The sequence below is a fragment of the Perognathus longimembris genome, chromosome 28, assembly GCF_023159225.1.
Source record: "Perognathus longimembris pacificus isolate PPM17 chromosome 28, ASM2315922v1, whole genome shotgun sequence".
In the NCBI taxonomy this organism is placed as follows: Eukaryota; Metazoa; Chordata; class Mammalia; order Rodentia; family Heteromyidae; genus Perognathus; species Perognathus longimembris.
In genome coordinates, this window is record NC_063188.1 from 556,144 (window position 1) to 691,615 (window position 135,472).

At 40.9% G+C, this 135,472-nt stretch overlaps 3 protein-coding genes across 5 annotated transcripts; 1 reads left to right on the forward strand and 2 right to left on the reverse strand.

Annotated features, from left to right (window-relative positions):
• The first annotated feature begins 329 nt into the window (after positions 1–329).
• On the forward strand, positions 330–63,912 carry Gab3 (GRB2 associated binding protein 3). 3 transcript variants are annotated; one of them, XM_048336362.1, is made up of 11 exons: positions 330–430; positions 32,300–32,603; positions 39,157–39,376; positions 40,093–40,568; positions 42,611–42,666; positions 43,389–43,608; positions 46,119–46,200; positions 47,348–47,450; positions 58,788–58,904; positions 60,023–60,132; positions 62,879–63,912. In XM_048336362.1, exons 1-11 carry the CDS (start codon positions 359–361, stop codon positions 62,937–62,939), a joined length of 1,821 nt encoding a protein of 606 aa, XP_048192319.1. In that variant the 5' UTR covers positions 330–358; the 3' UTR covers positions 62,940–63,912. The 3 variants fall into 3 exon arrangements, 2 of the variants coding, with proteins under 2 accessions (XP_048192319.1, XP_048192320.1); XM_048336363.1 differs by having other exon boundaries at positions 39,160–39,376; XR_007209377.1 differs by lacking the exons at positions 47,348–47,450; positions 62,879–63,912 and having other exon boundaries at positions 60,023–60,113.
• Positions 63,913–77,434: 13,522 nt separating this feature from the next.
• On the reverse strand, positions 77,435–83,504 carry LOC125344051 (olfactory receptor 3A3-like). The gene is made up of 2 exons (XM_048336655.1): positions 83,472–83,504; positions 77,435–78,394 (listed from the first exon to the last, which is right to left on the reverse strand). Exons 1-2 carry the CDS (start codon positions 83,502–83,504, stop codon positions 77,435–77,437), a joined length of 993 nt encoding a protein of 330 aa, XP_048192612.1.
• Positions 83,505–100,961: 17,457 nt separating this feature from the next.
• Positions 100,962–101,900, reverse strand: LOC125344052 (olfactory receptor 10Q1-like). Its single transcript, XM_048336656.1, has one exon. It carries the CDS (start codon positions 101,898–101,900, stop codon positions 100,962–100,964), a length of 939 nt encoding a protein of 312 aa, XP_048192613.1.
• Between the last annotated feature and the right edge of the window lie 33,572 nt (positions 101,901–135,472).

Consider the following 135,472-nt stretch of genomic DNA (forward strand, 5'->3'; position numbering starts at 1 on the left):
TGTGTGACCAAGCGGGAGCGAGAGACAGCCAGAGAGAGAGAGCGAGCGTGTGCGTGTGCGCGCGCGTGTGCGCTCTTTCGGGTCACAACCTCTGAGGACACAGCACTTGTTGGGAGGGCGGAGGGTCCCTGAAATTGCGCGCAGTGTCGGGGTCGGGCGACGGGCAACCCAGCGGGCGGCGGCGGCGCTCGCGCTCTCCCCGGGGGCCGTGGCTGCAGGAGGTGGGGGTTGCGGCGGCCGCTCGGGGCGGCGCTATGCGGGCGGGCGGGCGCTGGGCCCGCCCCGCGGCATCCCTGGCCAGACTTCCTCCTGCCGCAGGCGGCCAGCCCAGCTGGAGGAAGCAGCGGCGGTGGCCACGATGAGCGCGGGCGACGCTGTGTGCACCGGCTGGCTCGTCAAGTCGCCCCCTGAGAGGAAGCTGCAGCGCTACGTGAGTAGGGAGGCCGCCGCACCCGTGGCCTTCGTGTCCTCGCGTCCCTGGCCACGGGGCGGGTGCGCTGTGGCCTCGGGAGCCCCGGGGCTCTGGGCGCGCCAAACGCAGCCGCTCCCAGCGCTGGGCTGCAGGCGAGGCCGATGGACGGAAAGCGAAATCGCACGTCGAGGCGGCGTGGGCGCCGTGCCCCGCAGCGGCCCGGGCCCGGGGCATTTGCCCGCCAGGCGCAGCGGTTCCACACGCCCGCGGACCGTGCCCGTGGCCCAGGGAGGGTGGTCGGGCTGAACCCCCTCGCGCGGCTCTGAGCGCTGGAGCAGCCAGGGACACATCTCGAAACATTGCCCGGGTCTCAAACGGGGAGTGAACCTGAGCCCCACGGTGCACCGACGGGGCCGGGCTGGGGCCGGGGAAACCTGCGTGGGGGAGCAGGCCGGGAAGCTCCTGCATTCCCCCAGGACGCGAAGGAATGCTCTTGTATTACTGCGCTCCGACGCTCCTGTCTCCACTCCGCGACCCAATGCGTTCCTCATCTTGTCGCTTCTCGGCTTCTGCTTTATGCTGACACCGCGCTTTGCTAGTCCAGCAGGAACCACCGACTTTTACTATTCACAAATAAGGGACACTTGCAAGATCATACCGCCCGACACATCCAATTACAGGTTTAAATATGCTACACACAGCTGAAAAGTCCATTCTCCTCTCATGAGAACATACTAAAAAAGCATTCCATAAAGACCTGATCGCTACTAAGCATTCTGCAGCCATTAGGAAGAACCACTTCAGTCCCCCGGGAGTTACATATAAATAGATATTAGAGCCTTTTTCTTTTTTCTTTTTCTTTTAACGCTGAGAATAGCTTAATGAATCCATCTTGTTCAAACTTCCTAATTTGTCTCCAACTCCAGTCCGTGTCTACCCACCCCAAATACAATTCGACCTACAACTCTCCCCTACAGCTTTCAAACTGCTGTCTCTGCTTCAGCCAAACGTCACCAGCATTTTTCTCACTCCATTTAAGACCACATATTCTGTACAGATTCAGGAGGTGGGATTCTAGAAAAATAACTTATTAATATGTCAGTACATCAAAAATTATAACAAGAGCTCGTCATGAGCATGGCCTAGACACTGCCTTCTTAGCGGGTTTAGGAAGCGGTTTCTGTTGTTCAGACTCTGGAACAGAATTTTAGAACGATGTTATTCCACTTAGCACATAGTTATTAAAGATGCATATAGGCAGCCAGATGCCTACGGCTCACACCTATAATCCTACCAATTCAACAGGCCCACATCTAAAGACATGCTTTGAATGAGCTCTGGCAGGTTCAACTCCATGAGACTCATATCTCCAATTAAACACACACACACACACACACACACACACACAGAGACAGAGAGAGAGAGAGAGAGAGAGAGAGGTGGAGCTATAGCTCAAGTGGCAGAGCAATAGCCTTGAGCAATAAAAGCTCATCGACAACATTTATGCCTTAGGAGCATCATGTACACAAACACACACAGACACACACACACACACACACACACACACAGAGACAGAGAGAGAGAGGTGGAGCTATAGCTCAAGTGGCAGAGCAATAGCCTTGAGCAATAAAAGCTCATCGACAACATTTATGCCTTAGGAGCATCATGTACACAAACACACACAGACACACACACAACAAGATGCATAAATGTACACATGTCTCTAAGTGGCTGTTCCTACTACAATGTATACATGATTTTTTCCCCCACTATACGTTGGTATCTTCTCCCCAGAACCATGGTTACTAGGATATATATGTGATTTTTCCCCCCAATCCACATTTGTATCTTGTCCTCAGAACAGTGGTTTAAGAAATTTATGTTCATACATTTGGGAAAATCTACACGTGCAAATCCACTGTCATATGTCATTTATTATTCAGGGATGCAATAGGGCTATGGCAACAACGGATATCATACAACCTAAAATAGAGAGCCAAGATGCCACTTATCAACATTCCAGAACATAATCCTCAACATTCAAAGTCCACAATTGGAACTCTTTCCAAAGAAGAGTCAGAGTCTTTAAAAAACTCTTTCCCCTTTTTCCCCCTGTGCCTGAAAAGAACTATTTCCTTTCATCACTGAGGTCTGCAGGAATCCTTTTTCCCTTTAGATGGCGGTCATGTGTCACTTTCATAGGTCTACCAAGGCTGTTATTCACAGCTCTTTTGATTCAACTCCTATCACTAGTTTCTCCCTTAGCCCCTTAACTAGGTGTCAACAGTGAATTACTCCCTATGTTCTGAGCTGGGAAAACAGAGAAAAAAAGACTTGATTCAGTTCTCAAGAAGTCCATGGTCTCACATGTTTAACACAATAATATGATAAAGCTATTTCATGACACAACTAGGACAATAACTCAGTTCTTTGTGTTGGCAGTCCATCAATGTTTGCTATTACAAATAGAAGCTCAGTGTGCTTAAAACTTTTTAGTACATTGTTTTTCACTTGATTCCATGAGACAAGGCACTAAGAAACTCATTTTTTATCAGTTTTTTCAAACTGAGTGATTATTTTCCTTTCTATTGTTTGTTTCACAGTAATAAAAATTCCTAATGTAAAATTTTAAACAATGTAGCAATGAATAAAACGAAAAGTTTCCTCATGTCCTACCCTCCCTTGAAAGTTCCTCTTATTCTCTTATAATTCTAGACATTCTAGATTTTATTATGCTAGTTGTCATGCAGTTTGCTTTCTTTTCATGATTCTGCATATATTTCCACATGAGTACATACAGATTTACTTCAGTGAAACAGACTAGAGAACTCTCACCTTAATAAATATGATAAATTGATTTTTTTATGAAATTGCAAAAATAAATCAATGGAGCAAACAGTTTACCCAAAAGTGGCAAAAGAATAAATGGAATCTGTATGTAAAAAATGAACCATAATACAAACTTTACAACTTAAGAAAAATTAACCCCACTGGTGGAAGTTGCTCATGCCTGTAGCCCTACCTACTCTGGAAACTGACATATGAGTACCACGGTTCAAAGCCAGCTCAGGCAGAAAAGTCTGTAAGACTTTACTTAACCATTAAAGTGCCAGAGGTGGAGTTTTGGCTCAAGTGGTATAGCTCCACCTTTGAGAGAATAAAAAACAAGCAATAAACAGAAACACCACACAGGACTGGTACAAAGAATGGATTATAGATCTGAATATACTTTCTATACATCTATAATAAATATCTTTTCTTAATTAAGCCATTTCTATACCGCCAAACTGATTCACTCTGTGTGTGTGTGTGTGTGTGTGTGTGTGTGTGTGTGTGTGTGTGTGTGTACTGGGACTTGAAGACAGGACCTCTACCTCTTGCTTGGCTATTTCACTCAAGGCTAGTGCTCTACCTCTTGAGCCACACCTCCACTTAACTGATTCACTTTTTTTTAAGATTTATTTGTCAAACTGATGTACAGAGTGGTTACAGTTTCATACGTTAGGCATTGGATACATTTCTTGTACTATTTGTTACCTCGTCCCTCATTCTCCCCTCCCCTCCCCCTGATTCACTTTTTAATTTTGAACCAGCCTTGATATCCTAGGATATACTTCACTTGGATGTCATTTATTTAAAAACCACTGCTTAATATTGCTTATAATTGTATCATAATTCATCAAGTTCTTTGTTGTTAAACATTTATTTAGCTTACTTATGTTTTTCTCACTTTTAAAGAATGCTACATGAACATGATAAAATAATAATTTGTATTGAAAGTTTATATGTGCCACGTGGCGTGCTAAGACTTACTTGGATTAACTGCCTAAATTTTGAAGATTTTCTCCTTTAGATTGTTTTCCTAAACAGTTATACAATTTCGTATTTTGTATTTCTATCTTCTCTCTTGAAGTTTTCCTTAGATTTGGGGAAATTTCTACTATAATTTCATTGGCCCAGAGATATTGTAAGCTATGGTCATGCTTGCATAATTCTTTTTCTTTATTGTCATCTGAATGTAATATGTTCTCAACTTTGTCTTCAATCCTTGATTCTTTCTTTGGTCTAATCTATTGACAATGCTTTCCACTGGCTTTTTTGATTTACTGAGCTGCTTAACTTCAAGATTTCCATTTTTAAAAAATCAGTCATGGGGCTTGAACTCGGGGCCTGTGCGCTGTCCCTCAGCTCTTCAGCTCAAGGCCAGCCCTCTACCACGTGAGCCACAGCACCACTTCCCATTTTCTGGTGGTTATTTGGAGATGAGAGTCTCAGAAACTTTCCTGCCCAGGCTGGCTTTGAGCCTTAATCCTCAGATCACAGCCTCGTGAGTAGCTAAGATTACAGGTGTGAGCCACTGGCTCCCGGTGAGATTTCCATTTTTTCAGAGTCTCTGTCACTTTACTGAATTTCTCACTTGAATTGACTGCTGTGATGTCTTCCACTTGTTTGAGATTACGTTTGTCAAGTAGTTGTACAAAGGGGGTACAATGCAACATGTCCATTTATGTGTGCAATGAATTTTGAAGTCACCACTTCCATCATTTTTACCTCCCTCTAATTTATAAATCATTTCAAAAATCAGTCGCTAAAGTTCTTTGTCTGGCATGTCAACCCTTTCACAATATCTTTGGATTTGGTTATTTAAGAGTAGCTAACAAGTTAGGCACTGGTGGCCCGTGCCAGTGGCCCACGCCTGTAATCCTAACTACTTGGGAGGCTGGGATTTGAGGATCAAAGTTCAAAGCCAGCCTGGGCAATCCATGAGCTTCCTATCTCCAATAGACTACTCAGAAAAAGCCCGAAATGGCACTGTGACTCAAGTGCTAGCCTTGAGTAAAAGAGCTCAGGGACAGTGCTCAGGCCCTGAGTGCAAGCCCCAGAAAGGCACACACACAAAAAGTAAGCAACATTTAGAAGAGTTATGTTGCCTTTCTTTATATCTATCTTATGTTCTATAATGTTATTGGCACATCTCTTGGAATGGATATGTCTTTTAGAGTGTCCCTGCAAAACAGCCTTCTCTAGAGAGCCCACTCAGAGAAGAGAAAGCAAATAACCATAACAGCAACAGCACCAAAACACACAAAAATATAATGAAGCACGTTAAAGATAACCCCTTACACCACCAATAACCACTGGAAAGAAAGGAGCAAAGTAATATAGAATAAGCTATGAAGTTAAAGTTTAATAAGAGTTAGAAACATGACTCAAGTGGTAAAACCTAGTAAAGCCTAGTATGTTGGAAGCCGCGAGTTCAAACCCTCTCAAAATAAATCATAAAAAATTAAAAAATAGACTTTTTACTGAGATCAATACCCAGCACAACAAGAAAGTTCATAGAGGCAAAATTAATCATTATAAAGGAATGAAATAAAAGAGTCAGGGAAAGGGTAAAAAGGAAGAAGTAAGTTTGAAGAAAAGAAAACCAAAGAAATGAAAATGAACTTGAGGGAGGGAAGAGAAAAAAACAAGAGATAAATGAGGGGAAGAAAACAACAAGCGATAAAAACAGGGTACAAGATAAGAAATAATACATAAATTAGATAAAAGAGCAATAAAACAAGCAGATGATAAAAACAAAGAATCTACTGTTAACTTGTACTTTTTCTTCTCCAACTAAATATTGTATCTACTCTGATTTATCATGACACAAACAAAGCACATTTAGTGCTTAGTCTTTTACATTTAGTAAATGAAACCATTAAATATCAAATACACTGGAAAGGGTTGTTAGCCTGTGTTCTGAAATAAAATTAGTACTGTATTTGAAAAAATATAAACTTAATAAATACATTTTTTTTTGGCCAGTCCTGGGCCTTGGACTCAGGGCCTGAGCACTGTCCCTGGCTTCTTTTTGCTCAAGGCTAGCACTCTGCCACTTGAGCCACAGCGCCACTTCTGGCTTTTTCTATATATGTGGTGATGGGAAATTGAACCCAGGGCTTCGTGTATACGAGGCAAGCACTCTTGCCACTAGGCATATTCTCAGCTGAGCCTGACGTTTCTTATTTTCTAATATAGACATTTAGTTCTATAAATTTCCCCATGGCACAGCTTTAGTGACAATCCACAAATTCCAATATGTTATGCTTTCATTTTATAAGTATATTGTTTTTTGGGTTTTTTTTGCCAGTCCTGGGGCTTGGACTCAGGGCCTGAGCACTGTCCCTGGCTTCTTTTTGCTCAAGGGTAGCACTCTGCCACTTGAGCCACAGCGCCACTTCTGGCCATTTTCTGTATATGTGGTGCTGGGGAATCGAACCCAGGGCCTCATGTATACGAGGCAAGCACTCTTGCCACTAGGTCATATCCCCAGCCCCAAGTATATTGTTTAATATCCAAATATTGGGCTGGGGATATAGCCTAGTGGCAAGAGTGCCTGCCTCGGATACACGAGGCCCTAGGTTCGATTCCCCAGCACCACATATACAGAAAACGGCCAGAAGTGGCGCTGTGGCTCAAATGGCAGAGTGCTAGCCTTGAGCGGGAAGAAGCCAGGGACAGTGCTCAGGCCCTGAGTCCAAAGCCCAGGACTGGCCAAAAAAAAACAAACAAACCAAAAAACCAAATATTAGTGGGTTTTCCATATTTTCAGCTTTTGAATTCTAATTTCATTTCATTGATTTAATGCAACACATTATTTGATTCGGGGACTGAATCTCTACCACTTAAATTTCTCCAACTTCCTTCTTGGCTGTCACTATTATATATTTAATAATAGAATATGTTTCTACAAATTAAAAAGATTTAAGCCAAATATTATGTGTTCCAGTGCACTTTCTCAGGTTGAGCTTTCACTTCACTTCCTCTTCAGCTGTAAACATTTGGTGATCAGTCTACTAATTGGTTGGGTTTTTTTTCACATCAGCCTTCCCACTTACTCTGGATTATCTACTATTCTGTGCTACTCCATCTTATTTAGTGCATACTAGATTCCTGTTTCCTATCCATATACATATTCAGAAAAATAGGTTTCTAGAAACTGGGAACAACAATGCAAAAGTTCTGAGGCAGAAAGCGTATTTTTTCCATATTCTGGGAAGAACTTTTTGAATTTGTATTCTTTGTTATTATTATTATGAAGGTGGTATACAGAAGGGTTACAGTAACATATGTCAGATATTGAATACATTTCTTTTTGGAAAATGTCACTCTGATTTTGTACTCTTTAAACATGTGATGATTCTTGATTGTCTACTCATTTGATGGTCTTGATCAAGAGTTTTGATCAGTGGCGGCCAATGAGGGTAGAAATTTGCCTCGGGAAGTTTGCCATATTTGGCAAAAAAGGTAAAATTACAAGACACTTAAAATTTTATGCCAAGTAATAAAATCAAAATATTTTGTGTGAGTGATTTTTATTATACTTATATATAATCTATATATTATCATTTATATTGTATTATATGGGTGGTTTATTATTAACCCTTTGGAAATGTGTGAAGAGCATTTTCTTGTTAAAACTAGTGGTGAGGGGGCTGGGAATATGGCCTAGTGACAAGAGTGCTTGCCTAGCATGCATGAAGCCCTGGGTTCAATTCCTCAGCACCACATATACAGAAAAGGCCAGAAGTGGCGCTGTGGCTCAAGTGGCAGAGTGCTAGCCTTGAGCAAAAAAGAAGCCAGGGACAGTGCTCAGGCCCTGAGTCCAAGCTCCAGGACTGGCAGAAAACAAAACAAAACAAAAAAATATTTCTCCCCTATTACCCTCTCAAATATACTGTATTGTCAGTATTTTGACTTTTTAATAGTTCGTGGGTAATAAGTATCCTGTTTCAGTTAAATTTATATATGCATGAGGCAGAGCATCTTTTTATATATATAAGCCATTTATCCTTCCCTTGTAGAAAATTATCTTACTTGATATCTAGTTCTTATATTCTTCCTTGGATCTGTTGGGGAAATTTTATTGATTTTATCAATTACTATTTTTATGTGTGTGCCAGTATTAAGTCTTGAACTCTGGACCTCACATTCTCACTTGGTGTCTTCTCTCAAGACTAGTGTTCTATCACTTAAGCCACACCTCCATTTCCTTCCTATCAACTATTATACTTTTGTTCAGATTTAAAATTGCTGTTTAATAGATAATATACTCACATTTCCAAAATTCTTAAGTATCACTCACTTTAATCCATCAAGCAAATATTTTATTAGTTTTTCCATCATCTTTTCATATCTCTTTATAGATATAAATATAAGGACATATGTATGTAGCTCCTTATTCTTCCTTTTCTTACACAAAATGTAGCTTACTGTACAAATCCTCTGTACCTTTCTCTGTTTCTTTATCTATCATAGAATCTTTTCCTTGTCATTGACTAAAGAACGTTTTTGACAGTTGTATAGTTTGTGTTGTGTGTCTATGCTATTGTTTCTTCAAATAGTTCTTACTTTAGACCTGGATAGTTTCTATATTATATATTCACTTCTAGACTGTATATTCATTATGTCTGTCACTATGTGTTGTAATATTTTCTACTGCCAAACCCTCAAATAATTTTGATGTGATATATGAGAAGTGGTATTTCTGTGTAGTTTTGATGTAGTTCTTTTAATCAGAGAGAGGTTGAATATTGCTTTTATGTTTATTTACTCTAACCAGTGTATTTTTCCTGTATTGTTTGTCTTTTTTGTCTCAGTTCTGGGAGAAAGAATTGTACATTGAGTTTCCCAGTTTGTCATTTGTATTTTGACTTTGCTTGAGGAGGAGGAAGAGGAAGAAGAGGAGGAGTTGTGTGTGAATGTGTGTCCCAAATGAAGAGGTTATCAATATTTTCTTTTGTGGCTTCTAGATTTTTACGTCATGTTAGGTAGTCCTTTTCTACCCTGTAGTTGTAAGGGAACTGGCCTATGCTTGTTTTAATGCTTATATTTTACTTTATTGTTTCCCTTAGATCCATTATCCATTTAGAGTTTTTCCTGTTGCATATATAAAGGATGGGTCCAGTTCATTTTTTTCCAAATGCCTATGAAACTCATAAACTTAGTTATTAAAAAGTTCACTTTTGTGAGTTTTTTTCATATTTTATCTATCTGTATGTTATTACATTTATGCTTAGCATTTTTCAGTTTTGTTATTTGTAATTAGACCTTTACTCCATTATATCTACTAACTGGTTGTTTGACTATATAAAGGTATTGATTTTTTTCATAACATCTTTAATTTCACTCTTTTATTAAAGGTAATGATTTTTGTCTTCACAAGGCTCCTTAGAAAACAGCTCTTATACCTGTTTATTTGTTAAAAAAAAACCTGTTAGGATCTCAGTGAAGTAAAGAATGACAGAAAAAAAGACAAAAATAAATATAACACAAAACAATGTTACTGAGTTGGCCCCAGGTTAACAACAACAACAAAACCACAGACATATCCCATATCTGAATCTAGAAGCTGCATACATTTTTGAGGGTTCTATTGAGATACACCTGGGCATACTCATTACTGTAGCTTCTACAGTGACAGACATGATAGAATTTATACCAGAGGCCAGCATTTATTCCAGATTGTCTAATGTGATTTCTATGTATTAATAGTTTTTCCTCTTACATTGTAATCCACTCAGTCTAGTAATTCAGTTGATTATTTGGAGTTTCCTTGATATACAATCATATCATTTGAAATAAAACTAGCTTCATCACTTTACCCCCTCATCATTTTTATATGTTATATTTTCATATTGATTAACAGTGAATTGATTAACAGATTAACAGTGAAACAGTAAAATCAATATTTTGATCTTGACTATCACAGATAGGTCATCAACGTTTTCCTGCCAAGATCTAAGAGAAGATACATTATTTCATATTTGTGAAGCATTTTACTGATTTCTGTTACTGCTTTTTAGATGAAAATTGTTTATTATTTTTCAGCATCTCTACATATGATCATTTGAGGATTTTTGTGTGTGTGTGCCAGTACTGGGCTTGAAGTCTGAGTCTTGCACTTGCTAGACAGGCTCTCTACCATTGAGCTATACCCACATTCCATTTCTTAAACTGAATCTAGTAAGCAGTGAATTTTATTAACAGAGTATTATCGAACCCCCTTTATATTCCTAGATTAAACCCTACTTTGACTATTATATGATTATGTTGTTGGATTATTCATTCTAACACTTTATACTGGATTCTTGTATCCATACTCATGAGTGAGATTGGTTGTTGGCTTTATTTTATATAAACCTTTAGCAAATTTTGGCACCACTGTTAATATTTAGCTCACATTGCAAAATTGCCATAATCTAGAATATTTTAAGCAGACTTGTAATTTTTTTTTTTTTTTGGCCAGTCCTAGGCCATGAACTCAGGGCCTGAGCACTGTCCCTGGCTTCTTTTTGCTCAAGGCCAGCACTCTGCCACTTGAGCCACAGCGCCACTTCTGGCCTTTTCTATATATGGGGTGCTGAGGAATCGAACCCAGGGCCTCATGTATATGAGGCAAGCACTCTTGCCACTAGGCCATATTCCCAGCCCCCAGATTTGTAATTTTTAAGTTTAGCAGAATGTTCTCTCTAAGAACATATTGATACTTTCTTTTAGTGTGTACTTACATTTTTAAATTTTTTATTATTATTATAAAGGTGATATACAGAGGGGTTACAGTTACATAAGTCAGGTAATGAGTACATTTGTTTTTGGACAATGTCACCCCTTCCCTTGTGCTCTCCCAGATTTTCTCTCCCATCTCTACTCACAAGTTGTCTAGTTCATTTTCAACAGTATTACTGCTGCATTTGTTTACCCTTTGTTCCTCCGTTTCTATGCCTCCCCTTACACTCCCAAAGACATACAAATGAACAAGCAGGACAATACCTAACTCACTTTGGTTGAATTATCTGGGAAAGTATATTATCCTGGTTATTAGTTTGTGTATGTATATTTTTACAAAATGATTCCTATAATTTTTACTTTGTTTTGCTTTTTCCAGAAGAATTTCTTCCTTGTCTTTGTGATTTTGTGTTCTCTCTTCCCCATTCCAATGTGGTTACTGGTGTTTTTTGTATTTTATTAAGTTTTAATTTTTAAGCAACAGATTTTTGTTTACTAACTTGTTCTATTTTTAAGTGTTTGAACTCTTTAACTTCTCCTATTCTGTTTATTTCTTTCTGCTTTGATGTCTTTTAGAGATGAGGAGATTTGGGCTGACCACATTCTCCATATAGATATTGAATTAGTCAGAGCTTTAATTTTCAAGCAAGCTGACCGTGACGAGTTTAAGGAGTAAAGATACTTATCAAAATTATATTGCGTTGCTCACAGAAATATTAACAGGGCTGGAGAACCAGCTTTGAGGTTAAACAGCCAGGAAAAAACACTCCAAACCACAAGTCAGAACTAGTGCTGGCGAGAAATCTACTACCACTTTGTTCCTTCCCTTCTGTGTCAAAGGGAGTGGGACTGAGAAGACTGATTCCTTGGTAGTCCAGGTATTTGGGCAGTTGGGAAAATAGAGTGCTCACATCATTCAAACACCCCTAAAGCTACCCATTCCAATTCTTAGGGCCTCAAGCTTCTCCACCATGCACCCATTTCCTACATAAGATGATGCAATAATATGATCAGTCTCAGTATTAGACTCTGAGGTTTGGTTTGGGGCTATGTTAGCCTGTGGCTATAAGACAGAAGGCTCTTTTAGACCTGCCATATAAAGTCCAGTGTTTTGTTGATGTTTTGAACTTAAGTGTTTTTAGTTAGTCATCTTTTGTCTTTGGAAACAAATTTCTGACTTAGGGTCTCCCAAAATACCTCATAGTAGTCTCTCTTATCCTGTGATAATGACACTGAGATCTCACTGTAAGAAAACCATTATCTTCATTTAGCATATTATTTCAGGTAAGCAGATGATTAGTTAGTTAGGCAACTAAAAACTTGTGGAATCTACAGAAGCAAGCTTGAGGTTAAATTGTCATGAAGGGCTATCAGACTGGACTCTTGTTGCAAGGGAACCTGGAGAAGAAACTATTCATCATTTCTTCCTTCTATTAGTGGAGTTTGTTTCTTTTTTCCCCAGAAACTTATTAGATGAAAAAGTCCTCAAATAAAGAAAGAAGTGCAGGTGTCCTTTTATTTCCAGCTCTTTTTTTTCCTGGGCATGATGCCTTAGCCCAGGGTATTAATGTGAATGCAACAAAAAAGAAATTATGAGAATGATTTAGAGAAACAATAGGACTTGATTGCTCAATTATGAAGTATATGAGAAAGGCAGATTTTGAATTTAGCAGGAGTGGGGACATTGCAAAGTGAGATTAGCCCAAGACAAATTTACAACAACACCAATACTGGCCACATTTTCCACCAGCTATTTGTTATATGGACACTTCCAGTGCAGGAAAAAGGTTATGTAATGGTGCTTCCCAAATAATTGTGTGGTAGCTCTGATTATGAGAAATTAGCCCTATAAGGAGGTAATACAGAATATGTTTAATTATTTTTGAATTTGAAAGCAATAATCCATTCTAAATAATTACAGTTTATGCCTTAGGATGGAACAAGCTTCTGAGTTCTCTCACTCACCTGTCATTCTCCTCTGAACTGGTACCAGAACTGAATAAACTCTCCCAGACTTAGACTGTCCGGCGCTAAGCAGATCAGGACAATCACTCCTCATGTGGACTCTGTGCTTCTGAGAAGGCAGCTGGAGATTCCATTAGCTTTGTTCTGGCAGCCACGCCATCCCGTTGACTCACGCTGAGCTTCCTGTTGAGTGAACTTAGTTTTCCTCTGTGCTTTTGCTAAGCTATCTATTCTCCAGTTTACTCTTATGCTTATTGGTCTTTTATTTAAGCTAGGGAACAATAACCTTATGTTACTACTCTTAAAATTCATAGCTGTTCAATTGTTTTTTCCTCACTAGTTGGTCAAGGTCTTTTTGAACAGTGATTATGTTACAGACACTGTGATAAAAGTCCTAATTTTATCAGTGAGATTGGTATATATGCAGACCAGGGCACACTGAGTTTGAAGTAACTGAAGGATATGTAGCAATATTTGTATAAATTTGCCTGCAGAAGAACATGGAGCCCCAAATATCACTGGAGCACAAATAGTTGATATCATGGGAGTAGTTGAGATTATCCAAGGACATGGAGCACTAGATAAGGCAAATACAGGCAAAACAGCTGTTTCATTACTGTACAAAAGCTGAATTGGAGAAACTCACTTGGGTATGAAGCCCTAACCACCCCCTTTCTTTTTTTTTTTTTGGCCAGTCCTGGGCCTTGGACTCAGGGCCTGAGCACTGTCCCTGGCTTCTTTTTGCTCAAGGCTAGCACTCTGCCACTTGAGCCACAGCGCCGCTTCTGGCCGTTTTCTGTATATGTGGTGCTGGGGAATCGAACCTAGGGTCTCGTGTATCCGAGGCAGGCACTCTTGCCGCTAGGCTATATCCCCAGCCCCTAACCACCCCCTTTCTGATTGAGCTGATTACTCACTCTGGGAAGAAATGAATGGTGACAACAATGAGAAGAGTGACAGTGATGGAGATGATGAAAGTCAGAGAACAAAAGCAAAAGGAGAAAGAGGCATTTTATTCATAGTAACTGTAGAGCTGGTGACCCAGATGACCAGATCGTGGACTGGTAGAGAACAAAATTCAGGTTAATGATGAGCAGAAATTGAAAAACACAGTTTGCACAGAAATAGCTGTATCATCAGGGCCTTGGCTGAGTTCTGCTGAGAGGTGTTTGTGAGATTGAAGATTGAGCCTTAATAGGAAAACCTTCTGAAAAGTCTCTTCCACAGTTCTCAGAATTAAAGCACTCACCTGTTTGGAAACCAGATCATGAGTGCAGACATAAAGTGGTGGCCCGATTCCTGTGAATGCCAAATTTTTTGGAAGCCAACTCCCTGGAAAACATAAGTACTCAATAAAGTGGATCAGCTAATATTTTACTAGTAATAGTATAGAAAAATATTGGACATGTGCTCCTTTCCCCTGACCTTTATTGGGCTTTCACTTCCATCTATTGTCACCTGCAGTTCCGTTTGAGAATTGCTTTGGGTTTATTAGGACCTTTCACTTATACTCCTACAGAACTAAAAGCGCCTGGGATTTTTTCTTTTGCATACCCCACCCTTTAATTCAAAGAGGGAATGGACAATATTTCAACAAGAAGTGAAGTAGATGAAGTGAGAGAGATGATGGAAATAGGAAGGAGCACATGTGCAGGACCTCATAGGCTAAATAAGGTCACTAGCTTTTCCTCTGATAGAAGAAGGAAGACACTGGAGGGGTTAGAGCAAAGAAATGACATGATTTGATGCAAATGATAATAAAGTGGAAGCTTCATTGCTGCAGTGATACAGTGAAGGATGGTGATGCTTCCTCTCAGGGAGGGGGTACATTCTTAAATAGATCCAGGGGCATTCTGGAAAGATATTAAAACTTAGTGCCTGATTTTTTGAAGATTTTCTTTTATTTGTGAATTACCAATTTATTTTATTTTATTTTTTATTTTATTTATTTATTTATTTATTTATTTTTGCCAGTCCTGGGCCTTGGACTCAGGGCCTGAGCACTGTCCCTGGCTTCTTCCCGCTCAAGGCTAGCACTCTGCCACTTGAGCCACAGCGCCGCTTCTGGCCTTTTATTTTATTTTTGAGAGAGTGCCAGTCCTGGGCACTGTCCCTGAGCTTTTTTTCATCAAGGCTTGCACTCTACTACTTGAGCCACAGATCCACTCCAGCTTTTTTTTCTGAGTAGATAAGAGTCTCATAGACTTTCCTGCCCAAGGTGGCCTCAAACCATTAACCTCAAATCTCAGCTTCCTCAGTAGCCAGGATTACAGGCGTGAGCCACTGGTGCCCAGCAGGGGAATTAAATGACCAGTTTTACTCCACATTTCACTCACACATAAATAAGATAAAAAATACATGGAACTAGAAAAAATCATTACAAATGAGAGCACTGAGATTTGTAAGGCATACCTTCGAAATAGAGTGCAGTAGGAACTGGATGTGGTGGCGTGTACCTGTCATACCAGCAACATGGGAGGTATAAATAGGAGAACCATGATCCAGGCCTGCCCTTGGCCAAATGTGACACCCTATTCAGAAAACAATGAAAACAAAACAGAGGGAGCATGAGTCAAGTGGTAGAGTGCCTAGTATATACAGGTCATGAGTTCAAACTCCAGTACTATAAAACAAAACAAAACATCCTCTTCCACTTCAGCCACACTTCTATTCCCACCTCTTTTTTCTTTATTGTCAAAGTGAAGTATAGAGCGGTTACAGTTTCATACGTAAGGCAGTGAGTACTTTTCTTATCCAACTTGTTACCTCCTCCCTCATTTTTCCCCTGCCTCTCCCCTCCCCCCCAGCGACCCCCCACCTTTTTTTGCATTGGTTTCAAGTTAGGGTCTCACTTTATGCCTCAGATGGCCTGGCTTACAGTCTTCCTACTTGTGCATCCCAGCTTCTCTGGGGATGATAGGCATGCGCCACTGCATCCAGCCATTTTGCTGCTTCTGTAACTGGAATAACAGACACATGCCACCATACCCAGCCATTGGTTGGAGTGTCAAAAGCGTCTTTTGCTCAAGATGTCCTCAAACTGCCATCTCCCTATCTCCGCCTCTCAAGTAGCTAGGAGTATAAACTTGAGCCACCACACCCAGCCTATGAGGTCATTTATATTTACCATAGTGTTTCATACAAGTCTTCTATGTGTTTTTAACTGATAACTATAGAGATCTCTACATAGTTTTCATCTCGGCTTTGCCTCTCTAAGCATGTAAATATTTTTAAAGCAAATCTGTTCCTTTGTAGTTTTTGTGATTTATTTGAAATCTCAAAATTATGTTCATGTAATAATTAAACAGAAAAGATTAAAAGAAAATATTTTCATAATCTTAGAGTAAGGAAGGCTGCCAAACTTGTGGGAGTTCCTCCCCTCCCCTGCTTTAGTCAGGCGGGGTGGACCTGAAGCATGCTGGGAAGCCCCGGCTGGGGTGGCTCCATATCTGCTGTCTATAGCTAAGGGCGGGTGTTGGAGTGGAAACAGGGATCAAAGTTGGTTTCCTTCCCTTGTGTAGCACCCCCTCTGTTTACTTGTCTGTCTCCCTCTCTAAGCTGTTAGCCTGTGAGCACAAGGGCTGTGGTAGACTTGCACGGTGCCATCATTTCCCAAGGACCTGGAGTGGGCAACATCAAAGTCAGGGTTTCTTTCCTTGTGGGGTGTGCCTGGTGGCTTTAAAACATACTGTCTTCCTGCCAAGCAGGGCCTCATAAGAGCATCTCCCTGCCTTGCAGAGTGGGTGGGCAAAACATATCCTCCCTCCTAGGCTCTGAATCTCCCACTGTTACAACAGCTATCATGATGTACTGTGATTATTTGTTTGACTTGCTCATATCTGTAGCCCTAAAGCTTTTCATTGGAGACATTCTATCCAAGTAATTCAGCTCATTTTGTCTTCTCTGCAGATAAGAATTTTATCTTGCTTCATGCCAAAATAAAGCTCTTATTATTACTTTCTAAAAGGCTGCTGCAGCAAAAATGACTGCAAGGCTGCTTAACTGTCCCTTCAGATGCCTCCTCTTCTGTAGTTATTTCAGTTCATCATCACCAGCTCATGACTTCCTATTTCACAACAAGCAAGTCTGTTATGCTGTGGGTTCCAATGACAAAAAAAGTAGTAGTTTGGTGTTTGGGACTATGAGAACTGAGTAATTACAAATTAAATTGTAGTTTAAATAGTAATTTAATCCCACCCAAATTTTCACACTGAGTATCTAATATCACTCTGTCAAAGAAATTATACTTCAAAGTATTAGCCCCCAAAATATTATCCTTGTCAAAATTATTAAGGAAATACAAAAGAGATGACCATCATCATCAGATACTAACCTTCAAGTTAGCTACCTGATTCTGAAGGTTTGTATATTTGAGCTATTTTGGACTTGTGAAAGTAAATAATTCCCATCCTCTTCACAGAAAAAATGCAAATATTTTCAATTAGTTCCATGTTGTTACTATCATTTTAATACCAAGTTCAGTAAAGATATTATAGTACAGAAAAATAACTATAGATCACTATCACTTAATATAGATATGAGAAATAAATTCCAGGGCTGGGAATATGGCCTAGTGGCAAGAGTGCTTGCCTCCTATACATGAGGCCCTGGGTTCGATTCCTCAGCACCACATATACAGAAAATGGCCAGAAGTGGCGCTGTGGCTCAAGTGGTAGAGTGCTAGCCTTGAGCAAAAAGAAGCCAGGGACAGTGCTCAGGCCCTGAGTCCAAGCCCCAGGACTGGCAAAAAAAAAAGAAAGAAAGAAAGAAAGAAAGAAAGAAATTCCAGATGTGTTGTATTTAAATGTAAAGAAAATTGAATAATGTGATCTTTAAAAGCGAATGTTGTTGAATCTCAATCGGATCTTGGTGTGGAGGAAAAAAGCTTTTGAAACATGATAGTGGAAGAAAAACTGGGAAGAGAGACACTGGGATTTTGCTATATTAAAAACTTGTGTTTATTCACTGATTCATTCAATTCTTCAGCATGTATGTAGAGAGTATCTCTTATATGCTGAATGCTTTTTTAGTTTATGACTTAAACACTGGTTTCTCTCTAGGCCTTATGCTATAAACTTAGAAGATTAAGGTATGAAAATATTTCATCATGTAGTGAGCAACTAGTTTAGCTCTATGAATGGTCATTACCAATTATTAGAAAAGGATAAATATCAGAATTGAAAATTGAGCAAAATACATGAACAGCAATTTACATAGTGTTTACAAAAGCACATGACACATTAGAACTAGTGCCTAACCTCATTAGACACCAGACAAATACAAATCTAAACAAGCTACTCTTTTGTTTGGCCTGTGTGACTGCCACAACTTAAAAAAGAGGTTTCTGAAAAAGAAACACAAAGTAATAGAGATTTCTGAGTATGTGTTGGCATAACTCTCCTTTATGAACTCATCAAAAGGAATGCCAAGAATCCAAAATCAGAAAGAAAATCTAACCAACTCACAGGAAGTCTCTATATTAGGTTAGTTATACATCTCATCTTCTAGTACGTGGATATTAGTGGTCAGGGAGATGGCTTCATGGCTAAGACAGGAACTTAACTAAGCACAAGTGCCCTGTATTAACCTGGGCACAGAAGTTAAAATTGATTAATGGTTATTTTTAATTGTGGTAAAATATACATAATATTCATTGTTTCAATCATCTGTCAGTTATGCTTCAGTGGCAACAGATACCTTTACAATATTGTGTAGCCATCATAACTACTTCTACCTAGCATTCTGGTGAGTTTACCTATGATAGCACTTCCTCTGTATAATACTTGCTTTGAATATTCATCCACAGTTGATTACTTCCTTTTGTGTTTCCATGGCATTTTAGATTCTTAATCTATTTCAGAATTTACCTGAGTTCAAAGTAAGTATTTATTCTCCACTCTGTTTTAGCTCATTGTTCCAGTCCACTATTTTGCATCCTGATGCTGGTGCCTAACAGATCTGTGACCCAAGTATGTAACACCTGCAAATTTGTTTAGCTGCTCTTAATGACCTGCAAGATTCTGCCACACAAGGGAAAATGAGAAAGTAGCCAGGATATCAGTGGCACTTTAGTTGACAATACATGAGGAAGGTCAAGCTCGTGTCATGTAGTGTGGCTATGCTTGAACACAGCCCTCTTGACTCTCTTTATCTCTGTTAAACATTTCTCCTCAGGATTTCTCTTCCCAAGGCCCATCACATTGCAGAGATAGAGGACTTTTCTGTCTCTGTTGACATGCCATGGAAGGAGATCCTGTGGGCCAGGTCATCTCTCGCACAATCACAGGAAGTTATTCCATGCCTGGGACAAATCCCAACTCTATCTGACAGAGAGCAGAAGGTTGCAGGCCATCAGGCTGAAGGGTCAACAGAAATCCCAGGGCTCCCGGCACTGAGCCATGACAGAGAGGAGCAATGTAACCTGCTCCTGGAAATTCCCACACCCCTACCCTTGGGTCTCATGGCCTTTGTGGTCCCTGTTGGCAAGGAAGTCAAGTAAACCTCAGCAGAAAGTAGAAAATTGACCAAAATTCATATTTTTCAATGATTTTTAACCTTTTGCAATTCATAAATATACCCCAAACTTCCTGAATGCATTCAAGGTGCAACCACTGAGAATGGAACCTTGGCTTAGAGGAGCAGGTCTTGGGAAGTTATTGAAAACCTCCAAGTTGTTGCCAAATGCTTTCTTTCATTTCATGTTCTGGGACCACATCCAAAATTCTTGGAGACCTTACAAATGGCAGTCAGTAATTGAGTAGTTAGGCTTCCTAAACACTAACCAGCATTTCACTAAGTGTATGTCATTAGCAATACAAGAACAAGAGAAACACAGTTGAGAAAACTTGTTCATAGTCAGAGGAATAAGGATGAGGAAGAATGTAAAAGGAAATGAAAAATCTGTAAGCCAGACAAAAGCAAATCTTATTCCCCTTTCCTTTTTTCCTCTGTGTATTCTGGAGTCCAAAGAAGAATATTTGTATGTAAAGGACAGAAATATCTGCAAATGCAGAACTACACAACTTGGATTCACTTAGCGAGATATTTCATTTGTCTGGGTATATCAGTATCTTTTTCTAGAAAATTAAGGTAGTAGCTGTCTTGATTAGTTCACTAGATTATCAATTTAAGGTAATACACTTGTAAGAAAAACAAATGCCACCAGTGAATATTCATTTGCCTTGTTCCATGCAAAGGACTCTGACTTATGTTATATGATAATACTATTATTCAACCTAGACCTTTCCTCTCCTCCGTTATAAGCTGATGCCACAGTCCCAGCAGTTTTACCCTGAACACTGTCAATCTCTAACTTCACCTCCTGGTACTTATTAACTAATCCATGTATTATTCTTTTTTTTTTTTGCCAGTCCTGGGCCTTGGACTCAGGGCCTGAGCACCGTCCCTGGCTTCTTCCCGCTCAAGGCTAGCACTCTGCCACTTGAGCCACAGCGCCGCTTCTGGCCGTTTTCTGTATATGTGGTGCTGGGGAATCGAACCTAGGGCCTCGTGTATCCGAGGCAGGCACCCTTACCACTAGGCCATATCCCCAGCCCCAATCATCCATGTATTATTCTTCATGGTGCTATCTTGGCCAGCACTTAGCTCACTGGCACACCATTAGCACTTCAATTGCACATATCCCAGGGATTGGCTCGCAGTAGACATTCAATAAACATCTTTTCACTGGCACATTGAGTCCATACCCATTTAAAGTAATTATAGGTGCTTTTGGATTAAAATCAAATAATGGTATTTTATGCTTTCTACTTTTCTCACCTTTTCTTTTTTTCTGTACTTGAAATTGTTCTTTTAGATTGAGTATCAGCTTTTTCTAAGCCTGTTATTTTGCAATCATTAAATTCAAAGAAGTTATAAATGTAATGGTATTACATTAATACCATCCAAGAGCTGCTATAAGTGTCACTATAGCTGCATGTGTTTGTGTGAGTAGATGGCTCTGTGATCTCATCACTTGTGTAGATTCTTTTTTTTTTTTTTGCCAGTCCTGGGGCTTGGACTCAGGGCCTGAGCACTGTCCCTGGCTTCTTTTTGCTCAAGGCTAGCACTCTGCCACCTGAGCCACAGCGCCACTTCTGGCCGTTTTCTGTATATGTGGTGCTGGGGAATTGAACCCAGGGCTTCATTTATAGGAGGCAAGCGCTCTTGCCACCAGGCCATATTCCCAGCCCCTTGTGTAGATTCTTGTAGCCACCATTGAAGCCATTATATAGAACTGTACATTCACAAGAAATCCCTGATATTGTTCTTCTATAACCAAACTCATTTCAGTCAATCATTTCATCAACTACAATGAGTTGAGCATGTATTATATGCTAAGACAGCTTTAAAAATATCAAAGGAACCAGGCAGCAGTGGCTCATACCTGTGATCCTAGCTACTGATCCGAGGATCCCAGTTTGAAGCCAGTCTGGGAAGAAAAGTCTGTGAGACTCTTATCTCCATTAAAACGACCAAATAATGGGAAGTAGAACTGTGGTTGAAGTGATAGAGCCCTAGCCTTTAGCAAAGAGAAGCTTAGAGGCAGCACCAAGGCCCTGAGTTTAAGTCCTAGAACCAGTGTATACACACACACACACACACACACACACACACACACACACACACACACAGAGTTCTTTAGGTATTGAGACAGATGACATTACTGCCATCACAAAGCAGAACTGAGGTGAGCAAAGGATAAAGTTCCAGAGAGAGTTGGAGATCAGTTGACATTCACTAGCTGTGGCTGTACCTCCCAGTACTCCCAAACTACTATTGATTCCAATTTTCCACCTTCATAAAGTGTAATAGTGAAAAATCCTCTCTCAGACCAAATCATACACTACTTAAAAACTCCAAAATTGATGTAGGTGTGTTCTTAGTGACTTTTTTTTTCTCATTGTGCTCTACTCTGAGGCACCTCCTGCAGGCTTGCCAATAAGGTCACCAACAAAGTAGCTCAGTAGAAGATCAGTGCCTATAAGCAACCAGAACAACCAGAATCTGAACATCAAAATCCTGGAGTTTTAGACACCTTTGGCCAGTGCATCCATTGGTCAGGAGTAGACAAGGCCACATAGTTCTTTAGGCACAAATAAGTGAAAAACAGCAATATTGAAGAATCCAAACTAAGAACTCCAGTTCTGCTTTCTCAGCCTTGTTGGACAGCCTGGACATGGAGGCAGGTTGCTGACCCATCCTGTGCACATGCAAAGGAAATGATTTCATAGCTTAGGGATTTCACCACTGCAGAGGGGGAAGGGGGCCAATTCTGTTGAAACAAAAGGACAGTAATCACTCTCGCCAGAAAAGCAGTTTACATTCAAGGTGTCTCTTTACAGCCTCAGAGATTTTCAGGATTTTTCTTACTTCATTTCAGTGTCTTTTCAAAACACTGACAATCCAGACAGGCCATTTCCACTTTATTGGAGTGAATTCTACATCCAAAGAAGTGAAATCTTTTATAATTCAACCAGCTTTAATTTTACTGGGCAAGTACTATTGAATGCAGGAATAAAGTGCTCAAATGTCAGCATTGATAGCCTCCTACTAGCTGATAATTGCATATCCTAGATATGCTCTAGAAAGTCATTAGCTGCTCACTCACACACCCAAATTTAATCCTCAACAACATGCTGCAATGTCTACAGAGAGCATGCTTTTAACTCAAAACCAGCATGTTACTCAGAAGGCTGGACCCGGCAAGAGCACTGGGACCCTGTCTCAAAAAACAAACTAGAAAAGCTGAAGGCCAGACACATGTCTCCAGTGGAAAAGCATTTGCCTGGTATAAGAAGGTCCAACTTAGTGAACATTGTCTAACTGGTTTACTATTATATCACCAGCTCCTAATATATAAGTACATGATTGATAAATTCTAGAGAATAGGTTTCTTATAAATCTATAAAGTAGTCATGTTTCTCAAGACTTTGAAACCTAGGTCTGTAACACCATGAAACCGTGTATGGAATTCATTCATTTAGATATTTGTTAAGCAATTATTCTGTGTCAAGGCCTACTAGTCCCAGAGACTAGTGTCCAAAACAGAAAACACTAGATACCAAGAAGTAGCACTTCCATACAAAATGGAAGTATGGTGATGTGATATTAATCATATTCGTTTGGAGGATACTAACCATGGGAATAGAATGATCTGATTTATGATTTTCAAAGGTCATTGAGTTCTCTATTCACAATGGACTTATGACAATGGATATAGGAAGATGGGAAACAATGATGTTTGGGACTAAGGGATGTTCATCCAGATAAGTTGATTGAAAAGCAAAATGTGTGAAAGTACAGGCAACAGAATTTGCTAAAATTTGGATGTGGAGTATAGAAGAAAAGATTGCTCCAATGTTTCTACATTTAGGAAAAGGATAGGTAGTGGTATCATTTATTGGGAAATGAGAAAGCTGGGAGAGGAGTGAGTCTGAGTAACATGAAATTAAAAGCTTCATTGTGGCCATGTTAAGGCTGAGATATAAGTGGAGATGCCCACTGGTTGGTTACCTGTATGAATCACTGGAAAGATTAAAGTTGGAAAGTGGCTTTTGAAAATAATCATCAAATAAATGATAGTTAAAGGAAATGACAATGAATGAAGTCACTAAGGATGAGTATCTTTAGTTCTTATGCTTGGTCACTTATCTTTATGCATCACAGTCTTTAGAAATGATTGCTGAAAGTGCCCCCAAACCAGGCCTGGTGAAATTGGATCACTAGAAGTGATGTCCAGGAAGTTATATTTTTTTAACATCTGCCTCAATTTATTCTTTCCCACCATCCTTTTCTCTGTGTTGTTCAGGCTCACCAACCACTTCCTCGGTGTCTAAGATTATACTATGCCCATCCTAGTGAATTTTACATGTCAGATGCTGTGTGTTGACTTCCATAAGTTCAATTTTTTAATCTATATCTTCTAATTCTCCCATAATGTACATGTCCTCCTTTAAATCTCAAATGGTATTGTTTTAAAATCATCATTTACTTATTCCATTATCTCTGCTACTTATAGGTCTCTTTCTGGTTTTTCTTTGTTATGGGTCACATTTTTCTGATTATTTGTATTTTTAGTAATATTTTAGATGCTGTACATTACAAATATTGTATTGTTTCATGTCCCAGGTTTTTTTTGTTATTTGTTTTCCCTTAACAGTTGTTGAATTTTGTTTCAGTATGAAGTTTAGTAAGTTGTATATCACTTTGATCTTTCCAAGGCTTCTTTTTAAGCTTTCTTAGGTTAGGTCTAGAGATATTTTGGCTCTATTCCCACTTCCAAGGTGTAGTCTTTCTTGAATTTCCAAGCTGCTCCATTTTGGCACATCCAAAATAAAAACATCTCCTATGTGAGCTGTAGTAGTTATTCATTTTGGATTTGCCTTATGGGATTTTATTCTCCACATGCACATGTTAGTATTCAGCTGAAGTCTTGTGAGGGAAATCCCTATCTAGATATCTGGTGTTCCTTATATAGTTCCCATCATCTCTACTCTCATTTTCTGCAAATAATTCTAGCCACGCCAACCACCTAGAAATTGAATCTCTGTTTTCCAACTGAGCAAGATTGCTGTGGTCCAGAATTTGCCTACAGGCGAAAAGCCTGGGTGCTCCTAGGGCTCTGCTCTTTGTTTTCCTTCGCATAGAGCTCATAGCCCTTCCCAGACTGCCATCTAATGTCTGAAAGCAGTTGCTTCATGTATTTGTTTGGATTTTCTAGTTTGGTTTTATAGCAACTTTAGTGCCAAGTCCACCAATATGACTGGAAGTGGAAGTTCTTCCAGGTAATTCAGGTAGCTACTAAGAGTTGGGGGATATATAAATTTACTAGATATTCTCTGACAAACTCACAAAGTGGGTTGTTTAAACAACAGAAATGTGTTGCTTCATGGTTTTAGAGTCTTGGTATCTGAAATAAAGTTGTCAACATGGTTGGTTCTGAGGCTTGTGGAAGGAAGGATGGTCGTGCCTCTCAACAATGTTTTCCTTCTATGCAGTTTAAAAAAATAATTTTATTGTCAAGGTGATGTACAGAGATGTTACAGTTACATAATAAGGTAATGAGTACATTTCTTGTTGAACAGTTACCCCCTTGCTCATTTTTTCTCCCACTTTCCCTCCCCCCAACTCCCCCTTCTCCAAATTGTAAAGTTCATATCCAACATATTGTCATGTGAGTATTGCTGTTGCATTGGTTCACCCTTTGAGGAACAACAAAATGGTGAGACAAAGGACAAAGGTTGAACCTATGCGTTTTTTGGTCCCTGTTTCCCCTTCTTATAAGGATGTCAGTCATGTATAATTAGGACACATCTCAATGACCTTAATTTAACTATTTTCCTGCAGGGTCATACTGTAAGGTATAAGGGATAGGACTGCAACATAAAAGTTTAGGTAAAGGAATAGAACTCATCCTATAACATGGAAATCCAGATTTAAGTTTTAATACCTTTTTCTTGGAAACTGTGTCCTTTACCTCTACCTGCCATTACACAGGACTCACTTCTGAGGTATAGGTACCTCCATCTTTGCTTACTCTGATGTGTCTTTCTCTATTAAAAGACAAACTAGGATGCATTGTGCTCATAATCTGACTTGTTGAATTGAAACTTCTTTGTGCAACTACTCAAAATAAAATTTTATAAAGAAGCTATAACAAAGAAGAAAATTACATTAATTAGAGGAAAAATCAGGAACCAACCAATTCATGATAATGAGAAAATGGAACAGATGTACAGGAAAAAGTGCTCAAAAACACAATAAGAGGAGATTATTGCCCATGAGATAGAAAAAAGAGATAAAGTAGTAAGTGTTCATAAACTGTGAAACCAACAAGTTGAATTGCTCTAAGAGGAGAACAATACATGTTTACTCTCAGAAGGATTAGATACAATCATTCCTCTAATAATTCCATAAAACCTAATAGGTCTATAAGCGAGACATATCTTTCTAAGAGAAGTTCAGTTTAGCTCTCTCAGATTCTAGAAATGAGCACAAATAGTTTTCCACAAGGTTACAGGATGTGACATGTTTTGTTGTTGGAGATGATAGTGGTGAGGTGATAATGAGTCAGCTTGGTGGCTGTGGCAGGAAAGGCTGATGGGAAATAGATTTTTGCTGGTCAGAAATGGAAAAGCCCTCCAAGCTCATCATTGAATGGGGGAGGGGGGTGACCTCCAGAGGGGGAGAAGCAGTTTTTCCAAGGCAAATGGTGTCATGTGCCATGGGTAGAAACAAACACGTTGTCATTTTATAAGTTACTTTCAAATTGATACTATTTTGTCACCTATGTGTCATTGGTTCACCAAAATTTTACCATAAGAGACTCGAGGTTTATTATCTCTGATTCCACATGGTAAGACTGAGGTTTTCAGAAGTCATGTTGCTTGTTGATGGTCACACAGAAAGCCAAAAAGAGATTCAAAATTCAAATGTATCTTTCCTAAATATGAATTCAACAATCCTCCTGCTCTACCATCCATTTATTTGAATTCTGGTTGTAGATATCTGTGTAGTCATTCTGCTTTAGAGATCGGCTTGGCACAGGTTCACCTTCACATCCTCACTTCCGTCCTTAATTCTCGAACTTTTTTCATTTTACCTTCCCAAGTTGCTCACAAGTGCCTGGCAGCAAGGTCTTGAAGTAGAAAGGTGAAGTAGCACAGCTACTTTCAGCCAGCAGTAAAATTGTAAAATGGAAACATCCTGAACTGGAGCATGCCCAACCTCTGAGTTCAATCTTACTGCCAAAAAAAAAAAAAAAAAAAGGTAAATACCTACACACAAAGCAGAGCTCCTCCTCCCCCTCATCTTCTTCTATCTCCTTCTTTTCTTCCTTTTTCTTCTTTTTGGTGGTGCTAGGAATAGAACCTGGGGCTTCATATATAGTAGACAAGAATTTTATCACTGAGCAACACCCTCAGCCCAGAAGTCTCTTTTTCTTGATCACAACCTTCTCCTATCTCCAAAATAGCTACAATCCTGACTGTTCTAGAAATTTTGTTCTTTGCAGTTTTTTTATTTATCACCAAAGCAAGCATCTTGTAGGCATATTTTAAATTTTTAATAAATCTTTTAATTCTCATTTAATCCATAACTCCCTTCTATCATGTTATTTTTCTTTCATTTTAAAAATAAGTTTTATTGTGCATAGTTCAGGATTACAGTATAATTGTGATAGCAAAATGGTTCACATAGTTGCTTTGTGACAAAAACAACTAAGATTGACTTTCTGTCTGTATATGTCTGTGTCTGTATCTGTGTCTGTGTCTGTGTCTCTGTGTGTGTGCAGATCCTAGGGCTTGAACCAGGGCCTGGATGCTGTCCCCGAGTGTTTTTGTTCAACACTAGCAATCTACCACTTGAAACTACAGCTCATTCTCAGGCTTTTTAATGGTTAATTGGAGATCAGAGTCTCATGGACTTTCCTGCCCAGACTACCTTTGAATTGCAATGGTCAGATCTCAGCCTCCTGAGTAGCTAGGATTACTGGGAGCCACCAGTGCCCAGAAAGATTGACTTAAAAAAAAAGATTTTTGTTAGTATATGTTAGTTTTATGGAGGGGGTTCATTGCTATATATACATACTAACTCCCTTATTAACTCTCTCTGTTGCCCTCACTCCTGGTCTGCCTCTCAACAGAGGTTGTGTTGCTTTCATGTCAAAATCTTCCCTTCTAAACAAAACATCTAATAGAATAAAGATATAGTCTTACTTTATATATCTCTAGACTTCTTTGTATCCTCTGACATACATCTTTCCATTGTCTCCTAAGCCTCACCCTTGATAATCACTATATTAGACATTTTGTTTATTGTTTGTTTTGGTGTATATGTGTGTGTATGTGTGGGCATACATGCACATGTACCCATCTTAGTGCTTGGACTCAGAGCCTGAGTGCTGCCCCTGACCTTTTTCACTGAAAGCTAGCACTCTACAACTCGGGCCACAGTTCCACTTCTGGCGTTTTGAAGGTTAATTGGAGATAAATGTTTCATGGACTTCCCTGATCAGGCTGAATTTGAACTGCGACCCTCAAATCTCTGCCTCTTAAATAGCTCAGATCTCAGCCTTCTGAATAGCTAGAATTACAGGTGTGAGCCTCCAGTGCCCAGCTTAGACATTTTTTAGTAGCATGCATTAGTATATAAGTGGTGTTTTACTGTGACATTTTCACACATGTACAAATGTGCAAATGAGCCTCACCCCCTCTATCTCTCTCTTCTACCCCCATTTCCCTTTCTTAAAATAATGTCATCAGGTTTCATTGTTATATTTTCATACACGCAAATTAAGTGTTTCACCAAATTCATCCTCATTCATCCTCTTCTTAAGCCCTCCCTCCTTTTACTGTACCCACTCTCACAACAGAGCCTGTTTTGCTTTCCTGTCACCCATTATTTTTAGTGTGTATTAATTACACCAAGGACTTTCATAATAGTATTTCAGACATGCATATATTTTTCTCAGAACAGTCCTATCACCCACTTTCTCTTCCTCTATCCCTCATTTCTCTATTAATCAATAGTTTTTATTGACATTTGACATGAAATTTTTTTTTTTTTTTTTTTTTTTTTTTGCCAGTCCTGGGCCTTGGACTCAGGGCCTGAGCACTGTCCCTGGCTTCTTCCCGCTCAAGGCTAGCACTCTGCCACTTGAGCCACAGCGCCGCTTCTGGCCGTTTTCTGTATATGTGGTGCTGGGGAATCGAACCTAGGGCCTCGTGTATCCGAGGCAGGCACTCTTGCCACTAGGCTATATCCCCAGCCCTGACATGAAATATTTATACATAGTTGCACCATATTATGTGTGTGTGAGTGTGTGTGCTGGTCCTGAGGCTTGAACTCAGGGCCTGCAAGCTTTCTCTGAGCTTTGTGCTTAAGGCTAGTGCTCTACCACTTGAGCCACAACTTCTCTTCTGGCTTTTTGATAGTTAATTGGAGTTAAGAGTCTCATGGGCTTTCCTGCATATACTGGTTTTGAAACAAAATCCTCAGATCTCAGCCTCTTGAGCAGCTAGGATTGCAGGTGTGAGACACTAGTTCTGGCTGCACTTTTAAAGGTTTTAAGGATATTTTAAAGGTTCCGTACATAAGTGAGGTAATACAACCTTTCTTTGTGTATCTGGCTTATTATACCTGGCACTGTTCTCTAGGTACTTCCAGGTTATAACCTACACCAGGATGTCTTTCCTTTTTAAGGCTGAATTATATCCTATTATAGGTAACAGATTTTTTTCCATTTGTTTATAGATTCTTAGATCTTTCCTATCCTTTGCTATTTTTTTTTTGCCAGCCCTGGGGCTTGAACTCAGGGTCTGGGCACGGTCCCTGGCTTCTTTTTGCTCAAGGCTAGCACTCTACCTCTTGAGCCACAGCACCACTTCTGGCTTTTTCTATATATGTGGTGCTGAGGAATTGAACCCAGGGCTTCATGCATGCTAGACAAACATTCTACACTAGACCATATTCCTAACCCTCCTTTGCCATTTTGTATAATGATAGAATAAACACATTTGGGCAGATATCTTTATGAGCTCTTGATTTCATCTCCTTTGAGTAAAATACCCAGAACAAAAATTGTGGGGCCATATGGTAGTTCTAGGTTTAATTTCATAATAGCTATACTAATTTACATTCATATCAACAATATAAAAGGATTATCTTTTTTCTATGCCCTTGTAGACAGCTACATACTCTTGCCCTTTTGGTAACAGACGCCCTAATGTGTGCAAAGTAATATCTTATAGTTTCAATGTTCATTTCCTGCATGATTAATGATGTTGAACTTTTTTTATATAGCTGTTGGCCATTTGTATGTCTGTACAACTTTTCTGTTCAGATCCTTTGCCCATTTTAAAATTAAGTTTAGTTTCCTGCTTCTGAATTGTAAGAGTTCTTTTAAAATCTTGGATAATAATACCTTATCAGATATGTGGTTTGCAATTTTTTTCACAGTCCATTGGTTGCTGTCTTATTCTGGTGTTTCCTTTTACTTATCATTTATCTATTAATGAATCTGGACCTTTGATCTACTGAGCAAAGAGTTCCAGTGATGTATTATTCTTGTTTTTACATAAACATAGCTCTTTAGTTGGAATTTACAATATTAAGGAGAATATTGTGGCAAATTTTCATGGTTTAGTTGATGGCTGCATTACATCCTATACACGTTACTGTGCGACTCTTCTTTTTCCTTTCTGCTCTCATAAATACTATACCTTTTAGCCTGCTAAAGTACTTACATAAAGCTTCAAGCATTTTCCATCTTAATAATGCTCCTTCCTCTGCCCTTTTTCAGTCTCACCTTAGCCACCACCTGTTCCTGGAGCATCCTCATACCACTGATCTGATAGATGACTCTGTTCTCCCTTTAGCATCTTGGTTTTCCCTTATTGTGACACTTATCTCACTGGATGTAATTATCTCCTTATCCATCTGCCCGCTTCCCCTGACATTGAGAAGATTGTGAGTGGCAAGATCTGTGGCTTGCTTCAACATGGCTTTCCCAGAGTCTAGCCATATTAATAGTACTTGTATGAATGAATTGCATACTTTTCTCTATCATTCTCCCCTTGCATTAAGGGGTGTTAACAGGAAAAATGTTTCTGTGCTCAGTTTGACTTCCTCTTTTGGAACCTATTTTTGAGAAGTGCAGCGAAGTTCCTCTTCACGTTTCCCCACTAAAGTGGCTCTTGGAAATTTTGGGGGCACTCCAGACTCCCCAAGGACATTATCCCATCCCTTGTTTGCCCTAGTCTATGCCAAAAGTCCAAGTTTTCCACCTCCTGTGTTCTCAACCTCCAGGCAAGACAAGCTCCTCCTGTCATCTTTAGTGGTCCATTCCCATCCAATGTTATGTTTTTGCAACATGAGATTATTAAGCTATTCATTTTTCCTCTGCCCTAGATTATTTCAACAAGCATGCAAACATGCTATTATTTTCCCCTGTCTTAAAAGCACAGACTTAATCATACTGCCGTGTCTATCTCCTGAGAACCCAACCTTTCCTAAGAGCTTTATATGTCTGTAAAAGCAGAACCAAGCCAGGCTTCACCTGCATCAACTTACCTGGAATGGCTGTCACTCGGCTTACTCTGTCACAACCTCAAAAGGGGATGTGAGTTTAAAGCATACTTGTGGGTCTTTTGTGACAATTGCTCTTCATTTTCACTTTTCATCACTTCTTTGTATTCCTTGCTACCTCAAATCTCATGTTATCTGAGAAAGGGAGATGAGAACATTCCAAATGATGGCTTTCCCCTTTTCTCTAGCCTCTTGATCAGAACTGATAGGCTTATAAACGTATCAGTAATAAATGAAGTAAGATATGCAAAAGACTTCCTGCCTCGTTGTTCACCATGCCTCCCAGCAGCACCACACTTCCGGCTGTCACACATGCCACAGCATAGGAGAGAAAACCACAGAGCCATAAATTTCTCCATTTGCATTTGCCAACTGTTACATTGAGAATCTGTAGTGGGAGGAAGCACTGCTAGGTCAGCCTGTTGCTCATCTCTGTGCTCAATTCCTAATTGGGGCCAATGCAGCAAGCAGTTCCCTTGTTGTGAGGTGAGAAAACAGAAAAGCCACATTTTGAGAGGCTGAATCTTGGAGTCTTTATTAGCGCATTAGCAGTCTGCAGGCAGCCAATTGTTACAAAGGCCTGAAAGCCACAAATACACTTAACATTATTAGGAAACAGGGCAGAGAGAACAAAAACAATACCCACAAACCAATTCAGCTTGAATGGAGAGCTGAGGTGGGATACCATGGTGACCAGAGAAGAGGGAGGAGACAGGGGACAGGACAGGAACACAGAGACACATGGCATGGTGTAATGGTGCCTATGCTTGTCTGGGCCTAAATAGGATCAGGTCAGGGGACAGGGTCACAGGAAGCTCCCAGTCCAGGCACTGGACTGACAGGTTTAGTAACTTATCAGGCAAGTGCCCACTCCTGTCTCCAGGGATTCAGGCCAGCCTATGACCTGGGGGTGGGACTTCCCTTCCTCCACCATGAAGGCAATGGCCAGACCTGACCACCTTACTTTACCCTATAGCAGAAAGTAAGTATGTGGTAGCCATGCAGGCTGGCACAGAGGCACAGAGGCACAGAATGAACATGTAGTGAGATAGGGAATCCAGAGGTTCATTTCCTTACTGAAACTACGGATGTAAATCGCATCCTTGGACTCCCTAATAGTGATTCATCCTTATAATCATACGATAAAGACTTGCAAATGATGATACACCTTATCAATAGAATGGCTGGTTTCTCTCCTTCTATCACAACATATTGTTCTTGGAAGGGCCAGATAAGTAAGAGCACTTAGTACAGTAACTCCATGTTGAATTGTCTCTGCAGGCATGGCGCAAGCGCTGGTTTGTCCTCCGGCGGGGTCGCATGAGTGGCAACCCAGATGTCTTGGAGTACTACAGGACCAAGCACTCCAGCAAGCCCATCCGCGTGATAGACCTCAGTGAATGTGCTGTGTGGAAACATGCAGGCCCTGGGTTTGTTCGTAAGGAATTTCAGAACCATTTTGTGTTCATTGTCAAGACCACTTCCCGTACATTCTATCTGGTGGCCAAGACTGAAGAAGAAATGCAGGTGTGGGTGCACAGCATCAGTCAGGTCTGCAACCTTAGTCATCTGGAGGGCAGTGGAGGTAAGAACAAAGCTGCACTTCCTTTCTTCTAAGGAACAGCCTGGGAAGCTATGCCTGCACTGGAGACCCAGTGCAGGAAAATGGTGCAATGTGCCAAGCCTGTCTCCTTGAAGATATTTTCAACATCTAATTAACATCAGAGATATTCTCAATTAAATACAGTAAAGTACTGGAAATGCCAGATTGCCTTCACCTGGTTCTATGACTCAAACCCCAAATATGTGAAAGCAGGGTCTACTCACACACAGCACTACAGATGTTTGCAAGTGAAATAAACTGCAAGTTTTCTCTGGACCATTTCTGGGTAGAGGAAGCAATGGATCCAATTTCTCTAGTTCTCTGTCTCTGTCTGTCTGACTTGCTGACTCTCTCCTGCTTGTGTGCTCGCTCTCTCTCTCTTTCACAAACACATACACTCACACACATACACACATACATATTCACACACCATGCTTCCCATGTAATATAACGAATGTATTACAATCCCTTTGTGGATTTTGTTCTCGGGCCCTGGCATTATTACACAATAAACTGATTCTCAAAATATGAAATTTTGAATTTGAATCTTTTTCTTTTTAATGTCTTATTCTAATAGATAAAACAGGACCCTGAATCTAGACTACAATTTCTTTAGTATTTCAGTAGTTACTGATTTTTACCATCTGGCACTAAAATACCCACATTAACAGTAGATGGCAATGAGGAGTCATAGTTGCATCTCTCTTTAGGACAGACATGAGTGTATGCTTCCTGAGGCCATCAGGCCTTTTCTTCTCATGAACCAGCAAATGTATTAAGTAAGACTTTTCACTCACACTGCTGAGCTTTGATAACAGATAAATGAAAATAAACTGATAGGACTTTATTAATCCTTGGTATAATCAATGAAGCATATTTGTAAAGTCAAAATAAGTCCATTTTGGCTACAGTCTGATATCAGACAAGCCAAACAGAATGTTCCTGATCAAGTCCTCCAGCTCTATTGACTTTTCACCTCTATTCCCTGCCATCAGCTCAAATTAGATACATGTGCATGCATCCTGCTATGTGTCAACTTTGTTTCTTTTCCCATCCAGGATTTATACTAAAGCACATATATATCTAGTAGGTTTACCAATAACTCAAGAAAAACAATAAAGAGTAAGCTATCAGACAAGCAAGTCTTGAGAATTTTCACATACAGTACCTTATCTGCATTGGGTTTATTCCAAGGATCCCCACTGGATGCCTGAAGCCTTGGATAGCACAAAACTCTACTATTCTCTCTTTTTTCTTTTCTTTCTCCCTTTTTTGAATGCCACTACTGGGATTTGAACTTAGGATATGGGGCAATGTCCCTTAGCTTCCTCCCTCAAGGCTGATGTTCTCAGTACTTGATACATATCTCCACTTCCAGCTTTTAGCTGGTTAATTGGAGACAATAGTCTCATGGACTTTCCTGATTAGGCTGGCTTTGAACCATGATCCTGAGATCTAGCTGGGATGACAGGTGTGAGCCACCAAAGCCTGGCTTTTTCTTTATTAAGTTGAAATGTTCTCCACTTTCCCCTAAAGGAAAAGTTCACTTTATGACTTCTCTTTTCCTTATCCAAATTCCTAGCATCACTATTCTTACACTTGGGACCATTATTAAGCCAAATAACTGTTACTTTAAAACAATCACCGTGATACTATGACAGTCAATTTGATAACTAGGAGGACTACTTACGTGACCAATGGGTGCAATGTGAGCACAGTGACAAAAGAGTGATTCACGTTGCAGGCAGCACAGTGTGGATGGAATAAAATTTTATCAGGCTACTCAGAATGGCTTGCAATTTAAAACTAATAAATTATTTATTTCTGGAATTTTCCATTTCACGTATTCAGACCAAAGTTGATGGTTGGTAACTGAAACAATGAAAAGTAAAACTGTAGATAAGAGGGAATGACTATATAGTGTTTGGTTTTGTCTCCAGCAACCATAAACTAGTCATCATATTATGTGCACCTGGGCTAGAAGCTCTGTTAAAATGCTTTTATAACAGGGTTTGATGGCTCATACCTATAATCCTAGCTACTCGAGAGGCAAAGATCAGAAAAATCATGTCCCTGGGCCATTCCAGGGACAAAAATGTTCTGAGACCTCAATCAATACTTGGGAAGCATAAATAGGAGGATCGTGATCCACACAAGCCTGACTAGCAAACACAAAGCCTTTACTATCAAACAGAACAAAAAATTTCTGCATATTAACTTGTTTTATCTCCATACTAGTTCTATGGCATGTATGTTGTTATTATTATCTCTACTTTGCAGAGAAGGAAACTTGAAGAAGGCAAGTAGTAACCTGATAAGCAAGTAATAGAGCCCATACTTGAACCAAAGCAGTTCAGGGTCTCTTTAAATCAAGGATCCTCCACTGTCAATTTGGTTCAAAAGAGAAACAAAAGCAGGCTTTTCATTGGCCTTTTCTGATCTGAGGGTTTTACTGGTTGCTGATCCAAATACATCTTAATACCATGATCTCAGGTGATGGAGACAATGCTAGTCTTCTTGAGAAACATGGGCTTTTCCAGTTATCACAATAAAGCATTTCCATTTCTTTACTGATAAGAATTATTAATTCAATTCTTTCCTCATGTGTTCTTTGTCTTACTCTTTTGTTAGAATGTAAACTCATCAATAAGGTCAAGGTCTTTGTCTCAGATACATCATCAGGGTTAAAAGAGTTCTAGTCACACAGTGGATGCAATACTAAGAAAGATACAGACATATGTGTGTGTGTACATGTATAATGTGTTAATAAGACTTTTCATTGTTTTGACATGTATCCAAGAAAAACAACTTTTGTCTCATGGTTTCAAAGGTTTCAGTATTTGGTTCACTTGCTTCATTGTTGTGGGTTTGTGGTGAGGCAGAACATTCTAACAGCAAGAGCATGTGGTAGAACCTGTGCTCATGGGCTTCCTTCTTCTTCCTCATGTGTTGCACCAGGAATCCTAGTTTATTTTGAATGGTTCTGCCCACATTCAGGGCAGATATCAGTTAATCATCCCTAGAAATGCCTTCACAGGTACGTCAACCCAATGAAATTGATAATTAATATTATCATAAATTCACTCCTTATCAACTTGACACCAAACATATGTCCTAAAACCACACCTAACTTTCAAATAAAGACAATAAAAAGGTCATAATTCTACTCAGTATGATTTGACTGTCTTATGTACAACCAAAATCTGAACATTTTAGGCATTGCTCAAAGTTTGAAAGTCTCTACACAAGCTCAAGACAGTCCTTTAGCTTTAAATATTGTAAAATTAAAAAAACAATCTACATAGGGCTGGGGATATAGCCTAGTGGCAAGAGTGCCTGCCTCGGATACACGAGGCCCTAGGTTCGATTCCCCAGCACCACATATACAGAAAACGGCCAGAAGCGGCGCTGTGGCTCAAGTGGCAGAGTGCTAGCCTTGAGCGGGAAGAAGCAAGGGATGGTGCTCGGGCCCTGAGTCCAAGGCCCAGGACTGGCCAAAAAAAAAAAAAAACAAAAAAAAACAATCTACATAGTCCATACATACAATGATAAAGAGTAAACATGCCCATTCCAAAAGGGAAGAATATGACAATAGCAAGCAAAGATCAGACCAACGCAAGACCAAAACCTAACAGGGCAAACATTAAATTCCATAGATCTTGAAACCATTACAGGAAAGCTAGAGAAAACACTAGAAGTTATTGGCATAGGCAAGAATTTCCTGAGTAGAATTCCAGGGGCTCCACAAATAAGAGAGAATTAACAAATAGGATTTTATCAAACTAATAAGCTTCTGCATAATCAAATGGTATAGCCACTAAGCTAAAAAAAAAAAACAGCCTACAGAATGGGAGATCTTTGAGATATATGTTTGACAAGGCCTAATAACCAAAATATACAAGGAACTCAAAACAGTAAGCCCCCAATGAATGAATAACCTAATTAACAAATGGACAAAAAACTTGGAGAATTCTCAAAGGAAGTAAAAATGGCCAATAAATACATGAAGAAATTCTCAACATGTCTAGCCATAAAGGAAATGCAAATCAGAACAATGTTGAGATTCTCTCTCACTCCAGTGAGAGTGGTCATCATCAATAATATGAACAAAAACAAATTCTGGCAAGAATTCAGATAAAAAGGAACATTCTTATACCACTGATGACCATGTAAATTAGGGCAAACACCATGGAAAACAGTATGGCAATTGCTAAAAAAAACTATTCAAAATAGAACTATAATTTAGTATTACAACTCTTCACTTATCCAAAATATTGCATTTCAGGATACAATAAAACCTGCACACGCGTGTTCATTATTGCACTGTTCACAATGCCACGTCATGGAAACAGCCCAGGTGCTGTATAACTCATAAATGGATCAATAAAAATTAGAATTACAACTTTATTCATCTAAAAGGAAAGATAATGTATCATAGAAAATTGATGGAGAAATTAAGTAAAATGTTAGGCTCAGAGACAACGGGCTCATGTTTTCCTCTCATTATGTGGAAGTTAGATCTAAAATAGAAACATATATGAACAGGGGTGGATTTCCATCGTGTAACCTCTTTGCACAATTAACAGGCAATTTAAAAAATGAATACCAGGAAGCTGAAACAGGTCTTGTTTGAGGGGAGTGAAGTTAATGGTACAAGGAAGACAAATGGAGAGAATGGTAGGCAAGTACAGTCCTAATACACATACATATATGAAAATGGAACTAGGAAACTTTAGGGGACAAGTGAGATTGGGATAAATGGGAGTAGGGGGAGAATTATGGAAGGGGTGACAGGATCAAAATGTACTGTACACATAATTGAAACCTTTTGTACAATTAATTACAGATAATAAAAAAGGCTTTAAAAATCTGTAGGTCCATGTCCAACATCTGGGGAACAAGCTGTCATGATGTGAGCTCCATAGGACTGGGCTTACATCCTTGTTAGCTACAGCCTACATGGACTCTCTCTTGGGCTGGTTCTGTTCTTTGCCTGCAGTTTTCCTGAGTAGATGCAAAGATAATGCATGAAACTGTGAAAGTAAAGCCAAAGACATAATAGAGACCCAGGAAGTTAGAGATACCAGGAATATGGAGCATCTACCACACATTGTCTGACCTGGCCTCCCACATTTTCCTTTGGAATCTATAGAGAAGCAGCTGAGACCCGCCAATTCTTATATTCTGCATGGAAAACAAAAACAAAGCCGGTGCCACGTGGATAATGGCAACATCTGCCGCCAGTTCAAATGGTAGCTAGTCTACTTTGGAACATACTACAGTGGCCTCTGGGAGCCTGGGCAACTGAACCTGGGTAATAACTTCCCTAGGCACCCTAGTGGGGCACCTCAGTGGCACTCTCCTCAAAGGAAAGTCTTTCAAACACGTTTACACTTTTATATCATTGACCATTAACAAGACATCTTTTCTACTGTCATAGCACAAAGTATTTGGGTTTTTTTTAATGGTGTTAATCTCCTTAGGAACCATGACTTCATTAGCCCCAACTTTACGTGGATTTTTCTGGCCACTGCACATTTATCTGCTCTGCCTTTTGCTCTAGATTTCCACTATAAACGTATCTAACAGCAACTGTTACGAACCATGCCACTGCATGAATTCTGCCTTGAGATTTCCTACTCTACATTAATTAATCATGTTTAAACTTACCCGTATTCAATGTCCCAGTGTATGTACAAAATGCAGACAAGTTCTTTGCCACATATAGCATACCACATGTAACAAAGGTTCCTAGTACCAATTTTCCATGTTCATCAGTCTTTGTTGCTGTGAAAAAACCTGAAACCAATGAAATAGAGGAGGCATTTATATTTTTCCTCACAGTTTCAGAGGTTTCAGTCTGTGGTCAACTGGATCCATTGCTTTGAACCTGAGGTAAGGTATAGACAGCATCATGGTAGCAGACATATTGCTCACTTCATGGAAAACAGGAAGCAGAGGAACAGGAAAAGATACAGCCCCTAAGGACTTGCTCCTAGTGACCTACTTTCTCCAAGAAGACCCAATTCCTTTCACTGCTCAATAATTCCACCAATCCACGATGTGTTCATAGCCCTCATGATCCAATTACGTCTCGATTAGATCCACCAGCTGAGGACCAAGCCTTCAACACACATATATACAGAACTGCGTGTGTAACTATATAACATAGACTTGTTATCCATAAATACATACATGTATATATATGTATATTTGTTGAGTGAATAAACAGTGATGCAAGTGCAAGACTGCTGCTGAAGGCCATAAAGAGGCTGTGTGTAGACTAACTGCAGTTTCAGGCCAAGAATGCTCTTTTTTTTTTTTTTTTACTCTTAATTGATTCAACACTTCACTCTTGGAACATTGGCTTTCGTTCCCAGACATTGTTTATAGCTTGGGGAAATGGTTGCCTCCATCAGTACAAACACCAGCTGTGATTTGCATCTTCTATTTGGCTTCTTGAATGCTGTTGTGAAATTTTGAGCGAGTGTTATAGCCATTCTTAAAAAACTAACCTGGGAAATGATCTCTCCAGCAGATTCCATGGAGAGCCTCTCTCGCATGCCCTCCTCCCTCAGGCCATCCCCTGCCAGCTCTCTTCATGCTGTCCATGCTGCCAGCTCCTCTCTGCCAAGAAGTAACCCAAGCACCAATACCATGACCACTGAGGAAACCAGAAGTGAGTCAGAGTTTCTCTTCCTTCCTGATTATCTGGTCCTGTCCAACTGTGAAACTGGAAGACTGCACCATACCAGGTATGTTTCTACATGGGACTCTGTCTGAGGTGTGCCTTCTATCATACACTCCTCTGTTCTCAGAGCCCAAAGGGCCTCCTCCTGCACAATTTCCTTCTGAGATATGCTCATTGCACCTGACAAAATCAACCTGTTTAGTGAGACTGTTTTGTAGTGGATGTATCTGCTATTACCTCTCTTCATGCCGCTGATCATTATCAACCACTATGAAAGAAGGAGCAGTATACTAAATAAAATGAGTCACGTACTTTGGCATTATGGCTTTCATTTGCACCCTTGAATTTTCATATGCATCTGATGCTTCTAAAGGATTAAAAAATATCAACAAATTTTTTCCTGTGCCGAGGCATTGCTGTAACTGAGTGTTGTAGAGGGAATATACAAGTAGAACAAAAAGTGGTATTAGAGGAATGATAATGAGGCCAACATGGGAGCTGGGAATATGGCCTAGTGGCAAGAGAGCTTGCCTTGTATACATGAAGCCCTGGGTTCGATTCCCCAGCACCACATATACAGAAAACGGCCAGAAGTGGCGCTGTGACTCAAGTGGCAGAGTGCTAGCCTTGAGCGGGAAGAAGCCAGGGACAGTGCTCAGGCCCTGAGTCCAAGCCCCAGGACTGGCAAAGAAAAAAAAAGAGAGAGAATGAGGCCAACATGGATTTTTTTTCATGAGTAGAAGGGTACATACTCAACTTTACATGCTTTTCTTCCCTCAGTCTTCCCACCAGATGTGATAGCTGGTCAAATTCAGACCGCTCATTGGAACAAACTTCATTTGATGATGTTTTCGTTGATGGCCTTCAGCCACTACCCTCCAATAGCTTGGTCTACCCCTCACGCCATGGGAATGGATCTCAGGAGACGCCGTCCATGAGGCCCCAGCCTCCTGTGATCTGGAACAGAGAAATCAACTGTCCACCTAGGGATCACTTGTCTTCTTTACCACAGTTGGAAACAGCCTTAAATCCCCCTATTCATGGGGATAAAAAACAAGGTTTTTTGCCCCATGGAGCAAAAGAACTAGACATTATGTCCAACAGCCCACCTCCCCGTCCCCCTAAGCCAAGTTATCTCTCTGAACGGCGCCAAGAAGAGCAGGCCCTATGGCATGGGCATGGTAAGAAGCCAGAATGCAGTGTGGTGCCAAGAAGAATCTCTCTCTCTGGTTTAGATCACATGAGAACTTGGAAAGGTATGTGTCAATTGTTATAATTCAGATACAGAGAGAAACCTGGGCAGGGACTACCATCTTAACTTGGAAAAATTTGACCTGTTTCTTTCTGCTTGTAGATGGGGTTTGAGGAGGCTTCACACTTGCTCAGCTTTCTTGCAGTCTATATTTTGAGCCAGGCCTCTAGCATTGTTTATATTGGAGATGCAGTTTCCTGGACTTTTTTGCCCAGGCTGACCCCAAATTTTAATCCTCTGTATTTCAGCAACCTGACTAGCTAGGATTACAGTTGTGACCAACCAACACCCAGCTCACTTACTTATTTCTTCGATTTATTTTATAAGAATTTTGTAGGTTTCCTTATATAGATTTGGTAGTATTTTGTTATGTTTATACCAAATAACCAAATAAACACATATCATTTTGAGGTGTGCTGTTATAAATAGTACTGTTTTTAATTTCTAATTCCAAGGTTCATTGTTGTTATGTAGGAAAGTGAGTGAATTTTGTATAACTTTATATTCTAAAACCTTGCAATAACTTATTATTCCAGGAAAATTTCATTGATTCTTTCACATTTTTATAATAATGTCATTCTTCCTTTGTTTCTTCCTTTCTAATCTGTACAGCTTTAATTTCCTTTGTTTGTCATATTACATTAGCTAGTACTTCTAGTGCAGTCTTAAAAATTAGTGAGTAGAAGAAATGTCCTTGCTTTGCTCCTGACTTTATAGAACAAACATTTGAGTTTCTCACTATTAAGTATAATGGTAGCAGTACAAGCGTACAGATTGTAGATTTTCTTTATTAAGTTGAAATTTGTCTTTACTCCTACCTTATTGAATTTTTTAAATCATGAATGAAAATTAAATATATTCAAATGTTTTCTCTGCATCTATTGATATGTGATTTTTCTGCCATAATTTTCTGACATAATGAGTGATACAATTGATATTCAAATATTGAACTAGCCTTGTATACCTAGGATGAATTCCATTTAGCCCTGATATATACTATTTTTGCAGCGTTAATTCAATTTACTAGTATTTTCTGAGGAATTTTACATCTAAGTTGTGGTGTGTGTGTGTGTGTGTGTGTGTGTGTGTGTGTGTGTGTGTGTGTGTGTGTGTTGTTTCCTTTTCTTATATTGGCTTTTCTGGCTTTGGTATTATTATTATTTATTTTTTTTGGCCAGTCCTGGGCCTTGGACTCAGGGCCTGAGCACTGTCCCTGGCTTCTTCCCGCTCAAGGCTAGCACTCTGCCATCTGAGCCACAGCGCCCCTTCTGGCCGTTTTCCATATATGTGGTGCTGGGGAATCGAACCAAGAGGTTCATGTGTAGGAGGCAAGCACTCTTGCCACTAGGCCATATTCCCAGCCCTGGCTTTGGTATTATTACATGGTATTATTTGGCATTATTAGGTAGCATTCAAGATGCCTTCTGGACAATTCTTTGAATTCAACAACTATTCTAATTTTTTTTCATTTTCATACCCATCTGACAAATTTTTAGTCATATTTTAATCCAAGTATTCTATCTTTCCATAGCTATGCCTGAGCTATGCCTATTGCTACAGAAAATCATAGTCACTGATTCACGATCATAGATCTCAATTGGGTCCTCAATGCTACCACTTGATGTTGTTGATTCTATTTCCACCTTGTTCTCCTGCTCACTGCAAAAAATATTTCAAATCTTCTCTCCTGTCCTCAACACCCACCTCTACTTCCACCATGTCTAAACTCTGAAGAATTATGTAATAAATGCAACAAGCATCTTTTAATTACCTACTATTTCTTGCTATGTCTTCCCTATTCATAGAGAAAACAAAAACCATCAGAGAGAAATTTCTTCAAAATCTGGTCTGATTTTCCATGTGTTTGGGGAATGGGTTTTGACTGCTTAGCTAGACTCAAGATCAAGCCAAGTGTATTGAAATTATGTGTTATGTTTCTGTTCCTCTCTGGAGCTGAGCACAGGCCCTGGAGAGTATAAGGTCTTAGACCCTAGTTTCTGTTGATAATGTCCTGATGTTCTTACCACTCTGGCTTGTTTCTTGCAGCTGACATAGAAGGCCAATCCTTAAGACACCGAGACAAGCGGCTTAGTTTAAATCTGGTAAGTTTGGCATTTCGGTTCTTTTAATATTAAGTGTAACAAAAAAATATCCTGAATTGTATCTGTTCCCTTAAAATCCTTTGAAATTCAGCACTTGGAATTTCTGAGGATTCATCTACTCTCCCCTTAAGACTTCAATTGGTTGGAGAATTATTGGACTTAGCATTCCATAAGGACCCTAAAAATTTTAATAACCTATACGTTGGCCTAATTGAGATAACTAACAAGTACCATATTATGCTTAAAACATTTATGTGATACGTTCAACACTTTCAGTCTTTCAACATCAAATCTAGGGTAGTTATTCCCTATTCTCACACATTGGATCTATGTGCAGAACTTTGGTTAGAGGCTTGTCTAACTAAATTTCTTGAGGAAATTCAGGATTATTGTTGAGCAGTCTGGAATTAAAACAATAGCCCATGACTGTTATCCTAGCTATCAGGAGGCTGAGATTGGAGGATTGCAGTTCAAAGCAAGCCGGGCAGGAAAGTCTGTGAGACTCAGCTCCAATTAACCACCAGAAAACTGGAAGTGGTGCTGTGGCTCAAGTGGTAAAACACTAGCCTTGAGCACAAAAGTTCAAGGCCAGCTCCAAGGCCCAGAGTTCAAGCCCCACAACCAACAACAACAAAAAAAACTATATTCACAACCTTGATAGTCATTGGTATCTATTTCCATCATTAGTTTATAGTCCCTAATCTATTACTGTTCTCTTGCAGCCATGTAAATTTTCTCCAGTGTACCCTGCAATTTCAGCCAGTGCTGAAGATGGCTATGTGCCCATGAGTCCCAAGTTCACTGCCTCTGGTCTTGGACCCCACTGCAGCCAGGATGACTACATTCCAATGAGCTCAGGAAGCATCTCAAGCCTACTGCCTGAGTTACCTGCAAACTTGGAGCCTCCTCCAGTGAACAGAGACCTTAAACCTCAAAGGAAAGGTAAGAACTTGAACGGACCTGCTATGTCAGGGAGAAGAGCAAAAATACTTGAAAAGGAAGCACTAGAAAACCATCAACAAAGTACAAGAAAGAAATGTCTGGGATATAATGGGAAGGACTAGGCACCTTGCTATCCCAGACTATTGTGACAGAAAGACTTAGAGAAATTATAGAAAGTGTGGCCCTAAAAATGAGGCCTACAAAGTCAAATTCACACCACCGAACTTATCTTTGGCTATTTTCAACAACCAAGAGTGGGTGATGATGAATTAGAATGGAACTTACCGAGCATTTCCTCATTTAAACAATACTTGAATATAACCACAGTGCCAGCTTTCTGGCAGTCAAGAATGGCCTCCGACACCAATTTGTCAATATATTACATAGTCAAGTATAATTAATCACCTATTTATCTGCATAATCCTCAGCAAACCTGACTGAGGATGGTAGAAGACTTAAGCAATGAGCAGTTCAACTCCTGGACAATTTACCTCCTGCATTACCACTTTCAGGAAGCCTCTTTGTTCTGCTACACTTTATAGACCCACATAGTGGTAAAAGAGGGAGAAAGAAAAGGCAAGTCAAAGGGACTTCTTTATTCTTTCACGACCTCATCTTCTGACTAGGCTGTGTGAGTACATGGAAGCAATTGATACAGATGACACATATGATCTGTTCCCAAGGCTGCTAAGGCCCCTACTAACGCCTGTTCCATTGCAGTCCTACCCCCTTGAGTTTGAATCATACCACATTTGCCTATTTTGCAGAGCATTTTTCATATGTGTACTGCTGTCCTAAGCACTGGATGGTATGCAAATAAGAGGAAGAAAGGAGAATTATTCAGTGTGAGGGGAAGGAAGATATATAAAAAACACCTGGAAGAAAAAGAATTAGGAATTCAGTACTAAATACAAGTACAGACTCTGTCTTAGAGGTGCAGAGGAAATAACCATCCATTCTGATGAGAAACAGTTTCACAGGGGCCTATAACTTTCAAGTGGCTATTATTGTTTTGCTCAATTAATTTTGTATAGAAATTCCATCCAGTGGAACTTTCTGTGATGATAGAAATGTAACTATTGAACATGTGAAGTGTGGCTAGTGTGACTGAGGAACTGCATTTTATTTTATTTCAATAAATTTGGTCATATTGTGAGTATAAATAGCCATATGTGTCTATTGATCACTAGCAGAGAGAAGTTATTTGACTGACTTAGGGCTGGAACTTTAGCACATAGGTACAAAAGTGGAATCTTGTATGAGAAGGAGTGAGTTCTGGGATGAACTCCTCTCTGGAGTCCAGAGAGGAGAGAGTAGGTGGCTAAGTCAGGAGGTACTTGGTAGGTGAGCCTGACACCAAGGTATAGTTGTTGAGACCTCCTGGGAACTACATATAACTGATGTGCTCTTTCCAGCATAGCCATTTGCCCAGGCCAAGGCACCAAAGAAAATAATTGGGCAATGGGAAGGTCACTGTCGCAGGCTCTGGTGACCCAGAGTGGAATTAAGCAGTTGCTGTCTACACAGTTCAATGGATGAAGTAGATACCAAAGCAGTCAGATACCACTGGGGTCAAATACCAAGCACTTCTCTACATGCAGAGGATACTTCACTGAACAAATCCAAAAGGAGAACCCATGAAACCCATGACATAGAGTCTAATCCCGACTGGAAGTCAAGGGAGGGCTCTCTAAGGAGGAGAAATTCAGCTGAACTGTGAAGAAGAACCAGTGACATAGGGAAGAATGTTTAGGCAAAAGAATCTGCAAGTAGATGATGATCTGGAGATGGAGAGACTAGAACCTACCTCTCAGACATGTGGAGTGTCTGCAATGCATTTGAATTCCTCATAGTCAGAGATTTTGCTTGCTTGATTCATAGTACATCTAAAACACCTAGAATCATGCCTAACCAACACTGAGGTCTCAGAAATGTGTATTGACTAATGAACGGCCTTAGTTTTTGTACCTCCAGTGAGTAATGTGACCATTTGCTTGATAATTGTTTGTAAATTTGGGGTTAGTGTGATAAGAAAGTGGAATGTGGCAGTTTATTATAGTCTTCAGATTGTGGTCTTGAATCCCTGAAAACGAACTGCATTTTCTTTTTTTTTCTTCAAATTTTTATTATCAAACTGATGTACAGAGAGGTTACAGTTTCATACGTTAGGCAATGGATACATTTCTTGTACTGTTTGTTACCCTGTCCCTCATACCTCCCTCCCTCCTCCCCCTTTTCCTTCCACCCCCCCCACCCCCGGAGGTGTTCAGTTCACTTACACCAAACAGTTTTGCAAGTATTGCTTTTGTGGTTGTTTGTCTTTTTTTACCCTGTGTCTCTCAAATTTGGTATTCCCTTTCAATTTCCTACTTCCAATACCAGTATACACGGTTTCCAATATACTCAGATAACATTACAGCGATAGTGTAGGTACAACCACAGGAAGGTGATACAAGAACATCATCAATAATAGAAGCTACAGATACACAACGAACTGCATTTTCTTATAGCGCGGCCACCTCCCCTGGACCTGAGGAACCTCTCCACCATCCGGGAACATGCATCTCTAGCCAGGACCTGCACTGTGCCTTGGTAAGCTTCTGATAGCCACTTCCAGCCTTAGGTGAGCCTCATGTGATTGCAACCTGCTTCATGTTACCTAAACCAAAGGAGGGGCTGGGTTTATTATCCAGAGTCACAGGTGGTTTTTGTAGCACAAAAGATGGAATATGATTGGATTTCCTGAGATTCTGGAGCCAGGAATTGGATGGAGCACAAGTCATCTTCTCTCTCATTCTCTCATATCTTCTTGTCCCTTCACATCTTGTAAATCATCGGTCTTTGCAAAACTCTTTTTTTTTCTTGTGGCCAAAGATAGCTTTACTATAGTTCCTGAGCTTATTTATAGGCTTTAGTTTCAGTGCCAACACAAATGGGCTCTTTTTCAATCCAAAGTCAGATTTCCTGAGAAGAAAGAAATGTGAAATTCTGTCAAAATGATCAGCTATGGCACACGGGCAGGGCCAGTACTAGTAGCTGAGCTTCCAAAAGTCCAACTTTGTGAATGTAGCTTGAAATGGAAGCTCTCAGAAAAGGTGGGATATTTCATGTGTTGGATAGAAAAATCCAAAAATGAATCTTCAGTCACTTGTCCTACCATTTAGAAATTTCATTTTCAGAGTCCTGAGGCTGGCCCAGTAGTTTCCTGGTTCACTGCAAATGCCACAACGCACAATGACTTTGTAAAGCAGAATTCTGCAATGAGCTTTATTTTCAGGGAAAACTGCACAGATACCCACACTGTGTTTCTCTCTTCAAGAGTATGAAGGAAATTATCCCACAATCTTATTCTTGTCCTCTCAGAATGATGACCATACTTTCTTGCTTTTCCTGCTTACTCTGGAAGTAACAGACTCCAAAGAAGTGGGGCTTTTCCCTAAATAAGTGGGGGTATTTTGTGTTTTTTTTTCTGTTTTGTTATTGTTAACTGGTCTGTTTCTAGAAAGCTCATAAACTGTATCAGATTGGGGGCCTAGGAAAAAGACATTGTGAGCCACTTGCCCCAGAGTGGGCCAGAGCTGCTGCAAAGTCTCTGCTTCTTCAGAATTTGCTTGGGCCGGAAGGAAGTTGTGTCTGGAAGAGGAGGGCTCAAACCCCATGGGGCCATGTCAGTTCCTGGCTGCCTTTCAGAACAGCTGTAAGACATTGCCTTGACCTCATCTATATTTTTTGTTCTTAGCAATCGAACCAGCTTTCTCTCTCCAGAAAGAAACAGTATTAATTCTGCAAGATTTTTTGCCAATTCTGTTACCAGAGAAGAGGAAGAAAGCTACATCCAAATGGTAATCCTATATTTTTCATGTTCTTTTTCTTCTCCCAGTCTATAGTCTTGTGAGTTCATTATAAAAAAAACACATCCCTCAGAAATCTCTGTGCAACCTTAAAACACTCACTTGATTATAAAACCAGGTCACATCTTTTCTAGATTAGAAGTGAATCAATTTGAAGCTATTTTTCTTTCCTGCAGTATTCAGATCCTCATGCCATTTTGAGGCCACAGTATTTCAGGAGAACCCAGGTCTGAAGCCTGTGTTATGACAAAATGAAAATGTCGGCAATTCTTTTCATTGAGTCTGTGGTATCCTGTTTGACCCCAATAGGTTTGTAATTCCCTGGATGTCCAGAGTCTAGGCTGTGAAAAAGCACATATTAGAGGCTCACTTTTATAAGAACATCTGACTCTGAACCTTCCTGGTATGTCATAACCTCTGAAAACTAGTGTTATAGTGTAATTCTATAGACCTAGATGGATAGAGACACAGACATCTCCATCCTTTGATTAGCAATTCAGAGTTGAAGAGTGTTGCCGGGAATGTGGCCTAGTGGCAAGAGTGCTTGACTCGTATACATGAAGCCCTGGGTTTGATTCCTCAGCATCACATTTATAGAAAAAAGCCAGAAGTGGCGCTGTGGCTCAAGAGGTAGAGTGCTAGCCTTGAGCAAAAAGAAGCCAGGGACAGTGCTCAGGCCCTGAGTCCAAGGCCCAGGACTGGCAACAAAAACAAAACAAATAAACAGAGGTGAAGAGTGTTAATATCTACTTTCTACCTTGTTGTCCCTTCTATGCTCTTCATCTTGTATGCTATTAAGATAATAGGTTTTTAAGAATATTTTAGCACCTCTAGAAATTGGTGTACACTGTAGCTAGAACTGTGCCTATTCTTCAGTTTAGAGATATAGAGACATCTTAGGAAGGAGAGAGAGCAATGAAGGGGGTTATTCTGATGAATATGCAATGTATACATGTGTAAAATACCATGGAGAAACTTGGTACAATTAATATACACTAAAACAATAAATGCAGGAAAGTAAAATAGGCTCTAGGGAGGGTGAATATGGTTGAAGTACTTTACATGCGTGTGTCAAAATGGAATAATGAACCTTGTTGAAATTATTTGAAGAACGAGCAGGGGGATAAAGAAGAATGATAGAAGAGATGACATTAATGAAGTACATTGTATGCATATATGGCAATGTCGCTATGAATCTCCACTTAGCAACTAATGAGTGCTAATAAAAGTCGTTTTTAAGAAAATAAAATAAAAATTAAGAACTATCATATTAAATTCTAGATATAAGTTGAGTGTGAACTTGAAATTTTGAAAATAGATCTCAGGACAATGTTCATGGCATTATTACTATCTACTTTGGAGAAGACAGTCTTCTCCTATACAACAGAATAAAAGGCAATTGAAAATCCAAAATTTATGCTTTCCCAGAAAGCGATAATTAAATGCTTCATCTTGCCTTTTTATTTATGATAATCATGCTGTAAGTGCACTTAACCATATGCAGATGGAAAATGACTCATATACAAATCTTACACTTAGTAATGGCCCTTGGGAAACTTCTAGAAGAAAACACTTCTATAAAGGATACTGAACAGCTGTGCTTTGTCTCCAGAGAACAGAGAGGGGAAGTAAACCTAAAATATAATGGAAGCAAGTACGGAGTCATTCCAGACACCAGCAATTTACTTCTGATCTTTGAGGTTGTGAGAAAGACCAGAGGTTTCATTGACAATACAGTTAAGGATTCATTGCTTGCCTAAGTTTGTAGTCAGTGGCCAATGACTGTTTCCATTTCTAAGTAATACAACATAGCAGTTGGAGAGCTAAGAGCACCTGTTCAAGCTAGCTGTGAAATGCCTTGTACAATTGTTCATACAAGTGTTTTAGGCTGTCTTAGTTCATTTGATTGTGTTTGTTTAACTTTACAAACAAGATAGTTGCAAATTACTTTGATTTATTTTGTTTCTTTTATACACATTACTGCAATATGGTAGTCAGAAACTCATGATTTGATTTTGATTTTGTGCATACTTGTATGTGTTAAGTTGTTCTCTTGGAGGAAAAGTTTTGATCCAATTATTAAGCATTAAGGCCAGAGATTGAAATGTAACTTTTGTTTTATTGATCTACAAGTTCTCTCATAGCTCTAAAATGTTTGTGAAATTATAGGAAATCTTAAAAATAAACAAAATTTTAATGTGTTGTTTCTTCTCTATCAGTTTCTCAAACTTGTAATTTCAACAGTTTTGTAAGGCTTTTATAGTACAAGTCTAGACTCTTAAACCTCCCACTAAATTTTATCATAGTATTATAATACTTTTTAAAGTTTTTATACATAGAATAAAATTTATTCTCTTGTTATTCAGTTCTGAGTTTGAATACATATGAGTATGCATATGCACACACACAAACTTGTGCTACTTCTTCATAGCTACACCTTCTGTCCACTGCTAGTCCCTGGTAACCACTGATCTATTCTTTATCACTGTAGTTCTTGTCTTTTTGATAATGCCACATAAATAGACATAAATAGTACATTTGTGGCTGGGTTATTTCACTCAGAATAATGGGTAACATTCATCCAAATTGCTGCATATGTCGACAGCTTCTTCTTGTTTTATTGCTGAGTAATATTCAATTGTATGTATGGATGTACCACATTTTATTTATCTACCCATTGAAAGAGTTTTGGATTCCTTCAAGTTTAGAAGCCATTAAAATAATTATAAATATTCTTTTCTAGTACTTCAGAAATATATTTTAGTATAATATGTTATACCTAACATATTTAATATTTTAACTGTTTAGGCATACAATTCAGTGGCATTAAATACATTCACAATGTTTTATAGCCATCACCATGGTCCATCTTAATAACTTTTTCATCTCAAACAGATGTTCTCCTGCCCTCAAGGTCTAATATCTAGTCTACTTTCTTTCTCTGTCAATTTCCTATTCTAGGTCTTCTATAAAAGTGGAATCATACACTTGTCCTCTTGTATCTGCATTCTTTCATTTATCATAGTGTTTTTAATTTGTCCATATTAAGGTATATATCAGAATTTTATTCCTTAAATCTGAGTAATATTTAATTATATGAATACATCCATCCAATAATGGACATTTTGGTTTGATACTATAAACATAGAGGTACAGTGTATGTTTGTGTTCCTGCTTTCAATCTTTTGGATATATACCTAGAAGTGAAATTGCTGGAACATACGGACATTCCATGTTTAAATTTTTTAAGGAATCACAGTGGCGATACCATTTTACATCATGCCATCAATATACAAGGGCTCTGATTTGTTCTTCTCTTATACTTTCACCATTTATACCATCCCCATTCCATAACAGGCATAATAATCAACAGGAAGTAGCAATGTAATTGTGGTTATCATTTACATTTCTGTAATGACTAGTGATGCTAAGCATCTTTTCATGTGCTTCTTGGCCACTTGTTTTTATTTTTAGAGAGATACTTTGTTGAGTTGTTTGTTTTTTATTGTTGTTATTGAGTTATAGGAAATTCTTCTATATTATGAATATTAACCCCTTTTCATATGTATGCCTTGTAAAGATTTTCCATTTTTGTGGATCTTTTCAACTATGGAATTGTGGTACTTTCAGCATTTCTCTTATTCAAGTTTGCTTTAACTATGGAGTCTTTTTATGCTTCCATGCAAATTCATAAATTGATTTTTCTATTTCTTTGAAGAATGACATTGAGGTTTTTTTTTTTTTTTTTTTTGGCCAGTCCTGGGCCTTGAACTCAGGGCCTGAGCACTGACCCTGGCTTCTTCCCGCTCAAGGCTAGCACTCTGCCACTTGAGCCACAGCGCCGCTTCTGGCCGTTTTCTGTATATGTGGTGCTGGGGAATCGAACCTAGGGCCTCGTGTATCCGAGGCAGGCACTCTTGCCACTAGGCTATATCCCCAGCCCCTGACATTGAGGTTTTGATAGCAATTGCATTGACTTTGTAGGTTGATTTCACTTTTACAATATAAATTTTCCCAATATGTCAGCATGGGAGCTCATTCCTAGTATCTTCATCAATTTCCTTCTTTAAGGTTTTATAATTTCATTGCAGAAATTTCTTAGCACCTTGTTTAATTTTATCCCTAAGTGTCTTTGAGACTAAACATAATTGCTTTCCTGATATACTTCTCCACCTGTTCATTGTTGGTATATACAAAAATTACTGGCTTATTTTTATCATTCTACGTTGTGAAAAGTGTTCATGAGATCTGAAAGTTTTAGAGTGGAATCTTTAGTGTCTTTTGTCTTTTGAGTCATATTATCTGCAAATAGAGATACTTTTACTTCTTTTTTCACCATTTGGATCCCCTTATATTTCCTTCTCTTGCCTTATTCCTCTGGTGAGGGACCCAGTACTATATTTAATAAGAATGAACACTTTGTCTCATTGCTCACTTAGAGGAAATGATTTTAGCTTTTCACCATTTAGTGTGTATGATATTGACTGTATGTCGTATATAGGCTTTGTTATGTTCAGGCAATTTCCTTCTGTTTCTGGTTTCTTTAGAGATTTTTCTTATAAAAGGATGATTAATTTTGTCAAAAGGTTTTTTCTTAGATAACTTTGAATAACTGGAATGAAAGCAACTTAATTACAGTATGACTTTTTGATGTGCTGTTGAATTTGGTTTGCAAATATTTTATTGAAAATTTTTGGATCTATATTTATCAAAGAGATTGGTCTATATTTTTCTTTTTTATTTAAGTCTGGTTTTAGAATGAGTTAATACTTCATAGAATGAGTATAGCAACATTCCTTCTATTTCTATTTTATGGAATAGTTTGAGGAGTATTGGTACTATTTCTTCTCTAATGGTTTTATAGAATTCAACAGTGACTATAGCCTGGGGTTGTTGTTGTTTTTTTGTTAGCAGATTGTTGGATATTTTTTGACAATTTTTGTAATTGAAGTGATGTTGTCATGCTAATAAGACAGATAAACTAAAACCCTTTTAACCTTATTTGTTTTGGTTTTTGGACTGCAATCCTCCTACATGAATTTCTCTATGTCACTGGGTAAGACAGACACATACTACTACACTTAGCTATAGTGTTTCTCCTGTAGTTGGGATAACAGACTTGAAACCATTGATTGAGGCAGAGTTTCACAAACTTTTATGCCCATATTGGCTTTGAATAATGCGGAATATGAAAGAGGAATTCAATAAAGATATAGGAATCATTTTAAAGTATTGAAAAAGAGAACTAAAATTAAGATTCTGAAAATAAAAGGCTCAATAAGTCACATAAAAGATTTAAAGTGTAAAGCCTTTCCAATAGACTGGATAAAGTAGAAGACGCTTGAAGACAAGGCAAATGATTTAGAAATTCTGAAAATAATAGATAAAAAGACAAGAAACTGTACAGATTATATAAGACCTCTGAGTCTCCATTAAAAGATCAAACTTGGGAGTCGTATACATAGAAGAAGATGTAGATACTTAAAGGCAAATAATCATACTCAGTAAGTAATAACAATAGTTGCCCACATCTCGAAAACGAAACAACCATGTAGGAACAGGAGGCTTTTGGAACAGCAGACAAAACCAGAAAAATAAAACCCTTCCTATGAGCTATTGTACTTAAAATACTAAGTGTACAGAACAAAGAAAACATTGAAAGTAAAATGACAGTCATAGAAAATCACAAAGGCAAACATACTGGAATAATAGCAAACATTCCCCTGAAAATAACATGTTATTCTTCCTGAATACTGAAATGTATATATGCTGCATTTTCTTGACCCACTCAACCATTGTAATGCTTCTGAGCTATTTCCATACTTTGACTATTGTGAGTAGTGCTGCAATGAACATGGATCAACAGATGCCTTTATGGTGTCCTGACTTGCAATCTTTCAGATAAATGCCCAAGAGTAATATAGATCATTGTGTGTGTGTGTGTGTGTGTGTGTGTGTGTGTATACGTGCGTGTGCACGTGTATTTTTTTTAAGTTTTTTGAGGAATTTCCATACTGACTTTCATAGTGCTTACACTAATTCACATTCTTACCAACAATATATTAGGGTTCCTTTTTCCCCATGTCCTCACCAGCATTCATTGTTCATATTCTTGACCATGGCCATTCTGACTTCATGAAAGAGATAGAATTTCAGTGTTGGTTTGATTTCTGTTTTCCTTATGGCTACAGATGTTGAACATTTCTTCAGGTATTTATTGGCCATTTGTACTTCTGAGGAGCGCCTATTTAGTCCCTTTGCCCATTTATTTTTTGTCTTGTGACTTTTTAATTTCAAAATAATTTAATCCAAAATGCTGGTACACATGTTAGTTAGTTGCAGCAATAAAAAATTATACTTCATTCTCAAGGCTGTCAAGTGAGTCTCAAGATTAGCTACACCTCATAGGAGACTTAATAATTGTAGGTAAAAGGATGTAATTTGTAAATAGCTATTCAATATGTAAGTCTTCAGAGTTCAACCCTTTTAAAAAAACTGTAGAGTAATTGTACATATTTTAACCAAAAAGAAATTAAGTCTCTAAAATTTCTCAAAATCTCTTACATCTTGTTATTTTTAACCTCAATTTTTATTTACTATCATTAAGTATTCTATGAAGCAGTTTATGAATAAAGTGCTTCTTGATCAATGTCACCTTTTTCGGTGTTCTCAGTCATCCCTCCCAATCCACTCTTTCCCTCACTCTCTGAATTCTAATTTTTTCTCTATTCTTTAATTTAGTTGTTTCAAGGTTTCCAATCACATTTTAAGGTCTTTGATCCACTTTGAATTGATTTTACAATTTATATGCACAAGATGACAGACATGGATCCATTTTTAGATTTCTGCATATGAGCATCCCGTTTTTCTCAATACCATTTATTAAAGAGGTTTTTTTCCCCCAGATACATTTTGTGTCCTTTGTCAAAACCAGATGCTTTTGGTATATGGACTCATTCATTTGTGGATCTTCTAGTCTGTTTCATTAGTCTTCAGGTATGGTTTTGTGCCAGCACTAAGTTGTATACTATGACTCTGTAGTATAGTTTGAAGTCTAAACTTGTAATAGCTCCAGCATCGCTTTCTTTGTTGAAAACTGCTTGGACTACTTGGAGCCTTTTTCTGTTTCCATATTAATTTTGGATTGTTTTCTCCATGTCTGCAAAGAATGTCATCAAAATTTTGATAGCTATTACATTTAATTTATAGATGGCCTTTGGCAGTCTGGCCATTTTCTGTCTTTATTCTGCCAATCCATGAACATGGAATTTCTCTGCATCTCCTGGTGTCTACTTCAGTTTCTTTCTTCAAAGTTTTGTAGTTTCTATTGCAGAGGCCCTTCACCAACTTGGTTAGGTTTATTTCTAGGTATTTTTAGGTTATTAGGAATGGGATTGTTCTCTCAATTTTCTTTTACATATTTTCAATTATATAGAAATACAACATATTTTTGTGTTTATTTTATGTCCTGCTACTTTGTTGAAGATATTTATCAACCCTAGGAATTTGGGTGTGGAGTGTTTAGAGTCCACTAGATATAGGACCAAATCATCTACAAATAGGGAAAGTTTGACTTTTTCCTTCTCAATTTTGATTCTTTTATATTTTTCTGTAGCTTTATTGCTCTGGCTAGGATTCCAGTACTATATTCAATAGGAGTGGTGAGAGTGGGCATCTTTGTCTTGTTCCCAAATGACTTGAGATTTTCACCATTTAGTATGATATTTGTTATAGGCTTGTCATATATCGTCTTTCTTTTGTTGAACTATGAGGCTTCTGTTCCTAGATACTCCAGAGCTTTGGTTATAAAAGGATGCTGTATTTTGTCAAAGGCTTTTTTATGCATCTATTGGGATTTTTTTTGATTCTTGTCTTTAAATCTGTTATGTTTTTTTTGATTTGTGTATATTGAAGCATCCTTGCATCTTGACATGAAAGAAGATGTGGGGTATAGTTCTTCTTTGTGTTGTGTTCCTGTCCATTTGAGAGCTTCAATATTAGCTTCAAAGAACAAGTGTGGTAGTGATCACCCAGTTTCTGTTTCATAGAAAAATTGAATAGCATTGGTGTTAAAGGCCATATAAAATTGAGCTGTGAACCCACAGGATCATGCACTTTTCATTGGTGGGAGATCCTTTACTGCTATTTCAGTCTCATTGGTTTGTAATATCAATTTTTACTCAATTTTCCTGTTTGAGAAAGGTTTTCTAAGTCTTCCTTCATAATGGTCTAGACCTCACTAGTATCTGTTATAGTATCCCCCTTTTCATCTCATTTTATTTATTTGTGTGATTTCTCTTCTCCTTTTAATCATATTGGGTAAGGTTTTATCAATTTTGTTTATCTTTTCAAAGAACCAATTTTTAGTTTTCTTGATTCTTTATGTAGTGTTTTTAAATCTCTACTTCATTGATTTCTACCTTGATATTTATTCCTTGTTTCCATCTATTAGTTTGGATTTGCCTTGTTTTTTGTTTTTTTCAAAGAGCTTCAAGTGCATTATTAGAGTATTAATTTGAAATACATGTTGTTGATATAGGTGCCCATAGCTATAAACTTTTTATTTAAACTGCCTTTGCTGTGCCCCAAAGGTTCTGGTGGGTTGTATTTTCATTTTCATTGGATTCAAGAAAGTTTTGAATTTCCCCTGTTATCTTTAATTACCCATTCAACTTTAAGCAATGTGTTTGTTGTCCACTCCTCATGAGTTTGAATATTTTCTACAGTTGTAAAAATTTTTACTAATAAGATCTAATTTTATTCTGTATAGTCTTACAAGTTACGGGGGTTAACTTTTTCTACATTTGCTGAGAATGACTTTATGATCTTGAATATGGTCTATTTTGGGGACTGTTCCATAAACTGCCAAGAAGAATATGACTTCTACAACTGCTAGAAGTGTTCTGGAGATGTCTGTTGAGTCCAATTGGTTTGTAGTTTCATTTAAATCTGAAGTTTCTTTACTGAGTTTTTCCTGGGAAAGCTATCTGTGGGTGAGAGTGGGATAGTAACTATTTCTATGCAGCATTATAATTGAATTCTCATCCAATGACTTATGTCAAATTAAAGAACCAAAAGAAATAATGATTACAAAGTAAGGAGGAAGAAAAACCACAATTATTCATAAATGAAGGGATTGCTACCCAAAATACTTTAAATGAGCTACTTAGAAATAATTAGAATTAATCAAAGGCATTACTGAGATTAATTGATATAAAATCAATTCACAAAAATCAGTTGAGGGGCTGGGGATATGGCCTAGTGGCAAGAGTGCTTGCCTCGTATACATGAGGCCCTGGGTTCGATTCCCCAGCACCACATATACAAAATATGGCCAGAAGTGGTGCTGTGGCTCAAGTGGCAGAGTGCTAGCCTTGAGCAAAAAGAAGCCAGGGACAGTGCTCAGGCCCTGAGTCCACGCCCCAGGACTGGCCAAAAAAAAAAAAAAAATCGGGGCTGGGGATATAGCCTAGTGGCAAGAGTGCCTGCCTCGGATACACGAGGCCCTAGGTTCGATTCCCCAGCACCACATATACAGAAAACGGCCAGAAACGGCGCTGTAGCTCAAGTGGCGGAGTGCTAGCCTTGAGCAGGAAGAAGCCAGGGACAGTGCTCAGGCCCTGAGTCCAAGGCCCAGGACTGGCCAAAAAAAAAAAAAAAATCAGTTGAATGTCTACACAATGGTAAGAAATCAAAAGTAGAATTTAAAGAAAATAGACCATTTATAATAAAAACAAATTCTAGGTATTTAGTAATAAAAAATAAAAAAACATTATAGAGAAAATATTGACTACAGAAAAACTGGAAGGGATCTAAATAAATGAAATAGATTATATTTCTGAAGTGGAAGACTCAAATATTAGACTTGTATTTTACTAAACACCTAAGGGTGATTATTGAGAAACTTTGAAGCTGATTTGAATACTTATTTATTAAGGTCAAAGGGCCAAGTATAACCAAGGCATTCTGGAAGAATAGAGTGAGTGAATTTTTTCTTATTAACACCAGCAATAGTCAATGCAGTCCTTGAATAAAAATAGACCTGTATACTAATAGGATAAAAGGGAAAGCCCATAAATAGAAACCAAACCATAATATAGCTTGCTTGATGTATAAATGCAGACAGGCTCTATTACTGAGAAAAGAGCAATTCTTCACAAGATACAACAACAGGGGGGAATGATATAGTGGATATTGATCAAGATGCATTGTACTTATAAACTGACAGGTAAATGGTAATCCTTTGGTACAATAATTTAAAGTTAATAAAAATATAATTTATAAATAAATAAACTGAAAAAAACAACACAAAGGAACACACGGAAGCCAGGCATGGTAGTGAATGCTTGTAATCTCAGTATGCAGAAGGCAGAGGCTGGAGAATGTTTAGTGCCAGGCCAGCCTGAACTAGAGTGAGACCCTGTGTAAAGGAAAAATAATTAATTAGAAAAGGAAGAAAGTATATGTATGTTTGCCAATATATATTGGAATTAGTTCAAGTGAAACTGCTAATAAACATGAAAGTTAAAACTTGATCATTTTAGGAGACAACATGGAAAAATAAATCATAATCTAAGCTTAGACAAAGATTCCCTGAAGAAAACTCATGTCCAAAACACATAGGAAAAGACATATTAGAAGCATGAATGTTACCATTTTTAAAAAATGAAAAGGCAGGCCAGAGACTGAAATGGCCATCTGAATCTTGTATAACCAACATGTGCTTAGTCTCCAAAATATATGAGGAAGTATTCAAGATAAATAAGAAAAAAATACACTTCATTACAAAAATGAAGCTAAAATGCAAACAGAATGAAAACAATAAATGTTTCTTCAACACAAGAAAACATGCCCAAAGCAGTAAATAACTAGGGAAAATTAAAAAAAAAAACCTGAAACCCTGAGAAGATATTACTTTACCAAACATCATCGTTTGGAAAAAGGTATAAAGGTCTGACAATAACAATTGTTAACCAGGATGCAGAGTAGTATGGAGCATTTGAAATGCTTTGCCTAGAACTTTCATAAATGTACTGATCATCTCAAAAGTTAATCTATAAAAGTAGCATGGGCCTGTCAGATCCATAAAGGACATTCTTTTGTAAGGGAATTTTGGTAAACCCTCTCTTGTAATAGTAGGGTTTCATAGTAAATGCTGAACTGGCTTTATTGTCTTTGAAATGTATCTCATTCAGATGTTTGGTCAAGTTTTCTCAGGTCTCTTATGATCTGATGGCAGCTACTTGGATGAAGCCAAATGTGCCCTTCTTTCCCAGGAACAGCCTGCCTACACATCATTAACTGGAGTCCTGTGATATTGATTCCTAGGAGGAGCACAGAATGGTCAACTCCCTGAGCAGTGGTGCTCTTACATGGACAAAGAAATTCAGCCTAGATTATTTGGCTCTGGACTTCAATTCAGCGTCACCAGCTCCTGTGCAACAGGTAGGAGGATCTTGTGTTTGAGGCAATCACACATCTGCTTAGGTTTCCTTGTTACCAAACAAATACAGGTATGTGTAATGAAAAAAAATGTTTTAAAAAATCAACCCTAATCCTGTCTTCCACAGAAACTGAAATCCTGGGTATTTCCTTCTGGCATATATTTTTGATAAATGTATATATACAAAGATGATATATTCATGCTGTTCAAATTTTGGACCACAAAATTAATAGAAAAAAATCCTCAGGCAGAGATGAGAGTGGGGCAAGAGGCTCTCTAGGCATAGCAAGAGCCTGTTTAGGGAACATGTAAAACCTTAGTCTGGCTAGACTTTAAGGAATGATGCAAAGGAGACCTAAGTAGAAGCAGAGCCCCTTAGCAAAGGTCCTTGTACATCAGGTTAGTCAGTTTTAGCTCCACTAGATAGTATTCTCATCTGAAAAGTAGTGATCAGAAATAATAACACCTACATCAAGAACTGTTGTGAGGATCACTTTCATTGTACCAATAAAGGCGATCCTAGCCAGTAATATCAGTAAGTCATGGAATGAATGAATGCTAAGTCAGCACATGATGCTTATGTCTAAAAATCTGCTGTTAGATGGAGAAAAGCAATTCACTGAATAGAATATATAGCTTGGTTCCATTTGTGTGTTTTGTCCCCAAAACCTGAACTGGTACTCAAGAAAAGGTGGTCAAAAGGATGGGAGCAACAAGAACAAAAGACACATCAGTCAGTTTACGTTCAGAACAACCTATGAATCTCAGCTGCTTTGAACAACAAAGGCTCTTTTAGTTGTTGTTCATGAGAAAGACTACTTCAGACTAGGCCTTTGTGTTCCAGGTCATCTTTGACTCAGGGTTCTTGGAAGAGGAAAAAGTGAGTGAATACCAGGAAGCCTCTTTTCTCCTTACGATTGGCATATGTGACTTCAACTCACATTCTTTTGCTCAAAGCAAGTCAGAGCTACAGAATGTTACACACATACACAGACACATTATGTTTCCATAGAGAGGAAAGGAAAATATTTAATGACAATGTAATCTACCAAAGAGAGGCAGCTATTGTCCTGAATTATTAAGTTAACATATAATGGAAACTTTTTGGTTCCCTCCTCAGAAACTTCTTTCAGAAGAGCAAAGAGTAGACTATGTCCAGGTGGATGAGCAGAAGACACAGGCTCTCCAGAGCACGAAGCAGGAGTGGACGGATGAAAGGCAATCCAAAGCGTGAGAAGTGTGGGCTTGAGTCAAGTGTGCAAGAGGGAAATGTGGGGCTCGGTTTGCTTTTTCTTTTCACGGAAAACACACCAATGGGCGACACAGTTGAAAAAAAAAGAATATATAGTTTTGGTAGTCTTGGCAAACATCTTTAGGAGAGAGAACTTGTTTAAGCTTTGAATGGAGAAAAACAGCGTGGCAGCTTCCTCCCAGAGAGAGATCTGAAAGAGTCTAGCCCCCAGATCCCTGTGCTGCGCCCTGTAGCAGACAGTTCACTTCTTCAGCCTCAGGGATGCTTGCCGTTGGCTCCATAGTCATAAGAGGAAGAGATGGAAAATTCCACATTCACAAACTGAGAAATAAAAAATTGCATCCATTCAGGAAGGGTAGGAACAATTTTTTAAGACTTGGGAGAACATTATTCTAAATATTCTGTTTTAAAATTTTCAAACACTATTTGGAGCAAAGGTAGAACCAGTATTGCTACCAACAGTATGACATCATTTGCCTTCAATACCTAAAATTATGTCCTGTCTCCTGTGCTTTGATTGGAATCATAAATCATCCTGACAACAGGGCCCCTGGAGACCCTGGTCGCAGCCCTTGAAGACACAGTTGAGGAAATCAAGCATAGCACTGTTGGCAGAATCCATACTCTTTATCTAAAGACTTCATCAGGCCAATCATTTCTGTTCCTGAAGACATATAATTCAAGTGATGGGCAATAGGGCCCAGGCTTCATGATAAGCATATCAGATAACATTGATGGCTCTAAAGACATTTTGTTTAAGCTTGCTATTTCATTGCTGTTGGCCTTTTCCCAGCAGTCAAACTCATCACCTCATCCCTTCCCCTAAAAGACCTCAGAGTCTAGGCATGGCAAAGACTGATGCTCCCACATTGAAGAAAAGAAAGCTAAGAGGGAACAATGTAGCCCAAAATCACTGATAGAGCTAAGACAAAGTTAGGTTTAGAGATTGTCTAGTTTGCCAATTTGCTCATTCTGCTATCTCACACCACCTCTGAGGATTTCAGGAGGGAAATACATCAGTAGGGTCAACCTTGGAGACATAGAAAATATCTGCAGACAGAAGATGAGCCACCATCCCCTCTCCCTTTCCTAGGGACCTGAAAAGATACTTTGATACTTGAAAGATATGTGTGTCCAATGAGGAGCTCTGTGCAATGTCTAACTGGAATTCTAACATCATCAGTATTAACAATTAGAAATAACTCCTTGTGGTCAGTCTAAGATCCATTGTAGGCCAAATTGTCTCCTATGCAATCAATCGACTTCCCTGCCAGATAAATCGTTGCCACCTCCGGGAAGATATAAATTGTCCCTGGTTATCCTATGAAGGGCCAGAAAAAAATAATAAGTTCCACTGTCAGGTTTCCTGACTAGTTTTTCCCTTCTGGAGAAACAATCCAATCCTGACAGTACAAATTATCCTGCTTTCTAAGGGGATATTGTCACCCTTTCCTTTATGGGTTTCATGGGATCTATGAAATCCAGAATGAAGGACTCAGTTAGACATGGAGTTTTATTTAATGCCTCTTTGTATTCTTCTGAGTATCTATAACCAGATGACATATTTGAACAACTGAGAAACAAACAAACGAAGTGTCAAATATGAGAATGAATCAGATAGGCAGCTCTATGATAGTAGATAGCTGGGGCAATTGTAGGCTTTGCCACAGAGTTTGAGAGTTTTAAACTGCCCCAAAGGTAAGTAAATATCAGAATCTTAAGAGCTTTGACCATATAAGAAGTTACTTTGACTTTCAAAGCAGTGACACTATTTTCTTCAGGTGGCAAAGTTGGGAGAAATATCTAAATACTTTAAATTCAGGGTTCTTAGTGATCCTAGTCAAGGCCCCTGTCACAGCTTATAAGGAGTTGACAACTTCTCTATGTGACTGATGCAAAGTTACAGGATCTCAGGCAAGAAGCAAGAGCTGCAGACTGACATTTCTCACAGATAGTAGCTTCCCCAAGTGTGAGGCACTTGCTTTTTGGATCCTTGATTACCTGGCAAAGTCTGATGCACAAAAGCTATGGGCCCAAGTGTCAAGACCCACACCAGATTGAAGATGGAAGAGAAATTGCCAGTAGTGAAATGTCACTCAACTAATGAGAGAGAGAGGGAGACACAAAAAAGGAGAAATTTCTTCCCTACAAAATATTTCCAGGAATATATTTATGCCATGAAGCAATATATACATGAGTAGTATGGCATGTTTGAATGTGATTAATTAAAAACAGGAATGCTCTAAATAGTCACTGTCTACATTAAAAGTATGGAAAACAATAGAGTTCAGTATAATTTTTTAAGTTGGGATCATCCTTCATTTCCAAGATATAGGCAGTTATGTTCTGCTTTGATCAAACTCCTAAAGAATGGCTATGCAAACGTACAATGTTTCAGTGAAATGAAACATGGGTAGTTTTTCAGCTGACAACAGCGTATGTGCTCCTGAGAAAAACTCCATTAACCTTAAAGAATGCCAGCTGAATCTTGTTTTCTGGTGTAGACAGTCTATGTATATAAGACAGGACTGTGCTACGGACCATGGACCTGGTGTGTGTTGCAGAAATGAGAGCAGAGACCATTATGATCACACACATGGCATGTCTGTACATAGTGCAGTGGATACCTTCCTGAAAGATGTGTGAATCAATACAACAGAGCAATGCAGCAATTAATCCCACATTGTTTCTTGTAGCTCCTTTTTTGTTCCATTTCTGGTGCAGGATGGAGAACAGAAGGGTCTCAGCCTGCAAGTTGGGAAGGCCAAAAACCCAGGAATTCTGAGAAGTTAAACTTTCCTTGGGGAAGAAGGAGTCCTGAGCCCAGCACACAGCCTAGCCATCAAGGCACAAAGCAACCCACTTGGAGTTACTGTATGAGCCACTTCATTGTAAAGCAAATGTCACTTGAATCATGACCTACAAGTCTAAGTACAAACTGAAGGTTCCTCTCCAGCCTGTTTTCCTTCTCTTAATAGTCTTCTCAATTCCCATTCCTACCATATCTGTACCTACAATCACACCAATTTTTCAAAAAATCACTTTGCTTCTTACTGTTTTGTTTCTGGAATTAATAAAGGTCTTATAAGGGAAAATAATGACTTAAGTTCTCTTTAATTTGTTTGAAGTGATGACATTCAATATAAATGAGGAGGACCATGTTTAGAAAGCTGAGTGTTATAAATAGGCTTTATTACTGTTTTCAAGTACACCAAATTTAACTGGACTCATGTGCAATGACCTACACAAAATTTGGCTGCAAATAGTTGAGCAGGTGGCTTAATTAGTAATGTAGTATATTTGCTCAGCCAAACAATATCTTGACATCCTTTTCCTCCTTCAGAAACTAGCTTCAATAATTAGCAGGAAAATCTACTGCTCTTCCTGACACTACATATAGCATGACCTTTGTCCTCCATTTTTACATGAGCAAAACAGGAGCCCTAGGCCTGTCTCTCCCCTGGAATGATCTCTTTCACTTGTACCTCCCTTTTCTTCATGGCCAAGGCTCCTAGCAGCCCTGGGTTCTATGTCAGTGGCATCTCTAGGCTGTGATACATGTTAGAAACTGGGCTCCAGTTTAGAGCCAACAGGCTAAAGGTATAGAGAAGACAACCATGACTAGTACTGGTGCTGAAAGAAAGAGAAACCACTGGTCAGTATAAGGCCAACTGTAAACACTGATATACATGTTCCAGAATAGATTGGCCCACAAAGCAGACCAGAGAAACAGGAACCTCAAAATGTAAGTCAATTGCTCTCTGAACCCCTAGCCTCTTATGTGGTGGTCCTGTTACTCTTTCTGTTTTCAGCTTCCTGTTTAGCTTTTATTTCCCTTTATCTTAAATTACATTTTATTACAATGATCTCCATTGTGCCACTTATTTTTTATATTTGGTTTTATCTTCTACTATTAAAAGAGGGTAGTGCTTAGTGTAAAGTGGCTCCCACAGCATATAAAGCAAAAACTCAAACCCTCATATCCACAAAAGTTCATGTATGACAGAGGGAGCATTGGGTAGGGATGAATATGCTTTTTTTAAGCTACAGTTTCATGGTTTTAGTAAAAGCAGAACTCAGTGATTATTTAAATTCATTTTTTAGAATTAGGAAAAAAACAAGGGGCACTCAGGAACTCAGGAAGCTCCAGAACAGGATAGCCTTCCCAGCACAAGGTGCCACATTATGACATCCCAGTAGACAAAATGAAGTCCACTGTGTCACCACACATAAACACCAGTTCTAGGTGAATCTCAATGGAAAAAGCGGAATGATAAAGTTTAGTTTTTCTTCTGCTTTGGTAGACCCATTTTGCTTGTTTTATCTTTAAGTAGTTGTAGAAAGGAGTTGCCCTTTAACAAAGCAGTTTATGAAGCCAATGCATCATGATCAATGTTGCCCCTTTTAACACTTTCACCCATTTTGCTTCTGTTCAGTTGTTTTTGTTTGTTTCTTGGACAGATCTCTACTTTCATTTGTTTGCCTTCATATTAAAGCACAACCTATGTTTGTGTTGAAATCTCAAATTATTTCACTGTCTTTACAATTCAAATCATGAAAATTATCATTTCCTTTGTATACAATACACATGTTGTTTATTTAAAGTTATGCAAACATTTTAACCTAGAGTAATAAACCTTATTTTATGACTATTTAGTGCTTATAAAATAATCTTTTTTCATATAGGGAAATAATTTCTTAATGAGACTTTTTATTGATTTTCAAAATCTGTGCTATAGAACTCAGAACAGTGGTTGACTGTACTGTAGAAATTATTATTGTAAGAAAGAGGCATAAGAACTTTCAGGGTTGATGAAAATGTTCTGTATCTCATTTTGAGTGGTGGATACATACATTTTATCAATCTGTAAATTAAATATCTATGTATTCACTGCAAGTAAACATGAAGTTAGCATGAAATACTCCAGGGCATCAGAAAACTATTATAAGGAAAATGACTAGAAAACTATTAGAAGATGCAGCTGGGTGCTTGGGGCTCATACCTATAAGCCTAGTCACTTGCAAGGCTGAGGTTGGGAAGACAGTGGTTCCAGCCCACCCAGGAAGGTTCATAAGACCCATATTTGGACACAGTGTCATGCACTGTTATTCTACCTACAACAGGAAGCCTGAAATAGGTGGATCACAGTCCAGGCACACACCTGGAAAGGAAGCAGCTCAGTGGTAGAGCCCCTGTTTGGCAAGTGCAAAGCCCTGAATTCAAACTCCAATACTGCCAAAAATTAAAATTCGGGCTGGGGATATGGCCTAGTGGCAAGAGTGCTTGCCTCGTATACATGAGGCCCTGGGTTCAATTCCCCAGCACCACATATACAGAAAATGGCCAGAAGTGGCGCTGTGGCTCAAGTGGCAGAGTGCTAGCCTTGAGAAAAAGGAAGCCAGGGACAGTGCTCAGGCCCTGAGTTCAAGCCCCAGGACTGGCCAAAAAAAAAAAAAATTAAAATTCATTACTTTGGATATGGAAGACTTGCAGCCACAGAGCATAAAACACATAAAACACACAAAGCATAAAAAGATTTATTCACACTGACAAGTCAATTCAATTTAACATACTTTAATGATCATCTATTATACAACACATATTCTTATTGGACACTGAGGCTACATAAGTGAAATAAAAGTATCTTTTATTGTGGAGTTTATGTTCTGGCAGGATGTGGTAGTCACTGTTGGTACTCCACCTAAAACCTCTGAGACCTCTTTTTCCTGTTTTATATTCCTCTTCCTAGATTCAGATACTTCAGACAGCTCACATCTCTCAGATTTCTCTTGCAGAAGAGCTCCTAGCTCAGGCTCCTTTAGCTTCTGTGGCTTTAAAAGCAAACAGCTGGAAGTACCTCAGATTGATTCTCCATGCCCTCCATTCTGAGTGGTGCAGCATTACCAAATCCTAGCTCCATTACCTCATTAGAATAAACTATAAATAGGAATTATACCCTAGAGTTCTCCTGTATGAACTATCAAATCTATCTTCCATTTGGGATTACACAATCACTTGGATTCTTCCTATTCGATGTTGTCACCCTAAGGGAAACCTAATTCTAGTACATTGTCTTCTTGAAAAGTGGACACAATTATATTTTCTGTCCTGTGTGCTGCTCCAGAATCTAGCCACTTTGCAATAAAAGGGTCAGGATATATCCCCTCCTCTAATACAGATTAGGCAGTGAATGCTTTGACCATTATCAAAGAGTTCTGAAGCAGAGTTATACAAAATGACAGAGCTTCCTCTTGGTTGATTTCTCCTTCCCCATATCTCTTGTTTCTATTTTCTCTGTCTCTCTGTCTCTGTCTCTCTGTCTCTGTTTTTCTGTCTCTCTCTGTCTTTCTACCTTTTAAACCCAGGCATCATACAGTGAGGAGAAACAGATGAAAAGAAACGAAGACTCCTCCTTCAGACACTTTTAAGTGGTCTTGACTATGTTCACACACAAAATTCCCCACCATGTCAGTATCACCTATCAGGAATAGACTCCTCCAACTTTTTGTATTACGTAATGCAAACATTAAGCTTACCTCTAGTGACTTCCCAAATTGATGATGAATGTACAAAGTAAATGATTCATGTTTCTTAAGTCACTAAATTTAGAGATGTCTGTTATGTCACAATAGTTTTTAGACCATGCTGAACACAGGTGAGAGAGAAAGTATAAAGCAAATTTATATGCCATACTATATTATAGAAGGCAATGGCTTTATATGCTTCACTATACATTCATATATATTAAACCATCCTTGCATTCCTGGAATGAAGCCAACTTAATCATGATGTATGAGGTTTTTTGTTTTTTTTTAATGAGTGTGTGAAGTTGGTTTTCAAGAACTTTGTTGAGGATTCTGTGTCTGTGTTCATAAAGGAAATTGATTCACAGTATTTTTTATATCCTAATCTGGCTTTATTATCAGAGTAAGAACATGAGTTTGGAAGTGTTGTGTCCCTTTGTGTTTGTAGAAGAGTTTGAGTGGCATGGATTTAGTTTTTCTTTAAACATCTAGTAGAATTCAACAGTGAAAATATCTGCTGAAACTAGATCCTCTCATCCTATCCCAAAACAAAAACAAAAAAAAACCAAATCAAAATGGATTAAAGGCCATACTATTAGACCTAAAACTGAAAGTACTATAAAACAACAAAGGAAAAATACTTCATGATATGAATAGAGAAGAAGACTCTCTTAGAAAGAGTCTAATGGCTCAGTAAATAAAAAAGGTGACAAATGGAATTGGATGAAATTAAAGATTCTGCACAGAAAAGCAAATAACATAATGGGAAATATTTACCAGCTATTCATATGACAGGAAATTCATATCCAAAATATGTAAAACTAGACACCAAAAGACCAAATAACCCAATCAATAAGTGGGTAAATAAAGTGAAAGATACTTCAAATGAAGAAATATGTGAAAAAATGTTCATTCTAAGCCATCAGGAAAATGCATATCAAAAGTATGCTGAGATCCTACCTCACAACAGAATGACCATCATCAAGAAAAATTTAAATAATCCCAGCTACTCAAGAGACTGAGGTCTAAGGATGAAGTGAACCAGGACAGACTCTTATCTCCACTTAACCACCAGAAAACTGGAAATGGTGCTGTGGCTCAAAGTGGTCACTATCCTTGAGTGACAAAGCTCAGAGATAGTGCCCAGGCCCTGAGTTCAAAGGGTCAACAAAGAAAAAAAAGGTTAAGTAGAACTCCATATGACACAGCCATATCATTTCTGGGTACATAACCAAAACAATCAAAGTAATTTTTAACATAGAGATATTTACATGCCATGTACATTGTAGTAATATGAGCAATAGTCAAATTTTGGGGTTTGGGGCTGGGGTTATGGCCTAGTGGCAAGAGTGCTTGCCTTGTATACATGAAGCCCTAGGTTCGATTCCTCAGCACCACATACATAGAAACGGCCAGAAGTGGTGCTGTGGCTCAAGTGGCAGAGTGCTAGCCTTGAGCAAAAAGAAGCCAGCAACAGTGCTCAGGACCTGAGTTCAAGCCTCAGGACTGACCAAAAAAAAGGGGGGGGAGGATCAACCCAGGTGCCCATCAATAGACTAATGAGCAAAAAAGTTGGCATGGATATTCATGAAATGACAAGCCTATTGTGTAACAATGCACAGGATTTGGTGTTGAGTACACAAAAGGAGCATACTTGAAAAGCAAATCCTGTAGAGGCTTGGAACCTAGGGGGATTGTGGGAGGGGGAGACTTGATTGTTGTTTTTTGGAATAAGATTGGTAATGAAAACATTAATGGCTTACTGGAAAGCAAAACTCTTAAAAAGCAACTGTGTAAAATTCTTATGACTGGGGCTGGGGGTATAGCCTAGTGGCAAGAGTGCCTGCCTCGGATACACGGGGCCCTAGGTTCGATTCCCCAGCACCACATATACAGAAAATGGCCAGAAGCGGTGCTGTGGCTCAAGTGGCAGAGTGCTAGCCTTGAGCGGGAAGAAGCCAGGGACAGTGCTCAGGCCCTGAGTCCAAGGCCCAGGACTGGCAAAAAAAAAAAAAAAAATTCTTATGACTGACTTTAGACTTCTCTTCATTTTCACATTATATTTTGCCAAATCCCATTCTATTCTAGTGTTTGAAGCTCTAAGAGGTACATTGGTTTATTACATAGACTGCTGTTGGCCTTTTACTGCAGTATCTTTTCCATGATTGTGTCCATTCCTTTCTATGCTCTGTTCCTTTCCCAGATTTATAGGTACCGTCTCTACAGATGGCAGGGTGTAGTGTTCTGCACTACAGAACAAAGAAAGAACAGAAAGATACTTAAGAGAATGGGGACATTCTGAATATTTTCTGTTAAGGGATCAGTGAGCTGTGTCGAGAACAGCATCTCCTCTCAGGGGAAAGCTTTTACACCTCCAGCTCTGAAGTACCACAATTCTGTGGTCTTATCAGGGGGTCTGAGGGAGTGCCCCTGAGGGTGTTCCCAGTAGAGAGCATAGCAGCTGCGATGTGCCCCGTCTCTCCCCATGGGCCTGTTGCATGTCCCGTCTCCATGGGCCTGGAGTCTGGAAGCTTCCAGCGTCCTGAGGTGGTGGGAAGTGCCAGCCTGGGCCTAGGCTGCCACCCCTCCCCCACCATATGCAGCTAGCTATACAGCCTCAGGTCCCCAGTGACCCAACACCACAGTGACAAATAATGATGTTCTCAGGACGCCAGCCCAGGCCCCAGGGCAGGCCCGAGTGCTCCTAGAGACAGGGACTGGAGGCAGCTCCCTGCGTCACAGGCCGAGTCCTAGGGGCTGGACCACATGTGGGGGACCCGAGGGATGGATTGGCCTACCCATGGTCGGAGGCAACCCGCTCCGTCCCAGAACTGGAGGACAGCGGGTGCGTCACTAGGGAGGTCCCGGGTTCGAGTGTTGTGCGGGCACTGATGGAGTCTCCCGTGCCTAGGAGCCGTGATACAGCGCAAAGGCTTGGCGGACGTGCCTCAGAGGGCAGTGGCCCGTGGGGAGAGTGCGGGGTGCAGGCAAGGCCTGTGCATGCAGACTCTGTAGCTCGAGAGACGTCCCTGCAATAGGGCTGGGCTTCCTCAAGACTCAGGCGCCCTCTCCCCCTCCCCCGCGAGGGCGCTGGGACCTCACGAATGGGCCAATTTGGAGGAGCCTGCAGAGCCAGCAAGCTCGAGGCCGCACAGGAGGTCAGGGGAGGAACCTTGGCGGGAAGGCCTGTTGCCGTGGCAACCCGGGAGGGGCCCCGGAGCCTAGGAGGGTCCTGATTGGGTGGAAGCAACTCCTCCCCGGTGGGCGGGGCTGCGCAGGCGCCCTGGGCATCCCCTAGCACGTGCGAGCAGCGCCGTTTCCCACGGTACTTGCTGCCGCCGCTGACTGCGCACGAAGATGGCGGGTGCGGTGGTGTCAGCCCTCAGCCAGCTGGACCTGACGGAGGACGAGGACGGGGCAGCCATGGCGGACGAAGGCCAGAGCGGCGGCGGCGGCGGCGGGGCTGGCACGGGGGCTTCAGCCAGTCCGAAAGAAGAGAGCGAGCGAGGCCAGCGCGGCGCCCTGGCGCCCGAGGGCCAGGCGGGCGGCGGCAGGCCTGCGTCCGAGGGTGGCCAGCGCGACGACGGTGCCCAGAGCGGCCCGGAAGGCGCGCCAGGCCGCGCTGCGGAGGGCAGCCCCGAACCCAGGCGCCGTGGTGGGGAAGGCGCGGGGGGCGCGGCCGCAGGCCCCACGGCCCAGGCCGAGCCAGGGGCCCCCACAGCCGGGGGAGAGGCCGCCCCCTCCCCCCTAGGGCCGGGAAGCCTCCTGGAGTTGTATCCTTCCCAGATGCCGCCTTGGCACCGTGGTGGGGACAGGAGCCGGGGAGCGAGGTCCAGGGACGGCTTCTGCAGGCGGCCTGAGAGCAGGCTGCCCACACCCTGGGGAAGAAACGGACGGTGGGAGGGGCACCATGGGCCAAGGCCCCACCGGGGCGGGCGTGCCCTGAGGGTGGCCAAGGCCCCACCGGGGCGGGCGTGCACTGAGGGTGGCCAAGGCCCCACCGGGGCGGGCGTGCACTGAGGGTGGCCAAGGCCCCACCGGGGCGGGCGTGCACTGAGGGTGGCCAAGGCCCCACCGGGGCGGGCGTGCACTGAGGGTGGCCAAGGCCCCACCGGGGCGGGCGTGCACTGAGGGTGGCCAAGGCCCCACCGGGGCGGGCGTGCACTGAGGGTGGCCAAGGCCCCACCGGGGCGGGCGTGCACTGAGGGTGGCCAAGGCCCCACCGGGGCGGGCGTGCACTGAGGGTGGCCAAGGCCCCACCGGGGCGTGCGTGCCCTGAGGGTGGCCAAGGCCCCACCGGGGCGGGCGTGCACTGAGGGTGGCCAAGGCCCCACCGGGGCGGGCGTGCACTGAGGGTGGCCAAGGCCCCACCGGGGCGGGCGTGCCCTGAGGGTGGCCAAGGCCCCACCGGGGCGGGCGTGCACTGAGGGTGGCCAAGGCCCCACCGGGGCGGGCGTGCACTGAGGGTGGCCAAGGCCCCAGCAGAGAGGGCCTCGTGGCGAGGCAGGGAGTCATCCGTGCCTGGTAGGACTGCAGGTGTGTGGAGGGCTGCAGCTCCGGGCGGGGGCCTGGGGTGCTCAGGGTGGGCGCGGCACGCTCTCCAAGTCAGGCCTCTGGAAGGTGAGGAGGTCTGAGGCAGGAGCAGAGGCAGCCGCGGATGGATGGTGCCTTAACCCTGTCTTCCTCTAGCTCGCTGATGGTGCGGTTTGGATCCCCTCTGCAGGCAGAGATGGCCCACAGGGCCCTGCTCACGTTTGCCCAACGTCAGGAAGTGATGGTGCACAAAGAGCTCACAGTGGCTGGCAGTGTGTTGACTGTGTCAGTTCTAGGAGAAGCTGGAGCGGGTGGCGCTGGGTAGTGGGAGGCCGTCTGCACTCTGTGGGTGCCATGTGGAGGCCCGGCTGGGTTAGGTGTAAGCAGGGTGGGGAGGGGCTGCCCTGCCTCTCCAGAGTTCTCCTCCTCTACCTGATGGTTTTTCTCCCCCTTGCTTTTAGTAAGTGGACGGCTGAAGACCTCGTTCAGTTCCACATTTCGGTCAACAAGTTCCTGGACCTGTTTTGTGTTGTGATGAGGAACATTCGACGCTTGGAAACTCTGGGTGTGCTGAGATGAGGTCGAGGAAACAGGCCTGAACCTAATATTATTTTCCCCCTACTAGGCATATACTAGAGACTTGACATTTTGAGTAGTTGCCACTTGATCAGGATTAAGTTTTTGACTCTACATGTCATTGATATCTTTTGTGTGTCTGGTTTTTTTTTTTCTGTTTCCTAATTTTGGTTTTTTTTTCTGTTTCCTAATTTTGAATGCTTAGGTAGTTATAATGGAAGAAAATAAAGCTAAATGGGCGTGGAGAACAGAGTGTAAAGGAAGACATAAAATTGGAATATATTGTGAATTCATATGGAATTTAGCAATGAACCTTTCGTTGTCTAACTAATGTAAGCTAGTTTTTAAAAAGAAAGAAAGCTATTTTTTATTTAGAGAATACTTTATTAATTTCTTTAATCAAACCCACATAGGGAAGACCTCACATATTAATGTGATTACCTCTGTACCAATGGAAAAAATAAGTTTAACATTTATAGACCAATACAGCTATTAATTTCTGTACCATGCCATCTCAGGACAGTAAACTGTAATACATGTTTCCAGAACTGACAGCACGGCTAAAGTTTCCAAGAATTCAAATTATATTTATTTATATAAAAAGACCAATAATAGCACTATGTCATGCATCAGTAGCAGCATCTGTTGCTACTTTTTATGTGCAGCCTCTAGGTTTGTCCCATTTTACTCTTTATGTTGGAAATGAGATTCTAAATTCAAGTATCCCTGGTACTACTAAGAAAGTGAAGGCAACTTAGGAAATGGAAAAAACAGAAAAATCATTACCAATCAATCATTTGTCAATAAATACTGATTGACCTTTTGAACTTTCTCAGATTTCTTTGTTTTAATATATAAAATGTATGAAAAAGTGCATATAAATTTTAAGGCTTACTATTGAAATTTATACTGCATTTTTTCACTTAGTACCATAACTTTTCTATACGTAAACAGTTTTACAAAAAATGGCATTATATAGAAATGTGAAAATTCACAATTTTATAATGTATAAACATTAAATTCTCAATATTTTACTTTGTGATGGGTAATGACTTCACGGGATTTGTCTACATAAGTTATTAAGTGAATGTTTATTTTCTTAAGACAGCTTCTGAGAGCAAGTATTACTACCTATTTACTTTATTTTACTATTAATGCTTGTTGATCAACAGCACATATATACATATTACACATATCAATATATAGATATGTATATTACAGAATTCTGCTTTCTACATACCCTTGTTGCAACTGCCTTTGTCTTTCCGTCAAAATGTAAAACCTTATTTTTTCAGAAGCTTAACAACAGAGGAGGAATTTTGTGGATCTTTGACATCCTTTCAGATATATGAAGGAAATTACTAGGATGATTGGTTTTCATTAGGGGTTAATAGTTAACTCACTCTTAATAGCTTGTACACTAGAATCTTGCTAAACTTAAAAATTAGCTCAATAGCTCTTTTGTAGATTCCCTCATATTTCCTATAACGATAAATGTTATGTGTAAAAGTAAATTGTATCAAATGCATTTTTACTTCTTTCTGCCCGGACCTGAATCCCTTTAATTATTTTTATTTGTTTCTTTCTTCATTATTGTTTGAATTTTCCCACTCTTCATTTGACATCAGAACCTCAATTGTGCTCTACCTGATTCCTACCAGTGATGAGACTTTTCCCCTGACAGGTGAGGACAGTCACTGCTACCTGTCCTGTTTATAGGATAGACAGAGTTACCTGTCATTGTCTTTGTGTATAAGTAAAGGGAAAATTCCTAGCCTCTTTCAGCTATCTCATAAGCTTCTTGTCGCCTGTTGGATACTCTAGCCAGCTCACTGTGGGACCCATGGCTCTGTACCTCTGCCATGTTCTTGCCTGCATCCCACAGGCTCCAGCCACCCGACTCTTTGCCTTCCTCCTGAACTGCATGCATGAAGAAAATTCTTGTGCTTCGTTCAAAGCAAGATAGGTTTCAGCATTCACCTCCTTTGTTTCTCCTCTCCCAGAGATCTCTGCCCCTTGATGCATGACAGCCAGTTTCTCAGTGTTCCACATCTCACATCTGTCTACATGGAGGGCTGTTCTTTCATGTGAAGGCTCTATCCAGTTCCTGTACCTCCATCTGTGTGCAGTGTCCCTTTGCAGAACTTGGTGAGCCCTGACATTGGGAGCTGGAGGAAGAGAGACACTGTGCAAGGTGCTGGTGGTTGTGATGTGAGGACAATAAAGTATTGTCATCTGACTGCATGTGACAGAGGCAGTGAGGCTCTGGTTCTTTGTCTTTTTCCCTTCATGTCACTCTGTCTCAGGCTCATCTCTTTTTCTTTTATTTCTTTTTTTTTTTTTTGCCAGTCCTGGGCCTTGGACTCAGGGCCTGAGCACTGTCCCTGCCTTCTTTTTGCTCAAGGCTAGCACTCTGCCACTTGAGTCACAGCGCCGCTTCTGGCCATTTTCTGTATATGTGGTGCTGGGGAATCGAACCCAGGGCTTCAAGTATTCGAGGCAAGCGCTCTTGCCACTAGGCCATATTCCCAGCCCTTTCTTTTATTTCTTGATTCACATTTTATAGACCCCTTTTATTTGTATATGGGTGAGAATTATGCTCTTTACAACTTTAATCACTCTGCTTCCCATCAACATTCACCCACCCTCATAATTCTAGTAAATTCTGTTCATTTTGAGGGATTCTCCCTGTTCTCCCTACAATCACCAAAGATTAAAAACTGTCTATAATCTCTCAAGGGAAATATTTTAATGTTGTCTCTAATAATGTAATATCTTGTGTTCTGTCCTCTTCTTCCATGCTGCTTCCTTCTGGGCTGGCTTACTACACAGGTGATACCTTGGGACTTCCCTTTTTCCAGAGCTGGAACCACAGTCCTGAGTTAGATATGCAATCCAGCATTATACATAGTACTGTACTTACTATAATTTTTATCTTATTTCACTCTTTTGAAAATCGCTGGCTGCATTCATTTGTTAACTCAGGCTACTTTCTATTTTCATAGTGTAATGTTGATTTTTTTTGTATACTGCCCTATGAAGTTCCTGCGGTCCATACAGTTGGTCACCAACATAGTTGCAATGTAGAATATTTTCTTCACTCCCCAAATTCCCATGTGCCTCTTTGTAGTCTACTTTTCTTCCAGTCCCTGGCCTGGAGAATACCCAAGACTTAGGCAAAATCAACCCATGACAGCCCTTTTGCTCCCCCTTCAGGGAAACAAGAGTTAAAACAGACAACCCAAACTCACTGATAATAGAATCCATGTTGCTGCTACTGAAAAATGAAAGCAGTGGGGAAGAATGTTTGTTTAACAGGAAACACAGAAGCCATGCAGGAATAAATAGGAGTGAAAGTAATGAAATGCCAAAAAATATTTATAGCAGAAATCAAAGTAGAAACTAAACAGGGAAATAATTAAGTCAAATAGTGACAAAGCAGAATACAAAATCTAGAAACCAAAAATACAAAATCACTGTTTAATAACACAGAAACGTTAAAGTCTATTAAAGAAGAAAGCACAATCAATAAATTGTATACAAGATTTGTGACCTAGATTGGTTCTGGTGGCTCACACCTCTAATCCTAGCTAGTCAAGAGATTGAAATCCAGAGGATAGAGGTTTGAAGTAAGTCTAGACTGAAAAGTCTGCAAGACTTCATATTCGAATAACCAGCTGGATACCAGGCTGGAAGCATAGTTCAAGTGGTTGAGCACCAGCCATAAGCAAGAAGACCAAGAAAGAATGTGAGGCCTAAGGTTTAAGCCCCTGCACTATTGAAAAAGAAGGAAAGAAGGAAGGGAGAGAGCTAGGGAAGAAGTGAAGGGAGGGAGGCATGGAGGGAGGGAGGAGAAATAAGAAGGAAGGAGGGAGAGAGAAGAAATAAGGAAGGAGGGAGAGAGAGATGAGCAAAGGGAAGGAAAGAAAGAAGAGAAAGAAGGGAGAGAAAGAGGAAGGAAGGAAGGAAGGAAATAAAGAGAAAGAAAGATAGGAAGGAAGGAAAGAAAAGGAAACAAGTCTGTTACCTAAATACTACATGACTAAGGGACCAAATAATTTTTAGCAATTAATATATAGGAGACAACCAGTATAAAAGGAGGCTCGATTTGGTTATTGTACCAATTTGAATATATATTGTGCTTCCATTCAAATGTCACTGAACCTTATTAATATGTACAATTGACATGTTAATCAAAATATTTTAAAACTTGGAAAATGGAGAATTGCACAGATGAGGGTAACATGGATTGTATGGGATAAGATAAATGATTGTGTACATGGTATGAGCTTATTTATGCAATAGCAAAATAAAAAATACAGGTTCATGTCTCCTAAGAAAAGTCTCAGAGAATACACATATAATAAGACTGTTCATAATGCAGACACACAGATTATGAGAAACTTTTTCTTTGTAACCACACACCTTTGTATAAAGCATGAGTGATTTTTATTGTACAAAATAGTGGGTTTCATAATTTTTGTACACACATAAACTGTATTTTCCCTCCCTTATTATCCTCAAAGTCTTTCATTTTCTGTTAATAGGCCTAATCTACATTCATTACCTTTTTTTGTTTTGTTTTGTTTCCAGTCCTGGGGCTTGAACTCAGGGCCTGAGCACTGTCCCTGGCTTCTTTTTGCCCAAGGCTAGCAGTCTACCACTTGAGCCACAGTGCTGTTTCTGGCTTTTTCTATATATGTGGTGCAGAGGAATCGAACCCAGGGCTTCCTGTATATGAGGCGAGCACTTTACCACTTGACCATATTCCCAGCCCCTACATTCATTACCTTTTTTTTTTTTCTTTTTTTGGCCAGTCCTGGGCCTTGGACTCAGGGCCTGAGCACTGTCCCTGGCTTCTTCCCGCTCAAGGCTAGCACTCTGCCATCTGAGCCACAGCGCCCCTTCTGGCCGTTTTCCATATATGTGGTGCTGGGGAATCGAACCGGGAGCTTCATGTGTAGGAGGCAAGCACTCTTGCCACTAGGCCATATTCCCAGCCCCTTTTTTTTCTTTTTTGTTATACTGTACAAATGAGAGAAAAAGCATGTTGTGCTTATGTATCTGAGTGTGGCATATCACAGTTAACATAATTGTCTCCAGTTGTATGCATTTTCCTTAAAATGACAGGATTCTCCTCTCCAGAAGGGCTGTATAAAGAACTCCATGTGTGTTTATCAGTTTTCTTTATCCATTCATTCACTAGTGAACTTACATTATAATTTGGTTATTTTGAATAATGGTATGATAAACCTTGTTGTGTAGGTATTTTCACTGTATGCCAACTTAGATTCTTTTCAGTATATAGCCAGGAGTAGAATACCTGGATCATATGGTAGTCCTGTTTGTAGTTTTTGTCACATATTCATGCTTATTTCTATAGCTATTTGGGATTATTTACATTTGCATCAGTAGTGCAGTTGTTCAACTTACTTGGCTTTTTAAAGCTAAATGCATAAAATCCAATGGTTGCAAAAAGAAAGACACAGCAGAAATACTAGATCTTTGCTGTAACGGAGGAAAGCCTCGCAGATAAAATTGTTTCCACCAAATGGATCTTCCACATTGGCTTTTTATAGGATTGGAGTTACCAGAGCTCAGGCACACAGCATGTTCACCGTGGATGTGTGTCGACTTTGCTGATGCTTAGCAGGCCCTCTCTTTCCCAAAGACCTTGAGCAATGCCCTCTTCACTTCACTGTTTCGCATGCTGTAGATGACTGGGTTGAGCATGGGAGTGAGGACCGTGTACAGCACTGAGAACAATCGATCTCGCAAGCCAGAGTATGCAGAACTGGGTAGGATGTAGCAGAGTACTGAAGTAAGGTAGAAAATACACACCATGGTGAGGTGAGCAGCACAGGTGGAAAACACCTTCCTTCGGCCCTCACTGGAACGAATCCTGAGAACTGCAGCCACGACATGAATATAGGAGAGCATGACCAGAGCACAGGGTATAAGAGCTACCAGAAAGCTGAAAAAGAACAGGGCAAGTTCATTGGCCTGTGTGCTGGTGGAAGCGAGTCTCAGTAGGGGAGGGAGATCACAAAAGAAGTGTGTGATTATGCGAGGTCCACAGAACTTGAGTTGGGCTGCAAGAATGGTGTGGGTGAGTGCATTAGCCAAGGCAAGAAGGCAGGAGATTGAAGCCAGTGTTGCTTGAGTGTGTTGACCCATCAAGACTAGGTAGTGTAGTGGCTGGCAGATGGCTGCATAGCGGTCATAGGCCATGGCTGTGAGCAAGAAGCACTCCCAGGGTGCCAAGAAGTGGAGAAAGAATATCTGAGTGAGACATGCGTGATGGGACATGGTCCGCACGGGAACCAGCAGATGCACCAGCACCTGAGGCACTGTATTGGAGATGTAGGCAGTGTCCAGCAGCGAAAGGTTGCCTAACAAGAAGTACATAGGAGTGTGGAGTCGGGAGTCTATAACAATAAGACTAGCCATGCCCACATTTCCAACCACAGCCACTAGATAGATTAGCAAAAATACGATGAACAGCAGGGGCTTCAACTCCTCAGTGTCTGTCAGGCCTTCCAGAAGAAACTGAGATACTGAAGTCCCATTCCCCAGCTGCATGGAAGCACACGCAGAAACTTGCACCTGTAGGGTCCAACGGAGAGTGAGATGATGGTCTAGGTGTAGAGTTAGGACTCCTAATGGGGTGGGACGGTGAGGGAAGGTCCAAAGACGCAGAAGGAAGGTTTGAGGCATGCAGAATTAAGCTTCAGCCTCCTCCTGTGATGGCATCAGAGTCAATCCCTCGGAACTGCTTAACAATGAAAGGAACCTGGTCTTGGTAACTATCTGAAATAGCGTCGTTATTTCACTATCACCAACCCAACAAGACCCAAGCTCAGATCAGTGATAAAATTATGTCAAGACATCCATCCGGTCCCATCCTGCTCAAAACCTCTAAGTGCCCCCTAGGGGTCAAAGCCAAACTCCTCCCCACAGCTTACATGGCCTTCTAGAATGCACTCCCTTCTCCCTTCTCTCTGTTCACCAAGCTAGAGGTACATGTCAGTTCCCTGCCCCCATGCTGCATCTTCAGACAGATCCATAGCATTGAACATCCTTGCCTAAGTCAGCCTTGGTGGAAGAGGTATCCATCCTCCTATCTTCCCATGGCCAATTTCTCCTTCTGCTCCCTTACATCTCAATCCTTAACAATTTCACACAGTTTACTTCAAAATACATGTTATGTCAGTTTCACGGCAATAAAAAAGGCAAAATAAAGGGTTTTTTAACATAGAAAAGCTGAGATAATTTGTTGTAATGCAAAAACTTGCCCTACACAAAATGTTAATCATTCCTCCCAAAGAAAGACGACATCTGATGAAAACACATCAACACATTTCTTTCTCGATTTAAAATTTCTTTAAATGTAAAAGAGATTTTTTTCAGGGTTTAGGGACTTATTGGAGATGGGAGTAGTAAAGGAGGGTGAATATGGTCAAAATGCCTTATGTAATTGTGTGTAATATTGGTATGGGAAGGGGAGCTGGAGGAAGAGAGAGTAACTGAGGTGATTAGTATGACCCAGGAACACTGTACAACTAATGCTAATAAATTTTAAATGTGAGGACTGGTGACTTACTCTTGTAATCCTAGATACTCAGGAAGCTGAGGACAGAGATTCAACGCAAGTGCAGGCAGGAAAGTGTAGGAGATTCCATCTCCAATCAACCACCAAACAGCAGGAAGTAGGGATGTGGCTCAAGTGGTAGAGACCTGTATCCTTGAACAAAAAAAGCTAAGGAATAGCACCTAAACCCTGAATTCAAGCCCCAGTACTGCACAAAATAAAAATGGATGGGGGGGTGTCTAGATACAGTGCCTCAAGCATGTAATCCCAGCTACTAGGAAGGCAGAGATTAGGGTATCATGGTCTGAGGCCAGCCTCAGCACAAAAGTTCTTAAGATTTCGTTGTAACCAATGGCTACAGGCCTAGTACGCCTAGCAATATAGGGAGGAGGAAAATTAAAGTTCAGATTGGCCCAGGGAATAAAGCACAATTCTACCTTGAAAATAACAATGTAGGAAAGTGCTGAATGCATAGCTTAAGTGGTAGAGCTTCTGCCTTTCAAGCACAAGGCACTGAATTCAGGCCCTGAGTTCAATCCCCAATACTGCCAAAATAAATGTGGAAGAAATTAAGAAATAGGCTGAAGGCATGGCTCAGCAGTTAAAAGAAAAAAAGAGCACCTGCCAAACAAGCAGAAGACTCAAGATGAAACCTTAGTACTACAAATAAATTTTTAAACAAATAAATGTTCTATAAAACATAGTAAACTGTTTAGACCCAAAATAATAACATATGGGGGTTATAACCTCTGTAAAAGTGAAAACTAATCTTGAAAAAATAATGCAAGATCACAAGGAAGTGATTGAAAATATTGTTGCAATGTGTTTATATTAAATGTGAAATGGCTTAAAATTGGGGAAGATCATCTACAATAAGGTAAAACATACATTAGAAACCCTAGATCTAATATATCTAGCAGATATATTGGAATGAAGAACAAATACAAGTTAATAAACAGGCTGTTAGATTTAAACACTCAACTACATTACTAATTACGTTAGTTTTAAATTAGTTTTAAAACACTCATTAAAACACAAACATTGCTGGTGTCAGTGGCTCATTAGGGGACTGAGATCTGAGAACTGAGATTCAGACCCAATCTGAACATATAAAACTGCAAGACTCTTATCTCCAATTAGCCAGCAAAAAGTTAGAAGGAGGGGTGTGGCTCAAATAGTAGAGCACCAGCTATGAAGGAAAAAAAGACAAGTGAAAGCGTGAGGCCTAGAGTTCAAACCTCAGTATTGGCACAAAAAAGGCAAAAAAGTGTCAGATTGAAAAAAATGATAAGGCAAAGAATATGAAACCCATACTAAGGAACTAGGAACATGTAGTTCAGTGGTATAGCACTTGCCGAACATGCACAAGACTCTGGGTTTGATTCGTAGTGCTGCAAGGAAAAAAATAAATTGGCTTGAAATAAATACATAGGGTAAAAGTAAAAAATGGGGCAAGGTACAATGTATAAAGTTTAATCATAACAAAGCTTTATTTACCTGTTAATAGCAAGCAGTGAATGTAGATTTCAGAACAAGGAATATGGCAAGATTAAAGGACATTTACTAATGATAGAAAGGTAAATTCATAAAATAAATAAAAATCCTTATATGTCTCTCTATATAATATACACATTACATAGAATAGTGCTTGAACATACACAAAGTAGAAAGAGATTAATACACAGAGATGAATGTTTTACCAATCCATTTTCAGTATTTTTTGCCAATCCTGGGGACTGGACTCAGGGTCTGAGCACTGTCCCTGCCTTCTTTTTTTTGCTTAAGGCTAGCACTCTACCACTTGAGCCACGGTGCCCCTTCTGGCCGTTTTCTATATATGTGGTGCTGGGGAATCGAACCCAGGGCTTCATGTATATGAGGCAAGCACTCTTGTCACTAGGCCATATTCCCAGCCCCACCAATCCATTTTTAGTAGTTCATGGAATATCAGAAAATCAGATGTAGAACAGCAAGTTAAAAATCTAAATATCTAATGGGAAAGAAGTGGAAATAAAGAATAAATAAAATGTAAAATGTACAAACAATACAGAAAATTCCATGAACATGGAATCTTTTTAAAATACCAATAAAACCAACAAAGAGAATAACCAGTGAATATTATGAACAATATTTGCAAATAAATTTGCCAGTTGATAGGAAATGAACTTCCTTGAATGACATCAATGACCAAAATTGACCTGACAAGTAAGAAATCTGAATAGCCCTAAGTCTATGAAAGGTATGGAGCAGTCTAAGATTTATGTGGCTTCACCAGTGCATACTATCAAATATTTAAAGGTAAAAAAATTATGAAGCCTATATACATTCTTTGAAGAGGTAGAGGAGGGAAGAAAACTTCCCAAATCATTTTAGGAGGCTATCATTACACAACACCAAAACTAAACGAAGACATTGCAGGAAGAAAAGGCCATAACCATCATGGAGTACATTCAGTAACAGAGCACTTGTCTCACATGTGAATAGCCCTGGGTTCTATCCCCACCTCCATGATAAAAAAGTACCACAGATTCAATCGACCTCTCCAAGTTATATGTACATATGAAAAACTTCAAAAATGTTAGTAACTTGAATCCAGAAAGACATAAAGAAGCTACCATATCATTACCAAGTGGAATTTATCACAAGAACAAAAGACTAATCTTAAATTTCAAAAGTATTGTGCACTATATTAAGAAAATAATGGAAAATATGATTACAATAGATGTTTAAAAAAGTATGGCAATATTCAACAAACACTCTTAATAGAAACTTTGAAAACCTAAGAATAGAAGAAAAGTTTTGTCTCTAATGAAGAAAAACTACAAAAATCCCACAACTAACAACATACTTAGCAGTGAAAAACAAAATTCCCTCCCTAAATGAGGGAATCAAGTGCATATTTTCACTTTCACCACACTTACATTGTTCTGGAGATCCTAGAAAATGCACTAGGCAAGAAAGGGAAATAAGAGCTACACATACTGGAGAAAAGAAACAGAGCCATTTTTATAGAGCCACTACATTTGTATATGTGGAAAATCCTAAATGATCTGCAAAAAGAGAAAAATAATTAAGCACTTACACTTACAATTAAATACCTGTAAAACCTTTACAGCAAAAATGACAGAGTTAAAAAAAAAAAGATGTAAAGGAGACAAGGCGAAATTGAGAAACACATCGTGTGCATGGATGGAAGACCCATTCTACCATAGGATCTACATAAATCAATGTGATCCCCAAAAGTACTGACTTTAAGTACTAAAATTAAGAATCTTGGAAGTGGAGCTGTGGCTCAAGTGGCAGAGTGCTAGCCTTGAGCTGAAGAGCTCAGGGACAGTGCCCAGGCCCAGAGTTCAAGCCTCACAACCAACAGAAGAAAAAAGAAGAATCTAATTCTAAAGTAGACATAGAACTGAAAAGGTTCTAGAATAGGTAAATGAAACTAGACAAAGAAGAATAAAAGTCGAAAGGCACAAGAATGGCTAAGGGAGGACATAGGTAAGATGGAAAGCTCACACATGCTTGGTATGAATGTATATTGGCACAATTTCAGTTTCTTTCTCTTTTTTTTCCATTTTTTGTTTGTTTTTGCCAGTCCTGGCTTTTGAACTCAGGCCTGGGCACTGTCCCTGAGATTTTTTTTTCTCATAGAGCTCTACCACTTTGAACTAGAGCATCACTTTTGGCTTTTTCTGTGTATGTGGTGCTGAGGAATCAAACCCAGGGCTTCATGCATGCTAGGCAAGCACTCTACCACTAAGCCACATTCCCAGCCCCAGTTTCAGTTTCTTACAAATCTAAATTTATACTTACCATATGACCCCAAAATCCCACTTTGGACATTTTCTCAAGAGAATTCAAAATAAATGTCCATGATTTGCATATAGATTTCCATATTAGCTTTATTAGAAACAACTGCAACTTGAAAACCAAAATATACATCAACAGGTAAATGGTTAAGGACATGAGGCTGGGCACAAATGCATGAAGCAATCATCACAAACACCCACCCACCTCTGCAATCAGCACTGGCTTTCCCCCTCCCTGGCAACAATGGGCCATCCCTCCTCTCTCTCCATCTCAGGGGCTCACCTCTCTACGTGTCTGCACAGGCTCCTCATCCATCGCCCCTCCTCACCTCCCCGAAGCCCTCTGAGCATCTATGTTTGGGTGTTAAATAGGAGAACTAATGTGTCTCCTGTCCTGACCCCAGGGAAACCTCCTCCCCTTCCATTTCCCCTCCGAAGACTCTACATAACTCTGGGGAACAAAGGGACAACAACGTTCAAGAAGAAACACTTTAGGGAGTGATGATGCAAGAGATGAGCCAAACAAAGGTCACTCTGGGAATCACACGCACAGCTGATGGCTAAGTACAGTGGGTGGAGTAGGGGCTCAGGGGACATCCATCCTAGACAAGAGATGGTTTAGACCCCAAATGAGGAGATGAAATGTCAGTTCAAGTTAAGAAAGAACTACCCCCTCCTGACCCCGCAGACAAACCAATGAGTCACTCAGGGTCCTCCCCAAAGCTTACAAAGCTGTGACATTCCTACCACAGGCACGGGACAAGCAGCTCCAACAGTTGCTACATACGTTTTACACTCCCGTGCCCATAAATTTGGATGTATCAGTTACATGCTTGGCCTGATTTTAATTTCCTCTTTTCGGTGTGTGCCTGTACTGGGGCTTGAACTAAGCACTTAGGCACTCTCCCTTGACTTTTTCACTCAAGGTTGTACCACTTAAGCCACAGCTCTACTTCTAGCTTTTTGTTGGTTAACAGGAGAGTCTCATGGACTTTCCTGCCTGGGCTGGCTTCAAACCACAATCCTCACATCTCAGCCTCCTGAGTACCTAGGCTTACAGGTGTGAGCCACAAGTGCTAGGCTCACATAATGCTTCTTGATCATAATCATCTCTCTACCATTGCCCCTCTTATCCCCTGCCCTTTTATAAACCAGTCAGTCACACATCAAGTTGCTTTCATTTTCATATATAAAGCTTTCTGTATATATTTGTCCTCCCTACCCTTCCCTATTCCTCTGCTTCCTTCTCACTGATGCCTACACTCAAGACATGTTCCAACTTCCTAATATTTTTGTTGAAGTAAATATTAATTGCTTGAAGTGCTTTATTATGAAATGCTTATCCTACTTCACTTGCCCTCTGAAGGACTTTACTCCCTTTTAAGGGACCAATCTTAAAAGGGGTTGCAGAGGATATGAAGTCTGTTTCCTACGACTGCTTCATACTTGGGCTGGTCTGTTTGTCCCTAGCACAAACAAAACCAAAAAGTTTTTTCCCTACCTTGGTTAAGATGTAACATGGGAAATTCACCCAGCAGGCTTCCAGGATCAGAACCAGAATATGCTGCTATTATTTTACCGAAAGTGAAATGAAAAGGAAATTAGTGAAAAACACCTTTAAAAGTAAAACTAATGTTTTTTATATGAGTAAAGCTAATAGGATGCTTAAGTAGAATGATTTTAAAATGTTCATTAAATATAACATTTTCAGATTAAATGTACTGCAAACACCTAACTTTCCACCAAAATAACATAGTAGAGTCATGTCTGTTTGTAAACATGGCAATTTTATTTATTTTAGGTGATAATGATCAGGTCACAGCTACCTTCTGTGGACAGTGTTTTAGTTCAATATACAATAAAAAGTTTTATTCATCTTCCTGGCTATCTCTAACATCAGATTAAACGATGTTATCCCTTGCAAAAGTAAAATCAAGATTATAATGAATGATTGTACCTTTATGGTAGGACAGATTTAATTGCTAAGAATAAAATATCGAATTAAATTGCCTGAAAGGACTTTTGAGCCAGGTTGATCATATGTGAGAGCCCTTGGCCAAGTGCTTTCAGAAGTAACCATTCTGCTGTGGTTTTTATAAAGGGTCTTATCATATAGTTCACACAAACCTGGAACTTGCTATGTAGCTCAGGATGGCTTCAAAGTCATGATCCTCCTGATTTTTGAATTCCCAACCACTAGGATTACAGTCATGTGGAATAGCCAATGGAATAGCCAGAATGGAATTTTTCTGTTCTTATCCATCTTTACCTCTGTTTCTCAGATGTTTCTCCTGTCTAGGGCAGGAGAGAGGGAGAGGCTGTGGGGTAGGAGAGGTAGAAGAAAGTTGCCACCATGATTAAGAGACAGATTCACACAGGAAAAATTTCCAAAGGTAAATGCTTTGCATTTCTTCGCCATTTTACCTCTTGGATCTTGCTCATCAATCTTCTGACACTGGAAGATGGATGAGGAGGTTCCCTCAGCGTCCCAGTTTCCATGAAATGCACAGAGAAAAGCTTTGCCTCATCTGGGTGCTGGTGGCTCACACCTGTAATCCTAACTACTCAGGAGGCTGAGATCTGAGGATAACATTTCAAAGCCAGCTCAGACAGGAAAGTCTTTCAGGCTCTTATCTCCAATTAAGAAGCAAAAAAAAAACCCAATAAAACAGAAGTGGAGGTGTGACTTAAGTGGTAGAGCACTAGACTTGAGCAAAAAAAAGCTTAGGGACCAGTGCCTAGGCCCTGAGTTCAAGCCCCCCAACCAGCACATACAAAAGAGAGAGAAAATCTTGCAAGACAGCACTTTGGCTCAAGTTTGTTTTATTATAACAGGATAAATCCAGGAGAGAAAGAAATAGATGAACATTTCCTGCTTCTTTGCACAGTGAAATGGAAGGAAACACTAAACTTTTCTTTTGCAATAGCATCTCACTAACTGTGGCCAGGCTGATATGAGACTCACGATGCTTGTGCCTGTCCCTCAGGTCGCTGGGATTACAGTCTTGTCCCCAAACACCCCACCATGGTAGCTGTTCTCTTGCTTTTTAAATGTCTTTTATTTTTATTATTTATTTATTGTTTTAGTTTCTTCTCTGTGCTTTGCCCTTTCTTTTCTGTTGTTGGTGTTGGTACTTGATTATTGTTCTTTTGATTTCCTCTGTTTCTTTAGCTGGTTATCCTTGCCGTTTGCTCTCTGGTCTATGCACAGTGCTGGGGGCTGGCCCTGAAAGTTTGAGGTCTTAAGTGAAATGACACCTTACTGCACCCAAGAACCACCCCCCTTCATACCATGAAAGATACTGCAACTTAAAGGATGGAAGAGGAAATGGATGGCCCAAGAAGAAATCATGCTAAGTGAAGTAAGGTATGGCATGAGAGACAAATGGCACATGTTTTCTTTCATATGTGGAAACTAGGTGTAAAATACATCTGGACAGGATAACATATAATGATTGCAGGCATTCACAGACAGTCAGACTGAAGGAGGGTACCCTTAGGGGAAGGAACCCAAAAGAATAGCTCCTCTGAACCTTTAAAACAACAATTTATCAAAACAAATTCCAGTAAATAGAAACACGGTGTTGAGGGGGGGGGAGATTGGTGGTGGTGATGGTGTTATTGTTTTGCTTTTGGTATTTTTTTCTTTTGGAGAGGGCAAAGGCAGGAGACAGAAATAGAAGAGAAAAATGAACAAATGCAGTTGTGGTGTCTAGTATATAGTATGTGGAAACTTAACTATGCAACTTGTGTGCATGGATGGGAGGAAGGAAGGGAAAATGTTATTCAAAAAGAATTGTACTCTGCCTGACTTATGAAATGGTGAGCCCTCTGTACAATGGCTTAATATCAATAAAACTATGTCTAAAAAAAGAACACAAGAAATAAGAGCTCAGTACGCAAAGCTGAGGGGACGGGGGAGTGGAGCCTGAAGACCCAGTTGAAGACCTCCATCCCTGTAGCAAAAGCAGAGAGAAATAACAGAAAGGTTGTAGACACTGGGCTTAAGAGGGACTTTGTTCCCCATCACAGCGGAAAGGACTTTATTCACACCCCTTACACACAGCTAGGAGCAAGGTTTCTGTGTGGCCAACTCCTCACCTCCTCCCGCCACACCCTAGTTCAAGGACGATCTAGACTGCTGCGCCCAGCAGGCTAATCCTTGGTGTTCTCCCAGCAGCCTCCTTCCCCTCCCACAGCGCGCTAGCACACCCACTCACCAGTGTGACGCTGAAGCTTGGCTTCAGGTTCTTGGTTGGCTCCGGGTTGACAAGCCCACAGCCGCGTCCTCGCTCTCACACCCAGCCCTTGCTATCAGCGGCTGGTTGCCCTCCATGACCTTTGCCTGGGGACGCGCGCTCAGAGACTGCAGAGGCGGCTGGTAACAGCGACTTCTTGATAGGTTGTTCCCATATCCTGTCAGACCACACACTGCAGACAAATCTGAAAAAGTGCTCACAGACTTTGCTGTGTGGATTACACCACCCTAAACTACCAGAAGGTACCGTTCTTGTGAGACCCACACAGAAAGCAGGCCCCTCAGGTTTTGACACAGGACACATTGTGTTTAAACTGACTAATTACAGCCAAGTAGCTAGAAGAAAACTACTGTATGAAGTCCAACTAGAATTTAAATTCAACATTACACAACTAATCATTACACCAGGCATGTAGTAAAAAACAGGTCGTTCACAAAGAAGGCACTCATAAACATGGAGAGATTTTCATCCCAACATATTTACAAATTTCAGCTCTGAAACACACAAAAAGAAGAACGACAACACAACACCTTCAAAAGTTTATAACTCTCTCAGAAAGCATGCTATGGCTAAGAAAATAGATAAAATAGCAAAACAACAAAAAAAGAACTTCCACAAGAATGATGTGAAGAGTGATCAATGGATTACGAGGGGATTCAAACAAGCAGCTGAATGGATTAAGGAGGATACTGTAGGATATGAAAGGCTAATTCCATAAAGACATAAAAGGGCTAGCTATGTCATATACTTGTAGAGCACTTGTCCAGCATGTGCATGGCTCTGGGTCTGATCCCAACACTAAAAAAAAATCAATGCATAGATGGATGGATACTTGGAAAAAAGAACAAAATGTATATCTCAAAACTGGAAAGCTAAGTAAAGCAAGTAAAAGACTCAATTCAAAGCCAGGTAAGGTAGGCTCTCATGTCATTATTACTCAGAAGGGTGAGCTGTACACAATTGTGGTATATAGATATATTTCAAAGGAATACATGTTTGATGTTAGCATTTGAAGAACACTTAAGTATGAAATCTAATTGGTAAAATTTTCTTTCTGTAATGCTATTGTTCACTGATGAGCCTTGTTAATGCTGGAGGTGACCCATTTGAGGCAGTTACCCTGCCTTACGGAAAAACCACTTACAGAGATCCATGACTTGTGTGAATCTCTTCCCATAGTAGCACACAGCCACCTATCTTGTTCTTTCTCTAACTGCTATGCAACATTGTACTGGAACAGTAAGTGCTTTATGAGTTACTGAATCTTTCCCTAGTTGACTCATTTGTATCTTTCCAACTTTTTACTTGATGGTGTGAAGTAATATCCTGATGAAAGCTGGGCATGGTGACATGTGCTTATAGTCCCAGATATTTAGGAGGCTGAGACGGTATAATTGCTTGAGATCAGAAGTTCCAGGCCCACTTTGTCAACATAATCAGACCAAGAACCCACCTCTACAACAAGAACACAAACATTCTGGTGTAAATATGACATGTTAATTCATTTATATGTACAAGATTTTCCCTTTTTGTAGTACTGGACTTGGGCCCTTGTGCTTGGTAGGTGGACTCACTACTACTAAGCCACACATCCATCCATTTTCTGTGTTGGCTGTTTTGGAGATCGGCTATTGCTTCCTGCCCAGGTATGCTGGAAGTGCAGTCCACAAGTTATCCATTTTTAGTTTGGAGAACAGGTGCATGTCGCCTTACCCAGCTTCTTCTTTTGAGAAGGAATGCTACGGACTTTTCTACCTTGCATGTCCTAGAACTAAGACCTTCCCATTCTCAGCCTCCCACAATGCTTGAATGATAGGCTTATGCAATTGAAACCACTTGTGAATTGAGAAAAGGTCATTCACATTGTTGCCCTGCCAGCTTCACACTGCAATCCTCCTGATTTCATCCTAAGATTAAAAATAGGGGGCTGGGAATATGGCCTAGTGGCAAGAGTGCTTGACTCGTATACATGAAGCCTGGGTTCAATTCCTCAGCACCACATAGATGGAAAATGGCCAGAAGTGGTGCTGTGGCTCAAGTGGCAGAGTGCTAGCCTTGAGCAAAAAGAAGCCAGGGACAGTGCTCAGGCCCTGAGTTCAAGCCCCAGGACTGGCAAAAATAAATAAATAAATAAATAAATAAATAAGATTACAAATAACTATGATTACATGCACGAGGACCTCCCAGTGTCTCTATTTTCCTGCTGCCCACCCATCCTGTGCAGCCCTGAATACATCCCTCCAGCAATTTCAAATGAGCAGTGACTTATTAAGCTGTTAAATATCTCAGTACAAACATAGGAGGGAGACATGTGAACGAATATTATAGAGATCTATTTTCATTATTTATAGTGAGAATATGATTACCTAGCATATACAAATAAAACTAAAAATGCTAGAAACTTTTTACATGAACTTTTGATTTGGGGATGGAAAAAGTCTTTCCTAAGCCTGGTAGCAATAGAATAACATTCATTCCTCAATCTAAGCAATAAACAGAAATTAGCCATTTATCCACAAATTTACCACATTTTCACTGTTGTTATCTTTAATGGTGAGATAGTGGTTGAGTATTCTTTTCTTTTCTTTTCTTTTCTTTTTTTTGGCCAGTCCTGGGCCTTGGACTCAGGGCCTGAGCACTGTCCCTGGCTTCTTTTTGCTCAAGGCTAGCACTCTGCCACTTGAGCCACAGCGCCACTTCTGGCCTTTTTCTGTTTATGTGGTGCTGGGGACTCGAACCCAGGGCCAAGCACTCTTGCCACTAGGCCATATCCCCAGCCCGAGTATTATTTTCTTTTCCAAACTTGATCATATTTTCTTTTTTATAATGATCATGCATTGTTTGTAAACAGGAAAAAAGTTAAGAAAATTATTCATTTATTGGTGAAAACTTCTAATTAGTTCCCAAGTGTACCACATTGCTTAAATTTTAATTATCCTGCATAATCCATTGGAGGCTGAGCTTTTCCTCTGAAATTTCTTCTAATTGGCACCTCTTCTTGATGCAACGAAGAGGACTGTGCTCTAATGAAGTCCCTGAGCCTCATGAGGCCAATGCTATGCAGCGTTCCCTGTCTCTGTGGCTTTAAGCTACTTCCAAAAAGCAACTCTTTCTAAATTCTACACCGGTGATCATCCTAACTAGAAAGTTGTCCCTCATGAGGGCAATTTGCTTCAACAACATTTCATCAATATTACATAATGACAAATTTTCTTCGTTCTCTTTCAAGTACTAACAAATAAACACGTACACTTGAGCACAAAAAATCCATACCCACAAGGGAGGTGCTGAGCAAATGATGGCCTGTCTGCACAGAGCAAGTCATCACCAGTAACAGCCTTTCTTTTATGTTTATGAATCAGGGAAGACTTGTTTGGAATGTAACAATATATCTTAAAGCACATTAGCACACTCTGTAATGACTAAGCCTATGCACTGACAGAAAAAGGGTGCATAAATTTGAAGAAAGTTATAAACAAACCTCTTTACCAAATACTCAAGGTATTTCCTACCTTTTAAAATTTTGAACCAGTACAACCATCCCTTACTATCCATTAGATTCTGAGCCCCCTCACATACCAAAACTCGCATATGCCCAAGTTCCTTATATAAAGTGTCATGCTATTATTAATGATTATATGCTATTTATTTGAAGCATTTTGTTTTTATTTGCTTACAGTTATTTATTAGTTATTTTTTGGGTATTTTGAGACAGGGTGTTGCCATATAGCCAGAGCTGCTCTCTAACTTGTGATACTCTTGCTCCAGCCTCTTAAGTGCTGAGTTTGAAAACATGTGCTATCACACCCATGTAAAACTGCATGATAATTGCCTGTAGATTAGCATATCTTGTCATATGCTTTAAATGATTCCCTAGATTACCAACAACTTCTAACACAGTGTAAATCATATGTAAATAATTGCTGTATTATAGTTTAGGGATTGATGACAGAAAAGTATGTGTTTAGAACAAACTATTTTTTCAAGTGATTTTCATCTGAGATTGATTATATTTGCGGGTTTGGAGAATCAAAGGTATAGATAGCCACATGACCTTGGATGCATGTGAATACATTGAATCTAACAAGCCCCTAACCATGCTATGTGTTTTCCTCAGTTCCCAAATGCTTCTCTCTCCTTTGAGCTCTGTTTTAGTGACATGCACACAGCCTCCCGCTAGCTCATCTCATCTTACAGATAATCAATTCCCTTAAATATGTCCTCTCCACTCTCCGTATGTAACAGAAGCCAGGTTGGCATTATCTCACCTACATGATGAACAGCATCGCCTCTATTCTATGCAGGTTTCTGGGTCCCTTCCCTAGAGATTTGGGCTGATGGGGGTTTGGGGTGGGGTGGAGGCTCTTCCTCTTAGAAAGGGGATAGAACTGGCATACGCCTGACCTCAGATGAAAGACCGGCCTTACATACCAGGACTGGTTGACTTGGCCTTGCTCCTTTCCTTGAAGGTCATTGAGGACATTGGACCTCTTGAGGGCTCTTTTGGCCCCCTAGAACTTGGAGACAAGGAGTTTGGTTGCAAATCGCTGTGCATCTGGTATGCTTGATCTTTTCTGAAGCTCCCTTCCCCATCCTTCTACCAACTGAGAACAGTGAAAAGCAGCCACAAAGGACTAGGACTCATCTGTTTGGGAATAGGGATCTCACTCTGCTAAGAGAGGCTCAGCTGGTCCTCCAGGCACTGCTCTTTGGACTGGGAGGGCATTCTCCATGACGGCTTTATTTTTTTTTCATTGTTATTATAAAGGTGATGTACATAGGAGTTACAGTGTCATGTGATGGCTTTTCTAACAGTTTCTTTTCTATTTTTCACCCCACAATGCAATCTTGGTCTGCTTCTGACTGAATGGGGCCTCCTCTCCCTAAATGGGGCTCTCCCCCTGCGTGAGACTAGCGTGACTCTTTACTTGTCTGTCCTCCCTAAAAGGCCATGTATGTGTGTATGTATGTATGTTTTATCTGCTTTTGTGTAGTAGTCTTTAAACTTTCAAACTTGTTATGGAAATTACATATCTACACAAAAACAGAGAAAATGATTTTTATTATTATTATAAAGGTGATGTACAGAGGAGTTATAGTTGCATAAGAAAAAATATTTCTTAAATCTACCCTTTCTTATACATCTTTAGTAATTATGAATGTTTCATTGGTTTATTCTGAACACAGAGGAGGATTTAGTGATATAAGAAATGAGAGCTAATGACTGTTGGGACAACTGACGCTTTTTCAAGTAGACAAGTACTGCTGCAGCCCATAAGGGCATTGTGTGTCCCTGGAGAACAAGGGTCATGTGAGGCAAAAGTAGGGTGGGTGTTATCAGCACCAAACAGCCACTGTTTTCTTGCTGGTTCTCTCTTACCCCCATGCCCTTTTCTTTCTCAAGAGTGATATGGATTTAATTTACATGCTACTTCAACTTCCCTTATACCTGAAATCATCATTTAAGTTTTCCACAAAGACCTCTTGGTGATGTCTCCTAGACAAGACTTCCTCCAGGCTGCAACACTGCCCCACTCTTCAGACAGACAGTGTGGAACCCACCCAGATGCCCTGAAATATGGCTAACCCTTATTGCCATTGGTTTGCCACATCTTCGCTGGGGCCTGGGACAATGCATCATGTTCCATTCATCATCTGACACAGTCCTTGCCCCAACCCCGGGAGGCAACCTGAGCCTACTTTTAAACAGAGATCACATTGATAACACCAGACTTTCTCTTGTAATTTTTTTATTGTCTTTAAGTACGTGAACAGAGGAAGTGGCATTTAACAAAGCAGTTTATGAACACAATGCTTCTTAGTCAGTGTTACTCTTTTCAACATTCTCATCCCTCTTCTACCCACTTTCCCCTTACTTTTCTTAATTTTTGGCTTATACAATGAATTCTTGACTGCATTCTTCTCCCCTTGCACCCTTGATTCATCTACCCCCTCCCCTTTGCCCCAACACCGGGCTTTTTATGATCTCTCTTTTGTATTGGGTTGCAAGCTCCCAAACAGAGCCTATAGTTGCCATCTTCTCTCGGTGGCTTTCATGACCTTGTCACTGACCTAAGAACAGGCAGGACTGGGCACAAGGAAAAAGTGCCCTGTTGTGTGAATTTTCTAGAGAGATGTAAAATAAAAGTCTACCTCCTTATTGGGATGGCACACGGAGACCAAAAAAATGACAAACAAATCCAGATCAAACAGCAAATGAGTTTATGAGCCCTGGCCAGCTTTGGGGGAGCTGAACTCACTGAAATCATCACCACCCAACTTTCAAGTTCTTATTTTATAGAGCTTGAAATTCATTGTTTATAAAATGCCCAGCAGAGGGCAGAAGCAAACTAGACGTAGAAAAGAACTGTGTATTTGGATGCAGTTTATCCTTGTCCTTATCTGAAAAGTTTAAGGTATCAGGAAACATTGTCACAGGATGGGAAATTCTGCTTCCGTGAAACACACCTAAGATCCAATTGGAATATGGTTGCATTGTGTACACATCCTGCATAGACTATTTATAGTGACTCATGTATGGCCAAGCAGTTTTGTTGGTGACAGTTCTCCCCTGGAAGCCCACATAGTACCATCTATCACAACAACTGCTAAGAAAGAAGCTCCCACTTCCGTCTCAACATGGTTTCTCCATATCTTATAACCAGAGCATGTGGTATCTTCAGCAATAGGGATTTGCCGTCTAGTTCTGGCATGCAACCAACTGAAGTAGCAATTGCCTACATGGTTGGGAGACAGTGGTCAAGTGTCTACTTGGCTAATAATTCATACTGAAATAATCTACTTCGGGCACTAGTGGTTCCATTTAATAAAATATGACTTGTGGAAATGCATTTTCCCACCCATGCAGGGTGACCTCATTGAAAATTGATAGCTGTTGTTTTAACAATCTTTATATTCAATCAGAACAGCTCCAATAAAATTGTAAGGCAAGTGAACATAACCAATAAGTTAGGTGAAAATAGCCCAATTTTGCATGTCAGTGTTTGTGAAACAGGGACCCTGTCACTGTAATCCTTAGTGAACACCCATAACTTGGTGAAACCTTTAATAGGAAGTTCACCAGTGGTCCATTTACAGGATAACTCTTTTAGGGTGCCTGTGACAGTATCCACACAAGTGACAATATATTTTCATCCGTCATATATGCTCATGAGCCCTACCCAATCCACTGGCCAATCCCTCTCTGGACACTTTAACTTTTATGCCTATCCAGCTATTGTAACCACACTTCAAAACCATAGTTAGGAACAAGTTCTACATGTTTGTAAAGCATATAAAATGTCAGAATACTTTATGTGAATGCTCAGAGCCTTTGCTATTTCAGCCTGTATTTCTCCCCACTTGTACCATCATTTCTTCCATACCCAATGGGAAGCTTCCTCAGATGTTGAGGGCTCACACCTTTGTGGGAATACTCATCTCCCGGTTATAGAGGATCAGGTTAGTAGCTTGTGGTTGGCCACATGAAAGATTGTTAGGGGACTCTGATTCTTTTGTATTTTTTCATTAATTTCTCCACCCCATCTGTTGTCCACACAACTGTCTACCAAACAGTTATCAGTGCTCCTACAAAGTCCATTCTATTTGCTACTCTTCCTTGTGCTCTCTCCAACCAACTAGTATCTGTATTCATTGTATCACTACTGCTACACATACCTGTTTTACACCCAGCTAGTGCATCAGTGTACCAAGCATGTTCAGAAATGGCCCCTGACCCTTCTAGAATCTTATATCTGGTCTGACAATTGGTTCAGTCACTAGGGATGGTTCTTTTTCTTTTCTTTCTTTCTTTTTTTTTGCCAGTCCTAGGGCTTGGACTCAGAGCCTGAGCACTGTCCCTGGCTTCTTCTTGCTCAAGGCTAGCACTCTGCCACTTGAGCCACAGCGCCACTTCTGGCCATTTTCTGTATATGTGGTGCTGGGGAATCAAACCGAGGGCTTCATGTATATGAGGCAAGCACTCTTGCCACTAAGCCATATTCCCAGCCCAAGGATGGTTCTTTATGAGAGGATCCTGTTCCCAATATGGCTTACATGGCATTTGTCACAGGGGTAACAAGACTGCATGCTGATGTAAGTATATCTGCCACATCCATACAGTCTGATTTTGTGCTTCCTCAGGACATACCTCAGTCAAAAAGCTTAGGTATGGCTAGCAATGGCTGTACAAGCATGTCGGGCTTCCATCCCTTTCCGTGACTGGGACCTGATTTGAACTGTCTGATCAGATTACTTCTGCCATAGCCTGGTAACCTGTAAAACCAATAGACGTTGAGAAGCTGGAGTGCACAACTACATAACCTACCCTACAAGAATCTCAGCTTGCTTGAAATCACCTTGAGCCTCTCTGTCACAATCCCCACATGACTACGTTTTTTATGAGATTATGTAAGGAAAAGGCAATTTGGAGAGGGTACCATGACTTCGAGTCCTAGAAGCACCTGTAGTAGCTTCATATTACTTAATACAGACACTGCCACAAAATATTCTTAGTGACCGTTCCAAGTTTCATTCATTTAACAAATATGCCACCTTGCACTGGGCTGCTCTCCCATATCTGTCCCTTCAATTATAAGTATACTTCCTCCAGATGATCTTTGTAAGTCTGAAAGACACTCAGAGTTCAGCATGGTATCATCTATATAATAAGAACAAGTAGCTGAACAAGTAGCCCTGAAACTGCCATATGTCCATACTTTTTGAAAAAAAATCATTTTTACAGTGAATGAATAGAGATAACAAATCAAGATTCTGAGCTACTGTCCCATGGCAAAATGTAGTACTGTGTAGTTAACCTTTGGGGGAGTACTATTAAGAGCCATTGCTGTCCAGGTGACTGCAAACTTTTCCCATGACTTGGTGGCAAATGGAATACTTAAAAACATTACCAAGGTCTGATACAGCCTGATAAGATGGCAGCACTTGTATAAATTGTCAGTCAGGACAGGAATTCTGGGTATAGCCATATGGATAGGAAGGACTACAAATATTTAGCTCACTATAATCCACAGTCATTCTTTAGGAAATGTCTGGCTTCATTACTGGTCATAACAGGCTAGTTAACAGACTTTGGGCCAGGCAAATCATTTCTAACTTTTCTAATTCCTTGAGGCCAGACAAGAGTTCTTCTTACCCTCGGGTAGTCCATACTATTCGGTATTAACCAATGTATATTGATTGGACAGGCAGCCTCAGCAGCTCCCATTTCTTTTAATCATATGTCATTGTCTCAGAAGGAATTCTCTGATGGTGGTATGCAAGAGGTTTCCCAGAAGTACATCCACCCCAGTATCTCTTCTTGCAGAGGAGAAGTACTAACAGTAATCCTGGGGAAGATTACAACCTACCCCCAAGATAAGCTTCTTATTTTGTGCTTGTTCTGTTCTCTCTCCATACTCAGGTATTGCCATTCATTGATCATATGTTTGGGGAGATTATCATAAATTTAGGATTCTCACTGTCCCCAGTGTCCACCAGAATCCATGTGGTCTGCATTAGTAAGGGACCAATACTCACTGCTCAATGTGGGGTTTCTGGTAACCCTGTATGGCCCTCACTTGCAGGCAACCTTGGCCATCCTGCCAAGAGCTTCTACGAGAGTTCCCACCCCATCCTGTGAGAACTTCTGTTTCTATTGCAGGGGAGGGGAGGGTACATAGTTATGACATGAATCTATCTGACCTCTTCTGCCTTGGTGAACTGCTGGAAGGCTTCTTCCAAAATCTTACCAAGATGGCACTGAGTTTCTTACCAAGTATAATCCTATGGAATGCCAGCATGAGACATTCCTTCTGAAAACCACTTTTAACTTTTTGCCTGTGCCCCATTTTCTTCCATTCTTCTTTTTTAACTCTAGGACAAAAATCTTATTTTACTGTACAAAATAGTTTTCTTCTTTAATGTTGAGATTATGTTTTATTTCACTACTAGAGATTTTTTCCCTTTTCTTTTCTACAAAATCTTTTCTTATCCAGAAAATGTTCTATTATAAATTTTTCTTTTTTTCTATTTTAGGAGTAGGACAGTTTGAACTCAGGGCCTTGTGCTTGCTAGGCAGGCATGCTATCACTTAAGCTATGCCTCCAACTTTTTCACTAGTACCTATAATTACAGGTATAAGCCACTATACATGACTACTCATAACTTCCTTTTCTCTGTTTCTTGCTTTCTGATACCTTTCTACCATGCTTCTTTAATCATTATAGTAGTATTTTATACTAGTGATATGGTCATAAAAATTTAATATATCAAAATAAATTTAGCATTCTATTAAAAGATAGCTGAATATAAAATATAGAATGAAATTAATTAAAGTCACTTATCCACACATAGCTAAACAATACAGTTCTTATTTACCACAAGTCTTATGCATACTCTACTACCTCTTGGATTTCAAAAGGACTCTTAAATTTTTCTTCTTGATCTCACATGAATCTAACAATTACAGAATGTTACATTCCAACAGTGCAGCCTAAAATAACAAAACATCCAAATGACCTTGAGAAACAAAAATGATACTAGTATAAGCAAAAAGGCAGAAAGGAGAGAAAATACACAGAATCCAAAATCTTTATATGTTAACTATATAATTACAGTTAAGTTTTTGAACACAAAATGCAATTGTTCCTCCAGGATAACATGGAAGATAGCAAAAGGCTACTTTTTCTGGAATACTGGGGGAAATCGAGTGGCCCAGAGGCCCAGGCTGGACAGGAAAATCACCACTGGGCCCAGCAGTGGCAAGCTGGACCCAGGGCCCTTGTTTTCTCCACCGGGCTCCTCTTATCTAATTTTTCTGCTATGTTAGAAGCTACTGTAGGGGACTCTATTTGCATATCTCTTTGTAGCTGGAGTTCCTCATTCAAGGGAGCAGTTACCTCTATGCGTAGAAATCAGGGTTCGTGCAACCTCAACGAAAGCTCTTCTGCAGCCCCATCCCATTCAAAGTACTCTCAGGGACACTTTAGTCCATTGGGGGTTTTCAAGGTATCCCTTTGCTCCTCCAGCAGACCACACTCTTCAAGTGGATATGCCACTCCATACCCCACAGAAAAGGATGGCCACCCCAGTATTTCCTGTCTCATCTTTGGGGTCTTCATGTGTCTGTTATGTGAATTTCCCAGGAAGATGTAAAATATCTGACTGTCTCTGAATTAGGATGACACAGATACATGAAGGAATGACTCTCAGAAGTCCACTTCAAAAGTTAACTGAGTTTATTAAAGGTTACAGGACATTGGGAAGCTTATGGGCAGCTTCACTTATAGACATTCCCTCCCATCTCACATCCTACCACCACCTAGCAAACTTTTATTTTTATGAAGTTCTAAGTTTATGTGGTATTTGGCAGAGAGGGGGAAAAGCAAAGAAGACCTAGAGAATAAATAAATAAGTCCTTGTCCTCACCAGAAATTTCATTTTGCTGCAGTTTGGCACATATCCTCAGTACACAGAACAACTGAATGGTGGCCTGCTGCAAAATGGTATCACATTAGCTGTGATTCAGGACTATTTTCCCTACAAATCCACATGTCCCTGCCCTTCACAGTCTATCACTTCCGTCTAAGAGCAGCCCTCTGCTGGCTTGGAAGACAGGGCCATTGTTTAGGCATGGTGACAGAAGTGGTAGGAGAGGAAAATTAGGAAGAGCAGGCAAGGTTGGAGATAGCTGATGTTTATGGATTTTTTTCCTTCTATGCCTCATTTTAAGCAGAAATACCTTTTGAGTTTGATTCATAATGAAATTGGTTTGTTTCATTATCATTTTTTTTGCCAGTCCTGGGGCTTGAACTCAGGGCCCGAGCACTGTCCCTGGCTTCTTTTTGCTCAAGGCTAGCACTCTGCCACTTGAGCCACAGCACCACTTCTGGCCAAGGCTTCATGTGTAGGAGGCAAGCACTCTTGCCCCTAGGCCATATTCCCAGCCCCTTGAAATGAGTTGTTGATTGAACATAAATTCAAGAGGGAAGTGGTCTTGGTCTTTATTTGCTCAATGAATGACCCATTAAGGCCCCAGGTTCATTGCTTCCTGACTGTTCTAACAATATATGTGTTCCTAGACTTAGTAGTAGCAATGATTTCCCTTTTTCTATGAGTAAATAGCAAGTAACAATTGTGTTAAAATGAATTTTAGTGCCTACTACCCCAGACTGATTTGTGAGCTCCTTGAGGAATGAGACCTTGTCTTAAAACTTTTTTATAGTCCTATTCACAAGCTTCATATGTGGTATGCTTGACATTCTCATTCATTCAAGAAATCTTTTCTGCTAATCCAGGTGTGAGGTTACATATCTGTGATCTGAGTTAGGTAGGAGGCAGACATGGGAAGACTGTGGCTTGAGGCCAGACTGAGCCAAAACCAGTGAGACCTTGTCTCAAAAAAAGAAAAAAAAGCAGAGCATGGTGGTGCACACCTAGAATCCCAGAAACATGGAAGGCACAGGTAGGAAGATAACAATTTGAGGTTGGCCCCATGCAAAAAGTGTAGGACCCTAAACTGTGGGAAACAAAAGGGACGATGGCTGAAGTGGTGGAGCAGTTAGCTAACAACACCAAACACTAATACAGAAATAAAAATATTTTCTGTTAACTGCTATGGTGAAAGGAAGAACTTAGTCCAGTTTGGGGGTAGCAGTTGAGTCAGAAAATGTTTTCTCATGATCAGTACACCTGACCTTTATAAAGGCCCCAGCTAGATAGGATATTACATTTTTATTCTATTAGGACTACAGTTATGTCTGTGCCAAAGCTCACTGGAACTCATAATTCACTTCAATGAGTATTTGTTGGGAATTTGTTATGTGTTAGATGCTGAAGTGGAAAAGATAAATCATACTTGTCACCTTCAAGGGGTCTCCTTGCTGATCAGCGAGGTACCCAAACCAGTTCAGCACTAAATGCTATGCAAATACGTATGGAAGATTAGGGGCTTTTTGCTGAGATCTGAAGAATGAGGAGAGCTGGCCCAGAAGCGGGAGTGAGACAACTCTTGCAATGCCCTAGTGAAGATGAAGGTGTGAGGGCAAGTCTCAGGCCCCCAGCACTGCTTGCTGTACTAGTGCAAATGTTTCTTGTTGCATTGTTGGATTTCAAATTATATCTACTTTATTTTCTGATGGTGCCAGAATGTAGCTTCTGAGATGATGTCTTTCCACCACTTTACACAGTTTATATATTTTAACCATCCTGGCTTTTTGGCCAGAGAAGTTTTGTTTGGATCATCTCACAGTCTTCCATTTGTCTATGTCTTTGTCTCTGACATTGCTCCAGATGATGAGTGGAATTTTCCATGAGGAAACAAAACATCCACAAAAACTTCAGTACTGCCAACCTAAGGGGCAGACAGTTCTACAGGCACTTAGAACCATGAAGCCCCTCAAATGGAGATTTGGAGCCACAAGCCATGCCATGAGATGACTGCAGGTTGGTGAAAAATGAACTGGTTACTCCTGTTAGGCCATAACTTCCACTTCCACTTGGCCTAGGAAGCTACCTCATGGGCTGTGGCTTGCCAAGATTCTCCTGAGGGCACCCTGGACTTCCTTGTTTCTCAGACTGTAGATCATAGGGTAGAGCATAGGGGTTACATTGGTGTAGATTAAGGACACAATTTTGTCCTGTTCTGGGGTGTAGCAGGACTTGGGGCGTATGTAAATGAATATTGCACAGCCATAATGCAGAAGAGAGACAAGCAGGTGGCCAGCACAGGTGGAAAAGGCCTTGCTCCTGCCCTCTACAGAGCGGATTTTGAGGATGGCAGTGATAATGAATCCATAGGAAAACAGGATCAGCAAAAAGGGAATCAACAGGATGAGCATGCAAACGAGGAAAACTGCAATCTCATTGGCCCGTGTGTCTGAGCAGGCCAAGTAAAGCACAGCAGGGATGTCACAAAAGAAATGGTTTATCACATGGGACTGACAAAAGGGCAAGAGGAATATCAGTATGGTGAGGGTGAGTGAAAGTGCAAAGCCACTGATGCATGCCACACCCAACATCTGCAGGCAGAAGACCCTGGTAATGAGGAGTGTGTAGCGCAGGGGGTTGCAGATGGCCACAAAGCGGTCATAGGCCATTGCAGTTAGGAGAAAACACTCTGCCCCACCCAGGGCAATGAAGAGATGCATTTGCAGGGCACAGCCCAAGAAGGGTATCTTCTGGTTCCTGGACAGAAAATTGGCCAGCATGTTGGGGACAATGACTAATATATAGCAAATTTCAATGACAGACAGGTTCCGGAGGAAGAAATACATGGGGGTCTGGAGGCAGGTGTCAGTGAGGGTAATGAGTACAATGGTTGTGTGCCCTGCTAGAGTGATGAGATGCATGATTAGAAAGAGTCCAAAAAAGAAGATCCGTAGCTCAGCCAGGTCCCCAAAACCGAAGATGATAAACTCAGAGCTTAAGGTGTGGTTTGTCATCCATGGGCCCATCCTATATTTCCTTTTTAGAGCCCCTGAGCAGAAAAAGACATTTTTCTAGTAATTCAACCCATAAGACATCCTGGAACCCTTTCCACAGATGGGAGTGTGGCTGGTTCTTCCACAATTAGCTCTTGCCCTCATTGTACTGTCTTTTAAACAATGTCCTCTGCTTCTACAGAATGAAGAACTTTTCATTTGAGGTCATGTTATTTCACCTGTTCAAAGATGAACCAAGATGAGTGAACACTACATGTGAAATCATTTTTCAGAGATCTAAAGACAATGTTTGTGTCAGAGGTTGTCTACAATTTTGAAGAACTGTCTGAGCAACTCGTTATGGGGTTGAACTTGATGAGCTAAGTAGGTTTAAATGGAAAGTGGGCCTGCAGGGTTCTTGATGTTGTTGTGGGGAATTTCTTTTAGGTCCAAGCCCAGGACTCAAACTTGGTGCATGATCCTTTCATTCACTGACTAACTACCAACTGAGCCATGCCTCCAGCCCCAAGTCAATCTTAAACACTTTTGACACTGTGCATTAGATCTATTGTCCTTTCCTTACAATATACCCTCCAAATGCTCCGACTGCCTGCAACAAACGGACTGCGAATACGATTCTAGAGAGAAAAAACACATACTCTGCAGTAGCTGCTTCCTCCCCCGTGTTGCACAGAAGCCCTGGACACGTGTTTCTTCTTTCCACACACCTCCCCTACCCCACTTATCTGCTTAGTCCTTTTTGTTTCCACAGCACTGAGGGCTTCCACAAGCATGTTGCTTACCACTGAGTCCTGTCATTCCTTGCTTATTTCTGGATACTTCAGTAGCCTGTAAGCTCCAAGATTGAATAATGGTGTCGTATCCTACCTGTTAAACAACAGTAGAAGTTAGAACTGTTTATTGAGTGAATAACTATTAATCATGTCTCCATCCAACACAGTTAGTACCAGCCGATGGCAAAGGGCTGGGCCAAATGGCAGGGTAACAATGAACAGGACAGTCCAGTCAGGAACAATGACAAAGGTGTTTGAATGAACCTTTGGCTGATTTGCTTCCTGGACTTCAGAGAAGTTTAATTCTTCCTTGCTGTCAGTGCCTAGTTTCTTTCTATTCATCTTTTCATCACAGCAATGAAAAGGAGAAAATTTTCTAGAGATTCTAAACATTTACAAAACCTAGAATCAATTTGACTTAAGGACTCTGTGGAAGTGGGGTTGATACTGAAAATAGCTTATTTTTAGGAACGTTTCATTTCTACTGGGACCATTGAGTCTCAAAGTAGGACCAACGAAACCAAAGAAAACATTTGTATTATATCTTTGCTTGACATAGTGATTGCAATTCTAGTTTCTAAGCCATTTACATCTTATACTGAGAAATATTTCAATTTTTATTTACCCAAAAGACACATAGAAACTTTGAGCTAGACAGATCCCTCCCTAGTAGGCAATGTGCCAAAACTCTACTTTGAAGATCATCACAAGCTTTCTTCCGTAGGCAATCCACCCTTACTCTGGCCCTACCACTGCTTCTGCCCTGTATGTCACAATAAGCTCGTGCCCCAAGTCCTGTGTCCTGAGGAAGCTGAACCTCGGCATCCCCCCTAGCCATGTGCCCTAATTACAGTCTCAAGAACCCAGCTGAGGGCTGGGGATATAGCCTAGTGGCAAGAGTGCCTGCCTCGGATACACGAGGCCCTAGGTTCCATTCCCCAGCACCACATATACAGAAAACGGCCAGAAGCGGCGCTGTGGCTCAAGTGGCAGAGTGCTAGCCTTGAGCGGGAAGAAGCCAGGGACAGTGCTCAGGCCCTGAGTCCAAGGCGCAGGACTGGCCAAAAAAAAAAAAAAAAAGAACCCAGCTGAGAGGACTGAAAGCTGAAAGAGGCCAAAGTGACCAGCCTCCTTCCTACACCTTGAACTTAAACCCCACTGTGACCCAGCCCAACCTCCCACCCTCTGCATGAACAGCCTTCCCATGAGCCTCTTCATTGTTCTTGATAACTGTGAATAACATTCTATTTCTGGGTCATGTTTCTCTTCTCCCATCAGTGCTGTGAAGGTATAGGGATCATTTTCTTGTATTAGGCGCTAAACCTTGAAACTACTGAAAAAACACAAAAATGAAAGTAAGTGAAAATTCATGTTCCTTTCCCCACATTCTCCACAGAGTCATAATTAACAGTGGAGGACATTCCTTTCCCCATTTTGTCATATAAACATTCTCGGCCAGGTGGGAGGTGGTGCCTGTAGTCCTAGCACTTGGAAGATTGGGACAGGAGAATTGTAAATTTGAGTCCAGGCTTGACTACATAGCAAGTTCCAGTCCATCCTGAGCTACACAGACTCTGTCTTAAAAAACACACACACACACACACACACACACACACTAAAATATATCACACATATTTGCACATTAAAATGTTAAATGGGATCATAGTATACATATGGGCTGATTGCCCTAATTACAGTAATATGTCCCTTAATCATATGTCTCTGAGAGGTTTTCAGTCACTTCATATTAGTTTAACTACAGCTTTGTATAGTGTGGACACACTGCAATTTAATGAATTATAATTAATATTAGTAACACAAAATATTAATATGTAAATAAAACATAGTAAAAATAAATTTAATCATTCTCTTATTACTTTGATGTTTAAGTTTTTGCCATTTTCTTTTATTATATTCCATGCTACAAGAGCACATCTCAGAGTCCAGCACAGAGCAGTAATCTAGCTGGAAGGCTGCTAGAGTATCCTTTCCTGTTCTTTTTTCATGTCCCCACACACCTGTAGAGAAGAGGCCTAGGGTTACCTCAGAAGGCCAGATCCATGCCTGAACTGGAAACTTGGGGAGTAGCCTTGTCAGATATTCTACTGTTACCAGGTGCTGTTGGAGAGCCCAAAATGTATGAAGAGCCCATGTTCGGAACAGTATTGGAGGAGGTGAGTGGCTTGGATCCAACAGAACATCTTTGGAGAACCCAAACACTGGCTTTCCAGCCTGTCTGGACCATGAGGAACAGTCCTCACTGTATTACTAATGGCTCTTCTGAAAAGTGTGTCATCAAAGGAGCTGCTACAGGCTGTAACTTGCTTTAAATAGTGACAAAGGCAGGATCCAGTCCTCGGAGAGGTCAGGAAGAAAGCCATCGCAGGATGTACCCTATGGGAATGCATTCCCTAGGTCACAAAGCTAAACTCAAACTCCAATGGCCATTGCTTTATTTTACAATATTAAGGCAGATCTGCTAATACTATGTTGCTCAATTACCTATGTATGAATGGATTTCCAGCTTATTCAAGCAGCAGAAAACATATAAGTTTGGTTCAGGTTAAATGTAATGATCATACCTTGCAGGGAAGAAGTTAAAAGTGGGTAATGGACATCTGAGACTGGAGGCCTCTTGAGTGTCCCTAGCTCCATCCTGCTCAGATTCTGTGGCTCTGCGCAAGAACTAGAATGGATCATAGAGTTCTCAGGGCTTCCATTTTGAATCTGCAAACGCAAGCTCAGCAAAACAGCTTATTTAATTGAACAATGTGGTAAATAAGAATTATGAAATCTTGAGAATGGCAATACTCAGCTATTTAACCTGCTTAATAATTGGGTAAAACTACTATAATGTCTTGGAAGCTTTCACCCCTTGCAGGAGCAGCACAGTTCAGACTTCTAGGCAGCAGCAAGGAGAAAGAAACATGGATCTAAACCTATTTGAACCTAGTTTCACACACAATCCTCTTGAATAATTCCAGCAGTTTCTGCCTCTGCCTGCACTGCCAGAGGTGCTCACAATTTTGCACAGTGGGCACAAGTACTTTTCTGGCTACTGTACTGCTATTTTCCCCCTTCCTCTCTCTCCCTTGGCTGCAGTTCCTTAAACTAAATGTCTTTGTACTTCAGAAGACACAAAGGCAATGGTATATTTATTGTTCTAGGCACACATGGGATAAGTTTTGTGAAAAGTTCCATGATGTAATCTTGCCCTGTATGTGAGAATTACCAAAGCCAGTTGCAAAATCATTGTCTTCCTAAAACAAGCCAGCAGATGGCAGAAATCTACAGGAGTCTGAGGACGAGGTCTTGCCTAGATGCTGAGAGCATGTGCTCATGAAAGTACAACACTCTTGCAATGGGTCACTTTAGTACCCACTGATACCACCTCAGTATGAACACCTCAACATTGAGCTCAAACTAGAGAGTAGAAAGGAAGAGGCTTCAAATATAAACGTAGAGTATTCATGTGACCCCTGACTGCATCTGGCCCATGCCAGCAGCCCTCTCCTGTGATCTCTTTGGATGGCTACTGCTATATTATTATTATTATTATTATTTTATAAATTTGGGGGGAAAGGCAACTCAGAGACCTGCTGCTTTTGCGAAATCCTAAATATTCTAAAGCAGTGAGAGTGAGTCCTAGTGTACTGGCATATAAATAACTTCACTGCTGAAGTACAGAATGAATAACACCCATTGTTATGGATAATGGTATAGCCAACAGAACCCTGGCCCCCATAAATGATCTAGAATGTATAACCAACACTAAGCATATGGGGAGGTTCAAGAGAATGAATTCAGAATTCGATTTCTTTCAAATTTATCTCACAATATCTAAAGACTTACTTGGTAGGAAAATTCATTGTGGAAGTAGATTTATATTTGGGACATCCTATAGGTTGGACTGTTATTATTGGAGCACTTAATAGCTGTCATTTGATCTTTTTACAGAACCACTTATGAAATACTTTAGGCAATGGTGGGTAGGAATTATTTAGGATGAGAAAATAAAGAGTAGACTTTGGGCTGCAAATATACCATTGGTTTAAATAGCTAGGTTCAATGGGTCAAGAAGCACAAAAATACGTGAAATGCTAGGGGTGTGTGTTCTGGGGTACCTCTTCTCTTCCTGGTTTCCTATAGGAAGGAGATGTTCCATGGATGTGATTAAATATACAATTGATTCACATTTCTTGGTCATGTGTCAAAAGTTTTGAGTATGGAGAAATTGGTTTCTTTTCCTTTCCAGTTCCACTTGGCTCAGTTGAAGTCAGCCATATTACAGATGTAAGCATGCATAACAGACTCCACACATCCTTCCAATAGTAGTTTCAGGCCTAGAATAGGAGATGTGTATGGAATTGACAAGTCCATTTGTCTCCTGCAACAAGCTGTATCTACCAACCAGCTGTATCTACCAACCAGCCAGACTCTGTAAAGCCTGGTTTTTGTTTCCGCATATGTTGGCACATTTTTGGTATTTCTCCCTTGGCTTAGAACTCATTGCCAGGCATGCGGTGTGCCTTGCTATGAAGGAGGATGCACAGTTTACTCGGGCAAGTAGAAGTATAAGCTAAGAAATGAAAAAGAATTCTTACATATGGTGCACTCCAATTACTAAACAACTTGGAAACATTAGCACGAAACTGAGCATTTTGAGGAATAGGAAGGGACCTATACTAATAACCTCATTTGTCTAGTGTGCTGACTCTATTTCCAAACATTGGTCATATTCACAGGAGCTATTCAGATCTTTAGGGAGGAGACACAGTTCAATGCACCATAGTCAGGAAGGATGCGATGAATTCAGTCCTTTCCAGAAGTTCAAGGGGATCTCCAAAACAGCCATTTTACTGCCAATATCCTGGGCTGCTCACATTCAACTAAGTATTTTAACTCACAAAGTAGAACCACAGAGTCTAAACTTGTTCTGTCTCGCTTAATTGTATCTGAAAGCCTAGAACACATAGTATCTGATGGAAACTCTCTCAATTCCTAATGTAGGTGAACACAATTCTTCTTCTGTAAGATTCAGTAAGAACACAGGATTCAAATGGTCAAAAGTAGCACATATCAATTCCAGTAAACCATGATAATATATGAATGCTAAGTTGGGGACAATGATTGAATCCTTGATATCCAACACAGGACTGGTGCTGCCTTAGACTAAAACACCATCAGGACTTCATTCTTTTATCACTGTGCATCTGTTGAATTATTCATTCTCTCTGAAGATAAGTTTGTTCTATATATTCTTTTTTTTTTACAGTATCAGGGTTCAAACTCAGGGCTTTGCATTTGCTAGATAGGTGCTTTATCACTGAGCCACTCCTCTAGCACTGAATTTTCTATCTTTAATACTGGAAAGCATGGCCAACAACTGTCAAATTTACAAGTGACAGACCATATGTGGAATACTTAGAAAATTCTATTATAAAAGATCTTTTGGACTCTGTGTCTCTAACACTGACTAAAAGTTAGAAAATCCTTCTGGAATTGGTCAGGCAGTGCTGGACAATGAGACAGCTAGGAAGAGATGTTGGAAATACAGTTGTCAGAAAGTTCGTACAAAGTACAAGCTCGTGAGCTCAAGATGTAGCAGTCAATGGAGACTTTGATATACCTTCCCACTGGGAAAGGTAGGTATCATTACCTTAATGGGTTGACATGAAATCTGCCTCATTGCCAATGCCAGTGCTCCTGTGTCAAGCCACATCCTTGGCCATTATAAAAGAGAAACTAGAAAGGAATAACACACCATGGAAAACCAACCTGAGTAAGGAAATTACTTACTGAAGGTACACAGGTAAATACATTATTTCTCTTTTCCACTAACTTCTGTGCTTCCTGTATACCCTCTGTGCTCTCAGTTCTGGAATAGATATTTGAGTTATGTGGAAGCTGGGCCCCTAGTTCCCTAAGAGTTTGAGAAATCATGTGCATCTTCGGAGCATAAAATGTGAGACCAACTGGAAGACCTTCAACTGAGATGCTAACGTAGCAGCTCAGTAGGACTCTTTTCCTTTCCTTTACTACTTCCTTCATTGGCCAGAGCAGATTCCCTCATCATCTGAACTCTCCCTTCTTTCCCAACATTGTTCTTGGTTTGAAATTTTTAAATTGTTGCCCATTTGTCTGATTTTTTTTTAAGTTTTTATTATAAAACTGATGTACAGAGAGGTTACAGCTTCATATGTTAGGCATTGGATACATTTCTTGTACTGTTTGTTACCTTGTCCCTCATACCCTCCTCCCCCCTCCCCGTTTCCCCCCCGAGGTGTTCAGTTCGCTTACACCATACAGTTTTGCAAGTATTGCTTTTGTTTCTCTTAATTTACCCTTTGTCTCTCAATTTTGGTATTCCGTCTCAATTTCCTAATTCTAATACCAGTATACACGGTTTCCAATATACTCAGATAAGATTACAGAGATAGTGTAGATACAATCCAAGAAGGTGATACAAGAACATCATCAACAGTATAAACTACAGATACACATGGGATGTTGAAAGTAGTTACAACTGTGATATAACAATCATTTCCATAAAATGGAGTTCATTTCACTTAGCATCACCTTATGTGATCATAAGGGTAGAGCTATTGGGCTCTTGTGATCCTCTGCTTTGGCTTGCCTAATCCTGTGCTAATTATTCCCAATAAGGGAGACCATAGAGTCCATGTTTCTTTGGGTCTGGCTCACTTCACTTAGTATAATTTTTTCCAAGTCCTTCCATTTCCTTACAAATGGGGCAATGTCATTCTTTCTGATAGAGGCATAAAATTCCATTGTGTATATGTACCACATTTTCCTGATCCATTCGTCTACGGAGGGGCATCTGGGTTGGTTCCAGATTCTCGCTATGACAAATTGCGCTGCAATGAACATTGTTGTGCTGGTGGCTTTACTGTGATTTTGTTTGTGGTTTTTTGGATAAATACCCAAAAGTGGGGTTGCTGGGTCATAGGGGAGTTCTACATTTAGCCTTCTGAGGAATCTCCATACTGCTTGCCAGAGTGGCTGAACCAGTTTACATTCCCACCAACAATGAAGTAGGGTTCCCTTTTGGCCACATCCCCTCCAACAATTGTTATTGTTAGTTTTCTTGATATAGGACATTCTTACTGGGGTGAGATGGAATCTCAATGTTGTTTTGATTTGCATTTCTTTTATGGCCAGTGATGTAGAGCACTTTTTCATATGTCTCTTGGCCATTCTCATTTCCTCATCAGAGAAGTCTCTTTGTAGGTCTTTAGCCCACTTGATGAGGGGGTTATTAGTTCTTTGCGGTTTTGTTTTGGAGGAAGGTAATTTTTTTAGTTCTGCATATATTTTAGATATGAGGCCTTTGTCCGTTGAATGGCTGGTAAAGATCTTCTCCCAGTCTGTGGGATTTCGGTTTATCTTGCAAGCTATGTCCTTTGCTGTGCAGAAGCTCTGCAGTTTGATGCAGTCCCATTTGTCCAACCTTTTTAAATTTTTAAATTGTTGCCCATTTGTCTGTTGTTTTTAAATTGTTGCCCATTTGTCTGATCTGTTTTTTTTTAAAGAAGAAGAAGAAGAAGAAGAAGAAGAAGAAGAAGAAGAAGAAGAAGAAGAAGCAGCAGCTCTGGGGACTCTAAATGTGGCTTAGTGGTAAAGTGCTTGCCTAGCATGCATGAAGCTCTGGGTTCAATTCCTCAGTACCACATCAACAGAAAAGGCAGAAGTGGCACTGTGGCTCAAGTGGTAGAGTGCTAGCCTTGAACAAAAGGAAGCCAGGGCAGTGCTCAGGCCCTGAGTTCAAGCCCCAGGACTGGAAAAAAAAAGCAGCTATATCCAGTTGTTACAAACAAGAGGGGGGAGGGAATAAGGTGATAAGAGACACCCAGCCCACTCCTATGTCTTCAAAAGATTGAACCAAAGGGATGTGCAGCTCTATGGTAAGGTAAGGTGGTATGGGAAAATGCTAGAATTGACAGTACAGTTATATATAAACCAGGTGAAGGCCCAAAATACTGTAACTTAGAACTGTAAGAGAAACAGAGTCTTAGCACAGACCATTCAGTGATGAAGTAGCAGGAGGAAAGAGAGAATCTTGGTAATCTCCAGAGACACAGGTGTAATCCAGCACATAACAAGCACTCAGTCTAATTACACTTGGGATCTGGATAGTGAACTGCCACTAGACAACAGTTCCCTGGACTTCCTTGCATATTCATAAGGTACCATTACTGGGAGCCATCTTTAAAAGGGTCATATTGTCTGACCTTAATCTTTGGGGTCTTAGAAACCTCTGTGTTTTCATATCTCTAAGACCAGATTGTAGCCTTCCTAAGACACAGTGTGGGCCCATGGAAGTGACTGTGACTTTGACACAGTTCATGCACAAACCTTTGTGATGATAGAAAGCTCATTTTGTGGTGCCGGGGGATGCAGAAGGCACTTGCACTTGACCTCGGCAAGTGAATCTTTGTGAACAGGAGTGAGATCTGCAGTGTGCAAATTCACAAACAGTCTGAGACTGAAACCTCTCACTGTGGTTGTGGCAAGCTAATCACCTGATTCCTGGAGCTTCTCCCCAACCTTGCCCCAGTATAGACTGTTGATTTCAATTCAAGGCCTCCTTCTTGGTAGGCAAATGCTTTACCACTGAGTCATGCCTCCAGGCCCTTTTTGTACTGGTTATTTTGAGATAGCAACTTACCAGTGGCTCATGCCTATAATCCTAGCTACTCAGGAAGCTGAGATATGAGTATCGCAGTTCAAAGACAGCCCAGGCAAGCAATTCTGTGAGATTCTTATCCTAGATTAACCACCAGAAAATCCAGAAGTGGAGCTGTGGCTTGAGTGCTATTAGTCTTGAGCACAAAAGCTCAGAAACAGTGTCTGGACCCTGAGTTCAAGCTCCAGGACAAGCACACAAGCACACACACACACACAAAGACAAGGGATTTCATGTGTATGCCTGGACTTGTTTCAAACTACAATCTTCCTAATCTCAGCTTCTCAAATAGCTAGAATTACAGGCATAAAAATTAGTGCTCATCCAGGGGCTGGGAATGTGGCTTAGTGGTAGAGTGCTCGCCTAGCATGCATGAAGCCCTGGGTTCAATTCCTCAGCACCACATATACAGAAAAAGCTGGAAGTGGCGCTGTGGTTCAAGTGGTAGACTGCTAGCCTTGAGCAAAAGGAAGCCAAGGAGAGTGCTCAGGCCTTGAGATTAAGCTCCAGGACGGGCAAAAAATAAAATTAGTGCTCATCTAAAAGACAGTTGGCAGGACTTTTTTTGAGTACTACTAGAGTTTAAACTCAGGGCCTTATGCTTAAGATAGCATTCTACCACTTGAGCAATACCTCCAGCACTGGTTTTTCTTGCTGCTTATTTTGGAGATGGGGGTCTAGTGAACTTTTTTGCATGAGCTAACCTTGAACTATGAGCCTTCTCAGTCTCCTGAGAAACTAGGATTACAGAAGTGAGCCATCAGTACCCAGCCCAAAAGATTATTTTTTTGCCAGTCCTGGAGCTTGAACTCAGGGCCTGAGCACTGTTCCTGGCTTCTTTTTACTCAAGGCTAGCACTCTACCTTTTGAGCCACAGCACCACTTCTGGCCTTTTCTGTTTATGTAGTGCTGAGGAATTGAACCCAGGGTTTCATGCATGCTAGGCAAACACCCTATCACTAAGCCACATTCCCAGCCTCAGATTATTTTTAAATGATCTATAATTTCAAAGAAGATATAAATAAATGTTAATGAATTAAGAAAAATGATCTAGAGCTATGAAAGAATAATTAAGAGGCAGAAATTCTTAAAAAGAGAAAGAATCAGGGAAAAATGGCAGATTAAAGATGTCTACCATTTTGATTTGGCAAATGAGGAGAGTCCAATAGTGAGAGACTACATTCTGAAGAGAAAAAGAGAAGAGCATCAGAAATGACAGAGGTCAAAGGGTAGCAGAAAGGCATAGAAAAATGAAGACAACAGAGAATAGAATCAAGTAGTTCCAAGCATATCCCCAGGTTTCAGGAAGCAGAAACTGAAGACAATGTCACAAAGTAAGTCAAATGATCCATGTGGAGATGGAAGTTCTAGTTACAAGATAATCCTACATCTACCACAAGATTTAAACTCAAGACAGGAGATTTATGAAACAGTGACTGCTCTGATGAGGAAAGCTAATCTCACAAGAAAGAGAGAATAATGACAAGGCATCATCTTAAGAGCGGGGCTATTATTTGAGACTGTGATACCCTGGAGATCTAAAAACAAGGAACATTTACAACTCAAGGATCTTGAAATGCTCTGTCAGAGTCTAGGTGGAAGATGGACATCAGAAGTGGTCAAGGAGAAAGATAGAAAGGATCTGACTTAGTCCTGTGGATAATTTCAAGCAGTTGGGAACTCCACTAGCAGTAAAGGGTGCCTTAGTGACCAGGGACCCCATCCTCCTTGGCCAGGAGAAAGTCCCATAGCCTGAAGATCCTATGGAAATAAAACTGATCTATGGCTGGTTCATATCCAGCCTCCAAAATCTCCTGGATGTGTTGTTGCATGCTATGTGGGTCACAGTCCTACACCCTTCAAATCCCATGACACTCACAGACTCCCCACCACCACCACAGGGAGGTGAATTGTTAGGCAGAGCCCAAAACCACTGACACCCACCCATACAAACTGCATCTTGGAATATCTTTTCTGATAAAACAGAGGACCCAGACCAATGTCCAGATCCTCTGAAACATAAAACATCACAGATGCCTCCTCCTCCACAAAAAGAAGTGAACTGCTGGATAGGATCTGTACGCAAGGAGACCAGCAAGCAAGCAAGCAGAGTGACAAGATCCCTCAGTTCTCTCCCAGCCAGTGCATAACTCAGACCCCTATGTGCTTTGCCTCCTTCTTAATAAATCTGGAGATTACCCTGAGGCTTGGACACTTGTATTCTGGGAGATATAAATGGTGAGTATATGGAGCTAGTGTGAGCCTGCCTAGCCCACAGGCTATAAACTCCATGAAGTCATTGATAGCCTCAAGTACCCAAAGAATAAAAGTCTCTACACTGAAAACAGCCCAAAAGCAGACAACTAAACTTTCTCCAAGATATTCCAGCTAGTTTACCTGGATTGGAAGCATTCTGGAAATCAGGCCCAGTTCTCTAATCACTGGACAGATGCTTGGCTACTGAGCCACATTCCCCAGTTCAATGGAGAAAAATACCACCGCAACCCAGCAACTATGCAGTCCTTCCTGAACATCAACACTATTTCAACTGAAAGACTACAGGCAATTAAAAATTCCAAACAATGACTTGGTCTTGGATATAGAAATACCAATACAGAAATACAAATAAATGAAAAAATAAACCAACATATTTACTCTAAAAGTCAACCATTTCACAACTATTGGTTTAAATAATACTGAAGGGATAAAATTTCAGGGGAAAAAAAGGAACTCAAACAGCAATGATGAGAATGACATATAAAAATCTGGATTACTGGGCTGGAAATATAGCTTAGTGGTAGAGTGCTTGCCTTGCATGCATGAAGCCCTGGGTTCAATTCTTCAGCACCACATAAACAGATAAAGCCAGAAGTGGTGCTGTGTCTCAAGAAGTAGAGTGCTAGCCTTGAGTAAAAAGAAGCCAGGGACAGTGCTCCAAACCTGAGTTCAAGCCCCAGGACTGGCAAAAAAAATCTGAATTACTTCAAAGAAGAAACAAATGAACAGTTGAATTAACTCAGAGAATTCACATAAACAGCTCAATGAAATAAGGAAGGCAATGCATAATATGAAGGAGGAATTCAATAAAGTTATAAAAACCCCAAAGAAAATCAGATTGAAATCCTGAAAAATCTCAATAATCCTGACTTAAAAAAAAAAAACATTTGAAAGGCTTAAAATGAAGCAAGTTGAGAATAGAATATCAGAGGTCAAAGATAAAGGAATTACATTAAAGATAAAGAAAAGATACTTGAAACAAATATGAGTGAAATATGAAAGACACCATCAAAAGACCAAACCTATGAATCATGGATATACAAAGAGAAGAGATACAAGCTAAAGGCACAGAAAAGATTATTAATAAAATAATAAAAGAAAATTCCTCCAATCTTGAGAAAGACATGATCAGCTGATTAAAGAAGGCCTTAATAACACCAAACAGGAAAAATTAGAAAAGACACAATCTTGGTCATATTGTAGTCAAAACACTATACAGTTCAAAGGCAGAATATTGAAGGCTATAAGAGCAAAGCAACAAATCACATATAGAGACAAACTTATACAAATAACAGCAGATTTTTCAAGAGAAACAAAAAGCAAGGATCGCATGGAATTATATACTCTAAATCCTAAAAGAAAATAACTGTCCACCTAGAATAATGCACCCAGAAAAGCTAGCCTTCATAATTGAAGCACAAATAAATACCTTCCATAATAAACAAAAACAAAAAGAATTCATGATCAGTAAACCAGCAGTTCAGAAGATAATTAAATAAGTGTATCCAGGGAAGAATAAATCCCACCAGATCAGTATATTGACAAATTGGGGGTTGCGAAAGAATAGCACATAAAAAGTAGCAGATTTCTAGGAGCCAATGGCAAAAGCCCATAATCCTAGCTACTCAGGAGTCTGAGATCTGTTCAAAGCCAGCTGAGCAGAGAAGTCTGTCAGACTCATCTCCAATAAACCACTCAGAAGCAGAAGTGGTGCTGCAGCTCAAGTGGTAGAGTACTAGCCTTGAGCACAAAGAGGCTAAGGGAGAGAACCCAAGCCTTTACTTCAAACCAAAGACCAACAAAAATAGTAGCAGATTGGCAGGAAGTACTACATATCATTTATTATTAACACTAAATATTAATGGCTTCAATTTTACATTCAAAAGAAAAAATTAGAAGTTGAATTTAAAAAACAAGATCCAACCACTTGTTGCCTCCCTGCTAGAGATGAACATTGGCAAAAGGTGAAAGGATAAATTTTTTTTTTCCAAGCAAATGGACCTTACAGGCAAGAGTAGCTAAACTCATATCTTGTGAAAGAGACTTCAAATCACTTAATGAAAGGACCCAAAAAGAGGTCACTTCATATTAATAAAACAATCCATCAAGAGGGGATAACAATTGTTAACATAAACAAACTCTAGGGCAGTCCATTTCATAAACAAACTTTACTGGACTTATAATCACAGTTAGACATCATCGTAGTAGTAGGAGAATTCAATATCTCATTCTCAGAAATAAATGTCATCCACACAAAAATCAACAAACTTCTGAATTAAGTAACACTGTGGACCCAAATGTACTTAGCAAACTCCTACAGAATAGTTCATCTAGCAACTGTAAAATACACATTCTCCTCAGAAGTCCTTGAGACTTGCTCCAAAATATATCATAATTTTAGGACATAAAACAGATTAAAAATGAAATAACTCCCATATTTTGTCAGAATACAATGGAATAAAAATCAACAGTAAAACTCCAGAAAATAGTCAAACATATGGAGATGTTGTTTAATCAGGAGTAAGTCATCAAAGAAATAAGTGGCGAAGTTTGTTTTTTTTAATTCCTAGAATATAGTGAAAATGAAAACACAACTTACCAGGATCTCTGCAATATAGCAAAGCCACTTCTAAGAGTATAACTATGTGTATGTGTGTGTACATGTGTACAGACATCTCAAATAAACAGTCTTATTATACTATTCAATATAGTGCTTGATATTTTAGCTAGATCAGTAAAATAAAAATAAATAAATAGGGAAGTTGCACCGTGGCTCAAGTGATAGAGCACCTGTCTTGAGAAAAAGAATCTCAGGGACAGCACCCAAGCCCAGTGTTCAAGCAAGCCCCAGGACAGAAAATGGATGGATGGATGGATGGATGGATAGATAGATAAATATGAAAGGAGCAAATAAAATTATCCATATTTGCGGTTATGATCTTATACTAATGATATCCCAGTGACTCCACCAAAAGATACCTAGGTCTGATAAACACAATTAGCAAGCTGGTAGAATATAAAATCAACTTCTGCAGAGAAGAAATTTAGGAAATTTCTATTCGCAAGATCCTGCAAACAACTTAAAAATGAACTAAGAGCTGGGCACCAGTGACTCACACCTATAATCCTAGCTACTCAGGAGGCTGAGATCTGAGGATAGTGGCTCAAAGCCAGCCCAGGCAGAAAAATCCATGAGACTCTTATCTCCCATTAATCACCAAAAACAGCTGTGGCTTAAATAGTAGAGCACTAGCTTTGAACACACATGAGCTATAAAATGATTACGAATGTCACTCAGTATAAAAGAAATTGCATGTGCAGGGCCCTGGTTTTGGTTTCAGGCACCAGGAAAAAAAGTGAAGGAAGGCAGATGGAAGAAAAGAAGGAAAGGAAATAAACCTACCCAATGAGGTGAAAAACCTCTACAATGAAAATTATAAAACACAGAACAAAAACTTGACAAAGGCATTAGAAGATAAAAACGTTTCCCATGTTTATGGATTAGCGGGATTAATATGCTTAAAATGTGTGTAATATCATAAGAAATCTACAAATCAATACAATACCCAAGAAATACAAATAAAAGTTCACAGGTGATGGCCAGTCCTGGTGTCTGAGTGATTCCCAGGGCCCAGCAAAGGGACTGAGTTTCCAGAGCCCTGAAGACAAGGGGTAACACACCAAAATACGGACTCATTTTCCACTCCACCTTCATTGGCCGAGCAGCTGCCAAGAACAAAGGCCACATCTCTCAATAACTTGCAAATAAATGCAGCATTGCCTCCCAAATCGATTGCTTCTCTGAGGTACCCACAAGTGTGTTTGGGGAGAAGCTTAGAGAACAAGTTGAGGAGCCATTTTCCTTCTAAGAGACTGGAGAGATTCCACGGAAAAACCTAGATGTCATGAAGAAAGCAATGGTTCAGGCAGAGGAAGCAACTGCTGAAATTACTAGGAAACTTGAGAAACAGAAGCACTTGAAGAAAGAAAAGAAGCCACTGGTTGCACTTGCCATGGCATCTCCAGAAAACAGCAGTAGTATTCCAGAGGAGAAGGAGGAAACACATGAAAAACCCAAAAAGAAGAAAAAGCAAAGGCCCCAGGAGGCTCCTTAGGAAAATGGGGTAGAAGAACCAGAGCCCTCTGTCTCTTTCTCCAAGCCCCCAAAATAGAAAGCTTTTTCCAAAGAGGAGTTGGTTAGTAGTGATCTTGAAGAGACAGCTGGTGGCAGCACAAGTCCTCCCAAGAGGAAGAAGCAGCCTGAGGAAATGGCGCATGAACCAGAGGAGGCAGCCAGCCTCCCTGTCCCCAGGAAAAAGTGGAAATTCTCCTCCAAGGAGGAGCCAGTTGGCAGCGGGCCTGAAGAGGCTGCTAGCAGCGAAAGCAGTGCCAAGAAAAAGAAAAAGCTCAAAAAAGCATCCCAGGATTAGAGTGGACATTACCTGTGGGGAAGGGCATGCCCTAAAGTGACCTTTATCATTCTATGTCCTAAACCCCAATAAAGACAAATTAACAAAAAAAAATAGTTAACAGAACTAATGAACAGTATCTTAAAATTCATATGGAAACTTGAAGGGTTTTTAGTATTCAAAAAGTGATCAAGCAGAGAGCATTGTTTTAAGTATCATGTGTTTTTAAAACATACTACAGAGCCATACTAATAAAACAGCAAGACACTGGCATAAAAACATACATGTCAACCAAAGGAATAGGGTACCCAGAAATAAACCTACCATCAAATCTTGACAAAGGTACAAAAACCTACATGGAGAAAGAAAATTTCTTTAATTAGTGGTGCTGGGAAAACTAGATGTTCACATGTAGAAGTCTGAAACTAGATCCTTATCTCTCACCCTGTACAGAAATCAAGTTCAAATACATCAAAGACCAGTAACAGGGCTGGGAGTATGGCCTAGTGGTAGAGTGCTTGCCTCGTATACATGAAGCCCTGGGTTCAATTCCTCAGCACCACGTACATAGAAAAGGCCAGAAGTGGCGCTGTGGCTCAAGTGGTAGAGTAATAGCCTTTAGCAAAAAGAAGCCAGGGACAGTGCTCAGGCCATGAGTTCCAGCCCTAGATCTGACAGAAAAAAAAAGAACCAATAAAAAAATTGATATGAAATGAAATAGGAGGAAAACAGAAAGTGTGTGGTGCTTTGCAAGTCAAGGAAGAAATGGGAAGGCTGTGATTAAATGCTACTGATAGGTTGACTACATAAGGAATTAAAAGTAGATTTCTAATCATGGAGGTCATTATAGCCTCAGTGAGAGCAGATGAGATGGGATGGTAGAAGCGCAAACCTGACCACAATGTGTAGGACTAGAGGAAGTGGACACTGTGAGGAAAGAGGTACTCTTTTGAGAAATTTTGGAAAGAGTAAGGAGTGTGTCACTGAAATACACTTAAATAGAATAAAGAAATAAAAGTAAATAAGATGAGCACCTTTCATATTTCTTCTTCAGTGTTTTCATTATGGTATTTAGTTTTCATGTATTTCATATTTCCTAGGATTCACTTCACCTAGTTACAATTAATGGCTATGGGAAACATCATGGCACTACCTCACTTCTATTCTGAAGGAAAGACAAAGGAACTGTCCTGACCTAGACTTCTAATGTTCTCCATGTTGTTCAAGAGAGAAATATTTCACTCATTCGGGAGTGAGGGAGTACTGGGAGTTTTCTGAATGGACAGCTGCACTTGTGGATTGGTTATATATGTATTCTTCCAGTTATTCCTCCAAACAAGGAAGTGAGGTAACTACTATTATTCACTCCATGTCAAAAAGAAAAATTTTAAAGCTGAAAGAGATTAGGTATTATAGTTCACCCAAAACACACAGCCACAATGGGGTAGCTCTCTGAAATCTGTCTAGGTTCACCTTAGTAAATCCTTCAATGGAGTCTTACTCAGCTTTCCTTCTAAACAAAATTCTAATGTTCAATCCTCAATTCTTTGATAGATTTTTTTTGGTCTAGGGCTTCAAACCTAGCTGTGCACCCTACTGAGAGTAAACAAAACTCTTCCAATGAATATTCATGCAAGGATAGTTTTCAATTTTGAAAAATCTGTGGGTATGTGTTTGGTCTCTTTTCCATCCACTTGCCTCGCTCATAGCAAATTAATTAAACAGACTCTGCCTCTCTTCTATGCCACGATCTGTATTAAGTTGGCCATTGAACATCAGAATTTTTTTTTTGTGGGTCCTGGTGCTTGAATCCTGAGCCTATCTGTGCTCAAGGATAGTGCTCTACCACTTGAGCCACAGTGCCACTTCTGCTTTTCTGGTGGTTAATTGGAGATAAGAGTCTCATAGACTCTCATCCTTGCCCAGGCTGGCTTTGAAATGTGACCCTCAGATCTCAGCTTCCTGAGTAGCTAATATTATAGGCATGATCCATGGGTACTTGGCTTTAATATTTCCGATATCTGGACAAGAGTCACTGATTCCTAAGAGTCCTGAAATGCAGCTTTGGACAAGGAATTCAGAAACCCCATGTGTGTGGATATGAGGTGTCCTGTAAGTTTGTGATTTGTTGTCATTCTTTGGCCCAAAGAGTCAGTCTGTGTATTCCACTGGGGACTACATTTACTACTGTGGCTGCCCACAAGAGGCTACTCACAACTTCAGAATTCTGGTTAGTAAACACTCCTAATTATTTCTCCTGAGACTCTTTGCGAAGATCCTAAATAGTTCTCTGAATAATGAGGCCAACCCTAAGTCCAGCTCTTCTCTTTGAAACCTAATTGCAGACTGGAATGTCATGATAATGTTTCTATGCCACATTGTGAATCATATGACTGGGTAGTGTCCCTCTTCCTCGAGTGTGAGTCTAGCTAGATACATGCCAAGTATAGTTGGCATAACAAGAGGGCTGGATTTTTCATGTTACATGTCCTGGCTTCACTGCAGCTCTGAGTTGTAGACCAATGGGGTTGCAATGAAAGGCTACAGGACAACTCTGTTTTAGATGATTTTCTTGGCATAGTCCAGGCTTCTTAAGTCCTTGACAAGCTTGTGCGTAGAGATATCTATCCCTTGTGCTTATCCCAGATGTATCTCAGAATCTTGGGCCCACTTCTTGCAAAATACTTATAGCTATAGAAAAAGAGTGAAATGTAGCCTGCCCTTCTGGGAAAGAATACATCAACATCTCTTCCCACATGTTAATTTTCTGCTACACAGCCTGCAGAGGACACAGTTCTTCCTATCCTCCAGGAGAACAAGAAGTCAATGCTTTAGGTAAGTAAACATGTTATGGCTGGCCAAAAAAAATTTGAATTTGAACAAACATGTCATGATTTGATAAGGGAAGGTTACAGGCACATCTGCATGAGATCAGAATTGGTGTTATGGCAATAAGAATTTCCAAAATGACTAACCTGTTCCGGTCTCATGGACATAGCAGTAGCCTTTTCCTCAGGCGCTTACTGTGGAGCAAGCCCAGCAGTGACCTTTGGTAGATTTTTTTTTTGTTCTAGTAGTGCACACTACTGAGAGTAAATTTAATTCTTCCAAGAAATACTCATATAGCAATAGTTTTGAATTTTGAAAATATGTGGTAAGAAGTTAACTTTTCAAGTACTTAAACTTTATGACAAATCTTAGATGCTAGCCCATGCATACATGAAGCCCTGGGTTTGATTCCCCAGCACCACATAAGCAGAAAAAGCCAGAAGCGGCACTGTGGCTCAAGTGGTAGAGTGCTAGCCTTGAGCAAAAGGAAGCCAGGGACAGTGCTCAGGCTCTGAGTCCAAGGCCCAGGACTGGCAAAACAAAACAAAACAAAAAAAAAGCCAAAAATGATCAAATTAATTGAATAAGGAGCTTTCATGGAACATTCAACAGCTTAGCTATAAAAGAAATAAATACAAATCCAAAGGCTTCCATCTCACCCCAGTCAGAGGAACTATCATCAAGAACATGATTTTGGGGCTTTTTTAAATAAAGGTTTGTTATTTTTGTACAAAGGAATTTCTATTCAACAGGACAGTTTATCAATACAATGCCTCTTGATCAATGTCACCCCTTTTAAAATTCTCACCCATCACTATACCTTCCCTCACTTAATTTTTAGGTTTAGGAGGTTGTTCATTTGTTGTTGGTGGTGGTGGTGATGGTGGTGGTGGTGGTGGTGGTGGTGTGTGTGTGTGTGTGTGTGTTCTTTTCATCTTGCTTGTTCTCTCATTTGTCTTTGGGAGGGGGGCACAGAAATGGAGGGACAAACGGTGAACAAATGCACCAGTGGTATTCACTAGACACTGTTGAAAATGAACTGTACAACTTGTGAGTGGGGACTTGAGGGGAAGACTGGGAAATACAAAACAAATTCTGAAAGTAACAACTGCCCCCTCAATAAGTGGGCTAAAGACTTAAAGAGAGACTTCTCTGAAGAGGAAATGAGAATGGCCAAGAGGCACATGAAGAAGTGCTCAACATCACTCTCAATAAAAGAAATACGAAATAAAACAACATTGAGATTCCACCTCACCCAAGAATGGCCATTATCAAGAAAACTATTAACAACAGATGCTGGAAGGGATGTGGCCAAAAGAGAACCCTACCACACTGTTGATGGGAGTGTAAACTTGTTCACTCTGGAAAGCAGTGTGAAGGTTCCTCAAAAGGCTAAACGTAGAGCTCCCCTACGACCCAGCAGCCCTACTTTTGGACATTTACCCAAAGGATCACAAGCAAGACCACACTAAAGTCAGCACAACTATGTTCATCACAGCACAATTTACCATCGCTAAAATATGGAACCAACCCAGATGCCCCTCAGTAGATGAATGGATCAAGAAATTGTGGTACGTATACACAATGGAATTCTGTGCATCTATTAGAAGGAATTACTTGGCCCCATTCATGAGGAAATGGAAGGACTTGGAAAAAAAATCATACAAAGTGAAGTGAGCCAGACCCAAAGAAACATAAACTCTATAGTTTCACTCATTGGGAATAATTAGTACTTGTCTAGGAGAGTCCTATCAGAGGAGCACAATAGCTCAATAGCAATGTACATGAGCACATAAGATGATCCTAAGAGAAATGACCTACAAGATTTGGAAATAAGTGGTTTATCTTTGTTGTTGTTATTTCCAATGTACCCTATGAAATTATGCTTTTTTCTTTTGTCTTTCTCCCCCATGGTTTTGCCCCTGATGTTACTGTAACTGACTTTGGTACACTGGGTATTGTATGTACATTTATCAGAATTAGGGAAGGGGAACGCCAAAATGCAGATACAAAGGGTGAAAGGCAAACCAATGCAACAGCAATACTTATGAGACAATATGCTGTACAACTCGAAGAGGGTGAGGAGGGAACCGGGAAGGGGGAGGGAACCGGGAAGGGGGAGGGTGGGAGAAAAATGAAGGAGGAGGTAAAAAAAAGTTTCATAAGAAATGTACTGTCTTATGTATGTAACTGTAACCCCTCTGTACAACACTTTGAAAATAAAAAAAGTTTTTAAAAAACTGGGAGAGAGCAAGGGAAAAGGGGGGTGACACTGTCAAAAATAAATGTACTCTTTATCTGACTTATGAAACTACACTCTGTACATCACCTTTATAATATTTTAATAAAGAACATGTTTGTGACTGTAGGAATGCTTGAGGAAATTAGAGAAATGTTAAGAACAAAAGATAATGTTAAGAGAGTGAACAATTCCAAAATACTTTGCCTGTGTGTATTAAGATGGCATAACAAAACTCATTGAAACTGTGGAAAAAAATAGGGGGTAGGGGGCTGTGGAAAGTGACAACTAGAAAGAAGGCCAAGCTGATTAAAATACAGTATATGTATGTATAAAATACTATGGTAAAACTCCGAACATTTAACAAACACTTGAAAATTGAAGACAGGTATATAAAACAGGTCCTGTCTGGGGTATGGATACTAGTGCAAAGGCAAATGAAGGTGAAGGAAGGTGACTATGTTTGAAATACTTTATGTACATGTATGCAAATGGAACAGTGAAGCTTTGGTGAGACTGGTTTGGAAAGAAAGGAAGGGGATAAGGAAGAGTGATTGCCACATCTAGCACTGCAGGGTGACCAGGTACCAAGAAGGGAGGACGGCTCAATATGAGAAAGAAAGAAAAATACAAAAACAATCTCAGGAATCAAAGAGAGGAAACTAGGAGGCTTGGAGGACAAAGGCCCCTAGTTCATCTCCCAGGAAGTTTTTACTATCCAGCATGATGTAATATGAAAGGTAGTAAACTTTATACATAACTACTGATGAGAAATAGGTTTCTTCTCTAACACAAAGCAGATAACATTTAGGTAGAAAAGTAACCCCAAGCTAAACATAAGCTCTTAACCTAACATTATTCAGTAAACTAGGTACTTTCTTATCTTGATCTGGCAGAAGGGTTAAGGAGCCAAGCTGAGCATAACTTCGTAAGCTAATATTGGAGTAAACTAGCTATCTTCTAATCTTGTTTTGGGAGAAGGGACAGGGCCACTCTTTTCCTATGCATGCCTCTGTACTCTGCCTAAGTAATCTTTGCCACTCAGGCACCCTGGGTCTGGGGCCTTTGCACATAGCTAAGGGTGCCATCAGCCTTGTTTAGGGAAATCAGTGGTCCCCAGCAAGTGATATAGGGCATCTGATCAACGGTCATGGTCATATTAATAAAAAGTGGAAAATAGAGCTGGGAATATGACCTAGTGGTAGAGTGCTTGCCTCATATACATGAAGCCCTGAGTTCAATTCCCCAGCACCACATATACAGAAAACGGCCAGAAGTGGCGCTGTGGCTCAAGTGACAGAGTGCTAGCCTTGAGCAAAAAGAAGCCAGGGACAGTGCTCAGGCCCTGAGTCCAAGCCCAGGACTGGCAAAAAAAAAAAAAAAAAAATTTACGTTTTACCATAACGGAAACTTTTATTAAAAATTAATTAAATATGCCAAGTGGCAGAGACTCATGCTCATAACTCTAGCAACTCTGGAGGCTGAGAACTGAGGATCGCAGTTCAAAGCCAGCCTGAGCAGGAAAGTTCATGAGACTATTATCTCCAATTAACCACCAGAAAACCAGAAGTGGAGCAGTGGCTCAAGTGGAGTGGTGCCAGAGTTGACCAAATAAATTTAGGGACAGAGCCCAGGCCCTGAGTTCAATCCCTAGGACTAGCACCAAAACAACAGTAAGTAGATCCCCCTCTTGTATTCCCTTCCTGTGGTTGTCCCACACTATCACTGTATCTCATCTGAGTACCCTGGATACCTCGTATACTGGTATTAGAACTAGGGAAGGGAAAGGGAATAATACCAAAATTAAGAGACAAGGGATAAAAAGACAAATGACTCCAAAAGCAATACTTATAAAACCATTTGGTGTAAACCAACTGAACAACTCATGGGGGGCGAGGGAGAGGGGGAGGAGAAGGGGGGAAATGAGGGAGGAGGTAACAAATTGTACAAGAAATGTACCCACTGCCTTACATATGAAACTGTAACGCCTCTGTACTTCACTTTGACAATACATAAGTAATTATTCTGAAAAAAATATATTCTTATCATTTTTTAAAAAGTAAAAGGTACAGAAATACATATAATTCAGGATTGGAATTCCAACTCGAGACAAAGGGAAATATCAGAATATTTCCTGTGTAGTTAGTCAGCCTAGAAAAAAACACTTAGGCATATGAGGACAGAGGATAAGAAAAAAGAAAAAGGGGCTGGGAATATGGCCAAGTGTTAAAGTGCTTGCCTGGTATACATGAAGCCCTGGGTTCGATTCCTCAGCACCACATATTTAGAAAAAGCCAGAAGTGGTGCTGTGGCTCAAGTGGCAGAGTGCTAGCCTGAGTAAAAAGAAGCCAGGGATAGTGCTCAGGCCCTGAGTTCAAGCCCCAGGACTGGCAACAAAAACAAAACTAAACAAAGAAAAAAGAAAAAGGAAAAAGAACCAAACCCTTACTGTATCAACTGCAGCTGTTGCATGCAGTCAGCTGATTCCTTGTGCTCCAGGACAATGGCCAGCACGTGGCCCACTGTCTATTAGGAAAATGGAGGGGAATGGAAAAGGAACAGGCTAGACTTGATCATCAACAGGCAAGGACTGTTTATTGAGGAGCAGGGAGGGGAATCAGAGGTTGCGCAGAGGGTAAATTTGGGACCAGGCTTATATGGGGTCTGAGCAAGGAGGCAGAGATTATTGAAAGCGCCACTAGGTCTAGGAAGTTGGTGGCTTTTCCTTGGGCCCAGAAGGGTTGTTTACAGCTGGGCCTAGGTGAATTGCCCTGCCTGCACATCAAAGCAGGTTCGCACATAACTGAGGCTTTGCCTGGTGTCTGTATGCATCTGGGAAAACTGGGGGGGGGGGGGGAGTCAATCCTTCCTATTCCATCTTTGGATACATAGAAAGAAGGGGCCTAGAGGGGAGAGGCAAGTCCTTCATATAGGATCTTTGGATACATAAAAGAATGTGCTGAGAGGAGAGCAACATGGAGTTAGGAGAACAAAACAGATTCCCATCACCAACTTTTTCCATCATTTCAAAATGTCAGAGTTCTATAAGTTCTGCAAAGAGACACTGAAAGCAAATGAATGGAAGTAGAGGGACAAGGTAGATTCCGCTGCTTGACAGGAACCAGCAAAGCAGAAAAATTATGAGATGTGGAATGTAAACAATCTCAAAGCACTGAGAAACAGTGACCTCTTGTTAAGCTTATAGAATGCCCCCGGGCCCAGACATAAGATCTGCCCTTTGGCAATGTGACTCTACCCTTGGCTGATGATACCTGAGGGGCAGGCGGAGCACCTCCCACCTTAGTTGCATGGAGGTATAAAGACCCCCTGAGAGAGAGCTCTGGGGCCAATTCCTTTACTCCTCTTTGGGAACTTGGCCTAGCTGCCCCACTGTCAATAAACTCTTTTGCTCTATGTGACTTCATCTATGGTCTGTGGTTTTCTGGGATAATTTTCCTTTCACCTCTGACAGATAGAAAACAAGAGGAGCCCTATAATTGGTCCTGATTTCTGGCCAGAGAAAGACCTTGCTGGTAGACTCCAGTGAAGACACAGAGTTTAGGAAAAGGGTTAGAAAGTCTGGGTAGGTAGAGTATACAGAATGGAGAGAAGAGACCTGAAAAGGGTCAGAACCCTGGATACCCAGGGAGACCAGTGCAAATATCCAACTGGAGAGCAATGCACAGAAATGTATGATGAAAAGCAAGGAATAACACCCCCTTATATGCAGAAGGAGGGTAAGTAAGAAACTACAAATAAGTCAGGGACCAGTGACTCAGACACCGTTTCGGGTGGAAAGCGCCATCATTTAGGCATGAACTACTAAGGGCACTCAGAAAGGTTTGACATTGAACCTAAAAATAGCAAGGATATAGGGGGTTAGAAATCCAATAAACAATTAATGAAAGTTGCTCATGTTGGAAAAGAGTAAAGCTACTTTCTGTAAAGGCATAGCAAACATCTTTATAGAAAATCTATTGCCATTTATAAGATAATTACTAGAATTAGTAACTTTGGAAATGTTACAGTATACAAACTATTAAGACTAAGCTAACCACCACCCCACTACCACAAGCAATTTTCCTACTTGCCTTCACATATCTGAAAAATTGCTATAAATCCATGAAACTCATCTGATGTTGCTATGTTGTTACATCCCTCATATAAAAGAAGTTTTGTTTTTTAGTTCTGGCAGGAAGAAAACTCAGTGGTGAAAAGATTTTGAAGAAACCCAAAGTTCTGGGATGAAGGCACTATCTAAAGAGAAGCTTATTTATTAAGCTTCTTAATTAGCTTAATAAATAAATGCAGTGTGAGGACACTAGATCTTTGTGGGGACTGTGACTGGGTGCCAGAGATTTAATTGCTGTGCCCGGGAGTATAAATGATGGCAGTGGAAACCCCTAGTTGTGGGTTTGCTTAGGCTATGTGAGTGTTGGATGGTCTTCAGTAATCCTGTCAAAAGACAAGAATGAGTGCCTGAGAATATGTCCTGATAACCTAGATGTGTCACTGAATCTATTTATATTATTGCTTCCTGAGTTTGGTTATCTACTGATTAGAAAGTGTCCTTTTGTCTATTTTCCCTTAATGCCCTTAAGACAGCCCCAGGACAATCTGAGCATTTAAAAGCAAAGAGGGGGAAACATCTTTCCTTTATTTTTCTAGAGTCATTCCTGGATAAAATAAAGGATTCACTACGTGGATATTTCTTCATCAATTTCCCCACAATCTGGTGGTCAGAACTGGAAAAGGCAGTAAATATTTTGTCACTATTAGTTCTTCTTAGAACCCCTCATAAGGAAATGAGCATTGATACATGACTAATGTACAAAAAATATTATGGTAATGTCAACCACCAGTGGCACTCATGCGTATGTGATCCTTGCTGATCAGGAGGTTGAGATCTGAGGATCACAGTTTAAAGTCAGCACAGGCAGACAAACCCAAGAGACTCTTAACCCAAATTAACCACCAAAAACCCAGAATGAGAACAGTGGCTTAAGTGGTAGAGTGGTAACTTTGAGCATGAAAGTGCAAAAAGAGTACTCAGGCCCTGAGTGCAGAGCTAGCACAAAAAAAGAAATATTATGGAATTACCTGTAATAATAACATCAGGAACATTTTAAATGCTCATAATCACAACTTGTAAATTTCTAGAATTATACATTCTTACCACATAAAATATGACACTTCCCCTATCAACTTGAATTCCAAGAATTGGAAACAGGAGGTTCTTATTATGTCCTGTATGCATTTTATTTCTTTTTCTCTTTTTAGTTTTCTGTACCTTTTGCTTGTATTTAAGTTTATCTGATCCAAACAAAGTAAAGGGAATCACAAAAACAGCAGGACAAAGTATGAACTACTTGACTATATTAGAAATGAACTACACAACTTGGCACAAAGGGGAATAGAGAGGGGTTAACACTATTTTAAAAGAAACCTACTCACTGGGGCCAGGAGTTTGACCTAGAGGTAGAGTATTTGCCGAGCATGCACCAAGTCCTCAGTTTGATTCCTCAGCATCACATATATAGAAAAAGCCAGTAGTGGTGTGGCTCAAGTGGTAGAGTGCTAGCCTTGAACACAGAGAGGATCAGGGACTGAGTTTAAGCTCCGGAACTGGCAAAAAAAAAAAAAAAGAAAGAAAGAAAAGAAAGAGAAAAGAAAAGAAACCTACTCATTACTTTTCCTTTGTAACTGTAACACCCCTGGTTAATCACGTTTACAATAAAAATTTTAAAGTAAAATCAAATAATTATATTGGATGTTATACTTCAGCTGGGCACCAATAGCTCACATCTGTAATCCTAGCTAATCAGGATGCTGAGATCTGAGGATTGCAGTTCAAAGCCAACCCTGGCAGGAAAGTCTGTGAGACTCTGACCTCCCAATAAACTACTTGGAGAAAGGTGGAAGTGGCACTATGGTTTAAGTGCTAGAATACTAGCCTTGAGTACAAGAGGTTCAGGGAGAGGGCCTAGCCCCTGAGTTCAAACCCCAGGACGGGCCAAAAGAAAAATTTATGCTTTCATATTATAAGGTTGTCAGAAAGAGTGCTCAGAAAACTTTACTATGAAAATGAAAAAAAAAACTAAAAAATAGGGCTAAGCTTAACATCTTCTATATGTAATTTTTATATACTGGGACATTAATATGACTACAAAAAAGGGAAATATTCAAAAACATCAATATATATGGATGAAAACAAGACTCCAAAAAATCTGTTTCTTTTTAAATTTTATGTATTGGCTTAAGTTTGTTCCTAATAGGAGAATATTCAAAATCAGTAAATGACAAATATGAGGAAACAAAGAGGTGCCAGAGCAAAATCAAATTTTAAAAATGAGCCCCAGGACACTCTATTTCAGAAACAAATTTTTAAGAATCAACTCCTTTTAAAACAGCTAAATTGGAGGAATCAAGGACACACAGAATCAAAAATTAGACACCAAAGAATAAGGGCAATTATCCAATTTAAAGAGTCGATTGCCAACAACTTGGCTAACAGAAAAAATTTAAGGTTCGGGCCTATTTCCTTCACTTCGTCTCAGCACACCCAGAGTTTCCAAGCGTCGAATGTTCCTCATCACAACACAAAACAGGTCCAGGAACTTGTTGACTGAAATGTGGAACTGAACGAGGTCTTCAGCCGTCCACTTACTAAAAGCAAGGGGGAGAAAAACCATCAGGTAGAGGAGGAGAACTCTGGAGAGGCAGGGCAGCCCCTCCCCACCCTGCTTACACCTAACCCAGCCGGGCCTCCACATGGCACCCACAGAGTGCAGACGGCCTCCCACTACCCAGCGCCACCCGCTCCAGCTTCTCCTAGAACTGACACAGTCAACACACTGCCAGCCACTGTGAGCTCTTTGTGCACCATCACTTCCTGACGTTGGGCAAACGTGAGCAGGGCCCTGTGGGCCATCTCTGCCTGCAGAGGGGATCCAAACCGCACCATCAGCGAGCTAGAGGAAGACAGGGTTAAGGCACCATCCATCCGCGGCTGCCTCTGCTCCTGCCTCAGACCTCCTCACCTTCCAGAGGCCTGACTTGGAGAGCGTGCCGCGCCCACCCTGAGCACCCCAGGCCCCCGCCCGGAGCTGCAGCCCTCCACACACCTGCAGTCCTACCAGGCACGGATGACTCCCTGCCTCGCCACGAGGCCCTCTCTGCTGGGGCCTTGGCCACCCTCAGTGCACGCCCGCCCCGGTGGGGCCTTGGCCACCCTCAGTGCACGCCCGCCCCGGTGGGGCCTTGGCCACCCTCAGGGCACGCCCGCCCCGGTGGGGCCTTGGCCACCCTCAGTGCACGCCCGCCCCGGTGGGGCCTTGGCCACCCTCAGTGCACGCCCGCCCCGGTGGGGCCTTGGCCACCCTCAGGGCACGCACGCCCCGGTGGGGCCTTGGCCACCCTCAGTGCACGCCCGCCCCGGTGGGGCCTTGGCCACCCTCAGTGCACGCCCGCCCCGGTGGGGCCTTGGCCACCCTCAGTGCACGCCCGCCCCGGTGGGGCCTTGGCCACCCTCAGTGCACGCCCGCCCCGGTGGGGCCTTGGCCACCCTCAGTGCACGCCCGCCCCGGTGGGGCCTTGGCCACCCTCAGTGCACGCCCGCCCCGGTGGGGCCTTGGCCACCCTCAGTGCACGCCCGCCCCGGTGGGGCCTTGGCCACCCTCAGTGCACGCCCGCCCCGGTGGGGCCTTGGCCACCCTCAGGGCACGCCCGCCCCGGTGGGGCCTTGGCCCATGGTGCCCCTCCCACCGTCCGTTTCTTCCCCAGGGTGTGGGCAGCCTGCTCTCAGGCCGCCTGCAGAAGCCGTCCCTGGACCTCGCTCCCCGGCTCCTGTCCCCACCACGGTGCCAAGGCGGCATCTGGGAAGGATACAACTCCAGGAGGCTTCCCGGCCCTAGGGGGGAGGGGGCGGCCTCTCCCCCGGCTGTGGGGGCCCCTGGCTCGGCCTGGGCCGTGGGGCCTGCGGCCGCGCCCCCCGCGCCTTCCCCACCACGGCGCCTGGGTTCGGGGCTGCCCTCCGCAGCGCGGCCTGGCGCGCCTTCCGGGCCGCTCTGGGCACCGTCGTCGCGCTGGCCACCCTCGGACGCAGGCCTGCCGCCGCCCGCCTGGCCCTCGGGCGCCAGGGCGCCGCGCTGGCCTCGCTCGCTCTCTTCTTTCGGACTGGCTGAAGCCCCCGTGCCAGCCCCGCCGCCGCCGCCGCCGCTCTGGCCTTCGTCCGCCATGGCTGCCCCGTCCTCGTCCTCCGTCAGGTCCAGCTGGCTGAGGGCTGACACCACCGCACCCGCCATCTTCGTGCGCAGTCAGCGGCGGCAGCAAGTACCGTGGGAAACGGCGCTGCTCGCACGTGCTAGGGGATGCCCAGGGCGCCTGCGCAGCCCCGCCCACCGGGGAGGAGTTGCTTCCACCCAATCAGGACCCTCCTAGGCTCCGGGGCCCCTCCCGGGTTGCCACGGCAACAGGCCTTCCCGCCAAGGTTCCTCCCCTGACCTCCTGTGCGGCCTCGAGCTTGCTGGCTCTGCAGGCTCCTCCAAATTGGCCCATTCGTGAGGTCCCAGCGCCCTCGCGGGGGAGGGGGAGAGGGCGCCTGAGTCTTGAGGAAGCCCAGCCCTATTGCAGGGACGTCTCTCGAGCTACAGAGTCTGCATGCACAGGCCTTGCCTGCACCCCGCACTCTCCCCACGGGCCACTGCCCTCTGAGGCACGTCCGCCAAGCCTTTGCGCTGTATCACGGCTCCTAGGCACGGGAGACTCCATCAGTGCCCGCACAACACTCGAACCCGGGACCTCCCTAGTGACGCACCCGCTGTCCTCCAGTTCTGGGACGGAGCGGGTTGCCTCCGACCATGGGTAGGCCAATCCATCCCTCGGGTCCCCCACATGTGGTCCAGCCCCTAGGACTCGGCCTGTGACGCAGGGAGCTGCCTCCAGTCCCTGTCTCTAGGAGCACTCGGGCCTGCCCTGGGGCCTGGGCTGGCGTCCTGAGAACATCATTATTTGTCACTGTGGTGTTGGGTCACTGGGGACCTGAGGCTGTATAGCTAGCTGCATATGGTGGGGGAGGGGTGGCAGCCTAGGCCCAGGCTGGCACTTCCCACCACCTCAGGACGCTGGAAGCTTCCAGACTCCAGGCCCATGGAGACGGGACATGCAACAGGCCCATGGGGAGAGACGGGGCACATCGCAGCTGCTATGCTCTCTACTGGGAACACCCTCAGGGGCACTCCCTCAGACCCCCTGATAAGACCACAGAATTGTGGTACTTCAGAGCTGAAGATACAAGGGGCCTCACCTGAGAAAAGATGTTCTCCAAACACCCTGAAGAAGCAGAGGTGTGATGACTCTCACACAGCTTACTTGCCCTGTAACATAAAACAAAACATCCAAGATGTTCCAATTCTCTCAAGTGTCTTGCAGCCCTTTCCTTTGTTCTGAGCACCACAGTGTACTGCAGAACACTATACCCTGCCCTCACCTTGGAGATGCTGCACAGAAATCTGGGAAAAGAACACATCATAGCAGTGGACAAATCTAGAATGGATACTGTTGCAAATATGGGCCAACAGAATCTCTATGTAATTAAACAATGGAGCTTTTCAACCTTCAAATGTTATGATAAAAGGGTTTAAGCAAACATAATGTGAAAAGGATGAGAAACCTAAATACACTAATAGGAATATGAGGATATTGTGAAGTGCCAGGCCCCATTTTACCATGTGAACCCCATTTTACCACGCGAACCCCACTTTATCACACGAACCTGAGATAAGCAGGCCCTGTGAGCAGACCCAGGACAAGCCCATTAGGGCCCAGTCAGTCTAGAACTCTAACCGCTGGGAATGCTTAACTCTGACCACTCCTAGAATGCCTCGAACCCTGAGCCAATCAGATTTGTACCTGTGTCCTAATCTTGCTTGCTTGAACACCTGATTGTTGTAACCTTGTTCTTTGCCTTTATAAGCTCTGTGTAATCGCAGCTCGAGGCTCCCTCCTAACCTCCGCTGTGTCGGTGGGTAGGACGAGGCCCGAGTTGCAGCTCGCTTAAATAAAGCCTTGCCTTGCTTTTGCATTTCGGAACGTCTGAGTCTCGGTGGCCTTCTTGGTGGTGGTTTCGCGACTTGGCACAACAATTGTAGATAAGGCTATTTGTAAGAGTGGTGCCTTTCCTTTAAGCCATTTATTTCACCCAATACCAATCCTACCATTTCAAAAACAATACAGAATTCAATTCTCTAAGGGATTTGCTTTTTTTTTTCTTGAAGACAGGGCCTCATGATCTCCCTTAGCTTTTTCGGCTCTACTACTTGAGCCACACCTCCACTTCCAGCCTTTGCTGGTTAACTGGAGATAATAGTCCCACAGACTTTTCTGCCCAGGCTGGCTTAGATCTCAGACTCAGACCTCAGCCTCCTGCACAGATAAGATTGCAGGCATGAGCCTCTAGCACCTGGTGCGATTTACTTTAGAAGTATGCTTTTCTTTTACATTCAGCAACTTATTCTGTGTCTCTAGATAACAGCCTTGTCATCTCATATATTTCAGGACATGCTGTTCCTCATGCCCCAACCTGGACCCAGTCAATTCCTGTTGCTCCAGTGACACTCCGAGAGACACATATCTCCCAAGAAATATTGCCCCCATTCTACCTGTTGACTGCCTTTCCTGTCAGCTTGATCTACTTGCACACACAGAAGTAGACCAGCAATCAGCAGGCCAATAGACACTGTATAGCTCTCAGATGAAGGCCCCTGGCTAGCCCCACACAGGGTAGCAATACTTTGTTCTACACAGAGTAAAGGAGGGATGAAATGTAGCACAATGCCCTGCCAACACAAGACACAGGCTCAACAGTTAACTCCTCCCTCCGTACTTGTACTGCACAGGACCCTACGATGGGCCTATCCCCATGTACTACCCACCTACACTCAGGCACACAATCAGCTATAGCACAGTGGCCTGCCACCAATGATGGCATGTCATCATGGGTGGATGATGGAGGAAGGCCCACCTCTAGCCTCAGGGACCAACCTGAGCACTCCCAGAGGACAGTGACAGACAAGGACCAGGAGTGGTCTTTGAGAGTGGCTGGAAGTATCTCCAGGACTCACCATATTTTGGTTATTGTAAGAGGCAACTTAAAAGGTGCTTTTGAACTAGGTACTGGGTGGTCACACCTGTAATTCTAGCTACTCAAGAGGCTGAGATCTGAGGATCAGAGTTCACAGCCAGTCTGAGCAGGAAAGTCCATGGGACTCTTAGCTCCAATTAACTACCAAAATCCCAAGAGTGGCCCTGTGGCTCAAAGTGATAGAGTACTACCCTTGAGTAAACAAACTCATGGACAGTGTCCAGGCCTCAAGTTCCAGTTCCAGGACCAACAAAAAAATGTTCAGGGACAGTGCCCAGGCCCGGATTTCAAGTCCCACACTCAACAAAAAAACGTGCTTTTTGTTGGGACCACAAATTAGCTAAAAGCTGGACATTCGGCTTCCTGCCACCTTTGCATTTATACTATTTAATCTTAGCCATTTCCTGCTGTAATCACATTACAATTACCTCGAACACCAGGAAAGATAAGATTCAGTGAGGAGCCTGTCATGGCAAAAGAGAAACTATTCCTCTGACAGGCAATTCCTTTTCTTTATCATCTTGAAGAGAAGAGCCAAAAGCTACAGAGGACATGCCAAGCCTCCAGACTGAGCAAGTGATCAACTAGGCCATCTCTGTGACTTGGGACGGTTTGTTTGCTTGGTTTTGTTCAAATACTAAGGCTCAAAATCAGTATTTAAGGTGCTTTCTTCACTCGAGACTGTTGCTCTATCATTTGAAGCACAGCTTTACTTCCGGTTTTTGGTAATGAATTGGACATGAGAGTCTGATGGAATTTCCTGCCCCGGATAGCTTCAAACCAAAATCCTCAGATTTCAGCCTCCTGAATAGCTAGGATTACAGGTGTGAGCCACCAATGCCCGACTTCAGGAGTATTTTTAAGAATGGATACCTTTTTCACCCCCTGCATCTGATTCTCCCTATTTAACCTAAGGGCAATGCTCTTATGCCCAAAGATAGCTGGAAATATACAGAAATTCTGTCGTCTCATGGCTGCCATGTAATAAACCTTTCTCTGTCCTTAACCATGTCTCCTGATTTGGCATGTGGCCAGACCTAATGTGAGAAAACTTGAATTTGAGTCTGAGGTTTAAAAGCTTGTTTTTAAAACCAGAAGGAGGGACTGTGAATGTGGCTTAGTGGTAGAGTGCTTGCCTTGCATACATGAAGCCATGGGTTCAATTCCTCAGCACCACATAGACAGAAAAAGCCAGAAGTGGCGCTGTGGC

Excerpts from the sequence above, each read along its gene's own strand:
- Gab3 (XM_048336362.1), top strand. The coding sequence starts at position 359 with ATGAGCGCGGGCGACGCTGTGTGCACCGGCTGGCTCGTCAAGTCGCCC. Across the intron at positions 42,667-43,388 it reads AGCGGCTTAGTTTAAATCTG|CCATGTAAATTTTCTCCAGT; the intron begins GTAAGTTTGGCA and ends GTTCTCTTGCAG. Across the intron at positions 60,133-62,878 it reads GATGAAAGGCAATCCAAAGC|GATGGAGAACAGAAGGGTCT; the intron begins GTGAGAAGTGTG and ends TTTCTGGTGCAG.
- LOC125344052 (XM_048336656.1), bottom strand. The coding sequence starts at position 101,900 with ATGGGCCCATGGATGACAAACCACACCTTAAGCTCTGAGTTTATCATC.
- LOC125344051 (XM_048336655.1), bottom strand. The coding sequence starts at position 83,504 with ATGGATGAGGAGCCTGTGCAGACACGTAGAGAG. Across the intron at positions 78,395-83,471 it reads CTGTGCAGACACGTAGAGAG|GTGCAAGTTTCTGCGTGTGC; the intron begins GTGAGCCCCTGA and ends TGGACCCTACAG.